The following is a 138,520-nucleotide window of genomic DNA, read 5'->3' on the forward strand; positions in this document are numbered from 1 at the left end:
AAAAACATACAACAGCGGGGATTCGCTAGTGGTCACCCACCTAACTACTAATCCGCCGGTATCATGCTTGTATATGGCTGAGCGGACGGGAAGCCTAATTTTCATGATCCTATGGTCGTATGTATCAATCATGGAAATGTTTGGCAATATATCCTCATGTTCTACAATCTGAAGGCTCTTGGGGAGCTGGGCAGCTCTCACCACGGCGCTATCCCCGGAAAAATAGCAATACGGTGCTATACGGCATCACTCTACCGAGATTAGCCTAATCTACACTGTTACTACATATACACGGCCCCGTGCGAGTAGAGCCAAGTCTCTATACCCAATACATCGCAGACTGAAACGCGCGACGTGAGAAAGAGAGCGGACAACGGACATGATGCCCAACATGGCGATTTGTTCGTGTAATCATTTTTTCTACCTTTGGACTAGCGAGATGATGTGATGCGACGTTTGGAAGATGAAGCTGGGGGAGTACTTCTTCGCAGCGCATATATAGATACCCTTTGTCCATGGCGAAGAAGCATCATCACTACATACCACTACTATCAGCTCTACTCTCTTCACACACACACCCACGACTCCGGAAGTCACATCAAACCACCATCACACCACCATCCCCCCTTCCACCAAACCTTCCACCAACACCAACCCCCCTCAACTATCATGCACGCAACCTCCTTCATCACAGCCTTCGCCCTCGTGGCCGCTGTCATCGCATCCCCAACACCACAACCACAACGTGGCTCCAGCCCCGCACCCGGCAGCCCGGTCGACCCCGGCGTCAGAGTCCCCAAGGGCACTTTCTGCACAGCATCAAACGATCCGGATGTTATTGGGTGCAACACTGGCGACGGCGGGACTTTCAATGTTATTAATGGGAAGATTAGTGGGTGTGCGGGATGTACGCCTGAGAATGGGTTTGGGAGATAAGGGGATGGATGAGAGGGGTTGGAGGGATGGATGAGGTGAATGAATGAGGTGGATAGAGGGATGGAGGAAGAATGGACTGAGGCAGGCGCGTTGTAGCAGATCTCGGGATAGGGTGTATAGCGGCCACTTTCAGCCTTCTTTCTTGCAATGGCCATCGTTATTCCTCAAACATGAGGGAAGAATAAAGTGACATTTGGGTATCTAGAGGGTTTCGTGGCCAACGCTGCGCAGTTTAAACTCTCAAGCCACAGGAACCTTCTCCGTCTGACTAATTATATACCATGCGTGAATCACACCGGGGATCCAGCCGAGAATGCAGAGTGCGATGTTGATGAAGAGGTCGGCGGCGCAACCGCGCTTCATGGCGACGGGGAGGAAGGGGATCCATATTGCGAGGAAGTAGAGGAGGACTGTTGACTATGATCGTTAGCACGGATTTGAAGATTTGGGGAGTGTTGACGTACTGTAGATGATGGCATCGTGCGTGTGTGATTAATTCGCTTTGATGTGGTAGGTTATCGCGTTCTTTCTCGTGAAGATATTCTCGTAGATGTAACAGGCTCGAGTACTGAAGGTGTGGCTGTATCTGTGGCTGAACAAAGAAAAGTGGGCGAACCTCCATGTCTTTAACTGTGCCCTCTGCCCCTGCTACCAACTCGAAGCAGCTTACGACGCAAACAAGGAGCGCATGCCGGGCGCCGGCGCCTTTCTCATTCCTGCCATTGGTCTGCAAGGCCGCAATAACCGCTTACCAAGATTTTGTTCCTGAAGTGGGCAGCAAATGAGACAGTCATGCGCCACAGTGACGATGTTTATTGTGGCGCATGTATCAGCGCGCCGACCGTGCGCCGTGGTGTTGAGGCTAAACCAGGTGATGGGCTTCCGAGATGTGCCGGTAGCCGTGGTAGCCGCGTATGCAGGGTAGAGTAGGCCGGTGCTTCGGTCCTAATACTAAACCATGAGAATCACATCTTTTTGTTAGTACCTGCAGTGTGCAGGAGAAGGAATGCGGGATGTCTGATGCCAACAGTGCGACCGAAGTTCGATGTAAGGGTTTCGCACTCGTGTCAGGCAACTCGACGGAACAGGTAGGGTAAAATGGTATCGATACCACAGGATATTTCCGCAGGTTCTAGCTGTTTTTTTATGCTTCCTACATGTGAAGTGCAGTAAAGAAACTCCGTCGCCGAATACAGTGCTAAGGGTAGAACAGTGGTGACTAGACGAACGGTTCGCGATGTTTCTGTAACGGTGCTGTGAACATGTCAAGGTCATGCTTGGGACTCTTTTGTGACGGTGTGTAGGATAGCATGGTCACTCGACACACGAGTATTGTTCCAATGCGCATCAATTTGAAGACGACACAGCGGTGTGTACGAGAATGCATATTGTTGGTGACTGGGTAGCGACATCGAAACTTCGGCGGCGCTGACGTAGATAAGAGGGTTGTGAATCTTGACTGTAGTGCTCTAGGTCTTACTTCGTGTGCTATATCACGACTAATGTGTTAGAAGCAATGACTTCTGCGGATCAAACGAGTTCAGAAGATTGGGAAACTCACGAGAATGTGTTCTTTTCCATGTTTTACTTGGGCGATGTGTGTGACAAGACGCGTTAAGTGTGTCGTCGAATATATTATGGCATGAATATCATGAGCACACTAGATACATTCTTGGAAGCTGTCGTCAACCCAAACGAATAGTCCTCCTTTCCTTCAAGCGAAAACAAAGCGGCCAAGTTGCAGGATTGCCTTCGATTGCGTGGTCGGGCGTATATCCTATCACCATATGTCCAACTCGTTCGTAATGATGCTCTATCTCATGAACGATCATAACAAAGATAGGATCATCGAAACAATCAGATGGGATGGTTTCACATCTGCCCAACACGATTCCCAACAGACTACCTTGTTGAAAGCCTGGCGCGTAGCTTTGCTGTGTGGCAGAACCATTGTCGAGCTGCTGGTACAATGAAAATAAGGGAATCCGGAGAGTTATCTCATCGTCTTGGAATGCAGCAAAATACCCGGAGTAATTCGAATTATATCGGTTTCCCTTCTTCGCACGGATCAAGCGGTCTGTCGCGTCAGGGGAGAACTGAATATCGATAGGTATTGTCCATGCTTCAATGTGGATAAATCTTCTGGAAGAACCAGGTATGCCCATGTCTAACGAGACGTCGCTTTGCTCATCCATGTCTGAAAGTGATCCATCACATTTTTCTATAAAGATCTTCAACGGTCTTTCGTTTTCGAGTTTGAGTCCTTTCTCACATGATTCAGTTTCGTAATTGATTGGCACATTCCATCCAGCCCAACTCCACGTAGGGAACAGGGGACGCCTGGTACCTAACGCCGTGTTGCACCAGGAGAGCCCGGCAGCGAAGGCCTTGCTATTACTGCATTTTGACGGGTCCCTATATTCTCCCCATACTACAAGCCTTGATGGCACGATGGGAATACCCAAGTACTGTTGGACGGGATACTTCTTTTTCCTGAAACTATGAAAAACTCCTTCAAATGCGCGTATGGCATCAGAGCTGACAGATAGTTCTCTCCTACAGTAATCAGTCAGACAAGAACAAATCTTCCAGGGACGATGCGCGTTGTCCTCGTTCCGGTCATCAAAGATCCCTGGCCGCTGGATACAAGGATTATCGACTGTTTCAAAAGCAAGGCCAGCTCGACACTCATAGTACACTTGTTGCTCTGTAAAAACGAGGCGCCGGGTCGAGAAAAAGCTCTCTTGATAGGTCCATGCTCGGTGCATCCATCTAGAGGCCTTAATGAGTGTCCGCGGGTCTGATAAAGTTGATACAAGGCATCGCCCCCCAACCCGGGCACTTGCTTGAGGAGTTCTCGGGGTAGCGCCAACGCCAGGTAGGCCGAAATATGGATCCGTGCCTGCTGCAGCGACAATAGTCACGTACGCATTTTGATATATGAGGTCCATTTGCTGTATCTGCGTTTGTTTCTCAAGATCGTTGTCTTGGTCGATGCAATATCTGTCGATCCAAATATATCGAAGACCTAGCGATTTGCTGACTTGTAGGGCGTCTTCGATAGTGTGTGGCAGGGTTGTGGGAAGTGCGTTATGGACACACCGATCATCGCCAGATCTGCTAGTACCCCACACATAGCTGAGTGCAGAATACTCGTACGTTGGCAATGCTGGCACGATCCGTCGCTGTTCGCAGTCAATCAACTTCAGCTCTTTGAGACTCGAAGCGGTTGATTTAACTTGGGTGCACTGCTCTACATGCTCTCGAGCACAACGCTGTATCCAACCTCGAATGATGTCGAAGTCGATCAAGGTTGCGTCAATAGATTGCGCTCGCAGTGAATCGACGGGTAGAGTTGTATTTGACGCGCTTGAGCAAGCAATGAAGCCGCCAGACACTCCATCCTCAAACGTGCTCATCAGCATGTTATATCCCTCATAATCCTCATACCAATAACCAATGGGAGACTCAAGGCCATCTTGAGCTACAGCTAGCACTGTTCCAGATCGAGATACGTAAAGCTCAGGAGCAGGTGTGCAGTATAGAGCATAGTCCTGGATTTCAGCGCCATCTTCCATCCTCACCGCGTGGAAAAGGCGACACAGTGAGCACGACGACAGCTCAGCTTCCTTCCCGAGTACTCCGAGAGTCATCAGTTTTCTTATGTCATATCCATTCCGATCGACGAAAAGGCTCTCGACATCGATGGACGAACATCGTGAACAAAGGCTGCTCGATTCTTGACACACTGTTTCGTCCCGTGTGTGAGTTGTGTCCCCATTGCTCTGGCAGGTGGCAGTTGATATGTCCACAGATTCCTTTTGCTTCCCTGAAGGACCCTTAGATGTACTCGGAACTGGTGCTCGCTCCATCGTGATGGGACCTTTGGGGAACGATTGGGTGGACAATGACCGGATGGTGGCACCTGTCTCGTTAACTTCACGGCCTTGGTGTTGCGACGCACTGAAACTGTGGGATAGACTTACTTGTTGTCCATTCCCGTGCTTGATCCGCTATTGCCAGTGATGGGAGGTGGAGAGTGAGAGGTGCGGGGCAGAAGTGCTCTCAAGGCTGCTGCCTGCTGGATACCTGCTGCGCCTGCCAGCTGATAAGCGACGTTTAGGTAAGCACATGCACGCTGCAGTCAGTGGCTTGCTTGGGCAAGTTCTGGTATTACCACTACGATTATTCCTACAGCTACTTTTACAATTATTCCTACAAGTTATACTCCTACAATAAGTCGTCTTAACATTAAATCCAGTATAGTAACCAGCTCAAGAGACACCGTGGCGTGAATAGCGTAGGTTTGCAAAGTCGCACTTGCTACGTGAGTTACTTGTCTAACCTTGGAAACGGGCAGTCGCATAGCCGCGCTTGCTAGGTGAGCTACTTTATCTAAACTAGCAGTCGCAATACTTTCGCGACCCTGTCATAAAAGATGCGATAGCAGCACTTCGGACTCTTCAACAGCGAAGCGAGGCACGAGACAGTCATGCAATCCAAATTCGTCGGGTCGAGGTCAACAATGCGGTGAGTGCATCGATGCAAATTCTAGCCGGTCAGGTAGCAACATCGAAACTTCCAAACTTCGGCGACGATGGCGTATTTGACCAGAGTGGACGGTGAGGCTCTGTTATTACAAAGCATAACAAGGATGAACGCTGCGCGACAGGAAATGACAACGGGAACTAAAAAAGGACACGATGAGCGGTGTGGGTGGTTGGCGGGTGAGAAGCGGTGACGAACTTTACAAACATTAGGCATACAGGCAAAAATGGTGAACAGGGATATCTCGGCTTCGAATTTCTGATCTATTCTAGTCGATAGCCGCGCCTTACAAACAAGGTCGCCGAGGGGATCTTTGGGGATCTTAGGGAAAATTTTGAACTATCCTAGGTGTTGTGGGCGAGATGAGGTGGAAGGGGGGGTATGATTGTAGGGGTTGTGTTGATTGAGTAGTGAAACTAAATGGGCTGAGCGGGATGGGGGGTTGTAGTGGAACGCTAAAAATGCCGGTACTAGAAGTCGTGTCTTTCTTTTGTAGACAGACGAAACGAAGAGGAAGGAGATGGGCTATATAGTAATAACATAAGACATTCGGCATCATCGTGTCGCATTATCATGAGAAGGGGATTTGACGGACCAAAAAAAGCAAAGACAAATTTGTTGGAATCAGGGAAGATGGAAAAGGAACGCTGGAATCATAACAAACAAACAAACAAACAAACTTTGCAGTTCCCCGGCTATTGGGGTTGCGCGGCTCCGTCTTTCACCATTCGCTTCCGAAAGGCTTTGGCTTTGCTCGCTTGGTTCTTGCTCGCTTGTGCATCCAGATGACTTGCGGCGGTGAAGGCTTCGACGACGGCCATGGCGTTGGCCTCTTCTTCCTCGTTGAATGTGATGAGGTCGAGGAACTGGCGGAGGACGATGGAGCCGAGCTTGGCGTGGGCTTGCTCGACGTAGTCGGTGTTGACGGTGTCGGCTGATGTTCGTGCGAGGACGCTCCAGCCGTCGGGTTTGAGGGATGCTTGTCGTGCTAGCAGGCGCTCACTTGACGCCAACAGGATGAATGCCCTTATTACCGCTTCTTTGTTTGTGATGTTGTTCTCGGGTGATACGTCGAGAACCTCTAGGAAGTCGTCGAGGGAGGCGGTGCCGATGAATGTGTGGCGGTGCTTGTACTCCAAGTCCCGCTCTTGCTGGATAGCCGAGGTGGGCCCGGTCTTCTTTGGCAGCTTCTTGGGAGTTGATGGGTGGAGGGAGCGGGTGGTCGGGCTGTGGTGGCGGGGGTTCTGGTCCTGCGCGTTGGCGGCTTTGATGGGGAGGCCGAGGGAGATGCGGCGTTGGTGGGTGTTGGCGGGGCGCTGCGGCTTGGAGGTGTTGGCTTGGAGTTGGAGCAGGCCTTCGTTGGTCTTGGCTCGGAGGGGAAGCGACCGCGATGCCCGTTGCGCACTGGCGAGGCGTGATTCGATGGTGGGGGTGGAGGGTGTGCGGAGGTGGGAGGGGCGGCGCTTGGTGACGGACACAGCTTCTTCGCTGTCGCCTTTGAGGGACGGCGACTTGGCGAGGTCGTCGTAGGCAAAGTAGTCGGGCGGGCCGTCTTCCTTTATTCGATCCAGCGAGTAGAGGAGCGGCTCTTCGAAGAGGGTGGCGTCGGTGGAGAGGCCCAGGGCATCGGCTGGGTCAATGGCTCTTGTGCGTGGGCTGGCGCGGGGACTGGCAAACTTCAGGCCGTTGACCTCGGGCGGCATGACCCAGTGCTGGACGCCCTGCTGTTGGCGCATCTCGTGCTTGAGCTTGCCCTCGAGGGCGCTCTCCGTGTCGCTCGCCATGGAGAAGCGGCGCGAAGGTGATCGTGAAGGCGTGCCGGGCTGTTGTTGTGTATCGTACCCCGCATTGCGCAGAGCGTTGAGGATGGAGCTGTCCCCGCGGTCGAGGTAGAGGAGGCCGGTTCTCCACATGGTCGTGGTCGTCGATGAGGGTTCCTGCTGTGTACGAGTAGCCGACGCAACAGTCACCCTCTAGAGTCTTGTCGGACGCGGACAGGGAGGCGCGATGTGCCGCTGCCCTAGCTTTAGTACTTGTTGACAGCATGCGGGTGATCGAGCTGGCCGGCGCTAGCACCCGCTTCACCGCCATTTTTCTCAATTTGGGACTCCGGTTGAAAAGTCTGTCGCTGCCGTGCCTCTTGCCCCGACGCGGTCTAATGCATGCATCACGATGCAGCAAGCCTTTTTTCACGTCGCACTGCCCAATCACTTTCTTCCTGTCATCGACTTTCGTTGGGCGCTGATTTGCTGTGCAGCCTCAAACATTCCTACACCCTGTACCTGCATCCGATCAGCAGGTTTGAGTGTAGCGTACGTACCCCCAACCATCCCGTATCATCCCGGCAACGGACGAAAGCGTCGAGATCGTGTCCTGCGCGGCTGGCGTGATCGCGAAGCATTCGACGGCATGACGTGGTAGTGGAGTCGGCGTGCTAGCTCCACTCCCGCAAGGCTGAATATATATCTCCAGAGCGTGGCATGGTCGAGATAGCCGCGGGTGGCATGCACGTTGTGCTGCACTGCCTGCAGCTGCCAGCGCAAAGGGTACTGTCGGCCGTCGGAGTGTGTTCGGACATGTTGAGGTTCAACAGAAGGCGGGGCGGGGTACACCGCGACGCTAACATCACGTTTGATCAACATTTCATGTTTCAAGGCGGATATCGGAGCGGAGAGAAGACGACCGAAGTCAGCAGAAGGTCCAGTCACGCGTGCGGTGAGGAGGGATGAGGGTGTGAACGCAGCGCATGTGCAGCCCGTGTGATAAGAAGAGGCTGTCTACTATCCAACCTCCCACCACATGGGAGCTACATCCTGCACATGAGAGTACATGCTGCACATGGGCAGAGCAGCTGGTGAACGGTACCGGGTTTTTCAGTGCAGTGTGCCAAAATCTGCTGTTGGTGCTGTGGACCCAATCACTACTGGCGGGCTTCGCGCGATAAGACGACACGCACCGCACAACACCATCACTGTTCTCGGCCCTGGCTAGTGTACCTAACAATAAACCTTCTGGATTGTCTTCTGGCCTGTCCTGTTCGTCTCACAGGACTCGACCCCGCAGTGACACAGCTTCGGTTCGCTCGCTTCATGGCCAGCAGTTCGACACCCTGGCACTCCCACCGTGAGGGTACCACTATGAGGACGCCGCCATGAGGGTGCTGACAGCGCGCTCTGCATCAGCGATCAAAACACGTCCCTCTCCACTCCACCAATGCACGCAAACCCACCTCCCCACGCCCTCACCGAATCGCATGGTGACGCGTGCCATGCGTGGAGCTCACTTGGCCCTACGTGGAGCCTCGTTTGGTGACAGGCACACCGCTCGGCGATACTGCGACTCCGCTTCTCACGCGTGACGTGTTGTTTATGTGCGTCGAGTGGGCAACAACACAGCGCTTTCTTTTCCACTCCTCGCCATCACCACAACACATAAGCGGCGGATGTCTGCGAGTAAAGCGTCTGGAGGGCGCCTGGGTCGAACCGACTTTGATGTCATTCCTATGGTTTGGGAGGGCGTTGTGCAGTGTGGAAGCCATGCAGCGTCAACGGCCCGCACCCGCTAGCGAGCCATGTTTTCTTGGCGTAAACAAAGCTGGACCGCCGAGGAGCGCCCTCCGCAGCCGAATTATTATGAGGCCATTGGCACGCCGTAGATAGTTTGCAACCGTGTTCACAAACCCAATTGCCCTCTGCACAAAGCAAAAATTGATCTCCGCCGCACCCCACCTACACCGCCCCGCTGCCGTTCGCTCCATCTCGAATCAGTGGAGCTGATGTTTTCTTGCACTGCCTCGCCCGACGACCTCCGCCGGTAGCAATTTCAGCTTCAATCTCCCCACGCAACGATCCCATAGCACCCAAACTCGTCGCCCTCGTGGGCCTACCCAACCATGGATGACGGTCCTCCACCTCCGCCGCCTCCGCATGGCGCAAACCCAAAGACTACAGGCGGCAGCCATGCACCTCCCGACCCCGGCCCAAGCGGCGGCCTGCCACCGGGCAACTACGACATCTTCATCATACCGCCGCACTCTTCAGGAGGCGGCTTCATATACCTTCCTAGCATGGGCGTGCAGCAGAACAGCTTCATTGCGGGTGTGCTCAGCACCATCGCGAGCATCGTGCTGTGGAAGGCCGCTGAGCCTTACATGAAGCAATACTTTCTCATAGTCCGACATGGAGTCACGACTGGTGGCAATGGCGTCATATTGCTTGCGGTCTTGATGTTGGTTGCCGGATGGGCAGTCGGTCAGACACAAGCAGGGGGTCGCTTTAGCAGTGGCGGAGGGGGCTATGGCCGTGGTGGAGCGGGAGCTGGAGCTGGCACACATACACCAGGCGGAAGCTCAAGCTATCAACGAGCACCTCCACCACCGCCTCCAAACGGCGGCTTCCCCGGCAGTCCTCCACCCCACGGCGGATGGGGTGGATACCGCCAATACGGGGCTGGCTCGCCGCCACCACCACCTCAAGACGATGAACCTTCCTTCGACGAAGAGGCCGAGCGAGCCGAAGAGGAGCGGAAACAAGCAGAGGAGAAGGAGAAGCGGCGGAAAGAGAAGGAGGAAAAGAAACGGCAAGAGGACGAGGAACGCAAACAGAAGGAGGAAGAGCGCAGAAAAGCTGAGGAAGCCAAGAAGAAGCAGGAAGAGGAAGAAGCCGAACGCAAGCGCGCCGAAGAGGCAGAGGAGAAGAAGAAACAGGAAGAGGAGCTTAGGAAGAAACAAGAGGCGGATCTCAAGAAGAAGCTCAAGAAGGAGCTGAAGGAGGCCGAGGAGGCGAAGCGGAGAGAGGAAGAGGAAGAGCGCAAGCGTGCTGAAGAAGCCAAACGACAGGCCGAAGAAGAGGCTCGACGGCAGCGTGAAGCTGAAGAGCAGAGGCTAGCTGAAGAAGAGAGGAAGAAGCGTGAGGCTGAGGCACAGAGACTGGCCGAAGAAGAGAAGAAACGGCAAGAAGAAGCTGAGCGTCAACGCATCGCAGAAGAGGAACGCAAGGCCGAGGAAGAGCGCAAACTCGCCGAAGAGGCTCGGATACGCGCTGAAGAAGAGAAGAAGAAGAAGGACGAAGAGGACCGCAGACGAGCCTGGGAAGAACTCAAGCGCGCAGAAGAGGCCCGACAGAAGAAGGAGGCTGAGGAAAAGGCCAAAGCAGAGGCAGCCAAAGCCGCTAAAGCCAAAGCCGAAAAGGAGAAGTGGGAGCAGATGCGCAAGCGTGAGCGCGAGCAACGCGAACGTGAAGCCCGCGAGCGTCTCGCTAAAGAGAAAGCCCGCAAGGCACAAGAAGCCATTGAGAAAGAGAAGGCCGAACGAGAAGCTCGCGAGGCTGAGGTGCGTGCAGCAGTCGAGAAGGAGATACGCGAGAAGCTCGAAGCCGAACAACGCGCCAAAGCTGCCGAGGAGGCCGCCAGGAAGGCTGAAGCAGAGAAGATTGCCGCCGAAGAGGCAGCCGCCAAAGCGAAGGCAGAAGCAGAAGCTGCTCTTGCGAAAGCAAAGACAGATGCTGAGCGCGCCGAACGCCTCAAAGCAGCTCGAGAGCGAGCTCAGAAGGACCGTGAAGCCCGTGAGGCAAAACTCAAAGCAGAAGCCGAACGCATCAAGGCCGAAGCCGCTACCGCAGCAGCCACAGCCGCAGTTCCTGATCTCACTGCCCGTCGCTCAACTACGTATGGTAATGTCGGTGGAGGTGAACGTCTCGATCCATACGCTGGAGCGAGGAGTACACCACCACCTGCTGCGTCCGTTACGTCTACACATTCTTCTCCCATCAAAGCCACCGTCACACCCAAGAAACCCTACGAACGACCAACCGCTGCATCCTACCTCGGTTCTGAATCCGACGCCGCATCTTTCGTTCCACCCCGAACTGCCACGGGACCTGCCCGTTCCACAGCCACACGATCTCACGTCTCAAGCGCTTACTCTGAGTCTTCATATGCTCCTTCACAGTCTACAACTCGCACATCGCCACCTGCGTCGAGAAGTGGACCGTATGCAACGGCCGACCCCAACAAGATTGTCATCAAAGCGGTGTATCTGTTCAATGATCTTTTTCCCAAGCCCGTGGCTCAGTTGGTGAGCAATGTGGGCAAGGTCACTGATGGCTTGATTCTCAAGATACAGTCCGAGGGCTTGTTCATCGATGATGATGTCCGAGGCATTCCGCAGCGCGAGTGGGATGTTAAGGCTTGGACGTTGAAGATGGTCGAGGTAAGTCATGTTTCCCTATCACCTCTTGCGCCATTGTTTTGATGAATGTGTACTGATATGTATAACAGACGGGCAAACAACCCACCAAAAACCTGCACATACTCCGCGCCTCGGTCCGCGATGCCGACGGCAAGAAATACGTGTTTCTCATTGACGAAACCGAGAGTTGGAAATTGGCTCTTGGACTGCAGAGACTTAGGAAGGGAAGTCAGGTACGCAGTTTGCAGAGCGCCCAGATGGCGCCGAATGAGATGGCGAGGGTGTTGAATGCTGTGCCGCCTATTGCTTTGTAGATCATTGAACACAAGCAGTAGGGGTGAAAGAGGTAGGGAGAGGGCAGTGTTGATATGATGGTATGGTACAGTAGTATGGGTGGTGGATTTGGATACCCACTTTCGTTCCGCATAAAGCATCAGCGGTGGAGTTGTTGTTGTTTGTTTAGCAACGCATTGTTACGAGCGCATCTTGTACTCTTCTTTCTTTCGTTGTATATGCATCTTTGGTGGAAAGGAAAAGAGATGAGATGAGGGGGGAGTATATATCACAACTACATATTGGCGTTGGTTTAGGGAGGTGGTGGTAGATGGGTGTTTTGGGTGTATGTAGGATGGTGAAATGGATGTGTGGCATGTGATGTGGTCTCAAGTTTGGACTTGTGCGTGTGTGTATCGTCATGTCGTGATGCCTATTCACTTGCCGTGTCAAGTGAACGCTATGGGACTGCGCCTAAATACTCGGCTGTCTTCCAGAGCTAGACACGGAGTAAGTGAATGAATGGTAATTCTATTGTACAGAAACAAAGGCTTTTCGTTCCTGAATATCTAGTGCTGGTGCTAAACTTCGAGCGGGATCCAACTGAAATACGCAACCGTGCACGACCCTGAACCGTTGAAGCTCCTTCCGTCATCCCGAAACCCCCCAAACTCCACACGTTCGCTGCTGCAGCCCAACGTCATCCCCACCAACCCACCATCTCAACTACCGTCAATCCAAATCCTGTCGCAATATAGTTGTCGCATGCGCACCATGTCATCCGACTATGGATCGGACATCGACTCCGACGTCGCAGATGTCGTCGATAAGATTGTTTCGTCGCAGCAAGCTCCCCCTTCCTCCGCGCAAATACCACGACCTGCGCTAAAGCCACTCAATACCACCACATCTCTCACCCCACCGTCATCCCATAAGAAATCAGATGCAACTACTCTCCAACAATAGCACCAAGCTGCTTCAACGCCGCCGCCCTCGGCTTCATCATCAGATACCAAACCGTATCGCTTGACGTTTGGCAAACATGAGGGCAAGACGCTTGCGGAGATACCAACGTCTTATGTTACGTGGTTGATTAGGAACCCCATATCGAGTCGGCCGATGGAATTGATATATGCGTTAGAAGAGTGGCAGGAGGAGAAGAAGAATGGGAGGAAGGCGGCATCGCAATCGCAAGCATCGCAGGTGTCGATGTCGCAGACGCAGGCGTCGCAGATGTCAATGTCGTCGCAATCGCAAGCTACATCTTCGAAGATGCCGCTCTCTCCACCGTCGTCTCAAGCCTACCAGGCCCCTCCTCCATCGTCACAGCCTGCGGTCACGAGCACGCATATCTCCAAATATACCTCTCCTCCGTCACCATCTCGTTCGCCGTCACCACCGCCTAGCACACAGTACCCACTTCCTTCGTCACAGCCCACGGCACATCAAGGCTCGCCCGATGGCCCCCTATACATACTCCCTTTTGGCGATTACAAAGGCAAGACTCTACTCGAGGTACCAGAGGATTACCTCTACTATCTTGGTGCGAGCGAAGACAAATTGGCTACTTTGCCTGGTTTGGCTGACGCACTCGGCTTGATGCAGAAGGGTCTACCACCAGTCGTTACGGAACCCATGGCGCCGAGTCAGGCTTCATCGCAGACTTTACCACCGCCATCATCTGCCCCCTTCTCGTATATGGACTCTGCACCGCCTGCATCCAGTCAAGTTTCTGTGGCCAGTCAGCAGGCCCCGCTACCACCTTCGACTGCGCCTAGCCATTATTCCCTCTGCAAAGACGACATGCCGAATAGGTCGCAACCTCCTGCACCTCAGCTCTCTGCCTCGCAACCTCCACCCCTTCGCGAACCATACCGCTTCGACTTTGGCAAGTACACCGGGAAAACCATCGCCGAAGTCCCTCCCTCCTACATGGCCTACCTCGACAAAGAAGGTGTCATCAAGCAACGTCCCGACCTTGCCGCTGGAGTCGATGAGTACGAACGCCACCACCCACCCATTGGGACGCCGCACAAGGGAGAATACAGATTCACGTTCGGCAAGCATGTAGGAAAAACATTGGCGGAAGTGCCCTCTCAGTACATCTGGTGGCTCAAGAACAACACCACTATTTCCACGGACAAACCTGAGGTTGGTGCTGCGATTCGGCAGTATGAGCGAACTCAGAAGCATACTCAGACTAAGACTCAGAATCGGAGGCGGCAGAGGGCTTGGTCTCCAATGTGCTCATGTTGTGACTGAGCGCACTGATCGCAAGAGTGCCTTACTCGTCGTTCAAAGGAACAATACCCAGGCAAATCACGGTCTCTAGTACTACTGTGAGTAGTAAACGTCATTGCGGGCGCTTCCAGAAGAATGGTAAACCCAAGCTCGCGCTTGAGGTCAACTCGAAATGCATACACAATCTGGTAGATCACAACATCTTCTGGCTTGTATCTTGTCTGTCATATTTCCGAACATGACCAGGCAGTGCGCATTCGAGGATTACATGGTTTCTATACAACGAGCTCTGTATGTAAGCTGGAAACAGCAAAGGTTGAGTTGCTCATACCAACAAAATGTCCAGGTTGTGGTCTTCATGCATCTGAAAGCCATACCATCCTTCTTTGCTACGCGCCAGCCACCGCCTTATGCCATTGGACACGCTGAACAGGGAGCGCGAGAATGTACACGAGAGGCTGGGCTGGCGCTAGACATTGCGAGGCTAGGCGGCCTGTTGCTCAGCCGCAGCCACCAAGGCGGAGGCGTCTGATCTCCAGCCTTGCGACCCCGCAGATTAAAGCCAGCGTCCGCCGCCTTGAAGGCCATAGCGTCCGCTCTCGACTTTTTTTTTCCGGCTCAGAATTTATAGCATGGCTTCTGGTAGCGCGACACCAACAGGAGCTTCCACTCTCGACTTCTCTTTCTGGTTCAAGTCCTGTGTCACTGCTTTTGGTTGCGCGACAAAAAAGGGATCTAATTCGAACGCATCCCAACAAAACACGAGCAGAAGATGTCTAGCCACAGAACGACTTACTGATACCCCTGATACCCCTACGATCAAGTTCGCGCGGTTCAAGAACGCGACTTTGGAACTTTTTGAGGCGCCCATCGAGTCCACCGATTACATTGCTTTCTCTCACGTGTGGGGCGACTGGGCCTGGCGTTCAATCGAGGGCATACCGTACGAGGTGAAAGCATCGCAAGAGAAAGCACAGTTCATCGCAAACGATCTTCCCGCTTTGGTGGGCGATGGTGCCTTTTGGATGGACACGTTGACTGTCGATCAACGAAACCCAGTTGAAGTCTCAGAGATTGTGGATGTCATTCCCGATATCTTCAGGATGGCCAGAAAGACGATTGCAGTCAAAGAGTGCGACGGATTGTATGATTGCTGCATTGCTGCGGTTGCTGACTTCGAAACCGCGGACGAGTTCGCCAGCAGATCTAATGATCACAGCATTGCGCATACTCACTATCTCTGCGCAGAGTCGTACCTCCAGAGATTATGGACGCTGCAGGAGTGCTTACTCTCTCATACGATTGAATTTGTGGTTGGAAGCGACAGTATGTCACAGCATTCTTTTGCTTTTTGCTCGTGGTTGACCAAAATTCAGACCAACCCAAGAAGCTCGCGGTGCGGGAACAGGCTCTCGGCGACAGTGATTTCTATCGACACCAGATGGATGTTGGGACTATCGCGCTGAATCTCAAGAAGCTAGCCTACTCTTTCTGCGGTTCTCAGAGCAATACCTTCATAGACGAGTTCGTGAAAGCTTATGTTCATGGCGGGACCGTTGTTAATCCACGTAGCGCAAAGCGCAGCCAACATGAAGACATCCACTCGGGTGGTTTTCTACTGGCGAATCGAGCATCGCCTAGATCCGCTACTATGCCCTGCGACTACATCTTCGCAACCATGCCATCTTTTCCATGGTATACATATCCGAAGAAAGAGGCTTTGTCGATGTCGTTTGGAGAAATTTATTCAGATCTTTATCAGCAAGCTGAACGATCTGGACATGCTTTTACATGCAGGTTCACTCGATCGATGCTTGATCCCATATGCACAGATCCCACAGACGGTTGGCTACCAAGCCAATATCTTCCCAGTCCAACGACGCTCGGCGATTTCCTGAAACTGGTGGGAAATCGCGTACCCAAAGCCTCCAATGCTACTTCATCGCACGTGCACATTACATCGGATGTGCAGATTATGGAACTAGAAAGCGAATGCTTGCCAGACATTCTCATCGCCAGGCTAGAAGCTTGTTTCGAGCAGTCACGAACACCATGGCTTGAGTCTTACACAAGTGGTGAGCTTCCAAAACTCGGGAAATATCCTAGTCATCGTTGGACGTGCAATCACGCTGATGCCGCGAGGTGCGGTTGGGTTCCCATTAATCCAGAGTATGCAGCACAAGCGTACGACGATGGCGATCATACTCGGACGAGAACCGACCCCAGACTAGAATTCGAGGAAGACGATTGTTTAGTGGACATCAGTAGCCTAGACGAGACTGAGCCAGAGGCCAGCATGGATGAGGCTGGTGAATACGTACCACTCTTTGCGCAAGCTAGGAGAATCCTTGTCCGTATGTGGTTCGCATATGAGGGGCAAAGCCGCCCTGGAGCCCAGCAAGAAGAGTGGGCAGACTTCAAGCGGTCTATGCAAGATCTCTGGTCAACACCACTACTACATACCGTACTCCTCCTAGCTGGTATGATCAACTGTCGCATCCCATTATCCGCCGCAGCATGGGTCAACAAGCTCTTCATCCCCGTCTACATTCGCCACAACGAAGATCTTCTTTCCGTCGGTCTTTTGGCAAAGCACGCACGTCAGCCTAAACAACAGCGAAAACACCCTTTTCACCTACTATGCGTTGGCCAACACCTGCCTTCGCCCCACCAGAAGGCTTTTGGACAAGACTTGTTTCTCGTGGACCCATCAACCAAGGTACCGGTTGGCTTGGCCCCCGATATGTTCCATGAAAGATACTCGGATGAGGCATCCGTAAAAGTCGCAATTTCTTTGTATAATCGCTATTTTACGGAATTAGGAGAGAACAAAGTAGACATCGGCCCCCGTCTGCTCTCTGATGAGCCGTCTGTTCCTAGAGAGGCTTGTGTCGCGAAGCCCCAGTAGACTGTAGAGTGTGGTTGCTGATGACGGGATTGTGTGTAGCCCTCGAATAAACTAATCCACTTCGGAAAATTATTGCCTACATACATATGCGGTCGGACTTCTCGAGACACTCGTGGGCTTCTTCTTTTGTTTGCAATAGATGTATTAAGATGAATGTATAAGCAAGTAGGTATCGTCAAAAAGGTGTCCAAGTCTGGTATAGCCCTCTACTAGTATTAAAAAGGTCGTAAAATAAGAGTATCTGCAACATATCCTCGGCAGCACGGGGAAGCTCGGACTAAGCCTCGCGGCGCAATAGATGTAGAGTACTTAAACGCGTTCTTTAACAATTTGCATGCATAACCTTTAATGTCTAACTTCTTTCTTCTTACACTCTAAACTATTTTGCTCTTAATGCTTATTCTCTAGCTGTACATTACATGCGCTACACTATCGCTCTTAGCACCTCTACTACTCTTACAAGTGTAGAGTAGCGCTAATTTCCGAGCCTGTTTAGTTTTTCTTTCTTAGGATCCGCGCCGTGTAGTAGTCTGTTGTTGCTCTATTTGAATATCCATACATTAATCGCAGCGCTGGAAGTTACACGCATACTCCGATTGCATTAGAGAGACCTAGAAACGCGTTCTTCTAGTAGAGTTGTTAGCAATCAAGCCAAGCTGGGGCTTGGAGACAGGTGTCTAGTCAATGGAGACAGCTGCTAGGCCTATCTAGGCAGTTGCTAGGCCCAAAACGGTAGCCTCTAAGCCAAATTCTACCCTCCAGCTTGTTTCTTGCCAACCATACCGTCTCCCCACGTGGATCTGCCAATACAAGGCTGTGAAACATTGACTTCGCGTATGCAAGTTGTCGCCAGGACTTACGGCATAGCCAGTCACCTTTTGTTGAAGGCTGCGTGCAGGCACACGCGACGCGTCTGGACCCCGCTGTTGTCGATGCTCGCGACTCTAGGCATCGTGTACTGCGGATTGTACGCGTTTGCTTGCTTCAAAGACTCTACTTATCAGGCTCCAAGGCTAAACTGACTAGGCAGTCGTTCTGAGGGGTTGCACATAGCAGTGTCGCGTTGTTGCGTCCTTGTGTATGCTGCTAAGTTTACGTGACTACTACCGCAGGGAACAACAAACATCAGCAAGTTCAAAACGCACATTGAAAAGAGGTAGGTCACTCAAACCTGTATCTGCGCGTTTCGTTGCGGTGGGCAGATAGTCCGTCCATGCTTCAATCATACCGTATACCAAAGTACAATCTCAAAGACCAAGCCCAACCCAGGACCAGACCGCAGACCGAGTCAAAGGCGCACTCTATTCTTTCCGTCTATGCTTCGATGTCTTTGCCCCACGACTAGGTCTTGAGGGGCTTCTCTGAGCTATCCCAGCTCCTGCGCCCTAGGACCTTCCACAGTATGCAGTAGACCAGCATGATAGGGCGACGCCTGCCTGTTATGATACGCTGAGAAGCTAGTTCCCGTCGAACACCGGGAACATGCATGTCAAATGGCAGGTCGCTTCTAGCCACAAAACCCTCGCTACTTCACCAATCTGATACCTACATGCCCACACCATCAGATGACGGGTTCCTGTCACCCTGTCATCACGCACCAAGATCACTACCGCGATGCCGACCTGCAGCTCCATGCTATGTGCGGACAACACATCACTCCGTGGACAGTGCATATCTAGTTACGGATCACCAATGGAGAAGAGCAGACTTCACCGCTCTTACTTGTCGCCTGTTCCAGGACTGCGACGGTGTGACATCTGACACGGGTGGCTGCGTGCGGACAGTGCAGCGGAGATACCTGGTCCTCCATCACTGCCTGGGTGATTCACCTGTGCAACATGGCGGGGTTCCATGTTTGGTCGGGGTGCGAGGGGATCCCACGCTCCAGTGCTAAAATGGAGTTTTTCCCGTGGCCAGATTCTCGTCAGGGTTGAGTTGATTGACTCACATCGAAGTTTAGCCCTCAGTAGCAGAGCTGGTGTTACTATTGCACCTTACTTGAAAGCACCTTTGTTGATGCTCTTCTACCTTGTGCATCGGGATCCTGGACAGACGATACCGGATCAATACTTCTCTGTCACCAAGAAAGCTTTTTATTCATTTTGATGCAAGAGTCTCGGTTCGTTTGTCCTGCTACACGATATGGATCGTGATCATATCTCACGACACCGCCCCTCTCAGCGTCCAGAACGAGACGATACCGATCGTTCTCAATCTCTATCGATCACGCAGCGTCGTTCGCGCTCCCCTCTACCACTCCATCCCAATAAGGCATGTCGTATCAGAGATGTGTCTTCCCATCGTCTTATGGAGGGATCATCGACAGCAGAATCATCGGTACAATCTCGCTCTTCTACAAGTGCTCGGTCACGCGGTTCAGCCTTTACAGAAGCAACAAGTACGCGGTCATTGTATCGATCGAGATTAACCCCCCAGACAACCACTACTCCGTCAACACGTCGATATGCCACCCCAACATCAACATCAATAGCACGGCAACGCTTCCTAGCGAGGCATACTACATTTTCGCCTCCTCCTCGACCATCCGTTCCACACCAAACACACCCAGGTTTCTTGAGCGAAGGAAAGCAAGTCCGCGAATCGATCGAGACCAATGATGGTCGAGCCCATATCGAACAGCCGAGAGATGCGTCGGCCCAGCAGCCGAATCTTTTACCCGCTTCACCGACCGACGTGCTGAAATTGATCGAAGACGACGAACAACTCTCGATGCTGCTGACTCAAGGGTTCGGTAACAAACACGATCCCCATTCTGATCATAGATCAGAAGGCGTCGCCCTCCATGACCCAAGATACAAGGAGGCAGAGGTACAGTCAGGGAAGACCATCGCCTCTTTGATCGCTGCTATCAACCTTGGAAAGAAGCATTGGCACAGTTCATGGGATCCACTAGCTGAGGAGGTAGGAAAGTCTGTTTCACCCTACGTCAGTGGGCCGATGCGAATTGGCATTGTAGGCGAGACTGGGCAAGGTAAATCTTGCCTTATCGGAGGTCTGTTAGGTGACGAGGGTATAGTTCAAACTGTACGTCAACTGTTTGCATCAGCAGCTGTGTAGCTGAGGCTAAAACTTAATCAGGCAAAGAGTGGCGAGAGCCTGACCAGAGTGATTCTGGAGTACCATCACTGGATCGATCACGACTCACGTTTCAAATACCGCGCTATCATCAATCTCCTCCCGTGGGAATCTGTACAGAAACGGATCGAGACGTACTTCGAACACTGGAACCACGGGCTTTTGTCACATGAAGACGAGAGCGAGCATGAAGATGAAGATGGTGATCAAAGCCCAGATCCTGCAGGCCCGGATTCTCCCGGGGCAGATACGGAAACAGCTACAGGGGTTTTCCAAGCACTCTTCCGTGGAGACCCCAGTTTTGAGGATGAGGATACCATGAAGGAATACCTGATGAGCAGTGAACGGTCACCTGTGCGACATGATGTACGAGATCGGCTCATCAAGCGCGCTCGCGACATGTACGACGAGCTTGATTGTCAGGATATAACCATATACAAACGAACCGCCGAAGAGCTGTGGCATGAGCTTGCTCGATTCACGCATGGTCGCTTGGTCGATGACTCAAGAGGAGGTTGCGACGCTTGGCCCTTCGTCGAAGTTGTCAAAATCGGTGGGCCCTTTGCCCTATCCGAGCACATCGTCATCGCTGACACGCCGGGTCGAAACGACCTGAATCGCCTTGCGCGTGCCAGCGTGGATGACTACCTACCATCTTGTTCGTCCGTCATAATAGCCTGCAATATTAGTCGCATCATATCTGACGACAGCCTCCCCAATCAAATCGAGAAGATCCAACACCACCGTCCTGTGACAGTAGTCGCTACATTTTCCGAGGTATGGGGAATGAATCTATCAGGGCGCCCTTACTGACTGCAAGATAGGACGTCAGCCTGGTTCCCAGCAGGCACACTAAGCTTAGCCCAGGCGAGAAGCATACGTATATGAGGCTTCACGAGAAACTCAAACAGCTTGAACGGGAAGATTTTCAGCCCCGAACTCTGGATCAGAGCTCGCTCGCTGAAGCTATACTACGCAACCAGTTGACGCAAAAACATGTCAAGAAAGCGTACGTGTAGTAGCTGAGGATCCGGGCATCATTGATACTAATTAGAACATAGCATTGCGCAAGTGCTTGTTGAGGAACGCAGCCGGCGCGTGAAGGAAAGGCTTATGGCAGAAGTGCGGGGGAAAGGCCGTCCTCAAGCAGTATTTTGTGTGTCCGCTTTCGACTATCAGCGTAACATCAGGGGGGTTGCCGCTCACGACTCCGCGCTTCTTCCTCTCAGCCCCAACGATACGGAAATACCTGCATTGAAGCGACATCTCATCTCGTTATGCTCGCCCATGCGAGTGGAAGAGCTAGTGCGCTATGTGGGCGCAACATTACCGGGCCTCGTGCTCAGCATGGAGATGGGGATCAAGAAACGAACTGATGTGTTTCAAGTCAAAATTGAAGGTGGAGTCGAAAAGCTGAGTAGTGTAAGTGATTTAAAATGCCACGAAAGCCAAACTAATACCGTCCCAGACTTGTGTAAAGAAGGTTCATCGATGCATCGATGATGTATTTGAGGATCGAATCGAAAAGCCCTTATTGGAGACCTTGCGTACGCAACTTCCTGCATACATTCAACATGCAGAGGAACGGTGCGAAGTGTGGCTTCAGGTGTGATTCACAAATGTCTTAGAAGGTACCTGCTAACGCTTCAAGTGGCATCATAATACGCACAAGACATTTGTCAGCAACCTAGGTAATAGACACCTTCTCATCTATAGCAAATCTGACTGATGGCGTTCAAGGCAATTACAAAAGGCCTAGAAAGGGCAAGCCGAGTTGGAACCATGAGTTGCTCGAGCAGCATCGCATCAGCCTCAATCCGATCTTTCAAGGCATCCATGAAGTTCTGTGTAATAGTATCGAGCTAGTAAAGCAAGAAATCATGTCAGCAACAGGCAAACTAGCCGAGGACATCCGCAGTGAGTTGCTCATACAAAACTTAACTCCCTAGCTAACAATATGCAGAACAGTATCCACAGCCCAGACCTGCTGAGCTAGACCTACTCCTCGGCAACATCTACATAAAAGGTGCAAATATTATGGCGATGAAAACCAAGTGCATTGGCGATCTGAGGACGTTCATCGAGTAGGTACTCAGCGAACGGACAATCCACTTGATTTTGCTGACTTCGACCGTAGGGAGCAGAGACTGCGCTGTCTTACTGACACCGACGATATCTCCTACTTCGGGTACGCCATGATCGATGTATACACAGCGAGCAAAGAGATCAGGCGAGGGAACAAGAAGGAGGAGACACGAAAGGTCATGCAACATCGAACTTTCAAAAGACTGCTTCGCGACGAAGATACAACGCCATTCCACGCTATTTGTGAACAATTGGAACAAGCCATCAACTCTCAAAAGCAGCTGATCAAGGAGTACTTGAAGGAGAAGATCGGGTCGTTATTCCAGGCCATCGGCGATGATCTGAAGCGATTGGGAGTGGAGCAGGCGAGTCTGGACCACGGCGAAGACCGCGAGGTTCGCGAGTCGATTGGCAGGACGCTTTCGAAGGTGAAGGGGGATCTTGGGACGATTGAGGCGTTGTTGAAGGAGAGCGGCGTTGATTGCGATGGTATCAAGGATCAGTTGACGTGACGATCTTTTTCTGGATATGCATTAGATGACATCGGGTAATGAAATTCTATTGCTTTAGTGTTGTTGATATTCTTCCTCTCTAAAGTCAACTTCTGCATACTCACCGCACGAGTCTGCCCACTACTTCTCGCGTCTAACAATGAAGAATTTACCTAGGTAGTCCGGTCTTCTACTCGCAAAGGTATTAACTGACAGAGAATGGAATATTGTGCATAGGTCATGCTGCTCGTGTTTAGTCAGGTCAGCGTCTGCGCTGTTGCTTCGAGGATGCGCCACACTATTATCCCCGGGGGGATAGTGTGGCGCGTGCTGGGTAGACAGTGTGGCGCGCGCTGGGCTGTCTCGCCTTTACCACGAACTACCTGGGTACGTTTCCAACAGAGGCCCAGAGATAGATATCACAAGACAAACTATACGATTGCCCGCATCGAGGTCTGAAGCGACAGCTGTGTTTCGCAAAGCAGGAAAAATGCGAGTCCGAGCCGTGACTTCCATGTTGAAGAAAAGCAAAAGCGCAGCGGCACGCATGCTCCTATTTCGGGGGCGGACTAGACCACGCTAGCCACCAGCGCTAACACCTCCCTGCATCAGCCACCCAGTTCTCCCAACCATCCCATCTCTCCGACATCGACATGACACACGCCCACATATGCGCGCTCGACTCGTATGTGGAGACGACAGATGCTACCTGGCCATGATAAAGTTCCGGCCCTGGGACCCGCTGTCAGGGTCTGGCTGCGCACGCTGCGCTACGGCAAGACACCCAGACCAATCGACCGCCGACGCGAATGTGAGGCTGTCACTTGGCGGCAGGATCCACCGCTACTTTTTTGCTACGTATGATGTGCTGGGGTCTGATTCAGATACTAGGCTTTCAGGGAATGGAGAGATGCATGCAGTGTGGCTTGCGGCTAGCAGGCTCTTTAGATGTTGAGTTGGATATCCTGGTTGCCATGATGGAGGCTCTCTCTTTGGAGACAGGACGCCATGGCGAGACTAGCGAGTCTGGTCCCCGTCTACTCTTCGTACTATGGCCGTCCGCAGATCACGTGAGAAATCGATCGCGATCTATCTGGATTCGCAGTTACATGCTCTTCATTCGTAAGCTAATGGTATCCAGGCGCTCACCAAGGCCTACCTAGGTAACCAGCACAACAAGCCAGCAAAACAACCCCATCACAACTCCCGCTCAAACTCATGGCTCTGCAACATCGTCCCCCCTCGCCCATCTATACTAACCCTATGCAACCTCCCAACATTCTTCCCCAAATCCAACTCTACTAAACTATCCTTCCTTTGTCCCCTTCTCATCCGATGCACAGAGCCCGTCATCTCCTGATCCACAATCTCCGTATCATCAGGTATAACCTCATCCTGCGGTACATCTTCAATGCGAAACAAAAGCTGGTATGCCGGCGCATCGTCCGGGCGATTGGGATCCTTTGTATCCCGGAAAATTGTAATACTGGGAATATGTTTTAACCCCAATTCCGCCTTGTGTTGGACGAGCATAAACGCTTTGTTTGCGCCGACGGGTGTGCCTAGGAGTGCGAGATACTCCTCACTGGACTCGTCTACTTGGACACCTGGCCATTCCGGTACCTCTTTATAGCCTTTGCTGACGAGAATCCGGTTGATGACGGGTACGGTTTCGGTGTTGATGATGTTGCTACCGAACCAGTATTTTAGGTTTTTGGGGTTGGGATTGCGCAGCCAGAAGGCGGCCATGATGTCGGAGGCTTGGCGGAGGAGAGGGAGTTGGTCCGCTGGGAAGCCTTCGGCGTAGGTGTCCATGGCGGCGGGCCAGGGGGCGAGGAAGTTGTGGCCGTAGATTGCTGGAGAGGGGGTTTAGTGCGTGGTGGTGGTGGTGGTGGTGGAAGGATGTCTTACCTCCTTGTTCAGCATTGAAAGCGAAGCGGTAGTAAGCCCCAGTAGCCTATGTATAGTCAGACAAAACGTCAATGGCGTATCTCTCTTCCTGGTTTACTCACGCCATACTCTTTGTCGTCGTCGTCGTCGTCAGGGAAGTAAGTCTGCATGTCTACCGGGAGATCATCACCATCATCATCCACCGCGTTCTCATCCATATGCTCGATAGAGTAACACTTGTTCTTGCCACCTTGTTCCACCGATTTTACGCTAAGTCCGAGGTCATTCAGCGCAGCCTCTATCCTGTTGTTTATCTCTAAGTTTGAGAAGTCGTCCGAAAAGTCGCAGTTGATTTCTGGGTCATAGTAGGCTTCGTGCCAGTACCAATCCCTTAGCTCGGCTAGTTGAAGGTCAGTGTCAATGGCTGGGTATAGATGACGGTGGAATGGATATAACTTGCCTTCAAGCGTTCCCTTCCACTGGCTTGCCGCTGATGGCGGATTGCGGTTTAGATAGTTGGGCCATTCTCGTCCCGCGACTTCATCCGGCATTTCCATGAGACAACGGAGCCAGTTGCCCTTCTTCTTGTACCTCTCCCAGGTGGCATCGTTCGCGTAGTCGGTGGGGTCGAAGTCCACAGCAGTCTGGATTAGATTTGGTTCGGAGGCGGAGGCTTTGTCGTTGGTTGATGGGATATGCACCGCGCTGTCTGGACGTTCTAGAAGGCTTGATGGAAAGGCTGTGGAATTGGAGGAGCCGAACGGTACTTCGACACGCTTGCCATAGACCAGCGGTACACATATCACGGTAAGGAGAAGTGTAGCAATCTTCATGGCTGATGTGACACACGGATTTCGTTTCTCGAGGTATGGGTGTGAATTTGGTTGAGCATTGCGTTACTCCAAGCGAGAGAGCTCAGGAGTAGACACACCAAGCGCTTCGTCATAGTCGTGAGTGCGCCTAAACAAGTGGATACAAGTGTTGATAAGAAAGCATACGCGGCGAGTGGCAATTGTTCAAGGGCGTAGAGCGTAGAGTGAATGTCCACTCTGAAGGCGTCATCAAACTTGCTCAACCCCATAACTAACCACCGCCGTCCTACCGCCCGTATAAACACTGACCTCATGCAATTTTCGCACATCATTTCTTGCGTCCACCTCCTCTGTCACCCTATTGCTTCTCTTAACTTCCTCCCCTGACCTACTTCCCTGTTCACAGTTCCAGCTACGCACCCAACATCCATATTATCAGACCTTAGAACATCCTCCGGAACGTCTTCAATACGAGACAGCGACTGAACATCCGCCTGGAACGAGGGGTTCGCTCTATAATCGCGAAAGATCGTGATTCCAGTGATATGCTTATCGCCAAGTGAGGCTTTATGTTGGAGAAGGAGGCACACGGGTATCGCACTAATGAGTGAGCCTGCTGTACTGATAGAGATAGACATCCTCGTGTACCAGGGTATTCAGATTTGCTAGTCTGACAGGGGCGAGAGGAAATTGAATCTCTGCTTGTTGCGTGGAGATACATGTATTAGTGGTGTGAGAACAGGAACAGCGACGAACCTACCAACTAAACAGTCTTCGGAATCCGTACCAACACGTACATCAGGCCATTCTCGCGATCCATGCCATCCGCCACCGCCCCTCTGCCTCCCCTCCTCCTCCCCTACCCACCCAGTCGGGCCATGCTTTGCCTGCTTCCGAGTCGGTCATATCCAGGAGACAATTGAGCCATCCGCCTTTTGTAGCGTATACTCCCCATGTTTCCGCGTTAGCGATGTTGTTTGGATCGTAGTTTGTGCGTGGGTGGATGGTGTTCAATCCTGAAGTATTGTGGAGAGGGGAATCACCAAACGGTACTTCGATGAGAGTGCTACAAACGAGTCCCGCGAGACCCGCGATCCTTTGGAACGATCTCATGGATTCGGTATCTTGATGTTGATTAAGCCATAAGTCTTCCAGTCCTACCCATTACGTGGGTTAGACTTGACAGCGAGCGGTGGGCATGCGCGGCGAACCGTTTTGGGATGAAATTGACAGTGAAAGAATGCGCACCAAGTGTATTGCGTAATTAGCAAACAGTAATCAAGGTGGATTCTGGAAGGTAGCAACTGCAGTACTTCAAGCACTCTCCAGAGACCGCGCGCGCACTGAACCTAACCTACTGTTGCACATCATCACATCTCCGCCCTAAATCTCAATGGAGTCAAAGTCAACACTACTCATCTTCTACAGGTGCGACAAACATCCAGAGAGGGGCAGTAAACGCTAGAAATAGAAGAGATGCAAGACTAAAGAAAGGGGACGGAACGAAAGAGGATTCGACATGCACCGGAGGTTGCGGAAACAGCGAACCATTGACCAAAATAGACGAAGAAGACGGATATAACTTCTCGACTCAATAGCCGCCAACTCACAGTAACATTCCAAGGCGACATGGTCGACTCACCCTGCAATATCTCCATATAGCCCTCCTTCCCTCCCGATGCCTACCCCCTTTCCCACATATCAACTCACCCTTACCCTTAATCCGCAAGCTTACCAACACCATAAGGCTGAGTACCACATCGTCGCCTCAAGCATTCCAGAACAATGTTGGTCAGACCGGCTCATCTCACGCCGTCATCTACCCGGCGCCTTGGTTTACGGGATGCCGGTCGCACAATACTGCATACTTGCTTTTACCCGAAGCACGCCGAACCAAAAATAAGCAAGTATGCAAGTTACGTTACTCAGCGCGATGGCGCTGTATCATAGATGTGCGCGCGCGTCGCGGGAACACATGTTCGACTATGCTTAGGTGTACCGGAGTGAGCGTGCTGACTGCGCGGTGGAAAGGTTGTACTAAGGTGGGATGGGTGGTGATGCAGGAGAGATAAGAGCAACCTTCGCCTCGACCACGCATCCTACACATGTTCGGCCATGCTGGGTGTACCGATGTTCGCGTGCTGACTGTGTTGCGGAGTCGAGCAAGGCTTGTGGTATGTTGCGCGCGTGAGACGGGCCGTAGTCTGCTTGGTGTATGGATGGGCCGCGCGGAGCGTCGCGGAACGACTGTATCAGCGCAACAGCTGAGGTCAGTCGTTGGTGTTGAGCAGCAAGCCGGAAGAGCTGCGTGCAGTAATGGTGACCGCTTCATGTCATCATGGAATGATAGTTTGACCAGTCAAGCTCGCTCACTAGGCGGTGGTGTGAGGGAATCCTGGATATTGGTACCGCGAGGGAGATGCCGTATTTGGTGCCATGCCCATGTCTATCGAGAACCCGAGTCCTGGGTTCATGCCACATGGAAGGCGTAATCGTACGAATGCAGTAGCTCTGCCGTAAACCTGCAACCGATGCAATTGGGCTGACCGGGGGAATGGGGAATAAGGAAAGCTGCCGACACGATGATTGGGGACGCGACAGGTAACGCATGCAGCCAAAAACCATCGCAATTGGAACGCCATTCCCATCCGAAGTACAAAGAGGAGTTATTTGAAACTAGCGTTTGGCGTTGCTGGAGACTGCAGCCGGCGCATTCTTTAGGGATATCGGAGGAACAAGAAAGTGTATCGATAGTGGCAGGTTATCCATCGTGTTCCGGAAGCGTACATGTGCATCGCGCATGTGGAACGGCATCGTGTGTCTGAGGAGAGCTGATGTCACTGAAATTTTCCTAGTGTGCATCGAAGAACTCTGTTGCAGTTGACACAAAGCTGAGGAAGGTTTCTCTTTGTGCAGCGTACCTTGAACCTACCTGGTAGTGCTGACTGCACACGTGGACATGTCGGCGAAGAGCAGAGGAACTGGTGTTCGGCAGCTGCAGTCAGCCTCGGATGCTAGCATATTGGAGGGCAGCCAGATGACGCACGAGGCCTGGCGTAGCGAGCTTCAAGACGGCGCACAAGAGTACCGGAGCAGCGGAATGATGTGAAAAGGTACATACTTCCGGATCGACGGCGGAAATTTTTCTGGTGCGACAATCATTGAGTCGCGAGAAATGTCGCGGGGCTGGCACGCGGAATTGCTCAGGGAACACGATCGGGGGAGAGGCGGCCTCGGACTGTGTAGCCCAAAGAGTAGTGATTTGGGCGCCAGCGCAAGGAGATCATCAGGGACGAGTGATGGGCTACGTGGATGTGAAGTCATCCTTGTTGATCGCTTTCACGCTGGCGTCCGGGGAGCTCTGCGACAAATCCGAGATGAAGCAGGTCTTTCAGCAGTGACCTCGCAATAACCCGGCGCAACGTCTTGCCTGCTTGGACGTTCAAAGGTAGTTCCTACGTTACACTGTAAGGCCCGAATAGAGCTGCGTGAAACGTTATGAAATGCGACGCTCGAAAGCTGAATTGCCTTGTGTAGATGGCTCCGCCGGCTAATGGTACCGAATCCCCCAGCCAGTACCTGTCAACGTGACAGCTAGTGCGACGGTGCTCATGGAACTCTCCTTCTGCAGCAGCGCAAAGTTCGTACAGCGCACACTTGGCCTTGAGTCGGCATGAATGCGCTGGTACATCGGCGAAGCGGCTCGCGGGCCCTCTTCCAGTAGTCAGGCGAAGGTCCACACAGAGCAGAATTCCACGTGTAGACAGGGTTCTCTTTGTACGCGATGATCCTTTTGGAGATGACAACCCTTGCTTCGCTTCTCATCGCTGGGACTGGCACGCAGATTGCAGTAGCGCGCTCAAAGAGGAAGTGCCAAAAGCCGTTCCAGGACCCACTTTCCCTCCTCCCCGCAAGGTCTAACTCACGATCACAATTTCGACAAAGTTTTCTGTGGAGAAATCCGTCAAACACCTGTCAAATTGCAAGGCGGTCGGAATTGACAGCGATGCTGCCAGTAAAACGTCGGTGGCTTGGACGGACGTTGAGAGGAAGATGACCTGACGGAGTTCAGACCCTGTCGATGTGTGACGACGCTGCACTGGTTATCGGATGATGGCTGTGAATCACGATCGCGAGGATAGAGTTGAGCAAGCATGGACTGAAGATCGCGAACGCTGTTTGAGCCCTCAACGCTCCCGCACTGATAGGCGTGAGGCTGTGGCAGCCCAACGTACGACGGGCGCAGGTATCAGCGGAAGACAGCGATCTCTCAGTACAGTACTGTACACAAGACGGTATGAGCAAACACGCTGGTCGAGCGCTGGGCGGTGTCGCGTGGCTTTCGGCATGTCTCTCTGCGTGAGGCTAGTGGATAAGGACGGGATGCCCTTGTCGCGCGTCTCAGCCTGATTGTGAAGCACACGACCCCTGCCGATACCCAGGACGGCGAATCAGGGTTGGTGCTGCTTGCGAATTATATTATTGGACTGGCATAACGGCTGCATTCTGGCAAATGTGTTTACGATGGACGGCGGGCTGTAATACGGAGGAATCCCAAGGGGGAAAGAGCGAGGTCATCGTTCCTTCCGTGCCAGAAACAATTCGTCATGGCGACGGCTGGGCTCCGTGGTGGGTGAGCGAGTGCGTCAACGAGGCTGCGACGTGTAGGTTTTTTGGAGAAGCAAGCGATTGTGCGCGAAACCTTGCTGGTCATGATCCCGGGACGTCGAACGCATGCAGCATCCGTGTGCTTGGAGGCGCGGAAGGCTTGCAGTGATCCGCGAATGCGACGTGTCTGAGAACGACCGGCGGCCAAATTTCTTGGTCGTGAATAAGTGCGCATTCTGTGTCAGTTTCTCTGCGATGATCAGGGACAGCCTGGGAGTGAGGGCGACTCAGCGGGCGATTCATTCTTCCTTCCAGAGGCTTTCCAGAACAAACCGCAGGCGAGATTTTCGTGGCGCCGGGCCCACTCACCGCAAGCCGGGCAACGCTCTCATTACGGCACCTGGCGATGCTGCTGGCGAATTGCTTTGGCGGCCGCGGTGCAGAGGCATAGTTGTTTGCACGCCGCAGATGTGATGGTGGTGCTGGGCTGCGGCGAGGGCAGCTCCTTCCTCATCGCCACGCACGCGAGGGTTGGTTGAGGCAGGAGCAGCCCATCCCACGTGGCGCAACCCCGTCACAAGCAACGACGCGGAAGCAAAGGCTCCAAGACAGCTACGGTTCATCAAACCACAAAAGCAAGCTGCTATGAACATGTCCCGTCAAACATCAGCCGCCACGCTCAAAGGCAAGTGCACTGCGATCCCGACAGCCAGTAACCCGGTTGGCTGGGAGGCATGGAGGGCAGACAGGGCTGCCAGAGAGGTGATTCAGCATAGGCAGTGGACCGGCCGGGGAAGGACATCCGGAAGTCTGTGTGGCGTCTCTGAACCTTCTCTTCTTGCTTCTGGCGCAGTCCAACAAACGCGGCACGAGTCGACGCCGCCGGTCAAAGCAGCGAGACGGGAGCGCTGACACTGTCTCATCTAAGCCGCCGTGTCTGGAAGCGCGCGGCGACAGCCAGACAAAATGCGATAGGGCCGCGAGCCCAAGTGAGAGCGCTGGGAGTCGCGCCTGAGAATCGCCTCCATGGTACGCCATGTTACGCCATGTTACGGTGAAAAGGCACTGAAGCAGTCAGCACAAGCACACCCTTCGCAGGTTGGCACCCCAGCGAAGCCGTTGGCATGGCTCTCGTTAGCGCCTGCAGGTACGGCTTTCTAGCGCGGCACTATTCAAGGGGGATAACCAGCTTGGTGGTAACAGTGCGCAGATCACCCTGGCTCCTGATGATGGCAAGGGAGCCTACCTTGAAACAGGCCGAAAGACCCGTCGCTCCCGATGCGCAATGTAGTCAGGGCTTTTGCTCTGAAAAGCACTGTCTCTCATTTCATTTGTCTCGCCGACAGCCAAGACCACCTTTGGCAAGTCAGTAACAGGCCCCCTTATTCTAGCCGCGAATATAGAAGCTTCAGGGCGCCCTTCGTTTACTGCCATCATCATCTTCACTCCCTTCAAACTACCCACACTCATTCCACCCCTCCCCACTCCCCAGTCACTGCTAGCCAGTCCACGGGTACACGACACTATCTAATAAAGCTCGCCCACCGCCGCTCCGCTCTTTGTATCGCCTTTACACGAACCAACGCCGACTACCACACTCACTTTTCGTCCTTACAAAATATTCGCACAGGCCAGGTGTTCAGCCCGGCACCTCTCACAAAACGCATTCCTCAATTGGTATGTCCTGCATTCACCGAGTCTATATTTGACTTTCTTGTGCAAGATCAAGCTGACTTATAAACCAGAGAACACACTCGTCAACAACATGATCTTCAGAGAGTCAGAGTCCAACAACATGGGTCGCGGAGCCTACGACACTACTGGCACCCCCAAGCCTCCTCCACCACCGCCCAAATAAGATGCGTCATTACCTCTCGACGGAGCATTTCTTTTTTCGCCTGCCGCCATTGCCTGCTTTCTCGCAATGCCATTACATTGGCAAGCTACTTGTTCCGTTGGGACTAAAGGGATCCATCCCACGCCTCGTAAGTCACAGACACGTCGCACCCTGCATGAACACGTCAACTAACAATGACTCAGTCCCGCGTACAACACATTTCCAGCGCATTCACCGCGCCGATTTCTGGGTCTACGGCGCATCTTCTTCCACGGAGCCACTTGGACTTTACGCACTTTAATCATCGGCGACCATTTCGATTCTTCAGCCACCTAATACCCCTGCGACTTCGGCTACCGGCGTTATCAAGCGACTCTCATCGCACAGCCTCCTCACTCTCTTGCGTCACACGTTCAGCGACATTCCCTTACGGCAAAAAAGTTCTTTTCATCGGCGTTCTTATAGACGGTTGGGCCCAGGCATAGATACCAAAAACGGACCTTCATTTCTTTCTTTCGGACAGCGCAATGGGGTAGATTGATCGTCGCCAGCCTTCATTGGCACTCATGGCACGAGTTGTATTGTACTATAGCGCGTTGGAGTGGTCGAATCGGCGACCACGACTCAACGGACTTGTTTTCTTTAGACGGCTCCTCATGAACGACATGCATGGGCCGCTCTCCCCATAGCTTTGGACATTAGACTGAGCGCCTGGGCCATTGTACTTGTGTCTCGCGACTCAACTGGCTGAAGTTTAGACTAATCAACATCTACTACTATCACATTCTCCTCCACGATGATGACATTGCCTGTGCTGTGATCGCTTTCACCCACCCCCATGGTACTCCCGTCACACGTGTGGCGCTGCGGATCTCCGTCGCGGGTACATCGATAGGCCTTAGCGATCCGCATGCAGCGGAATCGAGCGGCGACCCTGGTTCGTGCTACCTGGTGGGTGTTTTGCCAGACGTTGCGGGCGCTGGACTGGGTAGCTTCAAAGCTTGGCGGGCAGAGTGGAGACATGGCACTGCACCCCACGAATACGGCGCGCCGAATTGCAACCTCACCACAGCTCCACCACCAACCCAGCCGTCTCTTTGCAGCTAGCTACTCTTCCGTACACAAGCCTCACCACCCACCATGGCCAACATCAACTGGCGGACCATCAACATCGACGCCTTGGACCCCGACAGCCCCGCCAACTTCGACCTAAGCTCCCTCGCTCCCGCCGTTGCGCCTGTCTCGACGGCCGATGTCCAGACCAACGCCCAGTCAATACGGCAGCTGCTACGGGGTGGTGACAATGAGGGCGCCCTCCAGAGTGCCCTAGAGAACCCCCCATATGGCGCAGACGACAAGGGAAAGGTACGTTGCGCCTCTGCACAGCTCAAACAGCTCTAGAAGCTCCAGAGACACCTCAGAGACACGACGCTCCCAGTCCAGCGGTTTGGATGTCTCTCCAGATATAGACACCTGGTCACATCACCACCGCGTCTCTGGACTTGGGCTACCGACGACCAGGTCGGCGACATTGCACCACCCAGGACCAAGCTGACAAGTCCACCACCACAGGAAGTCCACCTTTCGGTCGTCATCGAGATCCTACAATCCATACGCCAGTCAGACATGTCACCAATGCTCAGCCGGATATATGGTGCGCCGGGTGGAACCGAAGCATTGGACGTCCTGATGAAGTACATGTACGTCCACCGTCTCGTTTGGGTCTCTTCCAAGCCTCACCGCCCACCGACCTCTACTGGCCATCGTGCCTTCCCGCATCCACCACGCGCCACCGTTGCACATCCAGAACCATAGACTAATGAAAGTACTTGCAGTTACAAAGGCATGGCACAGGGAGCACCATCAGGCACCAAGCGCGACATCACCCCCCAACCGACCGGCTTCTCGCAGATTCATACTCGTGGCGGCGGCGAAGGTGGCGGCCAAGCCATGAGCGTATTGCTCAGCTGGCATGAGAAGGTACGACCCCACGCACCTTCCTCGTTATTTGAAACTTCCCGCCCACCGGGTCACATCCCACGCTCTCCCACACCACGTCTATTTTTTGTTTCGTCACTAACACACCTCAGCTTGTGGAGATAGCAGGCCCAGGTTCCATTTCTAGGGTTATGAGTGATCGCCGGACAGTTTGAAGTCGTGCTCGCAATTGCAACCACGGCGAAGCGTCATTTCCAAATAAACTCCTGGCTGGCTAATCGCTAGCTCATCACCTCGATAGCGTTCAATCGATATGGACGCGCACACAATTAGGCCCAACGGCAAAAGCAGAACCCGAACAAATCAAGACACGTCCTCTAGCCCACGGCTTTCTCTCCCGTCTTCCTGCCTAGATACTTCTGAACCCAAAAATTTCACAACAAGCATATCCTCCAGCGCGCAATATTGACCACGCAAGCCATCGCGATCTCTCGCAATTTTCCCTTCGTTCCCAATGACGCCGCAATCCATGTCCATGCACAACTCACCGCGCGCACAGACAACCAGCCTTCCTACCGGCCTTGCATCATTCCCCAAACCCTTCTTCAGCCCTACTTATCCCTCCCTTCGCAGACGCATCCTCATTTCGCGGACACGGGAACCGCTTTCACGCTAGCCCGCGTAACTTTGATTAAAGCGGCAAGCCCAGCGCAACGCCAACACTGCCCTATCGACCGCGGCATAGCTTCCACGCGAAGTCTCGTGTTGTACTAGCGTCAGCTTCCCTTCCAGCCCGACGCTTTCCCACGCTAGCTTCCCAGATAGGAAAGTACCTAGGATGGGCGGGCAGGACGTGGTACGCTATACCTAGTAAAGACGCCGTTGGGTGCTGAAACATCGTTGGCACGGGTTGCGAGTGATGATCTCAATTCTTTGACAGACCGGCACCACTCGAAGTTTATAGGTGGGATTATTTGAAACGACGACGCGACGGGGAGGAAGTTTGTCATGGGCTTTATCGATTAGGCAGGCAGTGGGATGATGTGGTACGTATGATTTGTCGCAGTTGTGTATATGCAAGCTTTCGCTATGTAACACAGGAATCACGAACTGCATGTTTCGGTCGCGAGGACTTTGGTTTGGGTTGGAATGTTAGTCGCGTTGTTGCTGCTGCGGTGCGGGTTGCTGGACTGGAATGCACGCAACTGACAGCTCCCAATCTGTTTGACGCGCGCGCGCTGAACAGGGCTTGGTTCGTTTGATGCGCGAACGTGTTTCTAGAAAGCGTACCTGGAAGGGTGCAAGGTGGGTTCTTCGGGGGTTATGCGTAGGGCTGCGACATGTCATTACACCGAGCTTGAGCGCTTTTCTCCGTGCCCTCCCCCGTCTTCCGTTTGTCATATGACTTATGACCAAGGCAATCACACAAGGAACCTGTTCATCGAGTTTCAAATCGCCACCGAGGAGATATTTGGAACGTTGGGTTTAAGATGGCAAATTCAGTACAGCTATCAAATCTTGGGCGACAGGCGAGAAGATATGGGACTGGTAGGTGTGGTGGTAGGGTGGTAGAGTTCTACCGATTGAGATTGATTTGATTACAAGTACCCTTGGTACCTCGGTCCCACAATCGGCACATCACCGGCATTAACACCGTCCGATCTCGCCTCCTCGGTACAATACAACAGCACCCATCCCATCTCCAACATCTCCAATTCTCCCCCTCGTCTCATCACCTGCGTCTCACATGACCACCCGCTCATGCAAAGCCTTCAAGCTCCTCCTGGTTCAGCATCGCAGTAAGGGTACGGTTTGGGAATAAGCAAACCTGGCACCTTGTCTGCATTGAAATGCGATCGCTCGGGGCTGTCGCTGTCGCATGTTTACAAGGAACACGGGTTCGGAACCCACGTGGGAAATGTGATGCAGTGGGGCTTATGTCAGACTCCGTCTTGGGTATGACATGCAGATGGGGTCTGTGTCAGGGCTGCCGAGGAAGAGGGTAGGTTGACGCGACGTTGGGTTTCAGACTTGAGGAGGCTGACGGGGAGGGCGTCGGATCCGCTGGCTCGAGGGCTGAAGGGGAGCGGAGCCGCAAGAGACTGTTTTTGGGTAGGTGAGTTTGTGTCTATGTATGAACAAGCCGGTGTCGTAGGCGTTGAAGCTTGGTGATCGATATAGTTGCTCTTCGTGGACAGAACCTTTCCTTGGGATGAGGTTGAGGTGAGTTGTGGCGGCAAGCCGGACGGAGACCTAGGACAGTTTCTTCCTTTGCTGCAATGATGATGCCGATGAAGATGACGATATGTCTTGTTCTCTAGGTATTACAGATGAAGCGATGTTTGCCTACCGATGCCTGGCAGGACCGCTGCGAGTATCACAAACCACATTATCAAGAATCGAGGCTGGTTGTCGAGATCACACTTTCCCTACATCGCGTTGATTCATGGAGTCGTCTTACCAAGAACTCCAATACTTCCCCCCGAGGTCTCTTTCTTGCTCTACGCATATCTCCCGTATTCGCATACGCTTTCGCAACCTCCTTGACTCTTGTCAAAATACTCGCATTCTCATGCTCTCACAGTCTTGTTTTCTTTTTCTTTTCATGACTCTGCTGCTGACTCTTGCAACTTTCGCAATGCACACGACTCTTTCTCTTTCCCCCCCCCCATCCTCCAATCTCAGCATATCATTACTCACAAAGAAACTGCGTCATGGGATTCCCCAAAGCCATGCAACAAACCCATCTTTTTTCTTTTCCACGCATAACCTTGGTATTCCTACTTCCGTTCTACATATACTCGAATCCACGTCATCGTGGCTTTTACGCCACTATCTCTCGCTCCCTCCCGTCCTCCCGAGATCTCACTTCTTCTTTTTCCGTATCATTCTTATCGCTGGTAAGTCCTGCAAGCCGTCGCGTCACCATGGCTTGCTGTGGCTTGAACTCTCACAGGGTCTGCTTTTTTTTTCTTGCTTTTTGCTTCCGTGAAGAAAGTGGTGTGACGATGGTGGGCACGGGGAAGCGAGAGTGGGTTTCATAACATCCCTATGGGTGTGCACTGTTCCGTCGTTCCGGCAAAAGAAACGTCTTGGTGGCGTTGGGTTGGAATGAGGCTGGCACCGGGGATGTGGATGGTGGCGTGATGGGGGCTGAGGGAGGTGGGAGGGTATGCGGCAGTGGGAAAGGCGGTGTTGGAAATCAGATGTATGGGATGCTGGGTATGAGGTAGCTACTGTAGAGAAAGTCTTAAGTTTAGTGTTTTTGACAACGTGCTGCTCATAGATAAGTTATACAGCTACCCTATTTGAAGGAAAAACTAAACACCCTAGAGCCTACATTAACATAAAAGCTTGCGAAGTTAGTAGCCTAACAGCGACGTAGGCTCCTAGGTGTTTAGTTTTTCTCTTGCATAGGATGCAGCGAGTATTTGAACGGGCAGGCTCACGACGCACGCGCGACAGTAGGTATTCGAGTAAGGACATAGGTAAATACTCTCTGCATTTGATAGATTGCTATACGTGAGTAGCATTGTCACCTTGTTGTATGACATGCCCACCTCTAGGCATCGACTCCAATCTTTCATGAAGAAGACAACGTCACAGCATGTACATCCAGGATCGACATTTGACAACAGTGCATCCACGTCAGCCTAGGAAAAAAACTAAACACCGTAGAGCCTACATTATAGTAAAAACATACAAAGTAGGTGGCCCAAGGTCAACGTAGGCTCCAGGGTGTTCAGTTTTTTCCATTTTATGAGGTGCATCATCAACATAGCTAACGCAACGATCGAAGAATTACTATTATTCATTCTCATCCAAGTAAACAAGCTACCAGGGTATCAATACTCAATATCCCACTCATGCCTAAACGCCATCAAATACCGAAATACCTTCACCAAACTCTCATCTAGACTCCTCAGGACTCAACGGCCTTTCGCTAATGAAATCCTTGTTCTTGTTCAGTAACTCCTCGCTGCGCTGCCTAATCATCTCATCCTTATCCGGATCTCCCTCCTGTAGCATCCTCTGCACTTCGGCCCTATTCCGCTCTATGAGCGTCTCGATAGGCGTCTCTTCAACAAGGGTCTCCTCAACAGGACCATGCACAGCATCGTGACTGCCCCACCTTCCGAGAGCAGGTGGGTCTGCAGGTCCATCTTTGACAACGGTGATGTCTGTTTTGTGCTTCTTCTTTAGCTTGTTCAGCTCTGAATCCCGACGAGGAGTCCAGGGACCGGGACGACTGGAAGGACCGCCACGGGAGGAAGGACCGGCATGGGAATTGTATGTGGGAGGAGCCGATCGGACTGGAGTTCCGTCTCTGTACGCGGTGACGACAGAGGGCGACTTGCTTATGTTCTGCAATTCGTGATTCTGGTGAGGAGTCTGAGAGGGGTTGGGACGAGAGAGGTCAGGACGGGAGTCGGCTGTGATGGTTTTACGAAGCCAATTCTATACGGCGTTGCCTTTCGGTTCGGGCTCGGGCGAAGCGCCATCAAGATTGCGGGCATGTGCGGAGAAGACTCCGAGCTTGTCGATGTGGTTCAGCGAATGCCAGAGGAAATATGTGCTAGACAAATGAGTCAGTAAGAGTGGTACGATAGCACCTCATACAAGGGAAAAATTGAACACCCTAGAGGCTACATCAAGACGAAAACCTGCAAATTAGGTGGCCTAACGTCGATGTAGGCTCCAGACCTGTCCAGGTTTTCCCTAGGTTGAGGTGATAGGACCGATAGAGGTGACTTACCTGACAAAAGTGAAGATCATGCCCGGCCACAAGAATACAACACTAGCAATCGCCCGCCCATTCTTGTTGTAAGCGAGCGGAGTCTCGCCGGCCTTCTTGAACTGCGACAACAGGCCCTGTCCGCGCTCGAAGTCCGTGCCGGTTAGGTGCGCACTCTTGCTCGCGGTGATGTAAGTGTATGCAAGGGCGTCGGAGAGCGTAAGCATGCAAGCAAAGACTGAGCAAGCTTTCCAAGCGTTGATGACGCCTCTCGACTCTTGTCGCTCAGGCCAGAAGAGATCGAAGAAAAAGGCGGCACCGAAAATGGTGGCGACGAAGATACCGACGAAGATGTTGTACGATGCGATGCCGACGAAGTTGTTGTTGTGGATCATGACGTTGCGGTCGAGCTTTGAGACGAACTTTTGCTGGTCGACGTAGTCTGCTGGATGTTAGATGATGTTCAAGTTGGAAGATGGCAGACGGCTGTCGTCGCCACCATGAGTAGAGATAGGGAGAGATATCGTACCAGACAGCGCAGCGGTTCCCAGACTCTCACTAACAACGCAGAGAATCATGGCGAGTTGGTAGATGATGAACTTTGTGCGACGGTTGTGATACGTGTTGTTCCACATGTAGCCGGACTTGAACTTGCCCCATTGCATCTCCTTCATGTCGAGACCCCAAATTACCGCCATCGTGACAGGATATGGATGCTAGTAATGAGATGGGAGATGGGGTTGTCTAACGAAGTGCGCGTGATAAGTTGGCTGGAGAGAAGGATGGCAAGTGAAGCGCGGGAAGGCCGGATAGAATACACCTCCGAAGTATTGGTCGCGATAGCCAGGAATCTTGTCTGTAAGGTAAGCACCGCGCGAGTATCAAGCCTCCCCGAGGTCCCACGGGCAGTTGCATACTTAAGGGTCCTCTTTCCTGACCACTCCACACCACCTACGTCGCGCCTCCACCCTCTCCGTCAGCCATCACCGACGCAATCGAAATCCTAAACTGTTAAACCCGTCTCCAGACCCGCCCAGTCCACAAGGGAAACAAGCACCCGCCAACCGTCGCGGTGCTAGCGTCGATCCTACGCCATCGTTGCTTCGCAGAAGCTTATCACTTCCACGCGCAGCCCCAGACCCACGAATGACAGTGCGGAAGCAGTATTAATCAGCGTCTCGGCTGGGGTCGGCGAAAAGATCACGATGGGAAAGTTGAAAGGTGATTGGGAATTGTGGTTGGGAGGAGGGTGGGTGCGACGTCATCGAGCGGGATGCTCGGTGGGTCGTTGCTTAGCGAGAATGCTTAGTGCACGGGTGGGGCGTTCACGTCATTTGTTGCGCTTTCTGCACCTGCGCACGCAAGGGGCTTGATGTCACACGATATTGAAGGATGTGAGGGCGGTACATATGTCCGCTGTTTGGATGTCACGTACATCACAATAGGGCTGCTCGAGCAGAGTCTGTTCCGTCGATGCATATCCGCTGTGATGTTATTTCGGTATTGATTCTTCTAGTGTAGCAAGTCTATTCTGTCTTCTGTGGCAGATCGGTACTTACCAACGGATGAAAACCAGATCTAACTATGCGCTACAAGCCTCAACGGCTATCTAGACAAAGATCACGTCTACAAAGCCTCCTCCCACCCTGCTTCGTCTATGCGCCAACAACAAGAGCTCTAGTATCCTGGAAGATCTTGTGCGTGTATATCTTGTTCTTCAAGCCATCGCCCAAGAGGGAACTTCGTAGTCTAAGAGCTTGGCCTGACTCTGCGTCTGGGGCTGGATCTGGAGCTGGGTCCGGGACGTCCTTGATCCTGAACAGCAACTGCACATACGGAGTCGAACCTTCCCAGTTATCTCGGAAGATCACGATCTCGGTGACATGCTTGATACCTAGCTCTGCCTTGTGTTGGGCGAGCAAAAAGGCGAGCGAGCCACCCAGTGGAGATCCTGAAGTTCGTCAGCGTTGTGGTAACTCAGAGTCCTTCGCATGGCGTATGCAACCGCATCCGGACTACTGTTCGTTGCTGTTTTCTGTTGGGGCGTTCTGGAGATAGATAGGACTACTTACCAAGTAGTGCTGGGCCTTCCTCCTCCCACATGCCGGCTACAACGCCAGGCCAGAATGGTATCTTATCGAGACCCTTGTTCTTCAGGACAGCGTTGATGAGTCTGACAGTCTGCTCATTCAAGATATTGCACACAAGGTAGTACTTGAGATTCTTTGGGTCGGGATTGTCGCGCATCCAGTATGCCATCATGATGTCGGAAACGCGCTGCAGCTGCGGCAGCTCGGTCTCTCTCGGTTCGAATCCCCAGTTTGCCGCCGCCTCGAATCTAGGACTTGAGAGGCTCTGGCCAATAATCACTTTGACTAGTTAGCATGTCCTGGGACAGATTCGGCCTGGAAGAGGGATGGGAGTATTGATGTGCGAGTCGTAAACTGAAATCAATCGTAGAGACTCACTTCCGCCTCGTTGGTTGATACCGAATCGAACATGCGCACCAGTGCAACGATATTCCTCGTCATCAACGAAGTAGTACTGCTGCATTTCATCGTCTTCGGCCATCAAGTCATCTTCTACGTCTGCGTCGTAGTGTTCGATGTTGTAACACTGGTTATCACCGCCCTTTTCGCGTGGCTGGTCGTTAACGCCGAGACTCGCGAACATCGTTCCTTTGAACAGTCAACACCTATCAAAGACCAATCTTTGACCTATATACCTCTCGAGTAGAGATCGTGGTGGTCAGCGTAAAGGCATTGACTTACCGAAATGGTTCACATGCTGAGGCTCCTTGTCGTCGGAAAAGTCGCAATGAAGTACCTGTTCATATTTGCCAGTGCGCCAACCCCAAAGACCCAGCTCTTCCTGGAGTGTGACATCAGCCCACTGGCTGCGCGCAGATGGTGGATCTCGAGTGTCCTGCCACAGTCTTCCCGCGGCCTCGTCGTTAGCTTCAAGTCGACAGACCAGTCTAGTACCCTTCTCGTAGGCTGCGGTCCACTCAGCGGCGTCCGCGATGTCCTCCGGATCGAATTCTGCAGCTATCCGTACATCGGTAGCGTTGCTGCTGGCGAGATCCTGGGCAAGAGCGATAGGGGCGACGACAGCTAATAGCGACAGCGAAAGCTTCATAATTGGCCGGTAGGGGAAAAGCAGGTAGGGACAGAGAACAAAAAGGTTCTACGAGAGTAAATGAAATGTAAGCGATACGCGGCAAGTGAGAGTGACCAAAAGAGAACTAGTCTTGAAAGTGTTGAGGTCCGGCAGAGGCAACAACCGGAGCAAACAGGCTCATGATATCTTCGCTGTAGTGAAAGTAGAGGGAGAGATGTGGGCCCAAGAACAGACTATGGACGTACTCACTGCGACAAAGACGGAAGGGGTCAGTGACGAACACAATAAGTGGAGCAGCAAATAGCCGGCAATCTGCTCAGTGAGCACAGTAAGGAGAGTGGGCACATACATAGGAAAACTGACATTCTAGGGTATCGCGGCTTCCCACAAGACACCAGGGCCACGCAGAATCAAGCAGCCGCCTACTCCCATATCGTACATCCAAACGCATAACAATCCAATCATCCCGGCGTCCAAATATCTCGTAGCCCATCCAACCTTCCCATTCAATCATCCTTCTCATCATCGTCATCATCATCCCCCTTCCCGGGCACAGTCTCCATCTCCACCTCACCTTGCACCTTGCCCTTTCCATCCTTCTGCACAATACGATACTTGCCCCCCTCCCAAAGATCCTTGAACGTAAGTTCCTTCGTCCTGCCGAGACTCTCAATCGCACCGATACGCTCGAGTGTCGCTTCGAGGAAGTCTTCGAACCCAGGCTCGGCGCAGATTTCGTTGAAAGCGCGTTGCATGGGTACGGAGTCGGCACGGACAACGGCGTGCGAGTCGATGGAGAAGATGGAGAGGTCGTGGTGTTGACGGATGAAGTCGGAACGCGTCATGATGAAGCGGGCGCGGTGGAGGGGGAATGAGGGCAGGATGTGGCCTTCTTTTGGGTCGTAGGTTGATTCCATGTCGTGGTAGAGTTTGTAGAGGGCGTTGGCTAGGACCATGGCTGTGGACTGTGGGGGTTAGTCAGCTTATTGATAGACGAATGTTTGTATACGTACAGCGTATTTCTGCTGGTCCATGACATCGTCGTCCATCTCCTCGCCAAGAATCGCGCAATTGTTCAGGAACCATATCTTCTCCATTTCGCAGATGCTGTTGCATTTTGCGACCATGTCTTCTGACTTGGCGACGCGGTTGAGGAAGGTGAGACGTCCGCCGACCTTGTCGTATACTTCTTCGAGGATGGAGTCTTGCACCTTCTCGCCGTAGTACTTCATTCGGTAGTTCCGTAGGGCTTGCATGGCCCGGTCTTTGCTGAGGTCCTTGATTTGATGCACTTCCATGCGCGTAGCGTACTGCTTCAATCGTTCAAACACCCAGTACTTGTCCGAGTTGATGATGACAGTTGCGAGGTTGGCAGCTGCCCATTGCTCTGCCCGCTGCTGAATGAGTTCGAGCAGGTCTCGGCCGTCGTCATTGTCTCGGATCAAATGTGCGGAGTTAATAATGAGAATGAGCGGTCTGCCAACAGTTGCGCGTCGTCGCAAGGCTACCTTCTCAAGCTTGTTGAACGCGCGCTCAATGTCAAGTATGGCGCCCGCATCGCGTGGACCGCGGATGGAGAAAAGCGATCCGATGTTGTCTTCGTGGTACTCAAAATCGAGACAGCGACCTAGCCGTACACGGAAGACTTCGAGATCTGCGTGGGCTTCCATCATCGAGCATCCCTCACCATTGATCTTATCCATGGCGTCGATGAGCATGGAAGTCTTCCCAGTCCCCTTCTCGCCAAGAAGTAGATGGTAACGTCCTTTTGTCTCGCCCCAGACAATCTTGTCAATCCTCTCCTGCTCATCACGTGGGATCCAGCGATCATAGTCTTTATCATCACCGTCCAGGTCCTTGCTGACTTGTAGTCGAGTAGGCTCACCCGCTTTCGGCATCTCCTTTCCAGTAGCTGCAAGCTCTAATACAGGATCGCCTTCCCGAAAAGCGTTCTCCATCTTTTCAAGCACGTTCCATTTGTAGTACTTAGTATAACCAATGCCGACGCATCCAAGGATGAAGATGCTGGCTCCGGTAGTAGCAGCAGCCTCAAACATCTTCCAGGCTGTGCTTTTCCATTCTGCCTTCTTTTTCTCGCGTCTCTCCTCTTGCTGCTCTTCCTCTTCCTCCAGACGCTCTGCAGCGTCGTCAATGGGGTTTGGCGCGTCGTTGCCAGGAGTCGGAGGACCGGATTGGCCACTCAGAGCGCGCGCCAAAGAGGGCTGGCATAACCTTGTTCTTTGCAGTACCGGACCAGCCTGCTGAGACCGATACGCGAAAGGTTGTCGTGTCAACGCGGCATGAGCGCGCGTGATATGTCGTAGCATTAACATTATTGCGCTGGCGCGTTCCAAGTCACGTTGGTGTCGCGTGCTTTCCAATGTTACACGTGTCAAACGTAGGCGCAGCCAGAGGTTCAACAGACGTGGAATGGACTAGAAAAGGAATGAATGAGAGTTAAACGAGAGACAGACGCGTGAAAGGAGAGATGATTGAGATGGACGGGACGAGATTGGAGGAGAGGGACGCCAAAGGAGGTACCGCGGCCTTGTTACGCTGGTGTTGCGATAATTTGCCGCAGGGGCCAAGTGCGAGTGCCAAGTGCGAACGGCAGGAGCGACCGTGGTGACAGCATGGTGGAACTCGCGTCAATCACCATAACGATAATCGGCGTGAAGACAGACACGACGTGTAGGACATGGCAACTCCAGTACTCCGGAATAAACGCGATACTGCTGACCCCGGTGCATGGGGGCCGTTTTCCCGATGACATGCCTGTGGCCTCGGAAGTGGAGAGCGAGCTTAGCGGACCATCCCGGCGCCCTCAAGAAAAATATTCTGGAGACATGACCGGAGAGTCACCTCTCTCCCCATCACTCGCCGCATGTCATTGTACATTAATGCGCCATTCCTGTATATTCCCTTCCTTCCCTAGACCGATTCCCTCTTTCCCCAGTCGTTCTTTCCCGGCGTCGTAGTGTTTCTCGACATATCCACAGCCCGCCATCATGGCCGCTAGTACCAATGACGCTTCCAAGTCTGGTGAGCTTCCCGCCCGCACACGACTGCGATGGAAATTTATTCCCAGGCGCAATAACTCTTTTTGCACCCCATGGCTAACATCAATGGCAATGCAGAGGTCGAGAAGACGCCCAGCAAAGACGTCACCACAGAGGGGCAGAATGAGGGCACAGAGGAAGATGGTGCTGGCCAGCAGCCAGACAGTATGTCAATTGACTTATCATTTGTGGGAAATATCTACTAATGAGTCTAGACATCTTCCAGGTCACCATCAAGCTCCCACACGAGCCGTTCGAGATGCCGATAACGGTGCGTATTGAGAATTAGAAAAGAAAATATGGACGACAAACTCACGACTCCAGATCTCAACGGCCGAGCAGGTGCAAGACCTCCGTCAGAGCATCATCGAGACGCCCCACACGTTCCAGTACTCGTGCTTCCACCTGGAGCACGACGGCAAGCGGATCAACGATTACGTCGAACTCTCTGAAGTCGAGGGACTGAAGGCCGATTCGGTACTCACCCTGGTGGAGGACCCATACACAGAGAAGGAGGCGCGGTTACATGTGGTCCGCGTACGCGAGCTTATCGGCGCTGCCGGTGACCGTACCGATGCGCTGCACGGCATCATGGCTGGACTGTCACTGCACGACACTGTCGGCCACGAGCAGATCTCCAAGCCCAAGCAGGACGGCCCTGAGCAGTCGCCGTTGGCAGACTACGACTTCAAGGCATCGGGCAACATCAAAAACCTGCTGCCGCCCACCGAGGAAGCCGCGCCCAAGACGATCAAATCCATCGCCGTATCGCCCTGGAATCCCCCGCCATACCACCTCCGCTCCAAGGGCCATCTGCTGTACCTGGTAGTCACGACCAACGAGAACGAGCAACACCACATCACAGCTCACGTCTCTGGCTTCTACGTCAACAAGTCGTCGAATGCCAGTTTCGACCCCTTCCCGCGCCAGCCACCAAAGGACAAGCAGGCACACTCGCTCCTCACCCTCCTTGAGGACCTGTCACCATCTTTCCGCACTTCGTTCCAGGAACTGCTGGAGCACAATGCGAAGAAGGAGTTGCTTACCATCTTCCAGCTCTCCAACGCCATCCCCGCCAACCCATGGTTGGTCCCCGCACCCACGTCATCCCTCACCCCACACCAGCCGGATCTCGCGCGGACACAGGAGAGCTATCTGATCTCGGGTGTTGAGAACACGGAGACCCTCCGCGACTGGAATGAGGAGTTCCAGTCAACGAGGGAGATGCCCAAGGAGGCTGTCCACGACCGCGTCTTCCGCGAGCGCCTCACATCGAAGCTCTTTGCCGACTACAACGATGCCGCGACCCGCGGTGCCATGCTGGTAGCACGGGGCGAGATTGCGCCTCTCAACCCTACCGAGGCCAAGGACGCGCAGATCTTCGTGTACAACAACATCTTCTACTCCTTCGGCGCTGATGGCGTCGGCACATTCGGCGCTGAGGGTGGTGATGAGGCTGCGCGTGTGGCTGTGGGCAAGGACGTTTTCGGTGTCCGCGCTGTGAACAACCTCGACATCAACAACCTCTTCACCTCCGGAACCGTCGTCGTTGACTACCAAGGAAAGCGCATTGTTGGCCAGAGCATAGTACCCGGAATCTTCAAGCAGCGCGACCCCGGCGAGCACCAGATCGATTATGGTGCGGTTGAGGGCAAGGAGATTGTCGCCGACGACAAGTCGTTCGTCCCGCTGTTCGAGCAGCTCTCCAAGGCGCTGCGCGTCAAGAAGCATCCTGTATGGGACAAGGACAATGTCCGTCACGAGCTTGAGGGAAGTGTTGAGACTAAGGGTCTGATCGGCACCGACGGCAGGCGGTACGCTCTGGACCTCTACCGCCTCACACCTCTCGACGTTGCTTGGATTGAGGCCCACTGGACTGAGCCCAGCAAGGAGGGTGAGAAGGAGGCAACAGACAAGGACTACCCCCACCGCATGACAACACTCCGCCCTGAGCTCGTGGAGTCTTACGGCAGGGTCAAGCTCCGCGAGTACGTCAAGGAGCAGATGGCTAAGAAGACCACAAAGAAGGACGAAGCCCCTGCGAAGGAGGCCAAGGCTGAAGAAAGCTCATCTGAAGAGGAATCTTCGGAAGAGGAGTCATCCGAGGAGGAGTCTTCTTCGGAAGAGGAGGACTCTGATGAAGAGAAGGAGAAGATTCCCAAGGCCAAGAAAATCTCCAAGGCGGAGAGGAAGGCCGCGGAGAAGGCTGCCAAGGTTGCAAAGAAGGAAACCGAGGAGAAGAAGCCTGAGGCCGAGGACCCTGAGCAGGAGCGTGTCGACATTTCCGGATTCTCCTTCGCGCTCAACCCTGATGTCTTCTCGGGCCAGAACCCGCAATCAGATGAGGACAAGAAGGAGTGGGCTCAGGACGAGGCTGAGGTCCGCGCTGCTTGCGAGCACCTCACTTCGGAGGTAATTCCTCGCATGGTCCAGGAGCTCAAGGAGGGCGAAGTCGGCTTCCCAATGGACGGCCAGTCTCTGAGCAACCTTCTGCACAAGCGAGGTGTGAACATGCGCTACCTTGGAAAGCTTGCTGAGCTGGCTGACAAGCCTGACCCAAGGCTTCAGGCCTTGAAGCGTCTCATCATCCAGGAGATGATCGCACGTGGTTTCAAGCACTTTGCCAACTCCAAGCTGCGCAACGTGTCCGCGCCTTTCGCAGCACCCGCAGCCGCCCACCTCCTCAACTGCTTGCTCGGAGTCGATGTTAGCGCTAAGCCTGTGGCAGAGTGTGACAGCAGCCTCAAGAAGATGTACCCCGAGGATGACTTTAGCTTCGAGAAGCTCACACCTGAGGCCCTCAAGAAGGAGGTTGTCGCTCAGGTTGCCCTACGATTCCGCTACGACCTCGGTCAGTCGTGGATCGAGTCTGGCAAGGAGATGCAGATGCTCCGTGAGGTCTCCCTCAAGCTTGGTCTCCAGCTGGAGTGCAAGTCGTACGCCTTCACCAAGGAGGCCTTTGCCGCCAGCCAGCCCGTTGAGAAGCCCGCCGCGCCGCAGACCAACGGCCACTCCACATCTTCCAAGAAGAAGAAGAACAAGTCTATTAGCACCCCACCAGCCCGCACGGCCAGCCCCACTGCCCCCCTTGCTCCCCAGACCTTCCATGCAGACGACATTCTGAACATTGTCCCTGTCATTAAGGAAGCTTCGCCAAAGAGCTTGTTGGCCGAAGAGGCACTAGAGGCTGGTCGCATGTCCATTGCCCAGGACCAGAAGGAGCTTGGCCAAGAACTGCTCCTGGAGTCTCTCCAGCTACACGAGCAGATCTACGGTGTACTGCACCCTGAGGTAGCTAAGGCTTACCACACCCTGTCGAACCTGCTCTACAGTCTTGACGACAAGGTTTCAGCTCTTGAGCTTGCACACAAGGCGATCATCGTGTCGGAGCGAACTCTTGGTGTCGACCACTCCGAGACCGTGCTTGCCTACCTCAACGTCGGTTTGTTCGAGCATGGCTCGGGTAACACCACAGCCGCTCTGATCTACGTCCGTCACGCGCTCGAGCTGTGGAAGATCCTCTACGGCCCCGACCACCCCGACTCTATCACAACTCTCAACAACGCCGCTGTCATGCTGCAGGCTGCGAAGATGTACCACGAGTCGCGACTCTGGTTCGAGGCTTCGCTCGCCGTTTGCGAGGAGGTCTGCGGCAAGAACTCCATCAACACAGCGACTCTGCTGTTCCAGACCGCCCAGGCTCTCGCTCTCGACAAGGACATGCGCGGTGGTGTCAACCGCATGCGCGAGTCTTACAACATCTTCAAGGAGGTGCTCGGTGCGGAGGACCGCAACACCAAGGAAGCCGAGAGCTGGCTCGAACAGCTCACTCACAGCGCTGTCTCTCAAGCCAAGCAGCTCAACGACCTCGCCAAGACGCGTATCCGTCGCATGCAGCTCCCCGGCCGCAACCCCCTGCGACCCGCTGCCGCCACTCCTTCCGCTAGTGATGCCGCTGCCGCCGCCGGTAGCCAGCGCATTGGAAATGGTCGCGTTGACCAGCGCAAGATTGAGGACCTCCTCAAGTACATTGAGGGAGATGCGCAGAAGACACCGTCGAAGAAGAAGCCGACGAACCCCAGGAAGCGTTAAACTTGCTATGTCATGTTTTTGACGTTGTCTCATATTGTTACGAAGCTACGCCAAAAGTATACATACCACAAAAAGTGCTGTTGTTTGCGCGATAACGATCTGTATCATACCTGCAGAACATCTTAGCAGCAGCTTTTACGAATCTGATGCGCTTTCTCTTTTGATTCACGGGAATCTGGCTTTTTGGTATGGCTTCGGCTTGCATTCTTTGGAGTTTTTGGGTTGGCTGGCTGGTGGTTGATCTCGCCATGGGGAGATGGATGGGCATGTACTTTACGCATACCGACGCACATCAAAGCTCTTTCCCTGTATATCTAGATAGACTAGGGCGGAAGGCTCAAGGGAACAAAATATATGTCGGATGTACATGGACTGTATGGTATGGTAGGGGTAGGGTAAATAGGAGGAGTGGAATGGATGGAAATAGGTGGGATAAGGAAGGAACATGGACGACGAGACGACTAGATGTACTCAATACCAATGCAAGAATATCTCCTCTTCATTTACTTCACTCGCTTTACTCATGATGATATATCAAGTTCTTTCTCCTGACATTCATCTCACCACTTGATACAAGCAAAAACCTAAACAGGTCTGCAGACTACATCAAGACAAGAACATGCAAAGTGGGTAATCTAACGTTAACGTAGGCATCTTACTACTTTATATATAAACAATACTAAATAGGTTTGCAGACTACATTAGGATAATAACCTGCAAAGTAGGTACTCTAACGTCTACGTAGGCATCTTATTACTTTATATACAAATAATACTAAACATGTTTGCAGACTATGTTAAGACAAAAACCTGCAAAGCGGGTTATCTAACGTCGACGTAGACTCTAGGGTGTCCTATTTTATTACGTTAACGTGTCACTTCCGACACTGTCCGAAACTATAGCACCATCAATTGATTCAGGATCTTTTATTCATCTACACTGCACAACTGTCGTTCCGTCACTGTGTTAATGAGCGAAGGCTCAAATCATCGCTTTTGTTTCCACGCTCTCAGTTCCACCACCCATACAATCTCGAATGCTCATACACTTGCCTCGTCCTCCGGGATCGGATGCCGTTTACGAAACTCTGCAATGATGTCGGCAGCCTTTTAGTGTATCTCCGGACCCGCTTCCTCCCGCCCAGCTTTCCTCCTCTCATTCATTTCCTTCGCTCTTGCGAGCAACGCATGGTTGGCGGACTCCATAAGCAGACTCGACTTCTTTTCCACCGCATCCGCAAGATTCTTCCTCAATCGCTCGCAGTCGCTTTTTAGGTTCTTCCTCAGCGGCGACCGCTCAATCGCATGTCGAGCACACTTGTCCCATTCCTGTTCCAACGTCTTGAGCGCAGAGGCGGCGCTTCGGGCTGCGGGATAGCGGCTGAAACCTCCTCCGTTGCCCATGTAGCCTTCGGCCAGCCTGGTCAGTAGGATCTCGGAAAGAGATGCGTGGGATGCGGTGTGGCAGATGTAGATGATGTACTGAGTCATCTTGTATAGTTTGGGAAGAGTGTTGTTTGCGAAGAGTACGGCAGCGATTGCTTCGGCGAGGTTCATGGCGGGGTGAGAGCACGAGTGGTTGGCGTGTTTCTTCAGGCGGGCCTGGGAGCGGGTTGAATATCCGACGTGAACTGGTGGATGCTTCAATGGCTTGTTGTGGTGCTGAGGTGGCAAGCCGCTCAGTCGTGCTCGTATTTTCTCGATCAGGCGGGTGATCTCTTTGACTTTGGCGGCGGACTGGAACTCGCGGTATGTGTTGTCTTTCTCTGTTCCTGAGCTGGTATATGTGTACTTGTTATACCCACTCTGGCTTTTGAGCAGATCGATGTGCGGTTTCTTGACGTTATCGATCTTGTTAGCGAGGGTGTGGTTTGTAGCGTTGACGTATTCTTCCATAGTATCTAGAATGATGCCGAGTTCGTTTGGCGTGGGCGACTGGCCGTTATCGTCAACGAAGAGCTGGTAGTAGATGGAGGGTTTGTCTTTGGCCTCAACGTATATCTCATCCAACTGCGCCTTGATGACACTGTCGCTCTTCTCTTGGAGAGCCAGATTACCGCGTATCATGGCCTTGAGGACGTCCTTATCCATAGAAGCGACCATCATGCGCGCCGGACCGAGGATGAACTGCTCTTCGGTGTTTGATGCGGTAGCAGAGTCGTGACAATGAGCCGCGATCTCCTCCTTCAATAGTACTTTCAGCATGCCCTCGTATCCGCCTTCTTGCCAGAGTGCGAGCTTTGTCCATTTGGCGGTATCGAGATCGTCACCTAAGTCAAATCTGTCAGTAATCATGCGTGCTGCGTGCGAAAGGCTGGAGCACTAGTTGAGTGACTTACCAAGGTCAGGCAAATCTTCCGGGTCCAATATGTCATGTGTGAACGCTGTGTCGTCCGAGTCTTGGGGCACTACCACGGTCTTGACGCTCGGTGTTGATGAGCCGCGGTCGTTGCTCATGTCTTCAACACTGCCTTCATCGGATTCGTCGATGGCCTCGTCATCGTCGCTTGCCTCTGCGTCTGTCTCTTCATCCCGCTCCAGAATGTCCACATCGTCCGCATCCGCGCCTTGTACCCGAGCCGCGATAGCGTTGAATGCGGGAGTACGCGTGTTGAGTAAAGGTGTGATGTTCATCGTGTTCATTGTAGGCGGTTGGCGTGAGTGAAGTAGTGGGATGTGTCGGGGGTCACTGTGATAGTGGAAACCTCTGAGATCTCGAAGATGCGCAACCGAGATGGTGGTACAGTAGGCCTGATGCGGTCGCTCGACTTGGCTGGAAGTTCAAGCGGCTTTTGCTGTGCGGAAGAACCAGTGACCCAGAGTCGGTGGAGGGAGAAACGGACGCAGGGAAAGCTGGGATCTGACAGTGCGCAGCGAATCAAGCGGGGAGCTAACTTATTCCCTTTCACCTTCATTTTTGAGATCTCAGCGCATTTCGAGAGATGCTTCTGTTACAGTAAGATGATGCGGTAGAGGGAGAAGAGATGGCCCGTATATGTTAGTTGCTAATGTGTAAGACCAAGAGTCACTGTCGACTGAGCTCGTGGCTAGTTACAGCATTTTCATTTTCTACGAACATCTTGTGACTTCATCGAGTATTTCCAGAGTTACCCAGTTATCATGAGAGTGCCAGCGTCGACCTGTCGCGGCTCGCGCCCTACTTCTTCTGAAGCTCTGCTTCGAGCTTTGCGTTGCGCTCTCGAAGGTCTTTGACGGTCTCGCGGAGATCTTCTGCAGCCACCATCTGTATACCGACGGTGTCTTTGAGGGCGTCGATGGTACCTTTAAGCGCGTCGATCTCGGGCTTCTTGTCGTTGGTGTCCGCCTTCTTGACAGCGAGCAGGCCTGCGTCTTTCGCTTCAGCGTTTGGCTCGGCGGACTTGCTGAGGAAGTTGGCTTCCTTGGTCCCTGTCTTTTGGAGCGCCGCAAGACTCCAGGTCTTCTCTTCGAAGGCACGTTCCGGAATCGCGTGATCATGATTGAGTTTGCTGAGGTTGAACTCGTAGTCCTTCTGCGCGGCTTCAAACTCCAGTGCGTGTTTCTTCTTGATCTCGGCGATTTCGGTCTCATGGCCCTTCCTCATTTGTTGGAGCAGCCAATCGCCGTGGTTTTCCTCTTGCCTGACCAAGATCTCGTAGTGCTTGATCGTGTTCTCGAGCTTGGACTTCGATTCGTTCTCCAGGTGAGCAATCTTGGCCTCGTAGTTCTCGGCGAGGTCGTGGAGCTTGGTCTCGGATTTCTTCTTTATCTCGCCAGTATCACCCATGATGAAGTCCCTCACGCGTTCGATCTCGATCTCTTGGAGTTTCTCCTTTTCGCTGAGCTTGGCCTCGTAGTCCTTGATAGTGTTCTCTAAGTTGGCCTGGGACACTTTGCTCATGTCGGCGAGCTTGGCTTCGTAGTCGGCCTTCTGCGCCTCGAGCTTGTCGGCGGACTCCGACTCGATAGGGCGCGGTTTGTGAAACGGGTTACTAGACACGTTCGGCGCGGGATCCATGGATTTGTGATGTTTTTTAAGTACCACACCTAGTTGCATAGTCAGCAAGGGTAGTGTAGATGGTAAGGAAAGGGCGCGCAATTACTAGGTGGTGGAATGGACTGCCTTGTAGAGACTGGGAAACCATCAGAGATGACTACATTTCCACGACGTTTATAGATTGGTCCAGACATTCCAGCTGCGGGGTGAGTGAGAGACGGTAGAGTGAGAAAGGGTTGAGCAAGAAGCGGTTGAGAAAAAGGAGGGTAAGCAAGCGATCTTGGCTGACTACGAGTGGTTTGTTGCCTGGAGAATGCCTTTTCCAGAACGATAGTGAAGGGTTCGGACATAGAGAACACGTGACTCTAGAAAGAGAGCAAGGTTACCCAGGTAACTAGTCTTGAGACCAAGTTATTTCCATTGTTGCACGATTCATGCCTCTGTTCCTTACTCTATCCCTCCCTTGCCTTCTCTGTACCCATCTACTCGACATAGAACACCTCCTCCGTCTGTCCCCACCACCCCGGCCCCGTCGCGCTACCTTTCGCACCCTTCACAGGGCTCTCTTGCATCTTATCCGTCATCTTCCACCATTTCTGCACGACCTTGTTCTCCGCCATGCGCGCCATGTCTTCGTCGAAATTCTCGCCGACGTATTTGAAGGATGCGAAGAGCATGGGGCGGGGGAAGAGGTTCATGTATATCGAGTCTGATAGAACACGTTAGTAAATATTGCTCGATCTGATTGATAGGTAGCTCAGATGAGTAATGAGCAACGTACAGTCCTTGATATTCGAGTCCTTAATCTGCTCCAGCACCTCCGGCCAGACTTCCGCATGGCATTTCTTGTATTCTTGCACACATTCCGGTTTTAGCCAAAGCCATTGGCCTATTCTGCGGGGACCTTGGTTTTTCTTGTCGAGCGCGTCTGGGTCTTCTCCGTTCTTGATCGCCATTTCACGGGCTACTTTGCGGCGAGTTTGTTCTTCGTTTGCGAGACCGCCCGATAGAGCGAGAACGGGGTCAGTGATAGCTTGCCACATTGGCATTGTGGAAGTTGAGTTAGGACGTCTGCTTGTTGGTGTGACGGGAAGGTGGTTGGAGTATTTGGTGGTTTGGGTGGTGGTGGTGTTGTAGCGGGGAAATTCGTAGAGCTATAGCTTTGGAGGGGTAATTGTCCGTCTTAGCTATCTTCTCCTATTGACGGGCCGTCGCGTTTATTTATGTGAGCGCGTTTTGGTCGGAACATCATGTGCCGAGGGGCAAAGCTTGGTGGAGCTTGTACGGCCCGGCGTGTGTGGCAGTGAACATGTCAGTGTGGGGTGCAAAGCTGTGCGCCTAATCAGTTATGACGATGTTTTCAAGATGGATTGTGAGATTATGCCATACTTTTGCGGCTCAGGGCTTGGTCGTGAGGCAGAATTGTGGGCAAGGCTGGATGCCTGGATGATATGTGGAGATGGTAGATCATGGGATGGAAGCTTGGGTGGAGCTTTGATAATTGGGTTGTGGCAGTGACGATGCCGCGTGGGGCAGGTACGCTAGAACTTCAATTGCTTGAGCATGCGTGTCCAGAGAGCTGCACCAACATCCAGAAAACATCATATTCGACATTCGCAGCGAGATCAATGCATCAAGGTACTAGTTTCACGATGAATGATCTAGCAAGAATGCGACAGCGAATGCCAGACGATGCAGCGGTTACCGAGCCACTTTGAGAGGTGAGTGGGACCTGTCACGACGTTATGTGTACTTCTATTGAGGCCTACAGTACGACTTATCTTAGTATTTGGTAAGCTGTAAAGATGATGTATTCCTCCAGCAGGTATTGGAGGTTGAGGTCCACACGAGCTGGACTGTCTCTGAATGTCGCTGTTCGCACTTGCCGTTTTGGCACTCACTTTCCTCCTTTACCGACGTCATTCCGATATACTGGTGTCTAAAGTCACCCGTCTCTTCTTCCAATGCTTCGAGTCCTGGCGTCTTTCAGTTACCATGTCGAAAAACATCTACAGGCAACAGGCAACGTCGGTGTCCCATCGGCGGTGTCATCACAGTCTTTCGCAAGACGAAAGCGGCGAAGATGCGGCGGGAACATTTGACCAAAATCATTGGTAAGCTCTGAGGTGTTCGGTTCGTTTCAAGGCTTCTTTGAGGCTTGCCGTTAGCCGTTGTCATCCCCATGCACGGCATCGCCAGTGGCGATCTTTCACCTTGATGTCGACGTCTACGCCTCACTCCATCCTCAACCGCGCATTGCAAACGCAAAAGATGAGCTGTTCTGGGATGCTGAAATCGTAAGTGAAGGAGAACGAGCGTTAGTCAGCCCCTCGCTTGGCGCACTGTGGGAGTTAATATCCGCCTTTACCTGCGTTTGTTTCTCCTCCTACGCCGGTCTCACACACTCACATTCTGACGCGCGAGCCCTCCAGTCCTGCGGCTTCAAATCGATCAGACCCTGCTCTCCCCTCAGTAGAGCCGCTTTCTATCCATGTCTCTGCCATACGTCTCCGATCCGCAGGAACATCTTCCGGACCGGCGACCGCACACCACCGTTGAGTCACTACTTGCTCACCTGCCTCCCCGTCTTCCGTGTTCCGACGCCCCAACTATGTCTGGATGGACCGAACCACGCTCCATTGGACAGTCAGAAGCTCGTCGTAGCATGTTAGATGGCCAGACGATGCGTATGTAAGCCGTCCCTTCAAGCCGCTCCCACTGACCATGTATTTAGCCGTCCCACTTCACAAGATGGAGATGGGATCCCTCGAGTTCACTATTGGAACACACAAGGAAGCGAACAAAGTACTTCGCAACACCCTTGCCATGCAAGAGCAGTCGACACAGGACCTCCGCGACACCATTACTGTCCAGAAGGAAGCGAGACGTGACTCCCGTAATACCGTCAAGGATCTTCGTGATGTCATCAAGGACCTTCGAGAGCGCAACAGCGACCTCTCTGCAGCATATAACGACCTCTCTTTCAAGAACGCGGCCCACGTCGACCAACGAGACGAGCTTCACTCGACCAAGCTTGAGCTGGCCAAGCTGAAGAATGAGCATCTTGAGCTTCGCCTCGCCTTCAAAAGCAAAGAGAAGATCATCGATGAACTTTACACCAAGATCGAGGAAGGGGATCGGCTTCTCGCCCAGTCGCAGTCACAGGTACAGCAACGAGATCATGATATCTCTCGCTTGCGTCTCGATGTACATGAACGAGACAAGGATGTTGAGAAGGCGTACAAGGAACTTACCGAGCGAAGGCAGAGTGAAAAAGCCTACAAGAAGAAAGACGAGGCCAAGCGAGCGGAGTTGCGGGAGCTGAAGGATGAGCTAGAAGATCTGCGCGGGCACCATACGGACCTCCAAAGCCGCAACATCGACATCACCATCGAACTTGGTCATCAGCGTTCCGCCAAAGATGAGCTCACTGTCGAACTCAAGGCCAAGGATGCAGTGTTGCAGACACTGAAGGGTGAGCACGAGGAGCTTCGGACTACACACAACACCAAGACCGTCGAGCATAACGCTGCTATGAACGATCTCTCAGCATCGTACGAGGTCAAGAAAGCAGAGCTGCAAGAGTTGAAGGACGAGCTGCAAGAGCTTCGCGACTACTACAAGGGCCACGAAGAGCTCATGGAAGGACTGACAACTAAGACCAAGGAGCAGGACAAGACTATCGTTGAGTTGAACGCTCAATTCAAGGAGGTGGACGATGCTATCGCTATGTCACAGCAGCAAGTGCAAGTACAAGTCGACGCTAACACCGAGCTGGCGAAGCAACTTACCGAGGCCAAGAAGAGTGATGGTGTAGACGCTGATAGTATCGAGGTCAATCGGGAATTCCTGCGCCAGCTGGAGGATAAGGATACCGAGATCGAGGAGCTGCAAGAGCAAGTTCTCGGTAGCGTGTCCGACAAGACGGCGCGTAAGCTTGCCAACAAGCTGATGGTCAAACACAAGAAGCGTGGCGAGACTCTCAAGGAGGTGAAGCGGCAGGTAAAGGCAAAGGATGACCACATTAAGGGCTTGGAGGGACAGGTCTCTAATTTGGAGAATTTGGTTCACAGCTTGGACAGTAAGATTCACCACTTGGAGGCTGATCACTGGACCCATGATTGATGTTGCGTCTGAAGATACTCGAAAGAGTATAGGCGGATTGAGACAAGGCGATTCGAGAAACAAAAAAACTGTAAAATAACTGGTATCAAAATGAGCTATAGAGCCGCCGACACATCCATGTGTCCTCCACTGAACAAACCAAATGAACCCAATATATTCGGAACCCTTCTCAGACCCTGTCTGCTGTGACATCCATATAATGTGAATGCCGCAAACATCTAATCTCCAACTCTTTCCATACTAGTACACTGACGTCGGCTCGACACCACGCCCTCACTACCCTCGCACCCCTACAAGGGCTGGTAGTCCGTGCTAGTGTCTCCAACCCAACCATACCACAGCGCAACCACCGTATTCGCCGCGACCCAGACACCCGCGTATCCAACAGCACCGACAACATCGGTACCAATGAGCGTCATACACCGTTGAACGGTACCCGCGAACAAGAACGCATTCAGAATAACCGTCTGCTGAATAAGCGTCCTTGTCCTCTTGCTGTAGTTGAAGAAGTTGTGCTCGATCGTCTTAGGAAGGGTCGCAGTGCTCGGATCGAAGACTTCAACCGGTGTTTGAGTTCCCGAGCGCTGCGCCGCAAAGCTCGGATTAAGCAAGAACGCCTTCGCCGCCCAACCCACCACAATAGTCTTCGCCAGAATCGACACCGGAGACTCATTGTGCGCCGCCTCCAGCGTAGGAATATCAAAGTACTGGACCAAGAACGTGTTCAAGAAACCGCTTGTCTGGCCCGCCCACAGCACGACAATGTACACGGCGATGGCGAGCATAGACGACGAGACCTGGACTTGGATGCTGTTGAGCAGGAAGCGGTTGCGCAGGGGCTCGTTGTTGCGGTGGACGATGGAGCGGGGGCGGAGCAGGTATGTGGGTATGGCGAAGGAGAGGACTTCGATGGTTATGTTGGCGGCTGCGGTGAGGGCGCTGATCTCGTAGTAGGTGGTTAGGAGGTACGTGAAGGGCGCGTAGGTTAGGACGGTTAGGGCGGAGACGTCGAAGACTATACAAGCTGTTAGCAATGCATTCCCATCATCTCTCAATATTGTGTTTGTGATTTCGGCGCGTCTTACAGTCATAGTTGAAATACCACGTCATCCACACAGTAACCCAGCGCATCGCGACACGCGCCGCCGGCGAGTAAAACGACGTGACATCGTCCTCCTGTGGCACTTTGCTCACAGCACCCAGTTCCGGGCGCAAGAAATTCGCCGTAAACTCCCACAACAGCATGTTGATGCCCATGTTCAAGCTGATGAGAATGGGCACGCGCAGCGCCGTGGGCAGACGCGAGCGCGCGGGTGCGCGTTTAGGTGCTGGGACGACATCGGGCGCGGTGCGCTCGATGAGTGCCGGTGGTGCCATCTGTTCGCGTTGAGGTTGTGGTTGTGAATAGAGAGAGGGTGGTGATGGGAGTGACGGAGAGGGTAAAAAAGAAAGTTTGAGGTTGTGCGCGCAGGGCTGGGATGGGGTGGGCGCGCTGGCCGTGGGGATGAGGGATGGAGCTTGTGTTGGAGCTAGTGCTGAGATCTTTGTTTTGGACCTGCGTCATTGCGCGACGGGCAAAATAGTGAACGCCGTCCGTGCGCGAGGCAATCTCGACATATTAAATGATATTTGTACTGCGAAGAGGTGAATCAATTACTCGATGACTACACATCTAGCAATGGAGTATCATGCGAAGATCCACGGCTCATGGTACTCAGCGTCGCAATCGAAATACAACGCGACACCATGGTTAGCTGTGGACTGGGTGAATAGAACCATGGAAGGCATTCATTAGGATATCCGCGATCCTCCACTGCGTCATCTAAACAAGATACCTAAAATCACCCATCTGCTTCCTCCCCTCCTCAACACTAACCCCCTCCACAGCAGCCGTCTGCTCCGCAACATCCCCATGCACAACCCACGCATCCGTCCCATCATCCAACCTCTTATTCAACCTCACTAGAATAACCCTGAAAACAAAGCATCCCGCAATCGTAACCCCGAACATCGCCGTAACAACCCCATAGCTGTTCCTGTACCCATTGTCCGACATATTCCACACATAACTCCCAGCGATGTTGCCGAGCTGCGAGAACGCGTTGATCATGGCGATGGCGACGGCGCGCTTGGCGGGTGGACGCGGGAACGAGGAGGAGATCCAGGAGTAGAAGACGATGAAGCCGGCGTAGGAGGAGGCTTGCAGGAAGAGGGCGACGTAGCGGCCTGCGGTGTTCGATGTGGCCATCGAGATGACGAACCCGACGATTCCCAGCATGATCGGGCACACGATGTGCCAGAAACGTTCTTGCTGCCGGTCCGCGTGCCACGCGTTGATGAGCGAGACTACGCAAGCAAAGGCCCACGGCGGCGCGGACATGAGCAGCGTGGTGATGTATCCGAAACCCAGGGTGCGTGTAAGCGTAGGGAAGAAAGCGTTGAAGCTCAGTCCGACCACATACGCCGTGAACGTGAGCATCATAACATAGATCTTGAGGTCCTTGACCGCCATGAAGAAACCTGCGAACGCAGATTGCTCAGCCGAATCTTCATCTGCCTCGCCTACATCTTCGGTCATGCGTAGGACGGCGACGGCGCGCTCTTCTTCGGTGAAACCCTTTGAGTTGTGCGGGAGATCGGGGAGGATGAAGATCGCGGAGATGGCGATGAGCATCGTCGCTGCGCCTTCAATCCAGTACAGCCACCTCCAGGCGCGGTGGCCGAGCGTTCCTTCCATGTTTCCTAGCACCGCGGCACCAACAAGGGAGGAAAAGGCGTTTGAGATTAGGTTTCCGCAGAAGAGGATCGCGTTTCGCAGCGTGAGTTCACGGCGCGTGTACCATTTCGACAGGATGAGCAGTGCACCAGGTAGGAAGGCGGCTTCGACGAAACCAATGAAAAAACGGATTGCGACCATGCCGGCGAAGTTTGTCACGTTTCCGGATAGAGTAGAGATCATGCCCCAGATGAGCATTACGACGGCGATGTAGAGCGACGGACGCGGGATCTTGTTGATGATCATGTTGGACGGAACCTGCATTAGGATGTATCCCACGTAAAGGATAGACAGACATGTGCTGTACTGTGTCGGGGAGAGGTTGAGGTCTTCTTCCAGACCGCCCAGACGGGCAGCGGCGATGTTGTTACGGTCGAGATCTGGAAACATTCGTTAGTGATGGTCCTTTCCGTCGTACGTGGTGATGAAGTCAGAACTCACAGTTCATAATATAAATCAACACAAAAAGCGAACATCTCGCATCCAACTTCCTCTTCAACTTCTTCTCCACCTCCGCTCTCCTCTCCGGACTCATATTCGCCGCAAGCCCACCCACCTTCGCTGCGTGATGGTGTTCGGAAATCTGCGCGGCATCGTGGGCGGAGATCTTGTCGTCCGCTGGGTACTGTGTCGACACCATCTTTACCAGAGGTCTTTCCAAACGGTCCCAATTCCCGAGCAGCGTTCCTTGTCGCGACGTTCAAGAAACCGGAGTTGAACAGACGTTCTATGAGAGAAGTCTGGGGTCCCCTCTTAATATACACAAACAAGTCGGCTCCTCCGACTTTGCGCATACTCCAGACTTTTGTGGTAACCTTACCCCACTATACGGAGCTTGGCCTGCCTAGCATGCAGGTAGTTCGCCGTCAACCAAATACCGTTGCATCCTCCGCCCGCCGTCACCCCAATGCGCGCATGCATACAGAGCTAATGCCCCAGTCATCCTTCAGAGTTTTCTGGTGGTAGCTCGTGTAGTCTGATTTGATTAGTCTGCGCGCACGACTCATGCAGCGATGGAGGCGAGGGAAACCAGCGGCGGTTTGTGCCTGCGAAAGAAGTCTTTCCCCGCACTAGCTCGTACTCCGTCCCTGGTCGTCTGGAGTCGTTGCCGTGCATCCAATCCCATCAGCCACCCGTACCGATGTTGTTAATTGATTAGTAGGCCGAGCACTTGGCCCGCCATCTTGAAGTCGACCAAGAACTCCAAGCACCCAAGGTTGCGCGGGAGGCGGGCTTGATCGCGACTGCATGCTGTGCCGGTACTGATGCTCGGCTTCTGGCTGGGGCTTGTTCAGAAGCCGATCGCGACGTCGCGTAACTATGTGACTATGTAATGGATTTGGATGGGCACGGGCAGGCAGGATCCGACAGCCGGCCGCGTTAATGCATGCCGAGGCGAAGCGAAGGGAAGGCGCATGCGTCACTCCGACGAGGGAAGGGAAGGAACGGCTTGCGGGCACGAGACGGCGTTTAGGTTGGGGATTTGAGCCGCATGCAAAGCGCAGAATTGACGTCGCAAGCTGCAGTCACAGGTCGCATGGCACCAGTACTCTTCTCGTGCACTCCCTGTCCAATCTTCTGCGATACCGCTTACCACGGCGTATATCGCCACATTCCCTACACACCCACAGCGATATCCCCCCCAGACCACCCACACCAGCACCATCCACCGACAAATTGCGGAGACTGGAGACTCCGCTTGCTCCAAGCGGAGAAAAACGCACATCCTCATGTGACGCTGAGCCGCACGTTCACCGCCTTGATCCAACCATCGGGAACTTGCACCTGGAGTTAGCACCGGTTCGCTGCAATTGTACCGTGTACGTAAATCGCCGACGAGCAGCTCCGCGGTAGAACTTCGGATCGGAGGCGGTTTCTGTGGGTCGGTTTTTGAGGGAGTTTTGCGGGTGTGGGTGCGGGTGAGAACGAGGATGGGTGGGTGGGTGATTAGTGATCGTGCTGCCATCGCATTATGACCTGTGAGTTTTTGAATCGCGTGGGTTTTTGGTATCGGCACAGGATCATAAGGTAATGGTAGAACAACCTCTGGACTTCGTTTCTTGTGGAATGTCGAGCGGGAAAGAGCAGGAACATGGCGAGACTTATTTGTGCTTTTTGGAGAACGGCCATTTGATTGTCGCCTGCGGTTTTCTCGCATCTTCACATCTCTGTGGATTGGTGGTGTTTGAAGTGCTCAGAACGATCGACGCAGGTCATAGTTTGGTCTTAAGCTGTTTTTGAAGGACGCAGCGCAGACAGAACTCAGCCATGCGCACCTCTCCCATTCATTTTGAGAAATTGGAAGTCCCTGAGTGGAGTATGAAGCAAGAATGCGGCGGCCAGAAGAAGAGCTTTTATACTCGCCAGGGAGGCGATGCTGCCATCTTGTTGGGATGATAGAGTTTTGCATTGCAAAAGAGTCCTGGTTTGTCGCATGAGAACGCTCTGACCAGAGAAGAGGCAGAACATGGCGAGTTGAGTACTCTGTTTCGAAGAATACAGCAGCACATAGCGCTGGAAACCGATTTCTTTTGGTCCTACCTATACAAACACATGGGCATATGGTCTCGCTCTTTTCGGATCCAGGTTCGACGCGTCGGCGACCACCCGCGATACCGAAGCATACTTTCCGAAGCTGACGAACGCCATGCATACTTTCAAAGCCACTTTTGGAGGACGTGACCAGACGCAGACATCTTTTGCTTCGTTGTATATTTTGGAAATTGAGAACCGGAGGGTGTGACAGGAATGAGAAGGTTGTCGGTCGGAAGAACGCATTTTATACGCAGCTGAGGGGTGCGGCAGTTCAGGTCACACCGTATCTATGTGGAATTTTGTGACAGATGGTGAAGTAACGAGGCAACCAGAAAAGAGAAGCATGACGTCGTCTTCCTGCCGTTTTGGAGACGAATGCACATGCCAAATATCTTTCCTGCTTGGCTCTCTCGAACATCGGGTCGCTCTGCTTTCTTTTCGAATTACTGGGAGAAGTTGGTCCGAAACATGTGTATGAAGCCCGTGCCTTTGATCAGACGCGACCCGAACACAGACATAGGTAGGTGGTCTGCTCATTTGGATGTGTAGCAATTTGGATTGTGGGATATGGAAGACAAGGTTCTCAAGCAGAAATACTGCTTTGATGTCCAGTCAAGGACCTAGTCCAGAGTGCTTTCCATCGCGGGGTTTCTGAGCACGTTGGATCTCATTATTGCACAGTGAATGCCAGAAACAATCCGACAGACGGAGACATGACCCATTTGGTCAGCTTTTTCGGTCGTACCACATAATTTGCTGACTTCAATCATGTTTCGACGACACACTCGCAAAGCTGCCAGTCATTCTGTTAACGTCGCTTCGTTTTGGAAACCGAGAGGCAGACGCAGGACATTCTTGAATCCCATTGCACTTTTGGAAAGGAGGAAAGAATGTATGTGGAAGGAGTGAAGCTCTGAGAGGGCGAGAAGCTCTTTCTGTAGTCGTTGCAGAGCGAAGACTAGACTGTCTGAGGCTTCGACCTTGCGTCAACAAGGAATCAGACGAGTGGCGGCGGATTTCCATGATCTCGGGAGTATCATGTTTTACTCTTTCGAAATGCTCATGGCCGAAGAAGCGGCTGATTTTCGAAGCATGGATGCTTCGTACTGCTTGTTTGGAAGATGCCGGCAGACGCAGGACATACAGGCCGTCTAGAGCCGTTTTGGAGATAATAATCAGGAGTGTTTGTGGAGAAAAAGAGAAGCTTTGCAAAAGCAGAGATGCTTTTATATCCCCTCTGCGAAGCTACAACTAGAACGGTTTGAGTACTCAGTCATAAACAATCCAACGCCGCCAAGGCCTTCAGCTTGGTGGCCACACGATCCCATGACCGAAGACTGCATCGCGTCTGTTCCAGTCTCTCGGAGAACTCAAACGGAATCCATTGCAACGTCTTGGAGCATGAAGGCGTCCTCCAGCCCTTTTGAAAAGTACTGAACAGGCACGCGACATACTGATGCTTCGTGCTGTTTTAGAGATAATAGTGAAAAGTATTTGGAAAAGAAGAGGAGCTTTGCAAGAGCGAGGAATTACTTGCACAGCCAGTACGACTAGAGTCTTTCGCGTAGCCTCTCAGCGACGCCGCAAGTGTTCGGAAAAGTGCCAGCAAGTCCTCATGTGAGCAGGGCATTATCTTCGTTGTCTCTCCCGCAGTCTCATGCGACACGGTCGATGTGCTTTACAACATCATAATGCTACGGACCATTCTTGAAAGACGCCGGCAAGAGGCAGGTCATGTGACGAAGTTTTTTTTTTATTTTCGTAAAAACAGCGAGGAATTGATGAGAGAGTGTGAAGCTTCGTCGGGCCAGAGAAGCTTATATAATATCTTCACAATCGGGGCTTGATAGCACATCATGCCGAAAATGAAGTTTCTGAAGTCTGAGCAGCCGGCCAGAAAGCCAAATTTTGCGCTTTGTTCCTGTTTTTCTGGTGGCTTTTGACTTTCTCGCTCGATGGACTTATAGAAGAGCTGTAGAACCCTTCCAAAACATGGTCACATCTTCGAATGCTTTTTGATCTCCACGTAGCCAGACGCACACATCAAAGAGAAGATGGCCCGTTTTGGTATTTATCAAGATAGGAATGTTGTAAGAAGCCAGGTGCCAAAACCCCGGAAGACTGCATAGGTACCCAAGATATGGACTGCTTCTTCGACAAGCTCAACCAGACACACACGTATGCTCTTGCGGTTGTTTTCATGAAGCCGGTTAACGAGAAGAAAGCAGAAAGAGACAATCCGGAAGGCATGACTTCAACAGCATGGCAATGATTTAGGCGCTTTTCCGATCTCAGCGCGCCCATATACGTAGAACTTGGTGAACTTGGTTTTGGTATTTTGATGGGTTGGTGATGTTGTAAGAAGCCAGAAGCCAAAGCCCAGGAACAGAAACTTTATACGCATTCCACACGTCGACTGGCCTTTTTGACTCAAGCTCAGCCGGTCTCACATGAGGAGGTTGTTTCTCGCCTTTGGTCGTGCAGAAAGCTGAGAGGCAAGTGAAAAGATGAATATTCTCAGAGATGACGTCGTCCGCAACATCGCAAAGCTGACTCCTGTTTTCAGTCTTTCGATCTCTACGCGCCCACGGGTATGGCTGTGCTTCGCAGACTTTTCGGTATTTTGATGAAATGAGAATGTTGTAGGAGGTGATGTGTTGCGGCACGCAACGCAAAAAGCATGAACCATTTCTTCTTTGTCTTTGCTACCGCACTTCAACTGCGAGAAGCGAAAATTGGAAGGAGACACTTCTCTTTTGATATCCCATGATGGCTATCGGCGGCCTGGAACTCCAATACTATCGAAATGCTAACGGAATTTTTCTTCGGGTAGCTCTCGGTCCAGTCTGGCACACGCATGAGGCGATGATTATCTTTTTTTTTGGTAGTTTGATGAAGTAAGGATGTTGTAAGGATGAAAGTCTGGAAGAGCGCGAGGCTTCTGTTTATATATTGACCTTCCCTGGCTTTCCTGTTGAGTCGTGGAGGCAGCAACACACATGGAGCTTTCCACGTCTTATTTTGGGGCATGGTAGTGGCTGTCGAGAGCGCAGGACTTCTACACCATAATGACGACGATAGTTTCTTCTTTGTCGACCATACAGCTCGTCAGACACACAGGTAATCTAACCCTCCTGTTCTTTTGTATAGAAAGATTTGAAGGAGTTGTAAGAGTAAATGTCTGAGACTTCAGCGTCTCAGAATCATTCGAAGTATGCAACCACGTTTTGATCTCATCTCAGGAAAACATGATCCCATGCGTTATATCTCTAGGTGAACCGCAGGGCAAGGATAGAGCAGAGGGATATGAGTCGAGAGACCCAGACTTGGACACCATGAAGATGAGGTCAGGCTTTTCTTTTGTATCTCGGCTCGGCTGGCCACACACATGCACCCCCACAGTTACTGTTTTGGTATTTGAAGCATTGAAGATGTTGTGCAAAAATGGTGGCTGAGAGACTGGGGTTTTATAGCATCCAGCAAGCGCTTTGTCCTCTTAGGGTATAGTGCCGGGCCCCTAGCTCGCACATGAAAATGCCGCCAGGGCACCTTTGCTGTTTCGTAATTCGCGGACATTCTGAGAAGATACATATCCAAAGCGCGAGTTCCAGAGACATCAGACTTGAATCTGTGTGATTGATTCTCGTTTCCCAGCTCGATCAGACACACATGAAGACAGTCCGGTTGCAATTTAGGTACTGAAATTCGGGAGTAGAAGTAATAGCTCGAACGCCTCAGCGCAGAAGCATGAGGACGAATTGTGTTGCTTTTGTTCGCAGCCCACCCGCACATGGACAGATGATGATTAGGTTTTGGTAAAGCTTCTTAGTAAACGAGCGGAAGGTGTTAAGTGTCAGAGAGACGAAGACTTCGCAGGTATATATACCACGTATCGCGCTTTCTTCCAGAGCTTGGCGCAGGACCAGACATGGATCTTTAGATACTCTTTTTGTCGTTCCGTAATGTAGGACGGATAGAAGTGAGTGTAATACAAGAAGAAAGGTCAAGAATGGCGAGACCGAGGAACTGGCAGCATCGGATAGTGGATAGTGCTGTTTCATTTGTGCCAGCCAGCCGCACCTCGCAAGCTTTGGCATTGTTTTTGGTAGTTCGCAAATGTGGGTGTTTTGTAAAAGAAGAAGAAAAGAAGCGTGGAACATGTAGTCTTTCTTCGGTACCTTTTCCAGAAGCCCGACACTGCCACAAGTCATGCTTGGCCCCAGTGTATTCTTGATGTTTCACAAAGACGAATGTGTTGTAGGAGGAGGAGAGTCGAGGCGTCCAACGCGCCGGAAACATGATCGTAACCTTTGTGACATTTCACCAAAGCTCGACACTCTCGCACATGGGAAGCTTTCTATAATCCTTTTGGTGGAATAGGCAGCGAGAGTGTTGTAGAAGAGTAAGCGAAAGACAGTGCAAGACTTCCAGAACATGTATTATTGATGCTCCTTTTTCCTCGATCTCCACCGACTCAACATGGGCACATGATGATCAGAATTTGTTGATTTGCAAAGGCGAGGTGTATTACAGAAGTATAGAAGGAAGAGGGCTCAAGACTCCAGAAGCATGAATCTTTTTGTTCGCCATTTCTGCTAGCAGATTTTGGCCCAGCCGACCGCACACATCGTAGGTTCGTGTCGAGTTTTTAAGAATTCGCAAAGGCGAGTGTAATGAAGGACAACAGGAGCTGGCGAGCCCAGAGCCCCAGAAGCATGGCGATGTTAAAAATGTACTTTAGGTAGCAGGTCTCTGCCCAGCCAACCACACACATTAGACTACCTTCTAGTGTTTTCGATAATTCGTAAAGGCGAGTGGAATGTAGAAGGATAGAAGCCAGCGAGTGCGGAAACCCAGAGATATGGAATGCCCGAATATAAGTTTCAAGTAGCGATTTCCAGACCAGCAAACTTGGCTCATAAAGCTGTGATCTGGCTCTTTTGTGTTCTTGAAACCTGGTGATGCAGTGAAGGAACGGGGATCGCGGGCCTTCAGATTCACACGCGGTCGCTTTCTCGAGTTTTAAGTAGTAGCCGAAGAGCTTGGAACAGTGGGACACAGTCATGCATTTCTTCCAGAACTTTTTCGGTTTTTCTCTTCGATGAAAAGGTGATTTTAAAGTAGACAGTAAGAAGTGGAGCGCTGTAGAGAGTCCGAGAGCTCAGGAGCATGTGCGTCTTGTAGGAGGCCTTTTTAGGTGAAGTCCAATGCAGCAGGCTGAAGACATATAGCCTCCACTTCGCTTTTTAGGTAGTTTGACAAGTCGAGAAGGTCGCAGGAAGATGAAGTCGAGCGCGCTGGGAGCTCAGCAGCATATGATAGACGACGGCGGCCTTCTTAAGTATCTCAGTCCAGGCAGCCACTCACACATAGGGTCGGGTTCTGTGCTTTTTGATATCCAGCAATGGAGTAGAAACGCAGAAGAAGGAGGAGCTGGACTTCCAGGAGCATGAAACAGGTTGAGTGTTCCTTTTTAGTCTACGAGATTGGTACCGAAGTCCAGTCAGCGGAGACATATGACGTCGTTTGGAACGTTTTGATATCCGCCGGGTTGAGACGGGCCGTGGAAGGATAGAAGTAAGGGAGGAGAAGACTCAAGCAGCATGTTAGCAGTAATTGTACACTTTTGTTTCTGCCCAGGTGGGATTTCAGCTCAGCACAGGCAAACACATCGCGTGTCTAAGCTTTTCTTTTTGGTATTTCTCAAAGCGAGGCAAGGTAAAGAATCAGAAAACCAGGAGAGAGAAAGACTCTCAGACCATGCTTCGTTTCTGCTGTGACTTTGGCATAGAGCCATCTCAGCGAAGACCATGGGCATACAATGATCAAGTTTTGGTATCGTCCCAGTCGCGAGAGGCTGCAGGAGAAGAACATGGATAGGGTGCGGGCGTATTTTATATGTCGAAGGTGAGGCAGCGGGTTTAACAATAGAGGCAGGCCGGAGAGCGCTTCTCATCCCAACTATCCACCTTATTTTTAGAAGATCTCCATGGGAAGTAGCGGCGTTCATTTTAGAAAGGCGTTGGTCTTATCTTTTCATACAGGAGAGCGGCACTGATTTTGGTAGAGTGAGTCGATGGCGAAGTCCTGAGACATGCAGCGAGTGTTGAGGTTATTGGACTCAGGAGAACGAACCATGCGACCTTAGGATATATGTTTTGAACGCGGAGGAGAGGAGACGGAACATTCGAGCTCGAAATCCATGTTTTGAAAGAAGCAGGAGGAGACAGTCCATGCCACATTTTCCCTATCTTTTGGAAGAAGCTCACAAGGAGTATAGATGCGGAATGAAGAATGGAGCCGGTGGAAAGGGCCTTTTATACATCGCTCGGATAGCGCAGCGGAGACAAGCAGGGCTCATGGGACGATTTGGGAGCTCTTTGGAGAAAGAGAGGGGGGAACAGCCCATTGTAAATACTTCTGCGTGCTTTGAATAAGCTTACAGCGGGTGTGGAAGAGAAAGACGCAGGAAGCGAGCGCATGAAGAGCTTGTATAGCGATTTGGAAAATCGAGCGGTGAGGGCCAGGTCTCATTTCGTGTGCCTTTTTACTTTTTAGAGAAAGCAACAAAAGAGGAGCACATGAGCATGCTAGTACAGGGTTTGGAAAAGCTCGCAATGAGTGTGGTTGAGGAAAGAAGGAGGAAGCCGGCGGAAGAAGAGCTTTTATACACCTCTCGCATAGCTCAGCGCTGGCGACAGGCAGATCATAGGAAGTCGCTCCTCTCATTTCGGTATGTAGCCGACACCACGTCCTCTCCCGCCATGGGCCTGGCATATCTCATCTTTGGAGAGCATGTGGCTTTTTGACAAGGCCACAGCAGACCACACCAGACTCATCCGAGTATCGCTTCACAGATCTTTTAACATCCCATACTTGCTCAGCATCTTGTGTACAAGAAGTAACTTTTCAGAGAAACACATGATCGTTGTTGACGTTTTTATTTTTCGGACGCCGCGCCGGCGCAGACATGGCCTCGTGTCCTTGGATGTTTTGGTAAAACACCCGAAAGGATGTGGATTGAAGGAAGGAAGCAGAGAAAGCGACGTGATGATTTTATAGCCAGTCTTTCCAACGTGCTCATGCGGTACTTGTTCGGGGTTTTTTGAAACATGGCAAGGTTACGAAGTGTCTTTGGGTAAAAGGCGCCGCCTCTTGAGCAGAGACATGTGATCTGCTGTGTGAGATTTTGAAAAAGCCACGCCGGCGCAGACATAGCTTTTGCGTGTACATTTTTGGTAAAACATCCAAGAGTTGTGTGTTAAAGAAGAGAAGCAGAGACAGCGACATTCTCGCGATCTCAATAAATTTGGATATGCTCATCACAGCTTTTAGAACCGGTTTGTAACATAGGACTTTGGACTGTAGTTTTGGATCAAAGGCGTGGTATTTCAGAGAAAGACATGTCATGCCACATGATGTCTTTTAGAAAACGTCTCGCCGGCGCAGACATATACCGTATCTTTACTTATTTTGGTCAAACACCCAGAACGGTGTGTATTGAAGGAAGGAAGGAAGGAGCGGCTAGGTGAGACTTTTATACCCAGTTTCCAAACATCCACGCTTGCCTGATGGGTTTTCATTGTCTTGTAAGAGTGGATATTCCGGAGCCAGCGTCATGCATTTGTTGCCGTTGGGTTTGAGGCGCGCAAAGACAGCCATGGCTCAAACATCTTCCTGTTTTGAAGAGGTAGTTTTTCGTCGACCGACGGAGAAGCAGGCATATATGATTTGTATTCAGCTTTTCGGGAGGAGGCATAATTCGTATTAGACTCCATTTGAGCAGTTGACGGAGACACTCAGTCCCAGAACCATACAGCGGTGTATTGTACATTTCGAGAAGGGCGAAGTCAGCCATGATTGGGTTTTCTGGTGCTCTCGATGGCGTGGTGTTTTGTATGAAGGACAGACAGATATATATGATAAGCTCGGAGGAGTGCCGAGGGAGACATGCCTTCGTTTCGTGCGTTTTTGAGTAGTCTGCGGAGAATCTCAGGCGCATAATCATAAACTGGTGCACGGCGCTTTTGGGGAAGGGCGAAGCCAGCCATTAACTCGCTCAGTGACCTTTTTGGATGATAGCGGAGGAAGAAGAAGGAGTGACCGTCATGCTGTTCAAATAAAGAGAACCCAGAAGAGACATCCCAGGCTGCGATGTGGTATTTGAAGTGACGGGCGGAGACACTCGGTCTCAGGCACATGCAATCGATACCAGTGGCTTTTGGGAAGCGCGAGGCCAGCCATGAAAGACGTTTCTGAGGCTTTTGAGAATACCGGATGGCAAAGGACGAGCAACAGTCATAGTCCTTCTCGTAGTGGTTTCCAGAAGAAACATATTCCAGCCGCTTGAGATTTTTGAGTGATAGAGAAGGGGCGGAAAGAGCAGAAGACATGCCGCGTCTCTTGCCACGTTTAGATAGAGTACTCGAGGGACGAGCCAACCATCACCAGGGGCGATTTGCTTTTTGATAAGACCGAAAGTCGAGGGAGAAGCAGCCGACATAGACCTTCAATCAGTGTGATTCCAGAAGCAGACATTTTTTGTAAATCCCTCTGTTTTGAGTCGCCAAACAGAAGAAAGTAGCGGACATTTTGCTTCCTTGACGCGCGTTTTGGTGGAAGGGTGCTTAGCGGAGCAGACATGCGGGGCGGTTCCCGGAGTTTTTGGTATTTGGGGAGTCGGTGAAGAGCCGAGACAGGGCGGAAGCCATGTACATGTCAGATTATGGTTTTTAAGAGGTGCTCGACGAACAAACCATGATAGATTTTCGTTCTCATTTCGAATATTCCAAGTAGCAGTTGAAGAGGCAGGGAGGAACGCCAGTCATGGCGTTTAATTGAACGAGATTTCAGAAGAGGCGCCGGACGACCGCGCCATACCGCAAACACCGAGTCGTTTTTAATATTCCGAGGAGTAGTCGAAGAGGCGGGAAAGACGGAGGACATTCATCGCTTCGACTGTTGTTTTTGGAAGAGCTGCTCAACGAACGCGCTATGCGGTCTTAGTCTTCTTTTTTAAATCCTTCGAGTAGTCGGCGAAGAAGCGAGAAGAACAGCAGTCATATGCCCTGATTATCCACTATTTGGAGAAGTGCTCAACGAGCGCACGATGAACATTTTGCATCGGTGTTCTGAATAATCCAGGTCGCCGACGAGAGGCAAGAAGAGAACCAGCCCTATCTCTTTATTTGCGAAATTTGGAAGAAGTGCTCGACGAGCGCACATTGACATCTTGGTAAGAGATTTTGGTAATTCGAAAGTAGGAGTGAAGTCGTAGTCGTATTCGTAGTCTGCGGAGAGGCGGGAAGAACGGCGGACACATAAAGCAAAAGGTCGTCGTTTTTTGGAAGAAGCGCTCGACGGAGGAGTCATGTCGAAAAGTGATCTGAGATTTTGATTGATAGGTGACGTAATATGGTAGCAGTCGGCAGAAGAGGGGACAGAGGGAGACATGACTAAGATGCGATTCGCTTTTGGAAAATTGCTCGACGGACGAGCCATCGTTGCAAAACCATGGCTTTTTGGTAGTCTGAGAACGAGAAGTAATGTAAAGAAGAAAGGTAGTGCGGCACTGGAGCGAAGTTTATATACACCACCGAAAGACGAGACGGAAAAACATGTCCCATGGTCACATGCGCGAAGCGTCCAATCCGCACCCACGCAAACCAAACCCATTTCATTCGCACCCCACTAATGAACCATAGTCTCCAGCGTGCCCACCGGCCTCTCAACAATATCAATACACCCATCCACAATACTCTTCCGCGCCGGCTCACTACTAACATTCTGCCCACCAAGATACAGCAACCAAACCAGCCTCCCCACCCTCTCATCCTTGACCTCACCCAACCAACTGCTCTTCCCCATCGTCTCCTGCTTATCCCCCTTTTGTACAAGCGGCTGGTACAGCGCACCTAGACTACCGCTCTTATCCCTGGTAAGAATAATAACCGAGCCTTTTGGCGCCTTCCCTTTGCCCTGGAACAAGTTTCGGAACTCCTTCATAGCAACGCCGAAGGACTCATCTTGGAACTCGCCTTCTTCGACGGGCTTGGGAAGGGCTATGGATTTATTTTCTGCGGCTTGTTGGCGGAGGAGCTCGGCTTGCTTGCGGCGGACTTCGTCGGTGCGCGAGGCGATGCCGCGCATCCAGCCGTCTTGGAGGTGCTTGAAATCTGTGCCGCGGCAGGGGACGACGCGGAAGGCCATGTCGACGCCTGCGGTTCCGTCTTTAGCGAGTATCGACTCCCAGATCTTGTTGCTCTTCTCGGGGTCGAGGAGGGCTTCGCGGAGGTCTTTCTTTTCGTTGGGGATGAGGGCCGAGGCGGTGGGGTTTACGGTGTTGATGAGGTGGTTTTGGAGGGTGGATAGGTGGGCGGTCTTGACGTACAGGCCTACGACATAGACCTGGACGCGCAGGAAGGAGACTTTTCGGATGCCCAGACCGAGGAGTGTGTATTCTGCGTCGCTGGTGATGGCTTCGGGGCCAGCGGTGTCGGTGGGGAGGCGGATGGTGCGCGGGAAGTAGGGGACGTAGGAGGTGCCTGTCTCGACGAGCTCGATGGCGTCGGGGTCAGAGGCTTGCGGGTTGTCGGTGTCGCCTGTTGTAGCAATGACCTTGTCGCCAGCTGCGATGACGACCTTCTTGCCCTGGAACTCTTCTGCTGCCTTGCGCGGTGCATCGCACTTGGTGGGCGGGCCCATGATCATGTCGAATATGCCGCGACTTGGCTTCTCATCCTTCTCCCCAGGCGGCGGCACATCCCATAACCGTACGAGGAAGATGGGGGCTATCATGGAGAGCGCAGCACCGAGAGCCAGCCAATTCCGCCTCTTGATCAAGTGCGCACGGCGCATGGCCTCGGCGCGGTGTACGGAGACAAAGTCTTCATCTGGGCGAGGGACCTTGGGACGGGCGCCCTGCTTGAGGATGGCCTCGAAGTCTGCTCTGCTGGAGCGCGAGCCCTGGCGGAATTGGGGGTTAGAGCGGAGCGGCGCAGGCGTGTTGAGGCAGCGGAATATGGGCCGTCGCGCGGCGAATCGTATGGAATTCATGGTGGCTGCATTGGCTGGGGTAAGTCACGATGGGCGGATTGAGACTTGAAATGCGGAGGAGCAGCTCGGACCATGTCTCGATGATGTCGTCGCCGGCCCGGAAGCGAGCACCTTAGCGCGGCTTTCACCGCGGCGCGTCGCGTCAGCCCTACGCGGTAATTCTGTGATAGATTGAGTCTACCCCACGCCTCACACACTTACCACACACGATGCCTCCACGCAGATCGCGACAGGCGGCTACTCAAGTATCCTCACCAGTGCCGATACAGTCACAACGGCGAAGGCGAGATGACACTCCTGAAGAAGATGAAGACATTGACATGGAGGACGCTATCAGAGAGGCGCAGGGCAGCGGCAGCGTTGATCAACTAGCAAAAGGTTTGGTGCGCTATGCCCTGTCGTGTGAGCATTCACGGAAGCCAATAAAGCGCGCGGATATCAACGAGAAAGGTGAGTGCATTGGAGTTCTATATGACTTGAGACTAACAGATGCAGTCCTGGGTTCCTATACTCGCCTGTTCAAGGACGTCTTCTCGCAGGCTAACAGCCAGCTCATGGACGTCTTTGGGATGCAGTTCGTCGAGCTGCCCAAAGCGGACAAGGTGACGCTGCGACAGAAGCGCGGTATGTATCATGGTCTACTATGATGCGTATGATCTAACATGTCCAGCTGCCGCCGGTTCGGAATCCCAAAGCAAGTCGACCGGTATATGGGTCCTCCAGACTATCCTACCTGAGCAGTACCGCATACCAGACATCATCGGCCCATCGCGACCGTTAGCAGCCGACTCAGACGAAATAAACCGAGAAGACTCTTATGTCGGGCTGTACACCATGGCCATCGCCCTCATCGTCATATCTGGCGGTATGATCCCAGAAGGCAAGCTAGACCGCGCTCTCAGGCGCATGAACGCAGACCAGACGACGCCTGTTGGTACCAAAGACAAGACGCTTGCGATTATGGCCAAAGACGGGTATATTGTCAAGATCAGGGAGACGCCTGCTGGGGGCGAGGAGACAGTTGACTACATTGTCGGGCCTCGCGGCAAGGTCGAGGTGGGACGGGAGGGTGTCACGCAGTTCATACGGATGATGTTTGGGGAGAGCGAGGACGTGGAGGAGCTGGAGAAGAAGTTGCAGAGGACGCTGCAGGTGGCGGACGCCCTCAGTGACAGTGCGCCGGTCGAGGCGACTCAAGGTGCATCGCAGGCGGCAGGGCGCAAACGCGGGCGGCCGAGGAACGACGACGATGAATAGTCTGTTGGATGATATATGGATAGAGACGCCTATGATACCCTATGTAGTTATGTTAACGCTCTTTACTGGGACAAACGTCATGTTGGGTGATGCTAGCTCGGAGCTCCCCTCAAGGGACCCAGTTGTCGAGTTGCATCATCGGCGGCAAGCGCCCTGGAGCTGCGGGCAGCCGTCACAACAAAGACACGAAGACCCGCGGCGAGGAAGGCGATATTGAGGTACATGCAGTGGCTTGCCATTTGTCAGCGTCACGAGGGACGTCGAGCTGGTAGGTGTGAGGTAATAGGTGGCAGGCGCAGTGGTAGCAGGCGGTCGAGCAATGCCTGCATGCTGTCAAGGCTCACGCAGCTTCGCCCGCCCCTCAAGCGCTTCTGCGCGCCAAGCTGATTGAAACGGCTCTATTTTCCACACCACCCGCCCTTTCTCCTCTCGCTCGCTTCAAGTCTGCTCACTCTTGCGTCCTCGACATTCCCTCCATCCCTCCATCCCTCCATCCCCGCCCCGACATGCCCGCTTAGACAGACCGCCAGCCACAATGAGCAGCATCGACTCCCTCCTCAACCCCGACGCCGGCCTGCAGCGCCGCCCGTCTGCCACCACCACGACCGAAGACGCTGCCGATGCCCTGACGACGCTGGCGACGCTGGGCAGCGGCCAGCAGTTCGTGCCCGCCCCGACGCGCGAGCTGCCTTCGCCCACGGCCTCGTCCCACGCGCCGCGACGCACCAGCAGCTTCGGCTCCCACCACGCGCCCGTCGAGCCCTCGCCACCCCTCGACGAGCCCCAGGTGCACTCGCCGACGCTCGAGCACTATCACCATGGCTCCAATTCGCCCGAGGAGCAGAAGCGCCGCCAGTCGCTGCTGTCGAGGACCTCGCCCGCCCCAGTCCTCGCGCCAATACAAAATTTGTCCTCGGCCCTGCAAGAGCAGACCCAGGACGCCCCCATTGGCCAGGACGTGTCGCAGGTAGTCACATCGGACGACGGCGAGCGAGACAGCACGCAGAACCGCGAGCCTGCATTCACGCGCGACGAGCCCACCACCTCCCAGATTCGAGAGCCCGCAGCGGGCACCCTGCAGCCTGATTCACAAAATGGAAACGCTACTCTGCCTTCGCCCCAGCCTTTCATCAAGGACGAGCCCTCTGGTACACCGCGCGAACACACTCCTGCAATCACCGCCTCCCAGACCGAGCGACAGAGTTCCGTGACTGGCGAGAACATGGACGCCGACACACTCAAGGCGCTTGAGATTGCCAAGCAGAGCGACCTTGGACTGCGGAGACGAAATCAGAGCGCGGCAGAAAGCGCCCCATCACCAGTCGAGTCCAAGCCCGCACCCGCCCCGACCAAGAAGCGACCAGCGCCATCATCCGCTTCCGCCATCAAGAAGAAGGGCACCGCAAAGACATCCAAGCCGAGCAAGAAGCGCAAGGTCGAGACGGAAGATGGGGCGCGCTCCGTTACGCCTACCTCGCGGATACCCAAGTCGGCGGGCAGCAGGGTGATGAAGAAAGGCTCGCACGCCGGCACACCCGTCTCTGGATCCTCGCCCGCCCCAGGTCACGAACACGCTACCGACGACGACGGCGAATCATCCGAAGACCACAACCTCTACTGCATATGCAAGAAGCCCGACAACCACAAGTGGATGATTGGATGCGATGGCGGATGCGACGACTGGTTCCACGGCGACTGCGTCAACATGAGGCAGGTGGACGAGGAACTGGTCGACAAGTTCATATGTCCGCAGTGCGAGGAGAACGGCAAGGGCAACACAACATGGAAGCCGATGTGCCGGCGGGACGGCTGTCGGAAACCTGCGCGACTAAATCACGGCAGGGAGAGCAAATACTGCTCCGACGACTGCGGAGTTCTCTTCATGCAAGAACAACTACAACGGACAGCAGGTGCCAAGGGCGCCAACGGAACAAAGGAGAAATCCAAGAAGAAGAAGAAGCCTGCGGAGACTGAAGGCGCAGAGGAAGAAGAGCCCACACCACTTGGGGGCACACTACGAGCCAAGGACCTCAAAGCCCTCGTCGACGCATCGCCAAACATCCAAGCCTTCAAGAACCTCGGAACCGGCGTCCTCACACCCCCACAAACCGCCTCCCCGTCCCGCGCAACCTTCCCCTCAAACGGCGAAGATCTGGCCCTCACCGCTGGCGAGATCGAACGCCTTACCGCCCTTCACAAAGAGAAGACGCAACTGAAAGACCGCCTCGAAGTCCTAAAAGACCGCGAGAAGTTCGTCAGCATGGCCAAAGAACAGGCCGTCCGTCTCGCCGATCGCGAGAAAGTCAAAGCCAAGGATTTCTGCGGCTACGACTCGCGGCTCTCCTGGTCCGACGCCGAATTCCTCCTCTGGCGCAACAGCAAACACGGCCGCGCTGCTTTCCACTACTCCACCCTCACTCCCACCCCGGAACAGATCTCCTCCACGCCTACACCTGCGACCAACGGCGCTGACGCAATGGACATTGACGTTGATGACAAGGAAACCGCGTGTTTGAAGAAGCGCTGCCAGAAACATCCTCAATGGCAGAAGCTCAATCTGCAAGATGCGCGCTTCGAAGAACTAGAGGTTGTCGAGGCCATCAAGGAGTGCGAGAAAGATGAGCGCAGTGTGAGGGACAGGGCGAGGCGGAGAGGCGCGAAAGATGGTTTGGCCAAGGAGTTGACGGCTGGTGAGGACGGGAGTAGAGTCGAGAGGAATAGGGAGGGGTGGGTTGAGGTTGTTGCGTCATGACAGGATAACCACTAGGATTCGTGACTTGTCGCCGGTTGAAGGGATTGATTGAGTGAAGGAAGGAGAAGAAAAACCTTGGATAAAAGGCATTGGATATATACCCCCATTCCTTTGGATGCGTTACCTACCGCGTACACTCTGAGTATTTGGGCGTTCTGGGCTACGGAAAATAAGCGATATATACTGCCGTCTTTGGAGCTATATGCTGGGATAGCGGTTTTCATCTTCTTTGCCGGTCTTGTTATGAGAGGCTTGGGTATATGCAAGGATATAGCGAGTTAGTATGGTTTAATGACTATTTTACCTTTTCATCCTACGCTGTTCTGTCCTGTTGTTGTGCGCGTGAGGGGTGTTGGAGGACGTGAGGTGGTTGGGATGAGACGAGTTGGAGTAGAGGGGTGATGAGTAGGGCCGGCGGCGGCGTATAAATACCTCGCTCATCCTCTTCCTTCCTTCCCTTCTGTATTCACATTCCACATTCTCATTTCCAAAAAGCCAAGGCTGGTTACGACATGGCGCTGTCCAAAAACCATGAAAAGGTCATGCCATGTTCTTCCCTCGCTTCTCCTTCGTCTTTCCAAAAACTTCAGTCAACGCCTCCATGGTGCCGTGGAAATCCTCCCGCGCATTACTGCAATGTGTCGTTCTTTTCAAAAAAGACATAGCTTGACCCCATGAGTGGCGGAGCTGGAGTTGGGATATAAAAACTACTTTACGACTGCTGGACGTTGACTTCTACACCACATTCCGGTCTTCGCTTTTCCAAAACAGCTGGGATGATGACTCATGGACAATCTACAAAAGTTAAAAATCACGCCTGTATAAGACTATCCGTCCGCCTTTTTCTCAAACATTAGGAACATCCTATTATGCCTGTCTTCGCTGTTCTAAAATTAGAAACAGAATAGTCGATAGAGATCGAAAACGAAGTGAACATTCCCTATAGCGCCCCTGCCTTCTCTCGTCTACTGTTATATAAACACTTCTTTCCACGGCTGGAGTGTAGCTTCTTACACCAACATTCCGTTCTTTACTTTTCCAAAATGAGCAGTATTTCCAGGCATGGAAATCAAAACTGGAAAGCCTACTACGCATATGGCGTTGTCTTCCTTCCGCTCTTTGCACTACAAAGCGTCCTTCCAAAAACCATCCCAGATCTCTCCATGCACCTCCAAATCTTCGCTGCACCAAAAACGTACCCTGAGGGCGACCATGGAGACGAAAAATCGGTGTACGAGAATGGGATGTTGCGCGTGCGCGCGTTCCAATTCAACTCAACTAAAAAGCTGATAAGAAAGGTTTGATGTCTGCGTTCGCTCCAACGTCGCAGTCTTTACTACCCAAAAATACTCAGAAGATAAGTATGATGGGAGTTCGAAAACACAATCGGACAGTGACCATGTTGTGCGTCTGCCTCTCGCTCCTCGGCTCGCAGATAGCGATCGAGGGGTGGACTCAAAGTGAAATTACCATGCGCCATGTCGCTGTCTTCGCTGTTCAGAAATATTGCATTCGGATACCCATGATCGCGGTCAAAAACAATGAATCTACGGTTACATGTAATGCGCCTGCCCGCAAAATCTCTGGGCTTATATAAACTTGCCTCCTGGTGGCTGGATGTCTTCCTTCTTTACCAACATTCGTTTCCGTGCTTTACCAAAAACTATTCGAGGACGTTGCCATGAGCACTCCAAAAACTCCTCAACATCAATGACATGTTGAGAGTGTCCTGTCTCCGGCTCAGTCGCATATAAAACCGCCTCTTTCTGGCAACAAGAGTATTACTTCTACAACAACCTTCTGAGTTGGATTCATCAAAAAGGGACGCCGATTCTTTCATGAGAACCAAAGATAAGCAACAACCAGTCCATGTTTGTGTCTGCGCCTCCTCTTTTTGTCTACACAAAGGTGTTTGATCCAGTCGTATGACTGGACTTCCCCTCTAACGCCAATCCTCTGGCTTACTTCGACCAAAAACCCTCATCGAAGGTTCTATGAAGTTTCAAAAACTTGCAATAGCCGAGCGATGCTGCCTGCCTGCGCCTTCTCTCTGCACACGCATACAAAAGCTGTTTACTTTCCGTTATCCAGGCCTTCACTTCAATGTCATTCTTCCAGCTTAGTTTTCTCAAAAAGTCAGGTTCTCCGTATCATGGACAATCAAAAGATCTGGTTCTCCAACCATGTTTTGAGGCTCTGCTTCCTTGCTGCACACATGCGCGATGTCCTCATCCTCCAATCATTCCAACACTCTTTCAAAACAGCGCCTTCTGTCTGTATGGGTCCAATAAGCTCGGGAAGGTCGATATGGAGATTTTAAACAACGAGAACCATCCCCGATGGAGTGTCTCTGCTCCTCCTCGGCGCGCATATAGAAGCCTGTCTTTGTCGCGACTAGGCTGTTCCTTCCACACCACTCTTCCCGGTTCCTTATACCAAAACCCACGAGGAAAAGCTCGCATGGAGTTTCAAAAAGCGACTACATCGAGGTACTATGTCTGTCTGCCTCTCGTTCTTCCGCATGTATACCGAATGACCGCTCTTCGATAATCAGGTCTTCCTTCTGGCCCTAAAGCCCCGGCTTGCATCTTTCCAAAATGACAGTGAAGCCTGGCGATGAGAATCTAAAAAGAGCAGACAGAGTGCCCATGTTGTGTGCCTCCGCTCCCGCCTTTTCTGCTTGCGTGCAAGCTACCAGACGTCCAAAAGCATACCTCCTAATTCTTGATGGAACTCTGGCTGGTGTCTACCGAACGTGAATGGCGACAGTATCATGAGAGGTGTAAACAAAGAATTCACTGTTACATGTGCGGTCGTCTGTTTCGACTGCACCACGCATATAAATTCTACCTTCCCGTGGCTATCCAAGTCTCCTTCTTAGACCAATCTCCAACTTCCAATTACTCAAAACAGACACTTGACTTCTTCATGTGGAGATCAAAATCACTACCAGCTTTGCTTATGTGGCGAGTCCGGCTGTCTCCGTGAGGCTGGCCTGAAAAGTCTATTTTCCAAAATCCCAACGATTATGTGTATATGTCTCTTCTGTACCGACATCCTACCTAGGTAGCTTCAAACATATCAAAACCTATTCGACTTTGTCGAATGGAGACCAAAACGCCTTCCCAAGTCAGACACGCGGTGTGTCTGCGCGTCTTTATTCGGCTCGCATTCAAAACTTCGTTCTCAAAACATTGAAGATCCCAAGGCATGATCCAGTCTCTCGGTGTTCAAAACATCAATGTGGAGATCAAATGGAGATCGAAAAGAATACTCGGGATGAAAACATGGTGCGTCTGTGGGTCTGTGTTCGGCGCGCATATAAAACCTACTTCGCGGCGACTATTGAAGTCTCACTCTTTCACTAATAATCCAGCTTTCAATTATTCATAAACTGTTGCTGTTTCTGGGCATGGAGACTGAAAAGTAACCAAAATTGCAGACATGTTGTGTGAGCGCCTGCCTTCGTTCGTTTTGAACATAAAGTCACCCTCGAACGACCATCAAGGTCTCCCTCCGGTCTCGCTACACTGACATTCGGGGGTTCAGAATAGCGGCAGTTCGCCCTCATGAAAACCAAAAGAGATGTTTGATGATGTCATGCGGTGCGCTTGCCGGTCTCTGTGCGACTCGCACCTAAATCCTGCCTTCTGGCTGGCGTCGAACTATCACTTCTACATCGACCTTATGGCTTCCGTTGGTTCAAAATACGTGCTTGTCCTGATCATGGAGAGTGAAAGACAACATCGACTGCTATATGCGGTGCGCCTGTCCGTCTCTAGTCGGGCGACGTGTAGAACCCGCCATCTGATGGATCAAATTCCATTCATCTTCCAAAATATCCCAGACTTTACTTTTCCAAACTTATGCAAGAGAAGGTCGACGAAGCAAAACGCAGTTACCACAATAGCATGTGTTGGGCGCTGCTCAGCCTCCGTTCCGGCCGCGTATAAAACCCAAGGTTGCACGCTTGTGCTCTCATTCCTCGACCAAAACGTTGCGGGATTCACTGTTTGAAAACTACAAGAGTACCTGGAATGAGAATCCGAAAAACGCGAAAGTCAAACAGATGGTGTGAGCTTGTCGGGCTCCCCGTTGTGCAACAGCAAAAAGCAGAGCGGAATTCCTCAGGGAGAAAGGACACATGAATGTGATTATCTGCGTAGCTGTTCGGAAGCTTCGAAAAAGGCTCTGCGCTGAATTATGATTGCGGGAGGGTCACAGAGAACATCACCCAGATCTACTGTCCTTTTGGAGGTTTGGTAACGCGTACTGGCTTTTTGAGTTGTTCGATATACCATCTCGTGGAAACTTTATACTGCCCGGGTGGGGATCGCGCTAGGCCTGCGTGTATAAGAACATATCCGTGGGCTGTAGAATCTAACTCCTTACACTTATCAAAAGACTTTCTTTTTCGAAGGCTTACACCGACCAGTTGATGATCTTCCGAAAGAGTCTGGTCGAGCTGGCATGGTCCTGCTTCGTCTGTGGGTGCATGGGAACAGTGGACTGAGACGTCTTCGAAATGACACCAAAATACTGGCTTGGAGTTTCGATGAGTTCAGGCGTCCGGGGAAGTTGATCCAAATCGAAGAGCTAAGCGCCAATGGGTCGGCTGCTTGCTTCCGTTCAAAGGCCACCGTAAGGATGCACACGTCTTTCGAGCTTTGACATTTGGGCCAGGAGGCGTATAAAAACTGACGTTGCGCGAGCATATCTCCTTCTCTCTCTACATCAGCGCGACCTGGCCAATGTAATCAAAAGTTCTACGAAAAATCGATGATGGAGTAGAGTGGTTTGAGGAGAGTCTTGTGCTTCTGACTTGTTGCTTGACCGGAATCACCGGATGATCACGCGATACATCGCGGACTGCCCAGGTGGACATGTGTGGAGATGTGTAGCTGCCAGAACTTTGCAGAGTATCCTGTTCTTCTATTTTACATCTACAAGATACTAATGTTGGGAATATGAGCCGTTGAGACTGAAGTGATGCAAGAAGATTGGAACGTATAGAGGCGGCGCGATGTGCCGACGGACCTCGCAATATCCAGTTATCATTGGATATTCCGCGGAAAACAAGTACTCGATACGAATCGTTGCGATACAAACAAGTCGGGAATACCTGGAGAGTGAAATGACGAGGAAGACATGTGGAACTAGCGTCACACGTGGCGACGTTTTGAGGTAACCTTTTGACACATGGTCTAGCGCAAAGACGTCACTTAGAGTTTCCATGTCACCGTTCGGTCGCGGCCTTCCAAGGTTTGAATTCGCCGTTTCGGCAGTTCCTGTGAAGACCACAATCGATCAGCTGATGCGCTTACATTGCTGCTCGCTCCCGCGGGGTCACCCTAGGAATGATCTGGCGGGGTAAGGCTCAACGATCAGGCAAACATCGAATTCCGCTTCCAAGTCGCACTCACCTACTGCCACCTCGGTCAACATCCAGCCGACTTCTCGGTCAAGATGCCATCCTGAAGTCGAAGCTTTCGGAGCTTAGCCTGCCACGTCTGGCATAGCGCAGCGCTAGAGCCGTTCCTCGGATCAGCGGGACCCGCTAACGATCACCCGTACCATACTGCGAGTAGGAAGATCGGCCCTGGTTTCGACACACCAAGGCACCACCACTGCACGTCTTCTGTCAGTGTCCGCTACTTGCATTGTAGCTCTCTCGACGAACTGTTCGTGCCGCTGTCGGACCTGCCTGTCCCGCGCTGAGTTGAGTAATGACTTGCTTTTTCGATAATTTCCGACCTCACTTCCACATCCTCACCATCCGTTTGTGGTACTTCCACCGACGCTGCACCTCCCCTTGTTCCATTGCCGTGCCGAGGCTCGATGCCGATCGACGGCAAGGAGTAATAATTGGGGTCTCTCCTTGCGGCAGGCTCCAAACCACAAACAGCAGGCAAGTATACCGAACACGGTAAGGCCAACAATCCGCGGACCCGCAGGAGCGATTCAGGACCTGCGCCTAGAGACTGTGAGGCGCACCGGGTGGTCCAGTGTCCACCATGGTGCAGTCGCTCCCCCGAGGCACGATGAATGCGTTTTGCCATGTCATTGGAAGTTTTGAGACTCAACCCCCACTTCCTGGCTGTTTCGAGTAGACGGCATAGGATGGAATGTTCCATGCCGCTTCAGCCACTATCAAGACTGAGGAGTTTCGAAAAGCCATGCCGTGCCACCTTTCGCCATCGGTATCCTGGGATCAAAGATACATATGACATATGCGTTTGACACAATGGCGTCGACGCATGAACAGAGACACCGAATACCCGTCACGACACCTCACCCGCAATCCCCGTTCCTGGTCATGAAGTCATCCAAATCGAGAAGGTAGAGAAGATCTCTACCCACTCCAGACGGTGACAGCCGTTAGGCCATGTGACGATCGAGGCGCCTACGGGATAGACGGCCACGATTATGACTTAGTGCTCCGAAGCGGATGCAGGTTCCGTCCTATTCGGTGTAGAGGTGCAGCCTGGGGATCGGCGAGTGAAACGCGCTAAGAATGTCTGCCGAGGTGAGGTGGGATCTATGGATAGTAGAGGATGCTTTTTCCTATTACACACGGGTTGTCTATGGGTGGAGGGTGGATATATAAGGCAGAGAAGATCCGCTGTAATATCGACACCACCCTGACGATAAGATCATCAGCTCTACTTCTCTCACTGTCATACTCCATACATCCATCCAGATACCCATACCCATCTTCACACATCGACCATGCGTTTCTCCACCATCCTCCCCGCAGCCTCGCTGCTCGCTCTCTCCACCGCTGCCCCCGTCGACAACCTCTCCACCCGCGCCGCATGCTCGTCTTACACCATCATCAATACCCGCGGCACCGGCGAGATCCAAGGCGAATCCTCCGGCTTCCGCACCATGAACCGCAACATCCAGTCCGCAGTCTCCGGCGGCAAGATCTACAACACCGTCTACGCTGCCGGCTTCAGCCAGAACAGTGCAGCTGGTACCGCTGATATCGTCAACAAAGTTCAGTCTACACTACGCACAAACCCGGATGAGTGCTTCATCCTCGAGGGATACAGTCAGGGTGCTCAGGCGACGGTGAACGCCATGTCTCAGCTCACTGGTGCGAACTTCGATGCTGTTAAGGGTGTTTTCCTCATTGGTAACCCGGCGCATAAGAGTGGACTGAGCTGCAATGTGGACAACAACGGCGGTACTACGACGAAGAACGTCAACGGGCTGTCTGCGGCTCTGAGCAGGGGCATTCCGGATAACTGGCAGGGCAAGACGCTGGATGTGTGCATCTTTGTAAGTTATCCCTTGTTCCGTGAAAAGGGAAATGGCGGCTAACGATGATAACAGGGCGATGGTGTATGCGATACTACACACGGTCAGGGTATCAACGCGCAGCATCTTCAGTACCCCAGGGACACTCCCACGCAGAACTTGGGTACCCAATATGTTACTAAGCAGCTTGGCGGCAGTGCTTAGATGACTTGGAGCCTATGGCTTTGGGCGCATTACATTTCGGGTTTGTTTTATTCCGTTTTGTGAGGGGTTGGTAGGGGTATGACTTTCATGTATATATATCTATGAGAATGAATTGGTAACAAGAAGCGCTTCATAACTTGTCAGTAAGAGTGAGACGATGCCAGATATCCATCTCCCATGGGAGTATCAGTGTTGCCCAGACTGATCTTTACCACCCACTCCCAACATACAGTACAAACAAGCACTCCTGCCGGTTAAACTTCGCCTGACAGCAGTAAGCACTAGCAATTGCCGTACACTACATCCTCGTTAATCCCCGGCCCACCTACTCTCACGATCGCGAGGAACAGAGTTTCAGTTCTTTCGGCCCTACAAACGAGGAGAACCAAGGGTATACATGGTAAACCTGGTGTCAGGCCACCCAGATCACCATCACGACACTCGATTTGGTCGGAGACAGCTAGAACACCACTAGAAGCACGACACCGGGCGCTAGTAACTTGCATGAGAGAGATGTAGGGCTGAAGAAGGGGTTATGCATGTCCGTTTGGATGGAGAAGTCGGACAATATCGGCAGATGGGTTGTTTGTATGCTCTTCCGACTCCTGAAACACACACGAGATACACGATGACTGAATCCGCCCATTCAAATAATGGAAGGGATGAGAAAGACGTTGTATACTCTTCGTAAAGCTCTCTCGGTACGGACAGCCTACTGAACCCTGAATACGGGATATTCATCTCCGACCTCCAGCGGAATCTTGTTATAATACACCTGACTTGCCTCTCCCTCTGGTTCCAACAGCGTAAACGCATACCCAGCGTTCTTTTGCTTAGTATCGACGTAGAAACCGCCAGCCGGTACTGTGACTGCTCGCTGCGTCGCGTTAGTCGTGACTGTGGTACCGGCAATGCCTTCAAATTTCGTTTCTGCGAGCTCAGCCTTCGTGACCACGAGCGCTTCGACAGTTCCGACAAAGTCTTCTTCCAGGACGTCGACGGTGACACCAAGGATGCGGAGACGCTCTGCTACATCGGTCCAGGCGCGTGAGAAGACGTAGGCTTTTGGGCGGGGACGAGAGAGGGTGACGATGGATGGATCGCTGTTTCGGGAACAGACTGGGACGTCAACAATCGCGCCGCTTGATTCGTCGATGAAAGGAACTGTCTTGTTGGTGATGCGCTGTTCGTAGGTTACAACGATCTCGTCTTTGCTCTCGATAAACGCTTTACGTCCGGCTTCGATGGTGCTGTATACATCGTCGAACTCGTCGACTGCTTTGTTGAGGATAGTTTCCAGAACGATAACGTGGGATGCGACACGGCGTTGAAAGTGCTGATCCGCGATAGCAATGCCACGCGTTTCAACAAGGAAGGTCAGGGCTTGGTAATTACCAGCACCCTTGTGATTTGCCGCAGCAAGCGCATCAGGCTCTTCGATCGTTATCATACCGTTTGCGAAGCTAGTGGTGAAGTATGGGAAGATCCTAAGTTCTTTGCTCTGGGCAACTGAGAATACGTCGTCGACAAATTCCTGGTTCAACGCTCGGATGCTGGGATTGACGTTTTGGTTCTTGTTGGCAGACACTAAAAGATCCTGCGCGCGGATGTACTTCTCGGCTACCAAGTTGCCGCCTGTGTACTCATGGTCGTCGATGAAGATGTGCGGATCGAACTCAGACTGCAGCTTCCTGATAGCTCGTGTCTGCTGTCGCTCGAGCACCGCATGATCGCGATTGGGATCGTAGTTGGAAGCCAGTTGTCGCTGTAGGTACTCGACGCCATCGACGTTGTAGCGCGGGAGAATCAGCAGATCAAGCTTCTCTAAGATTTTGGCGCTCCATTGGGAGTCTTGCGCAAACTTTCCAAGCAATGCAAGCACGCCCTCGTCGCCTGCAGGCTCATTCCCATGTTGGCCTCCCTGAATCCAGATCCGTAGTTTCTCACTGCTTTTCTTGCCATTTGTCAATGTGACGTATGGGATCGCGCGATCTTCCTCGGATCTCAGTTCGCTGTTGTAGGTGATCCCTCCGTTGCGCTGAGTAAGGCCTTTAACGAAGGTTTCTGTTGAAAGTTAGCAATCTCAGCAATTCAGATATTGTGGCCTTCGGGAAATACCCAGATCACGCTGTGGAGTGGGCCCGGAGGTGCCGTTCGCAAATGTCGCAGGTACATTCTCCGGATTTATGAAAGCCGGCGATAGCAGCTGGATGCCATGGACGTCGGGAAAGTTGGCCGCCACTTGGGGTGCATCGACAACTACCGGACGTGTGTTGCTGGCATATCGATCCGCGATGGTCGTAGTTGCGTAGAGTGGAAGTACAGCTAAGACTGTCTTGTATGAGGCCCTCATGATGATCGATGCGTTCACAGTCGACGTGCTCTGGAGTCCGATGCTAATGACCTAGTAGATGGTTCGAGAGGTACTGCGGAACACATCGCCTGGAAAACTGTAGGCGATGCATGTTTATAAGTCAGTCTTTGACACCTTTCCGGTAAGTCGTGATGTGTATGCATAAGCACGTTATCAGGCATGGATTAGGAGCGGATGTCTGCATCCATGGATACCTCGCAGCCATCTTAACGTCTTTTCAGCTGCTAAGGTCTTGGTACAATATCGAGCTTCCTTTCGCGGTATAACCTCAACATGACGTGAGTGGGGACGGGCGGCAGTCGAGAGGGCGGAGAGGAAGAACGCCTACCGCCTTCCTCCGCTCCCGAGCTGTTGGGGCTTGGCAGATGGCGTCATGCAGATCTATCGGTATCAACCCCACGATGGGATCACGCCTACACAATTCGATCGTAGAACATCGAGCTTCAAACATCGAATTACTTCTGCAGCTTGATAACCACCAAACATCCGACCGTCTCTCCAATCCTCACTCCACATCAAGCGGCGGCGTCCCCAAAACATTAACAAACCTCCCACTCCTCTCCACCTCCATAACCCATTGCCTCCAAGGCTTAAACACAATCCAGCGATTCATCTCACTCGTCGCTTTTCTCTCTTCCGCACTCAAATACTTCACACCACCTCCAATTCCCTCACCGCCACCAACACCAGCCAACAACAGCGCCTTCGTCTGCACTCTTGCATTACTCGCCGCGTAATATGCGAAATCCGTGACCTGCTCTATCCCATCGCCCACTGCAACGAAGCCATGACTATACATTAGAACAAGCCGTCAGCAGATATACCACCATGCGTTCATCGCCTAGGAGACTACTTACCCGCGCATCAAAACCGTCGTATGTAAAGGCAACGTAACCCTCGTCTCATTCCTCCCAAACATCTCCGCCAACGCTCCACCCAACCTCACACTATTAACAAGCATATCCCTCGGCTCCCCCTCCTCATACACATCCCCAATATCAAAGTTCGGTACTTCCCCACCCAGAAATCCAGCCATATGATACACAGGCCACATCCCTCGCATCCCCTTTCCATCTCCATCTCCATCTCCATTTCCATTGCCAGCATAATCTAGAACCGTATACGGAAGCACATCCTCAGAATGACTATGCACAACCCCATTAACATCCGGATATCTCTTCAGAATCTCACTGTGGATATAGCGTTCCGCGTATCCACCGACGGTACCAGGCAAGGGCGTGCCGTCGGCGATGTGGTATTCGCCTATGTCTGCGGGGGAGGAGACGGTCGCAGGCCCGATTTGCAAAGCGATGAAGAAAGTAGTGTTTGTGTTGGGGTTGCGGACGCTGATGTGGCCGAAGGGGTCGAGGACGGCGTGGTGGGAGAGGATGTGGTTTGCGGTTATGAGGGTGGAGAGGAGGGAGGTTATGTTCTTCATTGCGTTTTGAATCAAAGAGACTTTGAGAAGGGTTGAGGTCAAGTAAGGTGGCCTAGAGTGGAAGGGTGTTGAATGAAGCTGTGTGATCAGCGCAGGGATTGTTGGCAGATAAATCGAGATGTCTGGGTGGACATACGTCAAGCAGGTAAGCATCATCGTACAGCGAGGATCTCCGGATTATGATCCTTAGCGCGACGTTAGTGGTAGCCTATGATTGATCGTGCAGCTGGTTACCAAGACCTGACTACCGTGCATGCGCGACGTTTTCGGGTTGTAGCAAAGATGTGTTATTACAAAGATGTATTGCTTGGAGATACAACGTTATTCTACAAGGCTACGAAACTCATGATTGGATGCATACACAGAGACGCATCCGATGGCAAGAAGTGGTATATAACGAAGCACGCAAGATCGTGCTGGAGTTGGGCGCTAACATCCCTTCCTAGATGAGAGGGAATGCTCTGCTGGTATTGACGGGCCAAAACGTAATGGTCGATGTTGTGAAACACCATCTTCGGGACGGCAAGCTCCATCCAATGGGCTGCGAATAAGCTTCATCATCGACCGCCATTCATGGCGCCTTGGTTGAACTCGCTTGTTCCGTGGCCGGTGTTATTCGAGAAATCCGGAAGTACACCGTTCATACTTATGCCATCCTCGTATCCCGAGAAGCCACCAGTCATATCCGCCCAATCCCATTCCAGTGTCATTGGCATCTTCCATAGATCCTGTGGAACGTTATTCAGCGTCTGATCGAACTGGCCCATGCCGGCCATGGCATTTATGTTTGCGTTTACGCCGTTAATATCACCACCTGTTGTCATTGGTAGGCTTTGTGATTGTTGAAGCATTTGCGCGGTGATTCCTGGTGATCCATATTGGCTCATTTGGATGTTAGGTTGTAAGGAGTCGTGCGTAAAGTTTGGTGAGAAAGGGAATGGCTGGACAAATTAGCTTTGGTCTAGTACAATAGTGGTGTAGCTTACCTCGTTGAACCCATGGAAGTCTGGATTGAAGATCATACCCTCTTGGGCGGGGGGGTTTTGTGGGGTCGTAACCTGCTGAGGTGGGGATTGTGGGTTACGACCTGTCGAAAGCAGCTCAGCCGCGGTTGCTTCGATCTGAGCATCCTGTTCGCTGTCACCCTGTTTCCTCTTCCGCCGCGATGCGTGTTCGCGATCTGCCTTCTCCAGCACGATAGTAGCGATACGCTCAAACTCAGCGCAAACTGTGCACATGCGCTTAACACTGCCACTACCTTGGTCGTCGTTCAGCATGTTCAGGAAGTTGACTACCAGCTTCATCAGCTTGAGATCTGACCGTGATCGTGTGTCTTGTGGATTTTGTAAAATGTTGGCGAAGAGCGTGACCAGAGCAGTGACTGGGAAGTAGATGACCAACCAAACACATGACAAGTCGCCTTTTGGTATGTACTTCAAAAGATGTATCGAAGCTCGGGCAGCTTGCACACATAATTGAGCGGACATGAAGACTCTGGGGTTCAGAGGGCGAGCGTTGAGACCTTGTATCGCAAAGTTGGACAATCGACTAGTCCAGTATCCGTGATGCACGCTCATGCGGTGGATAGTGGTCAAGCAGTTGTAGTATCCGAGATGTAGTACTGCGACTTGAAGGATGAGTGGGGTGTGCGATGCCTTGATGTCGTGCTCTGGCCTGAACTCGAGGGGTATGTCGTCTTTCCAGGCTTCCAACTCTTTGTCGAGTTCGCCGATGGTATTTAGCAGCTCACCATCGGTCTGCTTGGATGCCTTGACGGAATAGAGGCCCTTGTAGACTTTGCTTTGGATCACGGAGAAGGTGCACATGAGACGGAACAGGTTCATGGTACCCTTTCCATCAGCGAGCGGGATGTTGCCGATATTATCTGGTGGAGTCTCGCTCGGTAGCTCGACGTTCATGTCGTCGTCGTCTTGTACAGGTGGTCTGCCCGACCGCAGACAAATACTTGATGATGTTAGTCTGCATACTGTTGGAAGATCAGAAAGACTCACTCTTTGTCCAGCATGTAGGCAATCCAGAAAACACGCCTCCGTTGCTCGACCTCGGCAGCGTTGAGACTGAAGTTGGCACCCTTCTTGTGGAGACCGATACTGTGTGCCAGTCGCATGGCGGTAGCCACGAAGAAGTAGGTAGGCTGTGGATTTGGGGTTCCGAGGAGGAAGAGACCCTGAACACGTTAGATGAAAACATCTTCAAAGTCCGTTATCACATACCACTCCCAGCAAAGCCTGAACACTCAAAAGATCGGTGTTGCGCATGGTAAGCTCTACCATGACACTCATGGCGTTCTTCAGGTACTGCCATGCCTTTTCGTCTTCTTCTGCTGGGACCAGATTGCTCATGACGCGCAACCGATGTGCAAAAGCCAGAGCGACATTCAGACTGGCCCACCAGCCGGATCCTTCGTATGGGTCTTTCGAGTAGTGCTTGTCTACCAGATGCATAAAGGTCGGTTCGTGGAACAGCGGGAACATGCAGTTGAAGTTCTCGAAGTAGTCCTTGAGTAAAGACAGAGCCTCATGCTTGGGCGGTAGTTGTTTGTAGACGCGGCGCTTGAAGATGTCCTGGAAGACGTCGGGCCGCCATTGGATCCACTTGTTGTCCTCGACGGCGGCTGTGGAGATCATGTCGCGGAAGGAGTTGTCGCCGGTCTTTTCGTTGACCCATTGTATGCCTTTGGGCGAGAAGATAGAGAAACCGGAGGAAGAACCTGGACTTGTTAGCGTTGAAGACGACGGATATGGAGGACATACCGATATATCTGGTCTCTCCGCAGTTGTTCGTCACCAGGGAACACATCATCTCGGCGAGCGCGTCCTCTTCCTTGTCTTTGTCCTTGGTGGTGTCCATCTCTTCCTGGGGCTCTGGTGAGGCGGTGCCGCTCCTCGGACTGGGGAGAGCTGGCTGGGCCGGTGTGCCATTGGCGGTCGAGTGACCTGTTGTGGGCGGTGCCATGGAGGCGCGTCTGTCGTCGATGCTATTCCGGGGTGTAGCGGATCGGCCGGCTCGTGCCTCCAGCCGCCGCTCGAGTGTGGCCAGGTCGGTGCTACCATCGTCGTCTTCGGGCAGGACGCCAGAGAGGCGCATCAGCGACTCCATGCGCGCCAGTCGGTTCTCCAGACCCTCGATGTACTTGGCGCTGTGCACGGTCAGTATGCCATGTGCGCAGCACGTCCATCGCACCTACCCCTTTGGTGGTTGCCGCTTCTTCTCGACCTGGGTGAAGATGCACTCGGTCTTGTAGTTCTGGCAGTGGGTGCACGAGGGCATCTTGCCGTCGCACTTGATCTTCTTCTTCCGGCACATGTCGCACGCCTGCATCCTGTCAGCATGCCGTCGTCACCTCATATCCGCACCATGTACCCGTGCGATGCGCCGCCGCTTGGGGTCGCTGTCGTTGTGGTCGTCGTCGTCGAGGTTGAACATGTTGCCCGGCGGCATCTGCGACGGGTCGTAGGTGCCGCTGCCGAACAGACGCGGCGGCGGAGGGTTCATCATGGGCGGGCCGGTGGCATAGAAGCCGTTAGGAGGGGGGTTCATGGTGTATTAGGAGGCGCTATGTCGTCAGTCGTGAGGTCGTCGGGCAATTGGGCCCTCGCGAGTATCCGGGGCTTGGTGGTGTTTTGTGAGGGCGGAGGGGTGTCGTGCTGGGGGTCTGGAGGTCTAGTGCTGAGCAGGGTGAAACGCTGCCGAGGATCGCATCTACAGGGCCCTGGGGGTGGGTGTCGCAGACTCGCCGAGTGTCGAATCGTGGCCGACGGTGAACGGGTGAGGCAGAAAGCTTGTTTGGCCTGTTGCAGATGCGCAACGCCCGCTAAAAACGGCAACACGAGGATGTCGGTAAGGGTGATTAGTCGTCTGGCAGCAGCTGAGACGACACCTGAGGCAGCTCTTTCTCCGCGTCTCTACTGTACTTACGGCCAGCCTAGAGAGCCGCGTCGTCCGTAGTTCGCGCGTCCAGCCCGCCTTAGTCAGACACGAGCCACGCCAGCTGGGCTGCAAACGGGCTAGCAGATATGACGTTGCGATATTGCTTCTCCCACGCGTTTGGCAGGTGAAGAACTTTATACGCCCTAGCACCACCTCATTTCTTTGTCATTGAAAGACCACTCTAGATCTCACAAGTGTATAAGCCTGAAGATCCCGACTTTGCAGCCTAGACCTCACAACTTCAGGGCTCGTAAGCGCCTACAAGAATAGTACGTCAGCATTCCTGGTCCCTTCCGCTTCCAACGCTCGCGTACCTGTCGCTTGCCGGGATGCGCTATGGGCACACCGCTACCAAGAGACACCTGCCGAGCGGCAGCCACACGACAACGTTGTCCACCCTGCTGCGCCACCACTCCCGTCGCATCCTCGCATCTCCGCCCCTCCTGACATTCCACCTGAACCTCTGATTAACTTTCCAGATCGAGGCTTGCAACACTACCCGCCATGGCACCAATGACGGTCGAAGAGCTGCAGCAACATCCCGAATTCAACCACACCATCTGGGACCTCAAACCTGAAAAGAAAGGCAAGGCCGTTGTGGCCAAAGACCGTAGCGGTCCCCTTAACATCGCTTACGAGGTCCACGGCCATGGCGACAGACACCTCGTGGTAAGTCGCCCTACTTTCGGTATTAATATCTGCTCCAACATGATGCGCTGCATATCACGCCAAAGAAAGCTTGTTCTTGACCGGGATGCATTTGTAATGTTCCTCTTCTACCAATCCACGGGTACCGGCACCCTGTCACCGTTTCGTTTCAGTCACAATGACCGTCTCAACTCGTCTGCATCGTGTCTCAGGTTGTCCAACTCGCACACTTATACATTTCGCTCTATAGCCGCTTCCGGCATCTTCCGCACACATTGTTATCGTCAAGACTCAACGACTGACGCCATGTAGTGGGTCATGGGCCTTGGTGGCATGAAGTATGCATGGCAGCGCCAGACGAAAGACTTCGCCCACAACAAAGGCGATCAGTACTCGTCGCTGGTGACTGACAACCGGGGCATTGGCGACTCCGACAAGCCCACGTCGAGATACTCCACCTCTGCCATGGCTCAGGACCTGGTCGAAGTGCTCGACCACATCGGCTGGACCGGCAAACGTGAGTTGCACGTCATTGGCATAAGCATGGGTGGAATGATAGCTCAGGAGATAGTAAGTCCACAATATCTTTATCGTCATGATCTTCGACTCGGAAGCTACACGTTCCGTTATCGAACACAAATACTCGACATGTAGTCGCCAGAAACATTTCTCTGGACTTCTGATACCCAGCATCATCCTGTAATCTCATCGGCGCTTTCATCTTCCGCTCCGCTCGATTGACCCCACCCCCACGTGTTCGATAGTAGAGCACATATGATCTCCGGTTGTGTATGTCGATCGTGGGGGATGCGGCGAAATTGCCTATTGCGGATAATATTCATGCTTTCGAAATGCATTCTCGCTAACAAACATCCAGGCTATATTAATACCGGAACGCATATGCACACTGTCGCTAGTATCAACAGCCGCACAACTGTTCAGAACAACCGTATGTAGCACTACATCATACACCCTTCGTCTACTCACACCGCCAGGGCTTTCTCGAAAATCTTATAAACCGTGCCAACCTTTTTATTCCCAAATCTCTCGACGCCCAAATCGAAGGCGTGAAAAAGAATCTCTACACGCAGGAGTGGCTCGACTCTCCCGACACGCTCGAACCCGTCGTCGAAGCCTTTCCCACCAACGGCGACCGCTTCGCCGCAAACGAACTATGGAAGCGTCAACATCCAGAGTACTTTGGCAAGGCGGGTTTCATGCTACAAGCCATTGCCGCGGGGTGGCATCATAAGAGCCCCGAGCAACTCCAGCAGATTGCGACGACGGTCGGCAAGAACAGGATTATGGTCGTCCATGGGACCAAGGATCGCATGCTGACGTTCCCTCTGGGCGTTGTGCTTTGGCGGGGATTGGAGAAGGGCGAGGGTGTGACGGGTAAAGAGAACTGGTTAGGTGTTGAAGAGGAAGACGATGTTTGGCAGGAAGGTGAGATTGAGAAGCATTTCATCAAGGGCCAGGGGCATGTATTGCCTGCGGAGATGAGGGAAGAGTTTAATGGATGGATTGAGGGACTGGTTGAAAGGGGGATTAGGTTGAATCAAGAGGAGGGTTTGTAGAGCACTGCACAGCTACTGTTGTTGCATTATCTCTTGTCACAGTAAGTATGCATATAACCGTCTTCCGCCCTACAACTCTTTCGTGACACAAGTCAATCAAGTTGCCCATCTTTCAGAAAACATGATATCGCGACTCGCAAACCACCAGCAAAACCATATACAACTATATAAAACATACTCGAACGACATGTGATCTATTACGTCGCATGCCGGACATCCCGACCAGGACCTCGGCACATGAATGGCTGGGCGGGGTACGACGACATCACGACCCGGCATCACCACTCCATGGCATCTCTTCCATCAACATTGCGATTTCGAAGCACATGTATTGACCCCATTGCTGAAGTAAAACCAAGCAGATATGGCGCCTCCAACAAATCATCCACCGGTCGTCTTGTTCGGCTATGACTGTGAGCAAAGCCCTAGTCCATCATGTGCTTTACACGAACTGACCATACTACAGCAAGCCCCTTCACAAACAAAGTTAAACTAACCCTCCGCATCAAGCAAATCCCCTTTTGTAAGCCACCACCCTTCCCACCCTATCCCATCACCATCCATACCACCATCCCCCAACTAACCACACCACCCAAGCCTACATCCCCGTTCCCTCCATGCTCCCCCGCCCCCTCATAACCTCAACATTCGGCCTGCAGTACCGACGCATCCCCATCCTAGCAATCGGACGACACATTTACTGCGACACCTCGCTCATCATCGAAGCTTTGGAGCATTTCTTCCCTGGGAAGCAGGGTTGGGGTACTGTGTATCCGGAAGCGCAGGGTGTGGGTGAATGGATGTATAGGGGGATGGCGAGGGGGTTTGCGGGGTTTTGGATGGATGTAAGTTGATGGTTTTGCTTTGGAGAGAACGAGGAAAGGAAAGAGAAGGGAAAGGGGAGGGGAATGTGGGAAGGTGTGGGTATCGAGTACTGATCTGACAACAGAAACCCCTCTTCCGTACAACCACAGGTTTCATACCCCCCTCAGTCTGGTCCTCAGATTTCGGTAAAGACCGCGCCCAACTAATCGGGCACCCTATCCAGCCCGAAAAACTCCAAGCCAAGATCCCAGACAACCTTTCGCTTCTGGACATGCACCTCTCGATGCTGGAACCAATGTTTACGTCTGGCACGTGGGCGATGCCGACGCAGACGCCAAGTTTGGCGGATTTGAGTTTGTATTACCAATTACGGTGGGGTATGGATATTGGGGCTGGAAGAGGGATTGGAGATCTGAGTGGGGGTGGGGCGAGGGATACGGATGGGGAGGAGGATGTTGTGGGGTTGGTGTTTAATGCGGAGAGGTATCCGGGGTTGATGAGGTGGTTTGGGGAGTTTGAGAAGTATTCTGAGGGCCTGCCTGATACGCAAACAACGGTGAAGGAAGGCGATATGCAGTGGAAGGAGGCGCTGAGACGGGCGCCTTTGCTGAAAGATGAAGAGCTGCTGGTTCCTACGGCGGTGGCGCCGCATGAGGCGCTTGATACTCGGAGAGGGATGGTACCGGGGGCGAGTGTGAGTGTTGTACCAGATGATACTGGACGCGGTAACCCTACGAAAGGCACATTGGTGAAGATTGGAAGCGAGGAGGTTGTCATCAATCCGGATGAGAAAGCCCAGCTGGATGTAAGAATCCATTTTCCGCGCCTGGGGTTTATTGTCAAGGTTACAAAGGGAAGTCGATTGTAAATCGCTGGAGACAGGAAGAGACAGAGCAAGAAACCGGTGTTGATTACGCGATGAGCATGCCTCCGTCTTGTGCTTGCAATCTATCGAACGCCCCAGAGAACTCGTTAGCGGATTGAGCGATGGCTAGTTCCACACCTCTCTCAGCATAAAAACCGGTAGCGGCGTAACGCAAGTCGGGCGATTTATGAGAGCGTACAGCGCCGAAAGCGTTCAATGAGTCTGGCAGTAGGGCCTCGCCAGCTTGCCAATTTTCGTCCTTCATCTCGAATGCAACAACCTCCTCTTTGCTATGAGACTCTTTGATGTAAGCCGAGCTCAGGAACGAAGTGTCAGCAGCTACTGGATTAAACCACCCCACAAGTCTCTTACCACATCGAGCTGCCATGACTACGCCACTGAGCCCACTTTTGTCTATAGCTAGGCTCATGTACGGGTGGACACTCCAAATCTCCGTTGGGCCAGCTGCTTGTATCGTGGGGTGGGGCCACAAGTATTCACCAAACCAGGGTTTGAAACGTAGCCCTCCCCCATTTCCTGCCATCAAATCGCCTTCAGTGCTATCGACGCCTTGATGTCTGATTGGAAGATCGACGACGGCGATTTTTCCTAGTTCCTTTGGATCGTCCGTAGCACGTATGAGAGGTAGCGCTAATACCGAAGTAGAGCCGAGAACACCGATTAGTCTGTGAGGTGCTGAGCATGTATTGAACATCTTGCGACGGCCGTTGTACATTGCTGCAAGCACGTATATTATGTGACCACGGCTGACCCTACCATCGCTTCTCAAATAATGACCAAGCTGGGTGCACAATGCCAGGAGAGTCGTGCAGTCTGTACTCCATATGCTGTGAAATGAAGATCTAGATTCGACCAATTCGAATGATAAGACTTGTTTCAACAATTGATAGTAGAAACCAAGAAGAAAAGCCTGGTATTTGAAGAAGATGGTCTCATGAGCTTTATGGGATGACGAGGACCTGCAGTGATCCTGTAGTCGGTGGTCGTTCGCTTGATCAATCGCCGCGGACGAGTTTTCTATCCGCAGTAGGTAGTCGTTTGCAACGTGGCTCTGGAGCCATCGTAAGCTCTCTGTCGACTCTCCTTCAAGGATCCACTCAAGGGTCTTTTGTATTTGGTTGCTGTCTGTGGGAAAGCCTTGGTCGGCAAGCATGCCAATATGCGGAGCGGACTGAATAGACGCTCGTGCATCAACAGGTACCTCGAGGGTGTAGTATACCTCCATTCCAGCATGATACGGTGCGTCCGCCTTCGCGATCAAAGTCAAACTATCAGCAGCTTCCGAACCGCATTGCCATGCATGAAACATAATGTTCTCCAATGGAGTTCCGACCCCAAGCGAGTGGATCATTGACTGAGGCTTTTCCTGAGGCCAGGATATAAGGTAGGGCTCGGTACGTGTTTGGTCCGCAGCTAGACCTAGGTCGACTTTCTGTGACCCAATCAAATGACCTTGGGGATGATATGTAATGCAGGCTTGCGATTCATGCGAAGGGTTTCCGTCAGTGCACAAGTCGAGCTTTACCTCTCTCCAAGCCTCAGCCAAGGAAAATGTAATTGGAGACAAGACATTGCATACTGACATGTCCCCATTGAAAAGCCAAACAAGCATGTTCTCCGCGTCTTGTGTTTCCGCGTCATTCAGCTGGGGAACTGGGCTGAGAGGCCCCTGACCGACGGGGTTTTCCGACCAACTCTGACGCATTTTCCGCTTGATTGCGAATGCTATCTCTCTGGTGCACCCGAAAGATCTCCACGACTCGACAAGTTTCTTCAAGTGGAAGCTCATAAAGGGCGACATGTCGACGTGGCGATCTACGATCGTGTTGAACACACGAAAAAGAAGGTCTTGAAGTCCTGAAGAGGGCATACACTCGTCCAATGCCGAAACAATTGCCACCATGACCCAAGTGAAGCTATCCCACTTGTCCGGCGCCTCCTCATGGGGTTGTTTTCTGATCCGACTATTGTGTTGCACAAATCTCAAGCTTGGCCATCTCTTTTCCATTTCAATTACGTCCACAAGACCGGGCCTTCTGACGAGGGAGTCGTTCCTGTCGTCCATGTGCTGGAAAAGATCAATATCCCATTCTCCCCTTTCGAATCGATTCCGACTAGTGGTCCTAGCGTGAGCAAAGCTGCCGATTTTCCTGCCTTGATCAATAAGCAAAGCCAAATCTGACATCGATAGATCCAACTGCATCAAGCCATTGGTACCTGCAACGATTGATGCAATGTCGGTTGGTTTGCTAGTAAAAGACATGTCAGTGGACTTAGTCTGCGAAGTTTGAGCAATGGATAAGGTAGGCTCGCGCTGATCTGCAGGCAGCGGGCTAATATTCAACAAAGAGGTGCTCGTGACCCTGTGCCCAGGCTGCACAGCTCGTATTGCGGGCAAAAGGTCATGCAAATCCTCGATAGCTGTGTGAAGACGGTGCACAATCATGGATAGGCCCGAGTTGGGGTCGACCATTGCGTTTTCGGAATTTGGTTCTAACGTTTGCGCCGTAGCATCTTGAACCTCGTGTAGTGAGGATGTATGGCTGATGTTACTCCCGTGGGCTTCATCCGGTTGGTAAGATGACTTTGTTCCCATTTTGCGGTTGTTTATGAACGCAGCTGCCTCCCTGACAGCGAGTGGCGTAGAGCCAAGGATATCTAAAAGTCGTAAAGCTTGGTCTCTATACGCTAGAGAGCCCAGTTGCTTCCCAACACTAGCCAATGCCTCATCTGTGTTCATTACTGTAACTTCGATAATCGCGTTGCTTGAAAGCGGGTCCTTGAGTCCTTGTGTGACCTCCCGGCCTCGGGATGTAACAACTATTGACCCATTGGGGACTTGTGGGAGAAAGTTAGAAAGTAGACGCCAGCGTAAGTGCGAGCTGGCTGGGGTATGTTCTTGCAATGGACGGCGAGAGAAGAACACGTCTATATCATCAGCACCATCCACCAACATGGTCCACTGTCTAGTTTTGGAACCATCGCACAGCCAGCTCCGGACGAGTGACATAATGTCAACCCTAGGATTGTCGTAGTGTTTCATTTTTACTACGTTGGCAATCGCGCAGTAATCTTCTTCGAAAGTAGCTCGCGTCGCTGCGTTGATCCAAAAGATCCATCTCGATGGCATCTGCTCACGGACTAGGTAGGCGTATTCGATGGCGATTTGTGTCTTTCTGGACTTCAAATCAGTCATTTGTGACATAATAAAGACAGTAGTATTTACCCAACACCTCGAGGGCCAAGCAGGGTTGCAGAACCAGCAGGCTGAGAGCATCTGTGACACACCTCCGCTAGATAATCGCGGTCGATGAAAGCACCATTACGCGGAAAGGGAACGGTCCATGGACGCGGCGGACATGGCTTCGTCGACGCTTTACTTTTCAGTGAACGTTCTGCTTTTCTCCGCAACCGTGTCAGTGCCGCCTCACGTCCCTCGCCGTACAGAAGCGACATGTGGATGCCCAATAAACCTAGAAGAGAGTATGCCGCATCCTCCTCTCTTTTCGTTTGACGTCCCTCCATCCATGACATGCGTTCGTCAATGCTATATTGTGACAGCGAACAGCCTTGGAGTGCTGGGACTGGCACCTTCGTCCTAAAGTGGAGAGCCTCCAGCAGTGTGACCTTGTCTCCAAGACGCGCGCCAGTCCCCGAGAAAAACTCGACAAATTTTGGCGCAAGCAGTTCTTGCAGCGTCCATCCCCGCTGGAACCATCTGCTGCTGTGGAACATGTGTGCCCATTGTCTCTGAGTGATATCCTTGACTGGGCCCTCGACGGTTACATCGGATAGGAGGACATAGCATTTCTCCGCCTGCTTGTACCACTTAAACATAGAATTAAGTGCTTCCGTCAATTCGGTGCTACTGTTCTTGTCAATGCAGCATGTGTCAACCCAGAAAAATTCGAAACCGTCTTTCGTAGCCTGTTCTGAGCAAAAGATGAGCTTGCTATATCCAGGAATACTTTTCGCCTGGTCTTCTTGTAATTGCGAGAACGTGACTTCATCCTCGTTGGAACCCCAGGTATGCGAGAGGATGGCGTAAGGCGGGATTTTCTCGCCGAATCGCTCAACCAAGTCGAATTGGTCGGACCCCGGCAGGCGATGGAGTAACCGCATAACAGTAGTAGCCTCGCAACATGCAAAACAAGTGGTACCAACAAAAGAATGACACGAAATATTGTGGGAGAAGGAGCCGTAGAGCGCTTGTTGTGAAGAGGGTGAGACAGGCGAGATAAGAGTGCAACGAAGCGCGGCGGCCAGGGACTCGCTTCACTGCGGCGGAACAAGTGTTGGAGTCACGCCTGAAGGCGGCTTGGAGACTCGTTACTCATTGGTGCAGCTGTGGTCCTCTCAACACGGTAAGGCTTCGTGGTGCAAGGCTATGCAGCGACGATGGCTGGGTAAACGGCCAGCAAGCCTATCAACAGACTTCATCGTAATGTCGGAATTGATGCATTTTTACCTAAAGAACGCGATGATGAATCTGGCGAGTCAAGTGAAGATGGAGGGTCGGATTGTTGTGATGGCAGATAGTTCTAGGACGAGAACCGGGAGTGGTGACCTTGACGCGCACGACGCGCTCGATCTAGCGCACGGACGCTAATCCCACTTCGGCCCACTCGGGACGCACTTTCCGGTGACGCTGGAATCCATCAAGCACAGCCACATCATCTTTGCGTGGGAATGAGCCTACGAGCGATCGTGCCGACTTCAAAGAAGATGTATCACCAGACAATGACTGCAGGCAACATTCCAAACTCCGCCAACGCGATGACCAGTGGAGAAGGAGAGGTGAGGTGCGAGATACTTGAGGATGGCAGCACTGTCACTGTTCATTCATTGTGGACTCATACGTCTTTTACCACACCCGAAAGTTGAGAGTTTTCATAAATGGTGTTCAACGTGAGGCTGACGACTGTTTGTTGAGAACCCTGGCGCAGGGCGCACAACGAGGCACACACAAAGTACATGCTGCATCAATGTACACTCGACCGTGAGCTTTTGGTATGGAAAGATGCTTTTGCTGTGGTATCGAAATCATGTCCGTAATCTACCATAAGTGAGACGCCAAACTCCATGACTATGTCGGAAGATCGTTTAATGACTGTCAAAATCGTACTGTCATATCGTGGAAGATACCATCTGTACCCCAACAAAGACCTACTCGTCAACATCCATAGCCTCAACACCGCCACCAACCTTCCTCTTCAACATCTTCTTCGTCTTGGTCTTCTGCTTGGGCAGCTCCTCCTCCAGCTCACTGAGCTCGCTCTTTTCAGCCTCAAGCTCCTTCCTCCTAGCCGCGACCTTGTCCTTGACCTTCTGCACATCGACCTCCATCTCCTCCTGCTCAACCTCCTCCTTGGCGAACCTCTCGCTCGGCGGCAGCAAGTGCTGGTTCTCCTCGACCAACTTCCTGTCCTCCTCACGCTGCCTCTGCTTGTTGCCACGCATGCGCGCCTTGTAGAAGGCGCGCTCTCTCCTCTGCCGGATCTCGGATACACGGCCCATGGCCTTAAGGGTGGTCTGGATGAGGTCGCGGTTGTATCGCACGGGCACGTTGCGGCGCTGGGCGAAGGTGAGGGTCGAGTCGACGGTCATTTCCTTGTTGTGCGCGCGGCGGAAGGATTTGGTCCAGGCCAGCTTGCGGGGGTTGCGCTTCATTTTGAAGTTCTTGTGGCATTTGCTCTTGCAGAAGCGGAAGGCCTTTGCATCGTTGCGCACTGATGAGTCAGCAAGGATTTCTTTGAGGTGTGATTAATTATGCATACCAAAGGTTATACCCTTGGACGGGTACACCGGCGAAGAGCAGAAGTAGCAAGTCTCGATTCTCATCTTGTCGTCGTGGCGCGAATGCGATCGCGCTCGTCCTTATCGTGGGTAGGTATGCGCTTTTCCGCGTCGCAATAATCGTCAGCACGGGCTGAGATCGGGATATATGAAGATCGACCACGCTTCACTTGGTTGGCGGTGGTGAGGCGGGTGTCGTGTAAAGGTACGGAGGTTGAGGGTCGAGAAGTTCGCCGGCTCGAAATTTTGGGTGGCCCGTGCATGCCAACCCACCTGCCATTCTGGCCCGCCAATTGCGATGCTTCTCGACCGAGGCACCTCCGCAAATTTCCTTCTGACCACCTCGCCGCCGCCATCCACCTAAGCATCTCCATCTGACGTATCCCCCCGCCTACCTCACATCGCGACTTCACACTACCCGTATACCGGACCTCCGAAACTGCATAGTTGAGCCCAGATAGTGCGACGAGATGTCTGCCTGGGTTTGGATCTTGGGCGCCGGTGCCACTGCTTTCTTCGTATGGCCTCCAATTTCCTTAGTCACGCCTCTATTGTGACTGGATCGAGAACTGTCGGAATATGATAATTCACAACGAAGATGTACTGACGGATTTCAATAGGGTCGCGCAGCACTCGTGGCATTACGGAGATCAGGCGGTGGAGCCGGAGCATTAGGACGTGGATACTACAAAGGCGGTTTTGAACCCAAGATGACACGGAGAGAAGCTGCACTTATATTAGAGATGCCGTACGTCCAACGACTATTCATATATACCTCACAGGAACCAGAGGACTGACATTTTCCAGCGAACGCGGCATCACGAAAGAACTATTACGGAAGAAGCACCGATCGCTCATGCTACTCAACCACCCCGATCGAGGCGGTAGCCCCTACCTTGCGACCAAGGTCAACGAAGCGAAAGAACTACTCGAGAAGGAGGTCAAGGGATGATTTGATAGGCAAGAGGTGGATGATGTGTATACCAAGACTTTGTACTATATCACGGCATGATTCTCAGCATCAGCATGGCGTTGGACTGAATATGATAAGCGATTTACGACTCTCAATATGGTTCTATTCTGTTCATGTTGTACGAACTTGGTGATGCGAAGTTTGCTGATGGCGATCGGCTGGCGCGATACAGTTCCTCGTGGTCATGGCCAGAGGCGATGATGATGGCATACTGAACAGTCTACCACCGCATGGTCGGGAAACAAACATGCCTGTCCGGGGCCCCTGATCGGCCATGTAGGCATAAGTATCATTACTGGATCGCCAATCCCACATATTGCACTCTTGACACTGCACCGCAAGCTGATAGTAGGATAGCCCAAGCAGAGGTCGCGAAGAGGCACGCGATAACTACGGCGATGACGCTGACGACGGATACGACGACCGCATAGAGAGAGTCGAAGATACGGAGCAAACGGTGCGGAACAGGATTGCGTATTTGAAGGGTGAATACACATATGATCACGAACAATGTGGCGAGCCTGAGCTCGAAGCAGGATCTGGGAATGAGCAAAACCAAGAGCCTGCGGTAGAGGATTCGTCCGACATGGAACTTGATTCGGATAATGATTAGGATGGGAGGTACTTGGAGTTGATGAACTCACCTCATTCATGAAAAAAACTGGATGATTTGCAGACTACACTAAAATAAAAACTTACAAAATAGGTGACTCAACGGTAACGTAAGCTTTGCGGTGTTCAGTTCAATCCTAGGTAGGCGTGAACTTCTCATCCACGATCCTCTTTTCGCATGTGAGTCGCATGAATCGACGAACCCGGGGGTAGCTCGTCATGAGATTCAGTGGTGGAGAATGTGAAGAAGTGTACATACTTGGGCCAAATTTCGAAAGCGCTGATGAAAGCCTGCCTTGGCAATGTGACAAAGCGAGTACTGGTGTCATTTGATAGTATATACAAATCGCAGAGAAACACCTCAATCATTACCCTTACACCCATTCGTCCATCCACCCGCCGCCTTGACAATCTTGTTATTCGCCCAACATCTCGCACGTACCCAAATCGGCGTACTAAACGTCGCATACCACTCGTGCCCATCATGATCAGCCGGATTGTCAAAGTACTCGAACTTCCAAAAGGATGTACCAAGACCATAGCAGCCATTCATGTTAGGCCGAAGAGTATCTTTTCCGTAATCCCAGGTCGAGAAGCCAGCACCCTCGACCTTGTAGCGTCCGTGAGTCCCCTTATACCAACCCTCGCAGCGACCATATGGCGCTTTTGGCGGCGGCCAGGGGCGGTTACTGCGGCGGGGGTTGAGCTCGTACTTGTAGTCTCCGCCGCTGCGAATGTATCTGCCACCACCCTTCCAGTTCATGGGGTTATCGGATGTGTCGCATGAGTTCATGATCTTCTTCATTGAGTCCACACACTCGTCCTTGTCGAATCCTGAAACACCATTGCTGAGGGTGACGACGTAGTCGTGTTGCTCTGGTGTGCCTTCGTCATAGGTCTTGGAGTAACTCCAGTTGATCTTGTTCTTGTCGTGCTTGTCTTGGACTTCCTTGCAGAATTCCTCGTAGTTCTCATTGGTGCGGTTGCCACTGACGTAGAACTTACTACCTGTCTTGGAGAAACAAGTGAATTCGTCTTTGACGGCGGTGCAGGCGGGTGAGTCGACGCCCAGAACGATGGCGCGCAGGTCCATGAGTTCTGAGATAGCGAAGGAGGCTATGGTCAGGTGGCCGGCTTCGTTGGGATGGAACTGCAAATGTCAGTCAAGCAACCTTGGCATAGTTGTGACTAGATGCAGCTAGTACTTACGTTGCGGCCAATCGTGTCGGGCATGCCCATGCCAAAGGTCATATCAAAGCCACCATCCCCAGGGCAGCCTGGTGGTGAGGGAGCCCGGGCGTCAAGCTTGTGCTTGACGGCAGCACGTGGATCAGGTGACTTGTAAAGAATGGAGTCGTAGAGTGTACGTTCGAGGTGTCGATCGCGAGCCTCCATCATAGCCTTGATGCGATTCACCTGGCGTTTCTCCGAGTTGGAGAGCCTCGTCGAGTTCAGTATCTCCTCAAAATCCACGTCGCGCTTGCGTAGCTCCGACCGCTCAAAATCATTTTGCCATTCATCCCAAGGGTGCGTGTCGGGCTTGATGAAGTGCATGTTCGGTTGCTTTGGATCTGGATAGTCGCCATTGCTACTCGGCGAGCACATCCGGGCGTCCACCTCATTCGAGACCCAGTAATCCCAATCAGCGTAGCCAACCTTGTACTTGATCTTATCACTCTTGGCGGCTTTGTCAACGGCGTCGCGAATCGCTTGGTTGATGTCAAGCACCAGCTGATTGAACACGTGGCGACGTTCGATAGTGAGAGCTCGGTACGAGGAACCCAATGGGAGGAACCAGAAGAAGTCCCACGACTGGCGATCGCAGTTGTCTTCCTGTGTGTCGAAGAATTGAGCATAGCTGTTCACGACGACGATGCCGTCGTCGTTCATCTTCTCGTTGAGAGCTTCCAGAATCTGAAAGATGTTGTCGGTGATAATATTCTTGGCATTTTCCTGGGCCTTTGCGATGACGGTCTCACAGGCGGATGTCTTGCCGTAGGGCAGCATGATGCAATCTGCAATCATCTTGGCGAGACAAAGGTCGTTTCCGCCAGAAGTGAAAGTGACGAAGTCGAGCTTGCCCTCTAGGGCCTGCGCCTGCTGGTAGATTTGTTCAGAACGATCGCCGCTGCAGGCGAGGTATTGGAAGCCGCCGTCCTTTTCGACGTGGGCACCAAACTGTGCCTCTATAACCTTGGGGTATGCCATGTCATATCTGGAACACTTCCAGTTGTCTCGAACCTCTTCCAGCCCACTGGGCACTCTGATAGCTACCTCGTCCGCGGTGATTCTGTGGCCGAGAGGTCTTCCAGCACCGATGCCGGCTGTGTAGCTATCGCCGATGGCTGCCCAGCGTTTGATCCACTCCATACTGCTTGGATCGTCATCCCGCTTGCGAAGAGTGGGCGGTGTCGGCGAGGAGGACAAGTTGACAGATGAGGCAGCTTCTGAACGTTGATATAGTCTTGCACTTCTGGCATGTCTTCCATGGTGTGCGTGGTGTGGAACGTAGCCATTCGTCGAGCTGATCAGGACCGAGAGGCCCAAGATCAACGTGATGATCATGTCGATTGGTGTTACCGAACTAAACGAGAGACATGAATGAAGAATGAGCGTGAGGCGTAGGGCGAATGACCAACGTTGCGAGCGTGTGAGCTAGGCTCATAGACTATGAACAAGCAAGCGAAGCTTCGGAAGAGACGGGAGAAGAATTAGCCAAAGGCGGTTGATGATCAGGCGTCTGGATGTCGAGATGACCCTTCGCCGCCTCAACGCAGCACCATGGTTCTCAGCCAAGACCAGACTATGGATATCGTCAATGAATTCACCCTGGTAGTCTGCAGGGTGACATTTCGGTTGCGAGAACTAGATGAACGTTCCCGTCTGATATGGGGGCGAAAAGCCTAAGTCGGATGAGGCAGGCAACATTGTATGTACCCGATGCTACCCAAGACAAAGTGTCTTTGGTGGAGACCTACCCAGGTACCATCAGCGTATCGGCCTGACGATGGTAGAATCCCGTCCAGGTACGTACGAATCCACCACTCACGAGCCAGCTCATTTGCGTTCACAACCTAGGCGCATGCTGCAGGGCGTACCTGCATCAACGAGATAGTGTCGGAGGTCGCTGATAGAGGTTAAAACGATGGAGGTGCTCGGCGGCTAAATGCAGGGCGGAATTTAGTGGCGTCCGGGCTCGGCAGGGTCCTCGCGTTGACCCACCTTGACAAACTCAACCTCATCCTTCGTTCATCTTGGCACATACACCGTGCCGGAGCTGACACTCCAGCAAATGAGTTCCTTCTTGATTTCGCCTTGCTCGCCTACGGGCCTAGCGGCATGTTTTCCAGGCCACCCCTGATGTCCGCAGCTGTGAGCCAGGTACGGGACGGGAATTGGCGCTGCGCGCCGCTCGACCATAGTCCGGTCGTGAATATGTCGTCCCACTCGGTATCACTACGCTCTTCGTCGAGCTGTCGTGCTCGCTGGAGACATTGATCGCGTTTTTCTTGTTTCTTGAAACTTGTTGTACAAACACTCATTTCACATCATCATGACATCCAGAGGTGTCTCATTCAAGGGCCTGGCCCTCAGCCTGGGCCTCCTTCTGACTGCGAAAGCACTTGATCTGGGCTCTTTCGGCGGACAGGCGGAAGTTAGGTTACTCATGGAGAACGTTGCTGGCCAGGAAACCACGCCTGAGGCTAGAGAGATGCTTATCAAAGCAAACGAGAAGCCCGACTACACATGCACTGCAACTAAGTCATGTGACCTTGGATGCTGCGGACCTCTGTAAGTCGTCGATATGAACATGTATGATCGGCCATGATGTTAATGATAGTCATTAGAGATGACACCGGTACCGGTGCCTGTGGCTTTGGTCCCGTCTTCTGCGGCGACAAATGCACCAGCGATTGCAATCGTAAATCTGAATGCGATCCTGGCACCTGGGGTCTCCAGTATGCTAACCTCACTACTTGCCCACTCAACGTGTGCTGTAGCGAGCATGGCTTCTGTGGCACGACGGTCGACTTCTGCGGCCCTGACCCGGTGCCGCATCCTCAGTGCGACCTCTCGCAGCGGAGCGCCGACGCGCGTACCATCGGCTACTACGAGGGCTGGAATTTCCAGCGCCCTTGTGGTAACATGGAGCCTGAGGACATCCCCTTGGGTCACTGGACGCACATCAACTTTGCCTTTGCTCTCATCAACCCCAAAACGTTCCACATCGAGGACATGGATCCAGGTACCGGATCACGATACGGTCGTGTCGCGGCCCTCAAGGAGAGGCAGCCTAACCTCAAAATCTGGATTGCTGTTGGAGGCTGGGCTATGAACGATCCGGGCCCATACCGGACCGCCTTCTCCGACATGGCCGCCAGCGAAGCAAACCAAGACAAGTTCTTCGATTCACTGTTGACTTTCTTGAGGCGATATAACCTAGATGGCGTTGATCTCGACTGGGAGTAGTAAGTAACAAACCCTCATCATTTCTGGCTACGCTGACACACGCGCTTTAGTCCTGTGGCTGAGGATCGAGGCGGCATACCCGAAGACTTCGACAACTACGTCAATCTTCTGCGGAGGCTTCGCGAGCGCTTGAACTCATCAGGCCGGGAATACGGCATCAGCCTGACTCTTGTGAGTAGCAACCAGTCCCTGCTATACTTTTTCTTGTTTCGTCGCGACTGACCCCACTAGCCTGCCTCTTACTGGTATCTCCGCGGCTTCAATCTCCAAGGAATGGAGCCATATCTCGACTGGTTCAACATGATGACGTACGACATCCACGGTGTCTGGGACGCCAGCATCGACAGTCTCGGCCCTATTGCCCAGGCTCATACAAACTTGACCGAAATCAAGATGGGTCTCGAGCTCCTGTGGCGCAACAACATCAACCCAGAGCGTGTTGTATTGGGTCTTGGGTTCTATGGTCGCAGCTTCACGATGAAGGACCCTGGATGCATGACGGCTGGCTGTGAGTTTAGCGATGGCGCTAACGGTGGCGCATGCACTGGCACGCCAGGCGTGCTGTCGGCGGCGGAAATCAACGAGGTCATCGCCAATGGCGCCACTGTCACCCACGATGAAGAGGCGGCTGTCAAGATTGTCACTTGGGACTCGAACCAGTGGGTGTCATTCGACGACACTCAAACGTTAGGAACAAAAGTTGATTTTGCGCATCAGCATTGCTTAGGAGGGTAAGTGCGACGATCTTGTTCTTATTGCATCGCGAATCTGAGACCATTTTCTAACGAGAATGCAGAACCATGGTCTGGGCTATAGATCTCGACGATGGCACGCTTACAAAAGCTCTCGGCGAAAACATCGAGAGACTGCCGATGCCCACGTACAAACCAAGACAGGTCTTTGAATGCGGTGCAAGGCCTGAGTTGTAGCTAGCAACCCGAGCGTGTTCGCATAACAATTTCATTACCCTTTGGTTATGAGTGACCTCCATAGCCATGAATCAATCGCAGTCGCAAATTATCTTCTGCTCAATAGCAAAGATACTTGCCCGTCCGCGTGAAGTCCGTGACCAGTGCACGGCCTGCGGGGGCCCGCTTGCCTTTATTTATTCCCTCGACAAGATCAACCCCCAGTTTCACGCGGTGCTTACACGGATATGGTGACATGTATATGATTGTAGCTAAGAGTGCCCAGTAATTATCACGACGTTCTATTTACATGATCTATAAACGGACTTGGCGGGTACTTGCATACACGGTACTCATCAGCATGCACCATCTTTGGTGTCCCCGGCGCGAGAAAATTCTTTACTGCTCCTCGCCTTCCCGAGTCTGCCATGAAAGCCGCTTGAACCTGAATTGTGCGGCACCTCCAGCGTGGAAGGCGCGGGATCGCCGTAGAGCGCGACTAGCCGGTCGACATCCATGTTGCTGGGGCGGTGACGAATCGGGATGATTTGGTTCGGCATGGAGTCTTTCTTGTATTTCATGATGATACGTCGGTTGGCGCCATTATCGCCGCCACCAGCTTGAGAAGGATACAACATGATCGAATCTGGGTCAAACTGCGCGTCTATAACCATGTTCGCAGTGTTGCTAATGGGAAGCCAATCAGCAGCACTGAAACCGTATTTGCTGGCAACGCCGCGCAAGACACAGAGGTTGTTGTACTCTCCCTGCAAGATATCTCGCTTTCTCAAGTCCACTTCCGTATCAATCAGGACCTGTACTGATTTGTGGATCTTATAATGGTCTTCTAGGTTTCCACAATTGAAGTCGTCGGTCTCGAAGTACTTTTTCCCGGTCATTGGAACGCTCCAAGAGGGCCCAGTGATGCTGCTCTGTTCCCAGTAATACGGATTTTGGTGCTCGTGGGCAAGGCCCCAGGCGTGACCTAACTCATGGGCAATATTGGCGGGGGTGTTTTCTTGACCGACACCTTCCTTGTCAGAAAGGTGCATGGTTGGCCCACGGACGGCTGTCGTGGGGTTGTCCGCGATCTCCTGTGCGTCGACCACGGGAATGCCCAGCGTCGTGGAAAACCTGCCGTAGTCGTTGTAATGGATGTGCAACACGGAGTCGCGCTTGTCTTCAGACTTGCATTCTGCATCTGAGACTTCCTCGTACTTGAAGCCATGTCTATTGAGCTGAGCCCACAGTTCTATGGCCGACCTGAAGAGGCCCTCGAGCTTATCGTGACCCTGCGAGTTTTCGAAGCAGTATCTGATCGTCTTTTTTGGCCAGATGCGGGGTAATTCTGCTTGACCTGGCCGGCTCTCGATGGAAAAAGCGCGCTTGCTGAGTGACGAAGTCGCGTTGATGGTTTCGATGGCTGAGTAGTCAGGGCGAGGGTTTGTACGTTTGTTGGGTGCTTTGGCCTCCCAAAACCTACTGCCACCAAAAACCCCTTCGGCGCTAGCGAGCAAAAAGATGATAATGGGAAAAAGATGCATGTCGAACGAGTGTGTTGGTGAACGAGTGTATGAGTGAATGAGCTAACGAGTGACTTCCACTCGAGACAGCGAATTGATGATATCCAACAACCAAGCAGCGGTAACAAGTATTCAAAGATTGATTGCGCCGAGTGAACAGCACACAACTTACCTGGACTCAAGCCCCATCCAACCCTGGTCTCGGCCTTGCGCAAGGCTGCCTACGCAGGTAGATGCTCATCTCTATTGTGACCCTTCGCTTACAGTCTCTTTCGATAGAATGCGCCAATAAATTTTGCCGGTGTGCAGTTCCCGCCCTGATGGTCATCCAGTCAGCATAAGATGTTAGCTTCAATCATACGTCCCCACTTGTCCCGGTCGTGGTAATCGAAAAAGGCAGGTCCCGACCCCTATCAATTACGCCCTGCTTGCATCCCATATGAGCTATGCTTGGCAGAATCCTGAGGCTAAGGCATGCAATGTAACGTGGTGAAGAAAGAGGATGATAAAACTTTGTCCGTGGCGGCACGGCGGGTTCCTGCAGGTGAGCTTAGCCGCCTTAGCCCCACTAAGAATCTGCGCCGATAGCCTAAACCTGTGAGATGCACCATCAAGCACTACGACATGCGGCTACGAAGCGAGCATCATCGCCGCTCTACCTGAAAGACCCTGCCCAGACATACATCCTTGCATCAGTCAGACGACTGGAACGATGGACGGCTGGCCTTAACAAACTCGGCATGTACCCAATGGGTATTCTAGTATCGCATTCTGGTTTTCGGGCCGCTAGACATCCCCTCACACCTGGGCTTCATGGCGTGTTCATTCGTTTCCGTACATTCATAGCAGAACCAGAGCATTTCGCGACCCTCTTGCGTTAAGCTCCAGTCTTCGAGGACTGGTTGTACACACTGGTCTCTCGACTACTTCGATAGCCAGCCGCTCGCCTAGCTGCTGTGTCAAGTTCGACCATGCGTTTACTGAGCCAACAAACGCGTTGCCTGGCTGCGGGCCTACTTCTCACAGTCGCCAGAGCCCAAGACTCCAGTCCTACAGGTCCAGTACACCCGGGCCAGCCCGAGAACTGCAACGGCTGGCATACCGTGGTCAAGGACGAGAATTGTCAGATCGTGTCTCAAGCCTACGGTATATCCACGGAGCAGTTCCTTGAGTGGAACCCCGCGGTTTCCTCCGACTGTCGCGACAACTTTTGGCTCGACTCGGCCTACTGTGTGAGCGTCGGAAAGACCAGTACCAGACCCACCATATCCTCGCGACCTACATCCACGTTCACTTCTGGTTCCAAATCATCTTCCTCCGGAATCACTTCTCAGACGGCCATCACGTCAACCCCTGCGACGACGAGCACTTCGTACAACTCGACTTATTCTGTCTTACACCCCGTCACCTCGTGGAACGTGTCGGCTACCAGTACCGACAATGCATGGCCACCAACCAAGACGCTCGCAGGGCAGTCGGAAATTTGCAACTCATGGTACCGCGTTATGCCCGGCGATACATGTCAGCGAACGGTAGACAAGTTCGGACTGAAATCCATCGACGAGTTTGTGAGCTGGAATCCCACGACCAAGGACGATTGTGAGATGCTTCTCGCCGATTACTGGGTCTGTGTTGGCGTTCAAAGACAAACAGGTAACACGGATCTGATCTGGGAGACGGCCCAGCCAGACTTCACCGCGCCTCCTGAGCCGACCGATTACACGCCTGTTACACTACCCACAGCCGATGCGAGTTTCGCACCAATCCCATCGCATGGACCTATGCCGTCCAACTGCAAAGTTTTCCATCAGGCGACAGCCGACCAAAATTGCAATGACATTGTGAAGTTGTACGGCTACTTCTCACAACAGCAATTCTTGTCGTGGAACCCAGCCCTCGATGGCAATTGCCTAGGTCTTTGGCTCGACACTTGGTACTGTGTTGGCGCATACGCGGATGCTGATCTCCCACTACCCGCACATCAGACGGCCAAACCGACGGAGGGCAAAATCCCTCTGGGGTATCCCAACGACTGCGCGCGATGGTATCAGACAACCTTCGACGACACGTGCGACCTTATCGCGCTTATGTTCGGTAGCTTCAGCGAGGCCGAATTCGTGAAGTGGAATCCCTCCGTTTTCGGCGATTGCGCCGGCATCGTTTCAGATGCATGGTACTGTATAGGTCGCCCCGGCACGCCGACTACGCGTACTCAAGGCGCGCCTTCGCCGACGCAGATGACAGAGACCATACAACCGACTGCGACGCAGCCGACAACCACTACATCAAAGCCAACTGAGCCTGTGCAGACACCTTCACCTGTTCGCGAAGGCATGGCGGACCATTGTGTGAGCTTTCACCTCCAGCAGCCAGACGAGTTCTGCTACGCGATGGCGACTGGCGCCGGCATCTCTTTGGCGTAAGTGCTTTCCGCGTCCAACCACTTTCCACGGTTCCTTCTCTTGGCCTTAGCTCTATCACCTCGAAGCTCATACTGACACTATCATATAGCCAATTCTACGAGTGGAATCCCGCCGTGGGCAATGACTGCCAGAACCTGTGGCCTGATTACTACTACTGCGTTGGGGTATGATCTATTTGATGGCAATGCAGATCTAGGTGCAGAGCGTGCCGCCTTGGCGCTGTCAACATGTTATCAAGATAGCTGTTAATAAGTGTAAATTTGCTTACATGCGGTGATGGTGTCTTGCGGCGCGGTGTGGGCCCAGATTGTGGATGGTGGATCCGGACTGGCGGCAAATGGTCTTGGCAAACACGCTAGATAGATTAGCCCCGTGGACCTCCCGGGCTGGAGACGGTCCAAACCCCGAATGAGAGATGCAGTCTTTTCCATGGATGGATGCGCGCCGCTAACGATGTGAAGCCCCTTGCATTGTACATCGGATCATTGTGGGTAAGATGCCGTGCCTTGGCGGTTGACGCAGGGGTGGTTAACGAGAACGGAGGCGCAATCAGCGGCCGCCTTCTCCATCACGCCAGTGCGTCGCCGCACACATGTCGTGTGCCACACGCGTTCGGGCGGACGGTAGCTACCTATGTATGAGCGTACTGCCTATTCCCTGATCTCTTCCCTGTCCATCAAGGCCATCCTCCTGCCGCATTCCCAACCATGTCCAGGCTCAGCGCATGGCTGAAGAAGTACCTGCGCATCGAATCGAGCCCCAAACCCCCATCCCCGGACGAGCCTCCGTTTCTACCTTCTTCGCGACGACCGATTACACCGAGTTCGATCGACACACCAGCATGCCTCTTCTTCCAGCTGCCGTACGACATCCGAAGCATCATCTTGTCCATGGCCTTCGATAGACGCATGCTCCACATGGATCTTGTAATGCAAGCAGGCGCATGGCAATGGAGGGGCATCCCTTGCGGACGTAATCACCCATTATGGAAGCCATCTATGCCATGGCATTGGAGAGGCCCGTGGATCGATGAGTGCATAAAGCAGATGGAGGAGGGCCGGCACAGAAGGAGCGACCCAAACGACCCCGCTGTGCGTTCTGGGGTGTATGATATTGGCGTTATGGGGTTTCTGCTGTCTTGCAGGCAGGCGTACATGGAAGCTGTTGAATTCTTGTATTCTGCCAACTGCATAAGCATCCAGAGCGAGCCCTTGCTTCTTCATCTTCCAAGACTGATCCCGCATAATCGATTGGCATCGATCACTTCTCTGGAACTGACGGTTGAGGCACATCGTATTGAGAAAGATGATGGCACACCCTTCTTCAATATGGACCACCTAGAGCCCATTCTCGATAACATCGTCAAATACTGCCCCGGTCTCCGCCAATTCTATGTGTCCTTGCTCGTTTACTGGGACCGGCATCGCCACGATCTACTCACTGGTCCAGCCTTACCCCTACTCGATGCCTTCTGGAGGTCAAAACAGTTGCGCAATATGATAGTCGAGCTGCCTGAACCGCACTACAGAGCGATCGAGTGCGCTCGGCCTATCATCCAGCATCCACGTGAAGCACCCGCCAGTGGTTGGCAGAAACGAAGTCAATGGAGAGCTTTGGATAGCAAGGAGCCTCAGGTACAATACAGATCTCTCGAGCGCTACCCGAGTCCGCCCCTGAAGCTACCGGTAGGAGACGGCGGAAATGATGAAGTGGAGAGTGCGGGATACTGGCTCCGCGAAGGTCACCCAAGATTTACCCATCTCACTTCGGAATGTGGTGCCCATTAACGGCATTGCGTTACCGAGGTCCTTAGCAGAGATCAGACAAGTCGAAGTTCTGGTACGGGGTTTAGCCTGCTGAGCCTGCACTTGTTCAAGCAATTAAGCTTAATTTCGCTACAAAGGCCTTTTGCATCACGCTTAACATCTAGTATCTTGTACCTAATAGCTAGCAGACGGGAAACTACTAGAGGATGGTTCGCAATGATGCGGAAGTACCCGCTCACACAATGGGGGACTCGGCGGCAGGCCTGTGCGATGCACGATTTGGTGGGGCTGGGAGCTAGAATGCGTTGGGGCTCATCGCAGAGGCGACAGATAGCCGTCGCTCTGCATCTGAAACTCCCGATCCCATACCTGCATACTGCGCAAAGCGTAGATTCGCGTTTCCTCACCCCTCCTGGAATTGACTGGATCAATCAACGCGTTATGCATCCCGAAGTTGATGATAGAACACGTAGCCATTTCAATGCCGGTTGCGCACAGCTCAGCGCGACGCGTCCCGTCTCTTGTCGGGCCGCGAAGCAACGATGCGCTAGCCCCGAGCTTCCTAAGGGGTGGCAAACCGTCGCGCTTTGCTTTTGCCGCTACTGACAACCTTCTCGCCCAACACCATACTATCATATTGCCCAGACGATCACCGCAATACCAGTACCGTCAATCGCGTCGGTCGTCATGCAAGACGCATGCACTGGAGGTGCTTGCCTGGGGCCGGGCCGCACGTGGGAGTCTCGCAAAGCTATTCGCGGCGAAGGCAGGCGCGAGCAGCAATTCTACCGGTACACCCGATCATTCATTAGCTGCTTTTCTACCATGTTTCGACAAGACTGATGTTTTCGTAAAGATACTATGGCCCCTTCCGGCAGATGTCTGACTATGGCCCACAATATTGCGACGTACGCAACCCCGAGGCGAGAGAGAGACACAAGGCCGTCTCGTGCCCCGATAAGATCCTCACAGCGTTTTGCCAGCTGGGTGCTATGAGATTGAGGGCCCGACGTTGTTTGATCTTCTTCTTCGATGTTAACCATGCCTACATCATGGCCGAGGCGACACAAACGCTATCACTCGTAGATGATGCGATCCACGAACCCGGAGATGAGATGTGGATGGGTCACTCTATCATTCCCCGCGATGTTGCTTGTTGCGAGACGACCGTCAATCTTCCTTCGTTTCCCATCTCTAGTGCTGCAGACGGCGACATCCGGAAGAGCGCCTTCGTAGTAAACGACTTGACCAAGCATCCGGACCTCTCTACCAGGCCGTACGTCACTGGATTTCCCAACGGCCGCTTCTACGCTGGTGTGCCCATCACAACACCATCAGGAGTTAACATCGGTGCATACTGCATCCTCGACGACAAAGTCCGCGATGGAATCTCGGAGAAAGATCTCAGCTTCTTGGGCGACATGTCGCAAACTGTCGTAAACCACCTCGAGTCTGTGCGTGCTCTCTCAGAACGGCAACAAACCAATCGCATGGTGGCAGGTCTTGGAGATTTTGTTCGAGGAACGTCAGGTGCCGCTCGCAAAGCGTCGCCCGCAACTAATGTGCCTGTGAAGAACGGCGGCGTCGGAGTTCATGAAGCTTGCTCAGTTCAGTATCGCTCGCCCGATGCCTTGTTGGACCCCACAAGTACTCCCGATACGACGCCTTCACAGTCTGTAGGAGTGACCCTATCCGCGCAGCATGAAAACAGCTCATCGACCGGCAACCCTCAGGTATCTGAGAACCGCACTTTTCATCATCATCAGCGATCGAGCGACTACAACGGAGCTCCCCGTCTAACCGATCGGAAACATGCGTTGCTCGACCCACATGTGCGGAGGGACACGGTAAATACATCGAAACATGTTGCTTCCCCAGGAGAAAGCTTCACAAACCATCCACAGCCTCGCCGACGTGAAGACGCTGACGACCCCAAGAGTACATATCAACGTGCTGCAGAAATTCTTTGCCAATCACTCGAACTAGACGGTGTCGCCTTCCTCGACGCCTCTGTTCGAGAATTTGGTGGACTGAGCGAATCACAAAATGCGGAGTCCAATGAGGGGAGTAACGCTGATAGCGATGATTCGGCTGTCATGTTTTCACATTTGGACCCTACAAACGAGTCACGAACCGAACATGCAACCGTCTGCCAGGTGCTAGGCTTTGCACAAACAACGCAAAACCAAACCATGGGGACAAGACATCCGACGGGCGAGCCCCCCACGAAACTAACAGAATCGTTCTTACGCAGGCTCATGCGTCGTAATCCCCTTGGAAGAGTTTGGAAGTTTGATGAAGACTTCAGAATCTACTCCGAAGACGATGTTTCTTCGGACGAGTCTGGGGCTGGTGTCAGTGCTGCGGGAGCACAATCATCAAGCAATGAACAACGCAAAACCCATCGTCAAGATCGACGAAATGATGGAGATATCTTGCAGGGCGTATTTCCCGGATCACGTTGCATAGCGCTCAATGGGATATGGGACTACACCAAAAAACGGTGGGCGGTTGCGGGTCTCTACTGGACGTGTGACCCACTCAGAAATATCGCCAAAGACACGGAAATGCAATTCGTCGATGCTTTCTGTGACATCATCGTTGCCGAAACCAAGCGTCTGGATGTATTGGGCACTGATAAAGCCAAGTCAGACTTCATCTCGACTATATCTCATGAACTTCGCTCTCCACTACATGGTATATTGGGTTCGTGCGAGTTACTAGCGGAACAGGCGTTGGACGATGTAGCTACGTCCTTTGTCGAACAGATAAACTCCTGCGGACGTACCTTGCTCGATATCATCGAACATCTTCTCGATTTCGCAGATCTCAAGAGCCGGCGTTTGAGGAAAGGTGCTGTGAAAAGCTCGAACATCAGCCAGAAGCTTCTCCCACCAACCACGAGCTCTACTGCCGACGATCTGAAAGCGCTAGACATGAACATAGCACTTGATGACTTGACCGAGGACGCCGTTGTATCCACCGTATACTCCTTCTATTACGGCCAAAATGCGAAAGATCACACTCATCCCCCGGTCATTCTCGACATCGATCGATCTGACGGCAGGCCTTGGCATTGCAGCTTAGCCACAGGCGGCTGGAAGCGCGTTTGCATCAATCTCGTCACCAATGCACTCAAATACACGCCTTCTGGACATATACGGGTCTTCCTAAAGCAAGAGCCGAAACTGGGATCGCGGCGACGTTTTGACGCTGTGCTTACCGTTTCCGACACCGGAAAGGGCATGTCGAAGAAGTTCCAGAGCGACCGTCTCTTCCATGACTTTGCTCAGGAGGACACATTGTCCGACGGTCTAGGCCTGGGTATGCACATAGTCTCAAGGATAGTGTATGCAATGGGTGGTAGTATCGAAGTCGTAAGCGATCAAGATGGGGCTGGTACCTGCTTCACTGTACGGGTGCCGCTCGAGGATCACCCGAACAGCGAGCGTCACATTGGGGCTTTGAAAGAAAGTAACGTCACCCCGAAGGCCTTCGAAAGCATCAAGGTTGATCTCGTCACGGGACTACATCCATCGGCCAACGTTGAAGTTAGTCCATCGGAAACGGCTTCTGCTTTAGCCATCTCCTCTATCGAGAACATCCTCACTTCACTTAGCATACGGTCTGCGCGATGTGGGTGGCAACGCAGCAATTCACACGATCTCATGATCGTTATGGAAGCCGACGTCAGCGAATGCCTTAAGACCCTCCGAAAGGAAGCAACTTCAGATAACGGGGGTGGAAAGAGGAAGGACAACATTGCGCCCATCCTTGTCGTGTGCAACAACAGTCCGAGTGCACAGATGCTTCGCGATCAGTGGGCAACGGACAAGCTTCAACCTCATTTGACGATGGAGCATATCGCTCTGCCTTGTGGCGTGAAACAGGTGGCTCGAGCAATGTCGTCTCTTTTGCGCCTGCACGAGAAGCGTACGATGACAGTCTCAGAGCGGTCAAAAGCCCACGAAAAACTCAGCAATGATCTTCTGGCGAATGAAGTTGCACAAAACGACGCTAAGACTGATCATCAACTCCAGATACGACCTCTTGCCCCACGGTCGGCTGCAGCAAAGGTTCCTGGCATAAGACAGTTCGGAGCTAACTCGGCGGAAATACTGGCTGAGGTCGCAAACGTAGTCCCGGTACAACCGTCACCGGCAGAAGTCCAACTGGTACACCTGCCGAGTCACCGAGTCTTCGACCCTCAAGCGCTTTCCTTTTCACCATCTGTCACGACGCGAATGCCGGAACCCCCTCTGATCAAAGTACCACTCGCTTCTGTAGTTGTGTCGGCTACGAAGATGCCGACCTTGCTTCTTGTTGACGACAACAACGTCAATCTTAAGCTTCTCGCTGCCTTTGCAAAGAAACACAAGTACCCTCATCTTACTGCTCAGGACGGTCAAATTGCTGTCGACGCATTCGTGAACGCTCACCAAGATGTTACATCGCAACAAGACACTGGAGTGCACGCTATCGGCAAGGGCGCAATCGGCATACCAATCGTGATCCTTATGGACATCAACATGCCGGTTATGGACGGTTATGAGGCTGTTCAAAAGATTCGATCCTACGAGAAGAAGCATCGTATGGAGGCATCGAAGATCATCGCAGTTACTGCGTTGCAGTCAGAGGCCGCACGGGCTGAAGCGTACGGTAGCGGCTTCAATATGTTTCTTAGCAAGCCGATCAAATTGCAAGATCTAGCGAAGCTTATTCCGCTTCTCTAAGAAGAGATTAGATAATTACACAAATACGTTTTAAGAAACAAGCTGTCTTACATACTGTATTCTTCTATTAGTTACCTTATCTTACCTAGGTTCTAGATTTATATCTCTAAGATGTAGCTTAGACTATTATCTCTAAAGACTAGTTAGTACTACACTTATTATAGAAGATAATTTTCTTCTTTTCTTAATATCTAGTACTATAAATAGTACTATTTTATACAAATTGTAGTAAAGAAAACTTAGAAAAGTAAAACCTCTAGAGAAGTTAGTAAACTTTAGTTTTTATTTAGTTTAAGTTACATATTTAAGTAAATTTTGTAGAATTAAACTATAAAATAAGAATAAAAATTTTAACTTTTAGCTTTTATAGATTAGAAAAGCTAATTAAAGAAAGGTATATTTATTTACTTATATACTAATAATAATAGATAAAAAAGTTAAGCTTACTATTTATAATTAATAATTAAGTAAGCTAAACTTTAGATCTTTAGTATTACTACTTTCTAAATTATTTAGAACTTTAAAATTTAATCTAGCTATAGAACTATATTAATTCTAACTACTTTTAAAAAAAAATATACTAGAACTTTATCTACTTATAAGCTTAAACTATTAAGGTAATCTATTTTAGAACTTTATAGTTAATATATAAATACTAATCTTTTTATAAAAGAGTATAGTTTTTTGTTTATTAATTCTGAATAAAGTAATAATTAAGATCTAAAATATAGAAGCTAGACTACTTATCTTAATATTAAATACTTTAATATTTTTAATAAAAGTTAATATATAATTTTAGTAACTATAATATTATCTAAAATCTATATTTTACTAATTAAAGTATATTATCTATAAAGAAGCTTAAATAAGATAAATTATAATTACTAAGTTAGTTACTTTATAGTTACTATAGAAGAATAGAAAACTCTTTAAAAAGCTATTCTAGAAGTCTTTCTAGAAAATATAAGATATTTATTAGTAAACTAAGAGTTCTATAGCTTCTAAGCTAGCTCTAAGATAGTAAAATCTATTACTTATATACTAAAGAATCTTAAATTTAAACTTTTATCTACTTTTAAAAATAAATATACTAAAGCTTTAAGTATTAGTACTACTATTCTAATAATAGTAGAAGCTTTTAATTTTAAGCTAGCTATAAAGCTATCTTTATAGTAGCGTACTCTATTAGAGAAAGAATTCTTTATATACTTTAATAGAATTGTAATTAAACTAAAAGCTTTTTATAGTGTATATCTATTAAGAAACTAGTTTCTAAAGCTTTATACTTAGAATATATATTCTAAACTCTTAGTATAAGTAGAATTTTTAAATTCTTTTATTAAGATATTAATAATACTTAATACTTTAGGAATATACTAATACTCTATATAATTAATTAGTTTTTAAGATAATTTTAAGTAAAAATCTAATCTCTTACTAGTTATAATATCTTACTATAGTTTAAAAGCTTTATTGTTTAACTATAATTTTCTTACTAAATTACTAGAATCTCTTAAGACCTATAAAGAGAACTATATAAATTAGTATTATAGTAAGTTTTAGAAGTTTATCTATTATTGTTACTACTACTACTATTATATATATTCTATAAGCGTACTTAAAAGTTAAAAAGCTAAACACTAAGTAAGTTTACTACTAGAAGTATAGTAAAAAAAATCTAATAGCTTTTAAGAAAAAAATAGTTAGCTCTATTAATTTTACTAAAGTATTATATATTTTTCTAAAAAGATCTTTATTACTTTGATTTTTTTTAATAGGTATAATATTTTATACTATAGTGTTATAAGTCATTTTTCTACTTCTAGTAAGTTAAGTAAAAAGTAGTTAATCTTTCTACTTAAGACTTACTTTTACAAATCTAGTAGTAAGTATAAATAAAATTTAATAACTTACTAGTACTTATTAACTATAAAACTCTACTATTACCTCTCTACCTTTATAGTTTAGAATAGAAGCCTTAAGGTAAAGATACCTTACTTATAGAACTCTTTTAGTCTTCTATTACCTACGCTATAACTATAATAACTATAATAACTATAATAACTATAATAACTATAATAACTATAATAACTATAATAACGTAGGTGTATACTTTGCAGTCTAGTAGGCTTTGTAGTCTATCAATACTAAGACTCTACTAAAACTACCTCTACTTTATAATACTCTATTAACTATACTAGATAGAACTATTAAAAGAAGCTAAAATATAGACTACGCTTTAAGCTATTAAATAAGACATAACTCTTCTATTATAACGCGTTATAGCTATCTATAATATTCTTTAAAAGATATTACGCTATTAATACGCTAGATAATCTATATAGGTAAATTATAGGCTAATAATAATAAGTATAAATAAAACTAAAAAGAGAGTAATTATTTAGTATATACTTAATTTAGTTAAGTAAGAATGTTCTTCTTGCCTTATAGATATAGCTAATATAGCTAATTCTTTATAAGCTAAGTATATTCTAGCCTAGATTAGCCTATAATAGCCTAGTACGTTTATTAAGCGCTAACTAGAGCTCTAAGTAAAGTTTAATTTTAAGTATAACTATAAGAGAGCTTTCTATAAAGACTTTATAGCTATCTAAGTCTAGTTCTAGCTAGTAGCTAATATAAAAGCTAAGTATAGTATTTAGAATAAGAATACTTATAACTTTAATAAAACTAGTTTTATAATAAGTATAATATTAACTAAAGCTATTATTTTAGCTTTAAAGAAGTAAGAATAACTAAAGTTTATTTAGCTAAGTAATTATAAGTAGACTATAGTTATTTAGAGTATTAATATAATAAAATAAGCTATTCTACTTTATATTATCTTTAAAAAGCGCTATTACCTCTTTATCTACTATAAAAAAACCGCTATACTTTAGAATTAGTTAATCTTAGTCTCTAAGAATAGTTAGACTATAAATAAAATTAGTTTTTAGTAATTAGAGTACTTTAATATCTATATAAAAAAGTATACTATAGAATAGTACTAGCTACTTATTATTAGTAAATATAAAAGCTATAACGCTCTTTAGTTTAAGCAATACTATAAAGAAAAAAAAATTATTACTCTCTATATACCTCTATACTTATTTTACTTACTATAGCTACTTAATATAAGTTATTTTAAGCTATTAAAAAAAACGTATAGCTACTAAGCTAGGAAGCTAATATATAACTAAATTAGCTATATTATAAAACTTAAGTCTTTACTTTACTTTAAGCGCGCCTTTAATACGATAGTTACTTTTAGTAATATCTAAAAAAAGTTTAGAGGCGCTAGATTAGTTTTATTTAACCTAGAGAAAGTTATAATAGGCATTAATATATAGTTACGTACTTTTTTACTACTACTTATTAGCAACTTACTCTAGCTATTATAAACTCTTAGTAATACTCTTAAAATAAAGTTATAATTAACGCTAGTAAAGTAAAGAATTTAAAGGTATATAGATAGCTTACTATCTTCTATAGTAGAGGCCTTTAAGAAAGTCTTAAAGAGCGTAGTAATAATTATATATAAGCTAGAATTAGCCTAAAAAAAGATTACTAAGCTTTAAGTAGCTAATAAGACTACTACGCAGCACAAATTATATAAAAAAAAGTAAGTTAGAGTAGAAGAGTCTATAATAGTAGAGAATAGCTAGTATAAAATAGCTTTATAAGAGTTTAGAGCGCGTAGTAATAGAAAGAAAGTAAAAAGATAGGTACGTACTAAAGAGAGTAAACTATGTTAAAGACGCTGTAGACGCTATAATAATATAAAATATAACGCGAAAACATATAATTATAAAGTAGAGGTAGCCTTCTAATTTTGTATTAGTATTTTTTATACTATATTATACTAAAGTAGATTATAATAGGCTATAATAAAGAGGGTTTTAGTAGAGTCTTAGCATAGGTAATCTATAAAGTATACTAACCTATAAAGCATATACTTACGTTAGTTATTATTACTATATATATTATTTTAATAAATACTAACTACTTCTTATACTATATAGTAGAATATATATTTATAAGCTTTGTCATCTATATAGACATAAGAGAGTATAAAGATATATTAATATAAGAATATAAAGTAGTTAGTATAAGTAAAAAAGAATATAAATAATAGTTTAGTAAAAAATATATTTAATTATAAAGAGATTCTATTATCTAAAGTACTATATAAGTATCTAATAATATAAAGTATAAGTAAAATATATAATAGTAAATAATAAGATAATTCTAAAGAGCTCTTATTAAAAGATATCTTGTTTCTAGATAATTCTTAGGTTATTAAAGATCTAATTTATACAAGAATATCTTATACACTAGTACACTATATTTACTTTTTAGAATATTTTAACATTTCTATAGCTTTATAGCTTACTTATAAAGCTTAGCTACTTAAGCCTGTTTTTCTATACTCTTAGCATAGGCTTATAGAACGCGGAATAGAAGCTTAGCCGTCTTTACTCTCTTCTTTTAGGTAAAGCTTATAGACGCTACAAAGTTTATAGCTAACTTTTAATAATTAGATCTTATTAAAGATATATACTACTGTATACTGTAAATAAAGGTATTTAGAAAATACACCTATATTGCAATTATTTACTATGTTACTTAGCCGCGTTGTACCTGCGTTATAGAACTAGCACATTTAACAAATAATAGCTTACTTATTACTATCTCTAAGTCTACCTCTAAGTATACTTAAGAAGCTTCTATTACTATTACTCTTTATAAGTGTTTTATTATTATTATTAGTATTAAAGTACTATATCTATAATAAATATTATAAAAAGAGTTTAATTAATTATTATAGCTATATATAGTAAGTATAAGATGTTTAGAAAATACACTTATATTAAAATTACTATATAGAGTTATGACTGTATTTTATTACTCTACTCTGTATTAACACTTTACTATAATATATTTTTTACTCAAGCTAGAGATCTATATAAATATATTATATAAATACGTAAAGCACTAGTTATCTAAACATCTTTTTAATATATAGTTAATATAACTTTTAAATATACTTAGCCTGTTAATAAGTCTAAAAGGCATTACTAACTACTTCTATAGTTTAAACTATTTATTCCAAACTATTTTTAATCTAGTACTATTATATTAAAAAAAAAAGTAAGAAGTATGTTACCTTATATATACTATTTAGCCTCTAATAGTTAAAATCTTTATTTATTTATAAAGAACATTATAATCTACGTAAAATAATAAAACTCTTACTAGCTTTCTTATAAATAATATAAGAGTAGTAGTAATATATTTACTTACTTTAATAAATTTCTAATCTAAATGTATAGTTAACTTCTTTCTTTAAAAAAAATGTTTTTCTATACTTATATTTTATAATAAAAATTAAAAGATTTATACTTAGTTATTCTTTTTCTCTACAACTCTAATTTTATAATTAGTGTAGAGTGTATATAAATATATTAGCTAATCTTTTTTTTTATATAAATATATTAAATTCTGACTATAAGTAATAAAGTAATTTGTCTCTAGATTTCTTTGTTTTTTAATTATTAAAAGTCTTTTTATATATTAGCTTAAAAGGCAACTACATTGTATACTAAAAAATCACTAGTAGAGATAATAGAAGAAACATTATATAGCTTTTTTTCTTTTTATACTATTAACTAAAGTATTACTAAATTATATAAAAAATAAGTTATTAGCTAGTACTAATATTATAATATGTTAGTCTTATTAGAGATAGTTAAAATTAAAAATCTATTTATTCTTACCTTTTGTTTTTTATACCTAAGTATTAATCTTTTACTTACTTATATTTTTAGATATATATACTATATAAGTTTATTATACTTTATCTTTAATTTTTAGATAAAATGCTAAAAGAACTATTATCTATATTAGAGTAACTTAGTATAACGTATTCTACTAGTAAGCTAGCTACTCTAGTAAGCCGGCTACTTTTTCTTAGTATCGCGAACACTACGTATAAAATATAAAATTACTCTATACTCTCTATAGATTCTTTATATAATATAGCTATATTAGATTTAGAATCTTCTTCTATGTCTTTCTAATACGTATAAGTATTATATCTAGTTTCTCTACAGTTGCTATAGCGCTATTAAGCTAGCTAAGTTCTTTTTTAACTACCTCTACTACTACTCTTCTTAGACGTTATATAAGTAGTAGAAGTACTTTTAGATACTTATAATGCGCCTGTACTAAACTCTATTATACTACCTATTTAAATTTGCTTTCTTTTATACTCTCTACACCTTATTAACTCTACTACTTACTCTTTAAGCGCTTATACGCAGGCTTTAATAAGAATATTTTTATATAGTATCTCTTTAGCTTCTTTAATAAGCTTTAAGAAGCCTCTTTAAGTACTTATTAGTAATTATATAAAGAACTCTCTTATAAGCTTTAACTACAACCTAAATTTATACGTATTACTTAGTATTCTAGACTACTAGAGTGTTTCTAGTAGAGCTACTAGTAGTAGCGTATAAAGATAGACTTTAAGGCAATTAATAACTCTCTACGCGTTAAAAGAAACTAATTCTGCAGCCTTAAAGGCCTTCTTATAGTTTTTCTATATAAATACGTTAAAAAACGCGTCTTTAAAGGCTAGAAGGAAGCTTTCTTTATTAATATAGTAAACGCGTTAGCGTGCTAAGTCTTATACACGTTAAGAGTACTTTAGCTTTAATAGCAAAAAGCATACTATATTAAGTAGCTAGAGTATATATAATAAATAAGCAGGTATATAGAGAGTTAGAATCTTATATTTAAAGTAGTAGTTCTTAAAATTCTAGTTAAGGTAGCTCTTATAGCTATCTAAGATAAGCAGCCTATATAACTCTATCTAACGCAACTTTATATACTTATTAAAGTACTTTAACTACTTAAGGCTAAGCTAATTATTAGTCTAGCTATTCTTAGATACTAATAGCTTTTAGTTATATAGTATATCTTTCTTCTTATACTATATAGAGATATATACGCGTTCTTTATAAATAATAAATAGTAGAGTTATATACTTAGCAGCGCATATACTCTAGATGTTTATAACCTACTCTTTATTACTTAGCTAGATAAGGTTTAGTCTTATATAATGTTCTAAACCTATAACTACCTTTATTAAGCTAATAACGCCTATCTAGAAGCCTATCTTATTAAAGTTATAGATATTATTATCTATAATACTATACTTAGCTATTATCTCTTATATAAGCGTAAACTACGCGCTAATAATCTCTAGATCTTACTAGAGTATTCTCTAGTAATCTTTTACTTAATTAAAAGCTATTTTAAGCGTCTCTATATAAAATACAAACTACTTAGACTAGTTCTTACTAATAGGTGTTCTACTATAAGTAGTTAATAGCTTATTAGCTGTATCTACTATCTTATAAAGCTAGAGCGTAAACTCTTACGCGTCTAGGTTAAGAATATATTATATAATAGTTTACTTCTCTATTAAAGTAAGCTTCTAGATTCTAGGTTATGTTTAGCGTTAATTTATAATTCTGTTAAGCTAATTAGAGAGCTGCTAATATCGTACGCTAAAGGTAGTAGCAGCGCGTTGCAGAGTCTAAAATTAGCCTAAAGTATAAGTCTAAAAAGTAAGATTAATTTTACCTTCTTTATATAATAAGTTAGGCTTATTTTAAGATAGCATTGTAGTTTGTATATAGTGTTCGCAAAACTAAGAAAAAGTAGCCAGCTTACTAGAGTACCTAGCTTACTAGTAGAATACGTTATAAGTAAAGGAATATATTTTAAATATAAAATAACTAGTATTAATACTAACTAAGTATCTTTAGTAGTACTAATTTATAAGTATATTTTTATTAGAGTTGTATTAAGCTATTTCTTTTAACACTTAACTAGTTATTTTACTACTTCTAACTCTTTATTTTTCTTTTTAAAACTTTATATATAAGAGTTTAGTTTTTCAAATTAGAGACCTTTCTATAACTACTATATTCTTTTACTTTTGCGTATAAACTACTTATTCTCTTAATATAGGTAAGCTAAAAGAGGTTTATAGCTAGTAATTAGAAGTACTCTATAGTATAATAATTATTCTTACTATAGTAATATATAACAGCTTTTACCTTTAGTATATTCTTAAGTTACTTACTTTATATATAATCTATATAAAGAGATTTTGCTTCTATAAGTATATATAGTACCTATAAACTATTCTAAGAAGATGCCTGAAATAGAATTACTATATATAGTTTTAAACTACGTATAATTACTTTATACTATATTAATACATATCTATAATAATACGTTTTTACTAACTTTTGAATATATATCTTAGTTAGTCTTAGTTAGTTTATATAATTATCTTTTGTTTTTAATTACTTTATTCTAAACTAAATAAAGTTTTACTTTAGCTTTGCGTAGTGCTAGGTTTCTTTTATTAAACTTTTATACATTATTAGTTATATACTAGTTTAGTCTTTTAAAATAATAAAAAGTATTATAAGCTATACAAAGTATAAAGTTAGAATACGTAAGTACTATATCTATAAATACTTATAATAAAACATTTAACTAAAAAAAATAAGCTATGTAAAAGCTTTACTACGTTTATTTAGAAATTCCTAACTACTTTACTTTAATATCTTAAGCTTTTATCAAAATAAAATTCTTTAATAAATTAGTTAAGAACTATTTGTCTAAGAACTTCTAGAATATATTTATTTTATAATATTATCTTAAATTACTTCTCTAAGATAGTATAATATCTACTACTTTACTTATTAAACTAGAGAAAAAATATCTTAGTAAGCGTTTTGTTTTAGTTTTTTAATTTATAGTCTATGTACTATTATACGCTTAGCTCTTTAGTAGTTACTTTAGTCTCTAGTAAAAAGAAAAAAGTCTAGAATTTTTATAAACTATAAGAAGTTAGCTTAAGTATTATGTAGTGTAAGAGGCTTTAGTTTTATGTTTTTAGTTTCTACTACATATATATTATTTAGATTAAAGAGAGAACGAAAAATAGCATATAAAAAGAAAAGAGGATAATAACATGTAATAAACTAGCTTTAAGTTACGTAAGTTTTTAAATAATATAGTGTAGTATCTTAAAAGTTACTACTTATGTAATTAATTAATTTATTAAGATAGTTTATTTTTATTAGTTAATTAAGGTTAAATATAGTAAGAATAAAAGACTAATATCTATTTACTTTTTATATTTAGTATATCTCTTACTAACTATAGCTTAGTTTACTTCTTCATGTGATTTATCTCGAAATTTATTATAGATAATAGCTTCTAGATAATCTTATATTAGCTATTTTTTACTTTATTTAAGTAATAGTATAGTAAGCTAAGTTTTCTACTAAAGCGTATTAATAGATATCTAAAATAAGAGTAATTTTATTAACGTTTTAGAAATAGTAATTATATTTAATAATAAAGAACTTACTTTAAGTGTAGATACTAGAAAATAATAGATTAATTTAATAGCTAAGATAGAGAAAGCTTTCTAAGTAGCTTAATACTTTAAAACAGTTTTCTAAACTTAGCTAAGCCTAAACTAAGCTTCTAAAACTCTTAGCTAAAAGCTTCTTAAGGCGTAGTCTATTGTAATTAAAGCTAGAATATTAAAAAGTAGTACTATATCTCTTACGCGGATTTTTAATAATATAGTAGTTTATATAGTAGTATATTTGTAGACTAAGTCCTTGAAACTATACTAAACAGATTATTACTTAGAATTACTATTAAGAGAGTAATAGCTAGAGATAGTAAGCGTTAATTAGCTACTAACTAAAGCTACTCTTACTATTAAGAAAGCTAAGTGCTAGCATATAGAGCGCTTACACGCTTATTGTTATTACTACTAAAGCTATTACTTGTACGTGAAACGCTATTATAGTAAAAGCTAAATTACTAATATATATAGTTTTTCGTAGAGTTAGAAATTAGATTATAAAACCATATTATAATAGTTAGCTATTAATTTAAGTATAAAAGTAAAAAGTTACTATTATAATTAAAAAAATAAGAAAGTAAGTAAAGTAGAGGTCTAAGTTAAGTAGAAGTATAGGTATAACGCTTAAGAGTATAAAAGCTAAAAAGTAGTAAATTTTAAATAGAATTTTGTTTAAAATAGATAGCTTATTAGCTTAAAGACTTAAATATTCTAATAATATTATAAGTAGATAAATAAAGTAGGAAAGATAAGAATTAAAGAACTTACTATTATAAATAAAGTTTCTAATCTTAGTCTAAGCGCGTACTAATATATATAGCTAGCATAGCTTATTTAACTTTTAATTATACTATAAATCTTACTTACTAACAATAAAGAGTCTAGATCTTAGTAGTATAATTATCTCTTACTTATTTAATGTCTAGATTTCTATAGCTATTAGCTGTATTTTATAGTATTTAAGTAAAACTCTTAATTTAATTAAAGTAATTTCTAGGCTATTAGGCTATATTTAAATAAGTAATAGGTTACTACGATTAGTTTTAAGTTAAATAAAATACTTTATTAAGCTATAATTTACTACTAGGCTCTAGATTTTAAAACTTAAACTTTACTACAGTATACAGGTTATAGTAAATTAAATAAACCTGGTTTTTGTAGAATAAAGTAATACTCTTACTACTTTAGAGAGTAAATAAAATTCTAGAAGTAGTTTCAATTATATAAATATAGATATATAATTACTTAGCTTTTAAGTATATAGCTAGAGATTTTGTTCTAACTTTCTGAAGTAGTAATTAATTATAATACACTTAATTGTCTCTAATTATTAATAATCTCTATAGCTTTAGTCAATATATTATAAACTATTAACATAATTTTAAGCATAGATAAGAAGTTAGTTTTTAATTAATAATACAAAAATCTCTTCTATAAATAAAATAATTAGTGCTTGAAGAGATGAATATAATAGTAAAAGCTAATTAGATAAATATAGAAAGGATAGAAATTAAGGAACCTAAAATAAATAGAGCCTAAGTATTAATTGCTTAGATTCAATAGATAGTAAAGAATAAATAAGAAAGCTTATTCTATTATCTATTTTCTAAAGAAGTAGTAATATCTATACTATAATTTAAAACGTTTTAAATTATAGTATAGATCTTACTACAAAGTCTTTTAAAAAATAAAGAGTCTTCGATAAGTTATATCTTAGTAATTAGTTATTCTAATAATATCTGGAAAAACTAAAGTAAAGTCTAGACGCAAAATCTTACTTTATCGTATATAGAATATAGGTCTAGCTCTAATTACTAAGTTAGATTAAAGCTTTAATTAAAAATATTTAAGTAAAGCTCTTATTAGTATATAAGATAGAATAGCTCTAATATTAGAAACGTAAGGTTCTAAAATTACAAGTTTACATTACAGTATCTTCTATCTACTAAAAAGTAAAATATATTATATTACTTTATTATAGATAATAAATAAAAAGAAAAGTACTTGTAAATAAATAATAAAAAGTATTTATAATAGAATAATAGTAAAGTCTTATTAGTAAAAGCTAAGTCTTGTTAAAAAAGAAAAGAATATACTATACTAAATTATTAAACAATAGAGTTAGTTAAATACTAGACATATAATATTTTACTATAATTATTTATATTATTCTAAAAGAATCAGAGATAAATTGCTACTAAGCTACGATAGCAATTTTAAGGTATTTATAGCTAACACTAAGTTAGTCCAGACTCTTTAGAGCCGGGACATATATAAATTAAGAAGAAACTTAATTTATTCTATAGTATTAATAATAATAGCTTAGCCCGAAAATTAGACTATTATAAAAAATTCTGTTTACCTTAAGAAAGCTATATTTCATATTTAATATATTACGTAAAGCCTATATAGTAGTACTAGTAGTTATCTTTATTTATATATTTCTATACTAGTAATAGAACTCTTTTAGTTCTAAAAATTTTTAGAACTTTAAAAGCTATTTAAAATTCTATAGCCTTTTTAAGCTACTCTTCTAATACTTACTTTTACTTTACCTCTACTTGAATATAAAAAAGCTTTTTCTTATAGAGAAAAACTCTACTTTTTAAATTCTTCTCTATCTCAAAAAGGGATCTATAATAGAAATATTATACTTATTCTTTATAGAATATTCATAAGTATATTTTTAAGGTATTTCTTATTTTAATCTTCGACATAAATTTATAGACTAGATAAACTAGTTTTTAGCTACGTAAAATTTTAGAAATTAACTCTTTTATACCTAGATATATTCTAATTAACCTACTTTTTTAATATAGAGACCATAGCGCTTAGAGTCTATAAGAAATTAGTTTTATCTTTAAGTATAATCTAATCTAAAAAAACTAAAGCTATAACATAATTTATTTATATATTATTAACTTATCTAGTTCTACTATACTTATAACTATAGCTAGAGCTATTAATAGAAATTCAGCTAGAATTAAGAATTGTATACTATATTACTTAACCGCGTTGTACCTATATTTCTACACTAGAACACTTAATAAAGTAATAGCTAGAATTAAGAATCTAAATATTAGTCTTAGTTTTAGTAAAGTACCTTCTATATTTTATAGTAAGAATCTGTTCTTAACTATAAGTTAGAACAAAGCTACCTATACTTTATTTTAGTCTATATAAGTATTTAGAGTATACTACTAGAGTAGATTTTATAAAATAAGCTGTATAGTATTTAGAATAAAGAAAAATTAACAGCTGTTAAATATATTAAATAACACTTGAATATATCCTAATAACTCTAATTGTAGTATTTTCTAGACTAAAGCCTATCTTATTAGCTTATTAAATAATGTTTTAACTTAGACTTTAAAACTTAGCTTTTTTTTTTCTAATTATTTAACTACTCTACGATTTAATTTAGTGCTTAGAGAGTTAAAGCTACTTAGAAATTTAACCTAACTTAATATTATATTTATAATCGTAAAAGAACTTAGTTTTATCTTAGTAACTTAAAGAAGAATCATTTAAAATCTTAACACTACTAATTCTCTACTTTTAATAGTATATTCTTTTCTACTATATTTATAATTCTTATAATTTTCTTAATTTTCTTTTAGATATAGAAATACTACTTCTTAATCTTAATAATAACCTCTACACTTACGTAATAAAGATCTAGGTCTAATCTTGTTTTTCTAAAATACTTAGTACTATAGCTAGATAAGAAAAGATAAAGATTACTTATAGACTTCAAGTACTAATTTCAAGTAACAATTTTTTTATAAAGAGTTTAATATAGTTTATAGAACTAAATATTAAGTTTAATTCTATTAGTTTTTTTTTAACTATTAGTAAGAAAGTAAGTAAAGTAATAATAATAAATAGCTAAAAAGCTTTTTGGAAAAGAATTTAAAAAGAACATAGTATTAATTTAATTAACACTTATAGGAATATTGTTTATTTCGAGTTTGATAATTTCAAATATATAGAAAGATACAAGATAATCTAATTAAGTATAATACTGTTAGAATAGTAATCTATTATATTAAGCTAAGACTTATATATTCAAAAAAGCTATACTAACTAACTATAGTTTAGAGATCTTTATCTATCTTATAGATTATATAGTTAAGGTTTTCTAAACTATAAGAGTACATAAAATACTACCCTCTTACGCTCTAGGCCTAATTTTTCAAGCTATAAGATATACCATTTAGACGAAAGAGAAAAACTTAACATACATCTATTATATAGATCTAATAAGCTCTAAGAGTAGATAGATATATGTTTATTTGTTTACATTATAGTATTAATTTTAATATTATTATAGTAATAAAAATCTAATTTTATATAAGATACTTAGTAATAGCTATAGTGTTAATACTTTAGCTAAAGGTCTACGTGTAACTTACTTTCTATAGAAACTTTGTTTTCTTTAAGTCTTGTAAATAGCTATAATATTACAGCTAAGTTATTAAAACTTCTAAGGTTTTAAGTCTTTAATATTCTAGTTTTATAATAAAGAAATAAGTCTTATTATAATATAATAAGTAATATATACCTTATTAACTAAATTTTAAATAAGAAATCTTAACTTACTTGTTCAGTTCTAGCTTATCTACTAGTTTATTACAGCTAGAGAAAAAATTAATAATTAGAGATAATTAAGTATATTATAACTAAGTACTACAAAAGAAAGTTAGAATAAAATCTCTAGCTATAAACCTAAGAGCTAAGCAATTACGTATCTATAATTATGTAATTATAACTACTTTCTAATTTTAATATACTCTCTAAAGTAGTAAAAGTATTAATCTACTTTACTAAAACTAGTTATATTAAATTTACTATAATTAGTATACTCTAGTAGAGTCTAAGCTTAAGAATCTAAAGTGTAGTAGTATATTATAGCTTAGCTAAGCGCCTAATTATATTTAATACTAATAGTAGTAAGCTGTTATTTATTAGAATATAGTTTAATAGCCTAGAAATTATTCTAATTAGATTAAAAATTATCTTATAATACTTTAGAATATAGCTAATAGCTATAACAATCTAGATACCCAATATATAAAAGATAATTCTACTAGTACAATCTAAGCTTCTAATCTCTTTTAGGTAAGGTTTATAGTATAATTAATAGCTTAATAAGCTACGCTAGCTATCTATATAAGTACGCGCTTAAACTAGAATTAAAAACTTTATTAATAATAATAAGCTTGCTAATTCTTCTCTTTTTTACTATAATTCTTTTCTTTTTATATTATTAAGACGTCTAAGCCTTTAAGCTAATAAGCTACTTATTTAATTCTTTTATTTACTCACGATTTACTACTTTTAAGCTTTTATACTTTTAAGCTTTTATACTTTTAAGCTTTTACGCCTAAATCTCTACTCTACTTAAGACTTTACTTTACTTACCTTTTTATTTTTTTTATTACTATAGTAAGTTTTTATTCTTGTACTTAAATTAATAGTTAACTAGTATAATTTAGTCTAATTACTTAACTTCTAACTCTAATAATAGCTATAAGTATTAGTAATCTAGCTTTTACTACAATAGCGTTTTATATAACAACTCTAGTAGTAGTAATTATAATATACACTCTAGCGCTTAGCGTAATATCGCTTAGTGTAATAGTACTTAGTATACTAGTGCTTAGTTTTTACTATATTGTTAGCCTGTATTAACTATTAATTAATATCTTCTACTTTCTTTTCTAATAGCGCTCTAAGCTAATAATTTATTTAGTATACTCTCTAGTACTTTGTCTATAAACGCGCTAGTAACTTAAGACTTTATAAAGACTAATAATACTAATCTATATTAAAAACAAGAGAAGTATAACGAGTACTTAGAACTAGACTACTAATCTTTTTATTTAAGTTATAAGTATACTTAGTAATTTAGTAATTTTTCCAATAAAAGCGTTTATAAATTAATTAAGAAAAAGTCTAGTAGTATTCTTATAGATAATAACATTCTTTAGTATAAGAGTTTAGACCTTTAGTAATCTATATAAATTAGAAAGTAAGATAATTAAGATTAATAAAAGTCGAAGTCTCTAAGCTAAAGTTATAGTTACTTAAATAAAAAATTTAAAACTAAGACTTCTAAGTTTAGGCTTCTAAAGTTTCTAGATTATTTATATAAGTAAGTTAGATTAATACCTAATCTTACTAATCTACGCTACTCTATATATAACTAGTAAATCCATTATTAACTTAAGAATAACATTCTTAAGTTAGATTATTTTAAGTAACTCTATAAAGTTTAGTACTACTTATCTTATAACTTTTATAAGTATAGATTACTTAATTTAGATTTATATACGCGTTTTATTAATATAGTAATATATTATAGTAATTATGTAATTTTAATAATCTTTTTATTATTATTATTTTTTGTTCTTATCTTAATAATAGAGCTAGAGTACTAAGAAGTACTACTCTTATTAACCTAAGATTAATTCACATATTAATAAGGATAAAGAGTAGAAAAAAGTAGCTAAGAGTTTACTTAAGACTTTAAGTAAATTGTTAACTAGAACTTTAAATTCTTTAGCTAAGAAGAGCTCTAAGTCTAATTTGTTTATAACTCTAAAAAGCTCTAATTAATATAGTAGCTATACTAAGTCTATAATACTAAGTAAGAGTATAAGAGAGTTTAATATATAAGATTATATATTAATAATACTATTTACATGTTCTACCTAAAGTTATCTACCTATAGCCTTTAATCTATTATAGTATTACTTAGAATATTAGTATTAGAGTTAGCTCTTGTAAGAGCTACTACCTTAGTTCTAGTAAAACTCTTTATAATTCTAGATTAAGCTATTATAAAATTAGTAGCGTAATTAGTATAATTAGTATTAGTTCTAGTAGTATAATCTATAGTGCTAGTAGCGTAACTATTAGTCTAAGTAGTATAACTAGTAGTTTTAGTATTATAACTTTTAGTTTTATAGCTACTAATTTAATAGCTTAATATCTAGTATTATAAGTAGTAGATTCTACTACTATATATAGCGTTAGCTTACTAAGTATAAGTATAAGTATAAGTAAATATATATTTAGTATAAGTGCCTATAGCTTAAAACTTATATATAGACTTAAAACGCTAAGTAAGCTTGTTTATAAGCTTAGCTAAAGAATTATAAAAAATAAAAAATTAAGAAAGAGAATATTAAAGATTATAACTATAGTACTAGTTAGTAAGTTAGTAGCTACATAGATTAAATCTTGTAAGAAGCTTAGTAGTTTATATACTTTTACTTATATTAATTTAGTAATTACTTTCTTTTAACTAGGCGCTGTTTAGAGTAACTAAGATCTAGCTTAGAAATAATTAATCTTTATATTAGTAGCATAAACAAAGCCTTTTCTCTCTTTTTACTTCTTAAAAATTAGATATTGTAAATCTTTTAAGTTAAGTAGCTATACAATATTCTTAAACTATTATTAGATAAGTAGTTTAGTAAACCTATCTATAAGTATAATTATAGTCTCTGAATACTTATCTTTTAATTATTCTTTAGTATATTTTAGCTATAGCTATATATTCTAGATATTAATATACCTAAGGTAAGTATTAATCTACTTATTCTTTCTAATAACTAGTCTAATAGTTTACTAATTATTATACTAGACTATCTAGAGCTCTTTAAGATTAAGCGCTAGCCTTTTAAGAAAGTGTCTAAGCGCTATAGTTTTCTAAGTAGTAAATATAAGAGTAAGTAGCTCTACTTCTATAGTAAATATAGTAACTTTACTTTATTTTATAGTTTTCTAAAAGATTACGTCTTTATATAATATAGTAATATATCTATAAAATAATAAGTAAGGCTCTAGATTATTACTAAAGAATAAGTCTTTAGTAACTATTAGATTAGGCTTATTATAGTTATTATACTAGATTATATTATAGTAAGTATAGTAATAATATAAATTTTATTAAATACACAAATCTTTCTAGCTTTTAAGCTTTCTTCTATAAGTAAAATTTACAAAAAAAAAAGGCTTTCCGCTAACTTATAGGTATAAGCAGTTTAGGTAATAAATAGTCCTGGGCGCTAAGCATAGAGATAAACTATAAATAAAAAAAATATTAAATTACTAGAAAATACCTTTCTAATAAGAACTATAAAACTCTATAAGCTCTTTTATATCTAGAGATATAACTAAGGCTATAGAATTTAGTTATAGTAGTAGGAAAAGTGTTCGTAAACACACTTTATATTAAAATTCTACTATTCTAATCTCTACTTCTTTCTCTTATACTGTATTACTTAGAACTCTAGATAAGTACTTTATTTTATTATACTACTTTTACTAACTCTAAAGATTTAAAAGAGCTACTTTTAATAGTTACTTCTATATTAGCGTATATTTTACTTCTCGAAACTATACTTATAAACTTATTGTCTTATTAAGAAATAGTATTAAAACTATAGAGCTATACTTATAAGATAAGCTCTTTCTACTATACCTTTTTTATACACTTAAGCTAATTACAAATAAGTATAAGACTCTTATACTTACTAGTCTAAAGAACCTTAAGAACTATTATAATAGTAATAAAGTCTTGTTCTAGGTAACTATCTAGCGGGCTCTTAAAATTATACTACTAAGATATTAGTTTATTCTTAAAGTAATTAAACTTCACTATAGAAATATAGCGCTAGTAAGATACTATATTGATTGCTAAGATAATAGGCTAAAGAACTTAATATAGAAGCTTAGGTTTAAAGTTTAAATAAAAGAGAAAGAGAAAGTCTTACTAGATCAGTTATCTAGTAAAAGAAATATTAAGTATATAGTAACTATACTAATTAAAGTTAGCTTCTAAAGTTAGGAAAGTAGTAGTAGTAGCAAATAATAATAATAACAAGAAAGGCTTTAGTAGACGCAATCTTATTATATATATTACTATAAGAAATAAAGAAATAAGTTATTAGATTCTAATAAAAATATAACAAAGATTAGACAACGTAACTCTAATACTAAAGTATTGATATAATGCGACTAAAGTAAAGATATATAATTACTTACTTTATAGCCTTTTTGTACTCGTTACTTAGATTTATAAGAAAGTATAAGAGCTTTAAGATAGTATGTACTATTTTTAGTCAAAGTATTATTACTATATATAGTATAGAACTAACTATTTTCTAGTATCTTTTGATTTTAGGCTTAGTTACTTGTTTAGTATTCTTAATTAGCTCTTTTAATTGTAGAACTGTTAAAGAAAAATTTTATCTCTAAGCTTAAACTTTGTAAGTATCTTATCTATATACATAGTATAAATAAGTATAATTACCTATAGATATTAGTCTTTACTTAGA

The 138,520-nt window shown here is 48.4% G+C and overlaps 33 protein-coding genes across 33 annotated transcripts; 15 read left to right on the forward strand and 18 right to left on the reverse strand.

The window, feature by feature from the left end:
• Positions 1 to 1,176: 1,176 nt before the first annotated feature.
• J4E90_010291 (uncharacterized protein) lies at positions 1,177 to 1,415 on the reverse strand (the record flags this gene model as incomplete). The annotated part of the gene is made up of 2 exons (XM_051439804.1): positions 1,177 to 1,353; positions 1,401 to 1,415. 2 exons carry the CDS (start codon positions 1,413 to 1,415, stop codon positions 1,177 to 1,179), a joined length of 192 nt encoding a protein of 63 aa, XP_051286231.1.
• Positions 1,416 to 6,179: 4,764 nt separating this feature from the next.
• J4E90_010292 (uncharacterized protein) lies at positions 6,180 to 7,397 on the reverse strand (the record flags this gene model as incomplete). The annotated part of the gene is made up of 1 exon (XM_051439805.1): positions 6,180 to 7,397. One exon carries the CDS (start codon positions 7,395 to 7,397, stop codon positions 6,180 to 6,182), a length of 1,218 nt encoding a protein of 405 aa, XP_051286232.1.
• Positions 7,398 to 9,376: 1,979 nt separating this feature from the next.
• Positions 9,377 to 11,985, forward strand: J4E90_010293 (uncharacterized protein; the record flags this gene model as incomplete). The annotated part of the gene is made up of 2 exons (XM_051439806.1): positions 9,377 to 11,692; positions 11,761 to 11,985. 2 exons carry the CDS (start codon positions 9,377 to 9,379, stop codon positions 11,983 to 11,985), a joined length of 2,541 nt encoding a protein of 846 aa, XP_051286233.1.
• Positions 11,986 to 12,718: 733 nt separating this feature from the next.
• On the forward strand, positions 12,719 to 17,093 carry J4E90_010294 (uncharacterized protein; the record flags this gene model as incomplete). The annotated part of the gene is made up of 4 exons (XM_051439807.1): positions 12,719 to 12,778; positions 12,911 to 14,095; positions 15,025 to 15,329; positions 16,400 to 17,093. 4 exons carry the CDS (start codon positions 12,719 to 12,721, stop codon positions 17,091 to 17,093), a joined length of 2,244 nt encoding a protein of 747 aa, XP_051286234.1.
• A 2,958-nt stretch (positions 17,094 to 20,051) lies between these two features.
• J4E90_010295 (uncharacterized protein) lies at positions 20,052 to 21,208 on the forward strand (the record flags this gene model as incomplete). Its single annotated transcript, XM_051439808.1, has 3 exons — positions 20,052 to 20,138; positions 20,193 to 20,847; positions 21,057 to 21,208. The coding sequence occupies 3 exons, from the start codon at positions 20,052 to 20,054 to the stop codon at positions 21,206 to 21,208; spliced, it is 894 nt and encodes a 297-aa protein (XP_051286235.1).
• Positions 21,209 to 22,384: 1,176 nt separating this feature from the next.
• J4E90_010296 (uncharacterized protein) lies at positions 22,385 to 22,786 on the forward strand (the record flags this gene model as incomplete). The annotated part of the gene is made up of 1 exon (XM_051439809.1): positions 22,385 to 22,786. The coding sequence occupies one exon, from the start codon at positions 22,385 to 22,387 to the stop codon at positions 22,784 to 22,786; it is 402 nt and encodes a 133-aa protein (XP_051286236.1).
• Positions 22,787 to 23,962: 1,176 nt separating this feature from the next.
• On the reverse strand, positions 23,963 to 25,488 carry J4E90_010297 (uncharacterized protein; the record flags this gene model as incomplete). Its single annotated transcript, XM_051439810.1, has 3 exons — positions 23,963 to 24,621; positions 24,677 to 24,722; positions 24,778 to 25,488. The coding sequence occupies 3 exons, from the start codon at positions 25,486 to 25,488 to the stop codon at positions 23,963 to 23,965; spliced, it is 1,416 nt and encodes a 471-aa protein (XP_051286237.1).
• A 7,564-nt stretch (positions 25,489 to 33,052) lies between these two features.
• Positions 33,053 to 34,049, forward strand: J4E90_010298 (uncharacterized protein; the record flags this gene model as incomplete). Its single annotated transcript, XM_051439811.1, has 4 exons — positions 33,053 to 33,277; positions 33,485 to 33,612; positions 33,748 to 33,892; positions 34,038 to 34,049. 4 exons carry the CDS (start codon positions 33,053 to 33,055, stop codon positions 34,047 to 34,049), a joined length of 510 nt encoding a protein of 169 aa, XP_051286238.1.
• Positions 34,050 to 37,759: 3,710 nt separating this feature from the next.
• On the reverse strand, positions 37,760 to 39,283 carry J4E90_010299 (uncharacterized protein; the record flags this gene model as incomplete). The annotated part of the gene is made up of 3 exons (XM_051439812.1): positions 37,760 to 38,099; positions 38,607 to 39,030; positions 39,115 to 39,283. 3 exons carry the CDS (start codon positions 39,281 to 39,283, stop codon positions 37,760 to 37,762), a joined length of 933 nt encoding a protein of 310 aa, XP_051286239.1.
• Positions 39,284 to 40,240: 957 nt separating this feature from the next.
• Positions 40,241 to 41,723, reverse strand: J4E90_010300 (uncharacterized protein; the record flags this gene model as incomplete). The annotated part of the gene is made up of 4 exons (XM_051439813.1): positions 40,241 to 40,536; positions 40,658 to 40,954; positions 41,054 to 41,263; positions 41,357 to 41,723. 4 exons carry the CDS (start codon positions 41,721 to 41,723, stop codon positions 40,241 to 40,243), a joined length of 1,170 nt encoding a protein of 389 aa, XP_051286240.1.
• Positions 41,724 to 42,211: 488 nt separating this feature from the next.
• J4E90_010301 (uncharacterized protein) lies at positions 42,212 to 44,032 on the reverse strand (the record flags this gene model as incomplete). The annotated part of the gene is made up of 2 exons (XM_051439814.1): positions 42,212 to 42,670; positions 42,719 to 44,032. The coding sequence occupies 2 exons, from the start codon at positions 44,030 to 44,032 to the stop codon at positions 42,212 to 42,214; spliced, it is 1,773 nt and encodes a 590-aa protein (XP_051286241.1).
• Positions 44,033 to 44,713: 681 nt separating this feature from the next.
• Positions 44,714 to 48,856, forward strand: CLU1 (Intracellular distribution of mitochondria; the record flags this gene model as incomplete). The annotated part of the gene is made up of 4 exons (XM_051439815.1): positions 44,714 to 44,747; positions 44,843 to 44,929; positions 44,980 to 45,035; positions 45,089 to 48,856. 4 exons carry the CDS (start codon positions 44,714 to 44,716, stop codon positions 48,854 to 48,856), a joined length of 3,945 nt encoding a protein of 1,314 aa, XP_051286242.1.
• A 1,109-nt stretch (positions 48,857 to 49,965) lies between these two features.
• J4E90_010303 (uncharacterized protein) lies at positions 49,966 to 51,498 on the reverse strand (the record flags this gene model as incomplete). Its single annotated transcript, XM_051439816.1, has 2 exons — positions 49,966 to 51,125; positions 51,195 to 51,498. The coding sequence occupies 2 exons, from the start codon at positions 51,496 to 51,498 to the stop codon at positions 49,966 to 49,968; spliced, it is 1,464 nt and encodes a 487-aa protein (XP_051286243.1).
• A 514-nt stretch (positions 51,499 to 52,012) lies between these two features.
• J4E90_010304 (uncharacterized protein) lies at positions 52,013 to 52,852 on the reverse strand (the record flags this gene model as incomplete). The annotated part of the gene is made up of 1 exon (XM_051439817.1): positions 52,013 to 52,852. One exon carries the CDS (start codon positions 52,850 to 52,852, stop codon positions 52,013 to 52,015), a length of 840 nt encoding a protein of 279 aa, XP_051286244.1.
• Positions 52,853 to 53,313: 461 nt separating this feature from the next.
• On the reverse strand, positions 53,314 to 53,880 carry J4E90_010305 (uncharacterized protein; the record flags this gene model as incomplete). Its single annotated transcript, XM_051439818.1, has 2 exons — positions 53,314 to 53,540; positions 53,613 to 53,880. 2 exons carry the CDS (start codon positions 53,878 to 53,880, stop codon positions 53,314 to 53,316), a joined length of 495 nt encoding a protein of 164 aa, XP_051286245.1.
• Positions 53,881 to 55,514: 1,634 nt separating this feature from the next.
• Positions 55,515 to 56,956, forward strand: J4E90_010306 (uncharacterized protein; the record flags this gene model as incomplete). The annotated part of the gene is made up of 2 exons (XM_051439819.1): positions 55,515 to 55,518; positions 55,566 to 56,956. 2 exons carry the CDS (start codon positions 55,515 to 55,517, stop codon positions 56,954 to 56,956), a joined length of 1,395 nt encoding a protein of 464 aa, XP_051286246.1.
• Positions 56,957 to 57,246: 290 nt separating this feature from the next.
• On the reverse strand, positions 57,247 to 58,333 carry J4E90_010307 (uncharacterized protein; the record flags this gene model as incomplete). Its single annotated transcript, XM_051439820.1, has 2 exons — positions 57,247 to 57,971; positions 58,042 to 58,333. 2 exons carry the CDS (start codon positions 58,331 to 58,333, stop codon positions 57,247 to 57,249), a joined length of 1,017 nt encoding a protein of 338 aa, XP_051286247.1.
• Positions 58,334 to 58,778: 445 nt separating this feature from the next.
• J4E90_010308 (uncharacterized protein) lies at positions 58,779 to 60,372 on the reverse strand (the record flags this gene model as incomplete). The annotated part of the gene is made up of 2 exons (XM_051439821.1): positions 58,779 to 60,112; positions 60,174 to 60,372. The coding sequence occupies 2 exons, from the start codon at positions 60,370 to 60,372 to the stop codon at positions 58,779 to 58,781; spliced, it is 1,533 nt and encodes a 510-aa protein (XP_051286248.1).
• Positions 60,373 to 71,957: 11,585 nt separating this feature from the next.
• On the reverse strand, positions 71,958 to 73,322 carry J4E90_010309 (uncharacterized protein; the record flags this gene model as incomplete). Its single annotated transcript, XM_051439822.1, has 1 exon — positions 71,958 to 73,322. One exon carries the CDS (start codon positions 73,320 to 73,322, stop codon positions 71,958 to 71,960), a length of 1,365 nt encoding a protein of 454 aa, XP_051286249.1.
• Positions 73,323 to 73,531: 209 nt separating this feature from the next.
• J4E90_010310 (uncharacterized protein) lies at positions 73,532 to 74,579 on the forward strand (the record flags this gene model as incomplete). Its single annotated transcript, XM_051439823.1, has 4 exons — positions 73,532 to 73,705; positions 73,751 to 73,772; positions 73,818 to 73,946; positions 73,993 to 74,579. 4 exons carry the CDS (start codon positions 73,532 to 73,534, stop codon positions 74,577 to 74,579), a joined length of 912 nt encoding a protein of 303 aa, XP_051286250.1.
• A 535-nt stretch (positions 74,580 to 75,114) lies between these two features.
• Positions 75,115 to 77,331, forward strand: J4E90_010311 (uncharacterized protein; the record flags this gene model as incomplete). Its single annotated transcript, XM_051439824.1, has 1 exon — positions 75,115 to 77,331. The coding sequence occupies one exon, from the start codon at positions 75,115 to 75,117 to the stop codon at positions 77,329 to 77,331; it is 2,217 nt and encodes a 738-aa protein (XP_051286251.1).
• A 6,729-nt stretch (positions 77,332 to 84,060) lies between these two features.
• J4E90_010312 (uncharacterized protein) lies at positions 84,061 to 84,798 on the forward strand (the record flags this gene model as incomplete). The annotated part of the gene is made up of 2 exons (XM_051439825.1): positions 84,061 to 84,615; positions 84,670 to 84,798. The coding sequence occupies 2 exons, from the start codon at positions 84,061 to 84,063 to the stop codon at positions 84,796 to 84,798; spliced, it is 684 nt and encodes a 227-aa protein (XP_051286252.1).
• A 712-nt stretch (positions 84,799 to 85,510) lies between these two features.
• J4E90_010313 (uncharacterized protein) lies at positions 85,511 to 88,610 on the reverse strand (the record flags this gene model as incomplete). The annotated part of the gene is made up of 3 exons (XM_051439826.1): positions 85,511 to 86,862; positions 86,917 to 87,202; positions 88,329 to 88,610. 3 exons carry the CDS (start codon positions 88,608 to 88,610, stop codon positions 85,511 to 85,513), a joined length of 1,920 nt encoding a protein of 639 aa, XP_051286253.1.
• A 557-nt stretch (positions 88,611 to 89,167) lies between these two features.
• On the reverse strand, positions 89,168 to 92,171 carry J4E90_010314 (uncharacterized protein; the record flags this gene model as incomplete). Its single annotated transcript, XM_051439827.1, has 7 exons — positions 89,168 to 89,551; positions 89,597 to 90,575; positions 90,623 to 90,798; positions 90,845 to 91,341; positions 91,385 to 91,770; positions 91,819 to 91,946; positions 91,995 to 92,171. The coding sequence occupies 7 exons, from the start codon at positions 92,169 to 92,171 to the stop codon at positions 89,168 to 89,170; spliced, it is 2,727 nt and encodes a 908-aa protein (XP_051286254.1).
• Positions 92,172 to 93,065: 894 nt separating this feature from the next.
• On the forward strand, positions 93,066 to 94,786 carry J4E90_010315 (uncharacterized protein; the record flags this gene model as incomplete). The annotated part of the gene is made up of 4 exons (XM_051439828.1): positions 93,066 to 93,230; positions 93,522 to 93,779; positions 94,087 to 94,158; positions 94,205 to 94,786. The coding sequence occupies 4 exons, from the start codon at positions 93,066 to 93,068 to the stop codon at positions 94,784 to 94,786; spliced, it is 1,077 nt and encodes a 358-aa protein (XP_051286255.1).
• A 1,736-nt stretch (positions 94,787 to 96,522) lies between these two features.
• On the reverse strand, positions 96,523 to 96,853 carry J4E90_010316 (uncharacterized protein; the record flags this gene model as incomplete). The annotated part of the gene is made up of 2 exons (XM_051439829.1): positions 96,523 to 96,766; positions 96,849 to 96,853. The coding sequence occupies 2 exons, from the start codon at positions 96,851 to 96,853 to the stop codon at positions 96,523 to 96,525; spliced, it is 249 nt and encodes an 82-aa protein (XP_051286256.1).
• A 4,810-nt stretch (positions 96,854 to 101,663) lies between these two features.
• RLP24 (ATPase-activating ribosome biosynthesis protein) lies at positions 101,664 to 102,338 on the reverse strand (the record flags this gene model as incomplete). The annotated part of the gene is made up of 2 exons (XM_051439830.1): positions 101,664 to 102,226; positions 102,275 to 102,338. 2 exons carry the CDS (start codon positions 102,336 to 102,338, stop codon positions 101,664 to 101,666), a joined length of 627 nt encoding a protein of 208 aa, XP_051286257.1.
• A 1,175-nt stretch (positions 102,339 to 103,513) lies between these two features.
• J4E90_010318 (uncharacterized protein) lies at positions 103,514 to 103,879 on the forward strand (the record flags this gene model as incomplete). The annotated part of the gene is made up of 2 exons (XM_051439831.1): positions 103,514 to 103,519; positions 103,619 to 103,879. 2 exons carry the CDS (start codon positions 103,514 to 103,516, stop codon positions 103,877 to 103,879), a joined length of 267 nt encoding a protein of 88 aa, XP_051286258.1.
• Positions 103,880 to 104,239: 360 nt separating this feature from the next.
• J4E90_010319 (uncharacterized protein) lies at positions 104,240 to 106,443 on the reverse strand (the record flags this gene model as incomplete). Its single annotated transcript, XM_051439832.1, has 2 exons — positions 104,240 to 105,028; positions 105,088 to 106,443. The coding sequence occupies 2 exons, from the start codon at positions 106,441 to 106,443 to the stop codon at positions 104,240 to 104,242; spliced, it is 2,145 nt and encodes a 714-aa protein (XP_051286259.1).
• Positions 106,444 to 107,431: 988 nt separating this feature from the next.
• On the forward strand, positions 107,432 to 109,277 carry J4E90_010320 (uncharacterized protein; the record flags this gene model as incomplete). The annotated part of the gene is made up of 5 exons (XM_051439833.1): positions 107,432 to 107,670; positions 107,727 to 108,347; positions 108,399 to 108,519; positions 108,580 to 109,079; positions 109,145 to 109,277. The coding sequence occupies 5 exons, from the start codon at positions 107,432 to 107,434 to the stop codon at positions 109,275 to 109,277; spliced, it is 1,614 nt and encodes a 537-aa protein (XP_051286260.1).
• A 335-nt stretch (positions 109,278 to 109,612) lies between these two features.
• J4E90_010321 (uncharacterized protein) lies at positions 109,613 to 110,800 on the reverse strand (the record flags this gene model as incomplete). Its single annotated transcript, XM_051439834.1, has 1 exon — positions 109,613 to 110,800. One exon carries the CDS (start codon positions 110,798 to 110,800, stop codon positions 109,613 to 109,615), a length of 1,188 nt encoding a protein of 395 aa, XP_051286261.1.
• A 950-nt stretch (positions 110,801 to 111,750) lies between these two features.
• Positions 111,751 to 113,202, forward strand: J4E90_010322 (uncharacterized protein; the record flags this gene model as incomplete). The annotated part of the gene is made up of 1 exon (XM_051439835.1): positions 111,751 to 113,202. The coding sequence occupies one exon, from the start codon at positions 111,751 to 111,753 to the stop codon at positions 113,200 to 113,202; it is 1,452 nt and encodes a 483-aa protein (XP_051286262.1).
• A 2,818-nt stretch (positions 113,203 to 116,020) lies between these two features.
• Positions 116,021 to 119,701, forward strand: J4E90_010323 (uncharacterized protein; the record flags this gene model as incomplete). Its single annotated transcript, XM_051439836.1, has 1 exon — positions 116,021 to 119,701. One exon carries the CDS (start codon positions 116,021 to 116,023, stop codon positions 119,699 to 119,701), a length of 3,681 nt encoding a protein of 1,226 aa, XP_051286263.1.
• Positions 119,702 to 138,520: the final 18,819 nt, after the last annotated feature.

This window comes from Alternaria incomplexa (genome assembly GCF_024043165.1).
Source record: "Alternaria incomplexa strain BMP 0042 chromosome Unknown scaffold_21, whole genome shotgun sequence".
Classification (NCBI taxonomy): domain Eukaryota; kingdom Fungi; phylum Ascomycota; class Dothideomycetes; order Pleosporales; family Pleosporaceae; genus Alternaria; species Alternaria incomplexa.